General features: G+C 38.6%; 2 protein-coding genes and 1 long non-coding RNA gene across 6 annotated transcripts in view; 2 read left to right on the top strand and 1 right to left on the bottom strand.

Annotated features, from left to right (window-relative positions):
* The window catches only part of LOC110447414 (DNA polymerase kappa-like), a 13,724-nt gene extending 3,683 nt beyond the window's left edge, over positions 1-10,041 (top strand). For 2 of the 4 annotated variants that reach the window (XM_021493085.1, XM_021493084.1), the window contains 12 exons: positions 183-338; positions 806-991; positions 1,575-1,693; positions 2,006-2,158; positions 2,761-3,406; positions 3,768-3,892; positions 5,247-5,413; positions 5,873-5,905; positions 6,322-6,418; positions 6,828-6,999; positions 7,560-8,955; positions 9,784-10,041. In XM_021493085.1, the coding sequence (XP_021348760.1) occupies positions 209-338; positions 806-991; positions 1,575-1,693; positions 2,006-2,158; positions 2,761-3,406; positions 3,768-3,892; positions 5,247-5,413; positions 5,873-5,905; positions 6,322-6,418; positions 6,828-6,999; positions 7,560-8,955; positions 9,784-9,892 (3,333 nt within the window). In that variant the 5' untranslated portion in view covers positions 183-208 and the 3' untranslated portion in view covers positions 9,893-10,041. Of the gene's footprint in view, positions 1-143; positions 339-805; positions 992-1,574; positions 1,694-2,005; positions 2,159-2,760; positions 3,407-3,767; positions 3,893-5,246; positions 5,414-5,872; positions 5,906-6,321; positions 6,419-6,827; positions 7,000-7,559; positions 8,956-9,783 lie in introns of all 4 variants that reach the window. The other 2 variants (XM_021493086.1, XM_021493083.1) reach the window with 2 other exon arrangements.
* Positions 10,042-17,833: 7,792 nt separating this feature from the next.
* Positions 17,834-22,338, top strand: LOC110447415. The gene is made up of 3 exons (XR_002462587.1): positions 17,834-18,112; positions 20,330-21,995; positions 22,105-22,338. It is a non-coding gene; the product is annotated as an uncharacterized LOC110447415 (long non-coding RNA).
* Positions 22,339-24,432: 2,094 nt separating this feature from the next.
* LOC110447416 (A disintegrin and metalloproteinase with thrombospondin motifs 7-like) lies at positions 24,433-84,994 on the bottom strand. The gene is made up of 25 exons (XM_021493087.1): positions 84,294-84,994; positions 72,365-72,750; positions 58,793-58,979; positions 55,560-55,759; positions 51,026-51,109; positions 50,630-50,754; positions 48,807-48,956; positions 42,264-42,413; positions 41,693-41,846; positions 41,376-41,471; positions 38,428-38,573; positions 37,685-37,748; positions 37,198-37,309; positions 36,818-36,945; positions 36,391-36,511; positions 35,900-36,141; positions 35,430-35,565; positions 33,226-33,352; positions 31,679-31,898; positions 31,048-31,194; positions 29,278-30,459; positions 28,891-29,064; positions 28,168-28,314; positions 27,535-27,685; positions 24,433-27,083 (listed from the first exon to the last, which is right to left on the bottom strand). Exons 1-25 carry the CDS (start codon positions 84,403-84,405, stop codon positions 26,917-26,919), a joined length of 4,908 nt encoding a protein of 1,635 aa, XP_021348762.1. The 5' UTR covers positions 84,406-84,994; the 3' UTR covers positions 24,433-26,916.
* Between the last annotated feature and the right edge of the window lie 59,185 nt (positions 84,995-144,179).

The raw sequence follows: 144,179 nt of genomic DNA on the forward strand, positions 1-144,179 counted from the left end.
ACACATCATTATTTGGTTTGGCCTATTGTTGGAGTGTGAATGGCTAAATGTCTGAACATAAATTTAACAGTTTTCTAGCTCTTCCCAGTGTTCATAAATAGAATATTACAACTGATCGATATGTTCATTTTATTTTTTTCCAGACAACCCATACATTTTCTCTTCACATTTCATTATGAAAGTGATATAAAAGGTATCAACAGAGACAATGTTGGGAGGACCAGGCTATGATGATGACACAGAAGATGACGAGGAAGAGGAGAATTGGATGGACACATCATGGGGATGTACTGAAGATCCAAACTTGCCGGCCTCCAAGTCTCGGCCACATCCCAAGGGTAACAGGCTATTCTGTATATTTTATAAAGCATAGATCTTTCTTTGTACCGTACTAGTATTCATTTTAAACATTCAATAAGAATTACTTTAATACCTGCCACAGTTATGTGGTAGTCTTTTTCTTTTTATTACATAAATCATAAATTTTGATTAAATTGTTTGGTTTTTAGCCTCGTTTTTGTCACCTAATTGATTAAAAATAACATGAAGAGACAAAATCAATGGTTGAGAAAATTACTTTGTTTCTTGGAATGGTGAATAAAGCAGGATTACAGGGTACATTCAGCTTGTCAGTTATTAAGAAAAATTGATATAGACATTCGTTAATAAAGATAATACAGGGCTTAGGGAAACAAGTTAGGACCTAGGAATTCCTTTGAGCAAAAAGGGTAATTAAGATTTTTCTCAGTTCATAATAATGAAGTTTCATTGCTTTTGTTTATTCTTGTTTTACATATATAAACAGATGGATATGTCGCTCCTCCAAATCCTGGCGGTACTTTGAATGTAAAGTTACCTACGACAGTTACCACAAGTGCTGGGGTAGATGGTGGAGGCCTGATGAGTCGGATGCTCCTTAATGATAACAAAGCAGGCATGGAGGGTCTGGACAAGGACAGAATCAACCAGGTCATCCTGGAGGCCTCAAAAGGTGTAGTAAACGATGATAGAAACAAAGACCTGATACCCAGCGATATATAGGTACTCTCCTCCAGACACTGGAGAGTTCAGTCCTGCCTGATTATAAGGTCTAGGGGTTCCATATTAGATAACACTGAACCATTGTGTGGATATCAGCAGGCCGTACACTATTAATCTATATGAACCATTCTCTGAATATAGGTCCGAAGTTGGCATATATTGTTTTTCTAATTTCTCTGATTGAACGAGTCAATTGTGAAATTTAGTTGTGATTTTAGAACACTTTTGATGTCTTAGTTAAGAAAAGGTATCAAATTTGACGATTGTTAAAAAGTATTTTGACAGATAAGTGTTTTATCTGGACACATCAGATAAAGGTAGACCAGTGGGACTGTTGTAAAATATACCGACAAGTGCCAAACCTTGCAATAAAAATACTTCTTACTCTGAAGTTAATTTCGTAAGTGTCAAAAAAATGTTAGGGATACCTACGTGCGTGGTTATTATAAGGATTCTATCACTTCCTAATAATAATATACCTTCGTGATTTTTATGTATTTTCAAAACGAGAACTATACTTTCACTTCCAATAGGGTCCAAGTATTTTGAGAATGAAAAGAAGAAGGAAGAACAGGTAAACAAAAAAATTGAAGAACAGATGGCAAAACTTGGAAAGATTGGCGACATCCAAATCCGTCAGGGAGTGTTCGAGGTATGGTACACAAGGGGAATCAACCGTAACACTGTATGTACTACCGTGGCTAAAATACTTATTTCAGCCTTGAGTAGGTTTGTAAAGTGGATTGGCTACACCAATGTAAACATATTTTATATATTACGTGCTAGTGAAAAATGCAACTACAAATTTACAAGTTTGTTGAACGAAATCATTCCGGCCTCATTTCCATGTTGTTTGAAACTTTCAAACCATGATGAAGTTATCAATGATACACAGTAGAAATCAAGGTATAGGTTTCCCTGATCATAACTATCTGATGATTATTACAGGATTGTTTGTTTACAGGCTGACCGGCTATTAGAGGACCTGGAGGGTCAGCGAGATTTAAGTCGAGTCATCGTTCATGTAGACATGGACGCCTTCTACGCTGCTGTTGAGATGAGGGATGACCCCAGTCTGAAGGACAAACCTATGGCTGTGGGCGGCAACTCAATGCTGGTGTGTACAGTAATACAATAGTTTTATACACCATATTGATTAAAGGGTCTCATATATACATCAAATTTAGCTAATGTCAAAGTCATATGTTCCTGTTAGTCCCCTTCCAGACAAGTTTGAGACTTGCATGGGTGACAAGGATGTGTACTTGTAAAATTGGCAAGCCCATGATGAGTGTTACGCCACCCTCTTATGATATATGTTTTACAAATGAAAACCATTCCTGCAAAGCTACCAGGTATATGATATGCAACATGAATAATTTAAGCTTGATACCTCATGTACTATGTACAAGATCTAGTCCCCCTTAGCTTATCATAAATACAAAACTAGAAATATGTTTTTTTTTACCCTCACCTTGGGAAAGGGGTACAGATATTGATTTGTCATTGTGTCCTCTACTGTCTGTTGTCAAAAGGGTATGTACAAGATTGTATTTACACGATAATATGGGAATATATAGTTTTACACTTCATTTGATTTTGGTGGTCATCAGTCAGAGTTTAAGGGTCAACAGTCATACTTGTCAGCTTTGGAGGTTTGGGTGGGGGTATATCTATGTGAGCTAGCCCCACTCTTCATTTTGTTTTTTCATTTTTCAGTCTACCTCAAACTACCTGGCCCGTAAATTTGGTGTGAGGGCAGCTATGCCAGGTTTTATTGGCAAGAAGCTCTGTCCAGACTTGGTGATGGTCAAACCAAACTTTGAGAAGTACACAGCAGTCAGTAGAGAGATCCGGTCAGTCATGGCAGATTATGACCCTAATTACTGCCCCATGAGTTTAGACGAGGCTTACCTAGACATCACAGATCACCTGGACAAACGGATTCAATCTTCAGAGGCTGAGCGTACATTTCTCTGCTGTAGTTCCGACAACAAGGATGGCAGCTGTCAGTGTGATGTTAACACTGCAGCTCGAGATGCTGTTCTGACATCTAGAACGGGGGATCAGCAGCAGGAAAACACTAGATTGTTGTCCACAGGAGACAATAAAACATCTCAAGGAGAACACATAGATACACTCACAATTCCAACAGAACATCTTGTTACTGAGCCAGGAGAACAGTTGTCTTGTACCTCTGAAGTGACCTTGACCAGTAGAGGTCGTCACACTGAAGGACTTTGTCCAGTTTGTGGAAAGCCCTTTCCTCCATATGATGTTGTGACTTTTGGCCTTTCTGTTGAAGATTCTGTCCAGGAAATGAGGTCAAGGATTGAACAGAAAACCAAGCTTACAGCTAGTGCAGGTAAGACAGCACTTGATTGTCATGGTTACATAATAGGACCATATCACCTGACTAACAGTTATAGAGTAGGTTAGAATCATGGTTAGTAACTAGGCTAACAGCTAGCACAAGTATATTAGATGAATGAAACACAACACAAATTAAACTCAGCCAATGTATTGTCATGGTAACACATAAAACCAATCTAACAGCTAGTACAGGTTAAACAATGTCTCTTTGTCATGGTTATAAAACAGGAAATCTTAACACTGTTATGGTATACAACCCAATACGGAAACTGTTAATCCTAGATGATAAAAAAAAAATTAAGTGATTTATTTTCACAGAATATTTTGTTAATGAGAAGTATCAATTTTTCAAGGAATTGCACCCAATATGATGCTAGCAAAAGTGTGTTCGGACAAGAACAAACCTAACGGTCAGTACAGGATAACGCCCACTAGGGAGGCAGTGATGACCTTCATCAGGGATCTACCCACACGGAAGGTAAGATCACCTAGTGGACAATATGTCTCAGGACAGTGGCTCATCAGAGGGGTCTGTAGACAAAATGTTAGCTTTATTGGTGTGCTGTTTAGTGTAGAGTTGCCTCCCAGGGTTGGGAGCAGCTTGGATTAATGGACAACAGAAAAGTTTTTAACATACATTGTGTAAAGTTGAATGAAAGTCAACATAACATAATGAAACACAGCGCTTACATATAATTCCTAACATGTACATTCAGTGCATACATATTTGATACTACACACACAATAGATTATTCAAAAATAGGAATAATACTTTAACTTTACAATGACTGACTTACTCATAATCAATAGTTGAAATTACTTACACAAATTACTTATACATAATTATATTGAATACAATTATCCTTATCAATTAGCACTTGTTTACATTATCATATACAATATTAAAATACCTACCCCAACTATGGGTCGGGGACTTACACAGAATGAAGGTCTGTATCCGTTCTCAATCGAAAACTAAACTCTATAATCTCTGTAAAGGGACACGTAAATCACAGTTTACATCATGTTGATAAAAACATGTATACATTACTTCAAAAAAGAGCTATCTATGTATTGATTGAATACACATGTACGTGAGATCCAGATTCTGATAATTTTATAAAAAGTACAATTTCACTATATAATAAATGCTACTTTATCCAAAATCTCATTAATATAATAATTTAACATAAACCAATTACAGAATAAGACTGTCACATCTATATGTGTACATACCAGATCTGGAGAAAGACTTCAAAACTTCAAACTTCTGGATATAAATAACATCCACCCTTTAGCTCTGTCTATGAATGAATACTAAAAACCGCGCCAAAACATGTAACAAAGACACCTGGACTGATGACCAGTAACGAAAACGAGGTAACACCTATATTTAGAACAATTACCTTATATGGACGTAACAAGGCAAGACAAGTGACATGTGACAACCTACTCACGTGTACAAAAACAACACAGGTAGACGGCACAGTGATCGTACACAGCACATGTATACGCGAACAGCATGATATTCGCAGTGCAACAATTAATTTAATTTAAAAATATTTTATCACAGCCTTTAATAAAACATCAATATTTTCTCATTGTTACAATTGTAGTTGTACCCATGGTATATTATATATGTTTGTACAGACCACAGTGACAGAAATGCTTGCCTTTATCTCAAATTATGTAGAGCATGCAAAACTATAACCTTCTAGATGTTCACCCATCATCTTAAAAGTATTAAATTATCTTGACATACTTATTCGTAGCTGATGAGTTACTATTGACCAACATGATATTGTTTCGACTGTTACTGTGTCCCTATCCAGATCAGCGGGGTTGGCAAGGTGAGTGAGAGGATGCTAAATGCACTGAACGTCCATACCTGTTCCGACCTGTACCACCAGAGGGCACTGCTGTACCACCTATACTCTCCAATCTCCTTTAACTACTTTATGAGGATCTGTATGGGGATTGGCTCCATCAACGTGGAAAGGTAGAGGATTACAGGGTTGAAGTTCATCATCATTCATTTGACAATGGCTTCAGTAAAACAAACATTTGGTGATTGTAAAATTATATATGAGAAAATTGCTTGGTGGTATATTTTACATTGCCGAGCAGTCACCTGGCTTCCATTTTAGTTAAAGTTCTGACTCTCGTCTACAGCGGTCGGTAGCTAGACTATTTGTTGCTGGCCTTGTAATGGAGATGTTAAGCCGTAATCCTGTATACATTTATATTGATGTTAAGATGTTTATTAATATGTAACTTTACCAGTATAACTCCAGGTAGCTTGTTTGTAATGTTTGCAATGAATCAGTTTACAATTCTGAGAAATTACACTCGATCTACTTTTTACACTAAGAACTTTCATTCTTAAGAAGTGTATCTGCTTTAATGGAAAGGATTTTCCTTGACCCTGGTTGTCCTGACTGTTAACTTTATTTTGCAGAGATAGTGACAGAAAGAGTATGAGCACAGAGAGGTTGGTACTTTAGTTATCGCCTTATATATTGGCTTCTTCTTACTTCATCTGATTTAATATGCTTTGTGTTATTTTAACAAGCACTTGTCATTGGAGAAATACATTTGGGAAGTTTCCACTATTTTTGAAAGAAAAAAAAATGAAAAGATAACCTTTGGGTAAAGTCCATTGTAATACAAAAAAAATATTTGTTCATGCATTTGTATCCTTGCTATTAGAGATGTTAGTAAAAACCGTTGGCTCTTTGAACGGAACAACAGGAGTACTAGTGTAGGTGTTCTTTGTTTCTTTCTTTTTTTGTAGTGATTGTAATAAATATGAAATTTTGTAATGTGTCTTTCTTTAGTCATTACTGAATTTTTGAGTTGTAAGTTTTAAGATCAAACTCTTATATTTTGTAATATTTCCTGCTGTAGAACGTTTGGCGAAATCAGTAAACCTGAAGAGCTGGTAAAGAAATGTCAGGAGCTTTGTGTTTCCCTCTGTGAGGACCTCAGGGAGGAAAACCTCATGGTACGAATTATGTGATCTACCAGCAGTGATGGAAGTCGTAAGACCTTGATATGATATTGATATACATGGGTAGTCAATACGTCTCAGCTAAAATTTAGTTAGATAAACAGTCATAGGACCAGAAATGACAAGATCAATGGGACGTTTGAAACACTTCGTTGGTAATTTGTAAGATTGACTGTTATCTTCAATACCTACATTCATTTCATATCTGGTAATTTAGTCTCAAATTCAGTCCTGTATTCTTTAAGTGTATCGTTTACGAAAATTTGTGTGTCTTCGATATGATCATAAAAATGTCTGAATTGTTGTAGGGTAAGACAGTAGCCATTAAGTTGCCTGAATTGTTGTAGGGTAAGACAGTAGCCTGAATTGTTGTAGGGTAAGACAGTAGCCTGAATTGTTGTAGGGTAAGACAGTAGCCATAAAGTTGAAGACAGTTAAATATGAAGTGAAGACTCGAGCACACACACTTCCAGATTACACATCAGACCTCAGAGTGGTGTTCTCTGCAGCCCAGGAACTCTTACAGACTGAAATAAAGAGCGTGGCACCCGAACCAATCCGACTCAGGCTCATGGGTATGTTATACAGAGTGTGGTGCCCCACCCACTCCAACTCAGGGACATGGGTATGTTATACAGAGTGTGGCACCCCAACCCATCCAGCTTAGGCTCATGGGTATGTTATACAGAGTGTGGTGCCTGAATCCCTCCGACTCAGATGCAGGCTCATTAGTATATTGAGCATAGCTGGGCCCACCCCATTTATCTTATGCTAATTGTTTATGCTAAAATTAGAATATTGAGTCTTACTTCTGTATCATCCAATTAACTATTAAGTTGTCATTTCTGCATTTCTTGCAAGGTGTTTCTTTAAGAATTTGTATTGAAATAGAATCCTTGGGCAATTTTTGTCCATGTAAATTTTTGCTTTAAACAAAGTGAAAAAAATTGGGTTATATCACCCGCAAAACCGATTTCTGCTCATCTTGTCAAAAAAGTGCTCTGCTCAAACAAAACAAATAACGGAAACATACATTATGTTCATTATTATCTATTGTTTGACCTAATGCTGAGAGCCATTTTGTTTCATTGTAATATATTTTTAATAACTGCACAAGAAATGTTTTTATTTTCAGGTGTTCGGATGTCCTCCCTTCTTAATGAAGATCTGTGTCAAAAGAAACAGCAAAACACTCTGACACGATTTGTCAAACAGCTTGGGCGTGCTGGCTCCAAGGACGCCATTTCTACCAAAAGTTGTGGGTCAAGGACTCTGTTAAAATCAGAAAAGGAAATCACTCCTGATGAGATTTTACCTTGTTTGATGGCCGATACTGACATCTCCGACAACAAACAATGTCATGATACTCATGCTATTCCGAACAAAATCGTTGATCAAGATTGTCACAATTCGTCAGAACAAATAGCTCCAAGTGTCAGTTCCATGCAGTCTTCCCCTGTTTTAAAGCCTGCAAGTGGGCCTGAATTTCAGACAATAGAGGATTCAGGATATGAGAAAAATTCAAACGCAGCAGACCTAGAACCTGATGATGTCATCACATCAACTGTTTCTAAGAATTCCAAGAATTTGGTGAAATCTGAAAACTTGGATGATAAATCTTGTACGGAATCTTCAAATTTGACTAATGTAGCCGAAATTCCAAATGTCATTGAAAAGGTTGATGACAAGAAAACAAATGGAGATTTTAGAAAAGGTGCTAATGATGCTTTGTTGTGGGACCCAGCCAGTCACAACTGTGAAAGTGCAGATAAAGAGGAAAACCTACACGAATCTCTTATGGGAGACAACCCCATACAAAGGGCAGACAATCCCATACAAAGGGCAGACAATCCCATACAAAGGGCAGACAATCCCATACAAAGGGCAGACTATCTTATACAAAGGGCAGACAATCCCATACAAAGGGTAGACTATCTTATACAAAGGGCAGACAATCCCAAACCCTATGACTGCCCAGTGTGTCGAGAGGAGGTTGTGTGTGATGACTTATCAGAATTTAATAAACACATTGACATCTGTCTGAACAAGAAGGTAGTCATGGATTGCTCTAGGTATCGTCCTGAGGAAGACAAAAAAACAAAACTGTCAAAAACTCCAAATTCTTTGAAGAAAAGAACTACAGTCAGGAAATTGTCTGGTTCTCCATCCACACAGAAACCAAAACCAAAAATGTCACAACCAAGCAGTCCTAAAATAGGTGTTAGTTGTAAAAATGACAAATCTGCTGCAGGGAGTGAAGCCCAGGACATCAGTTCTTATAAAACATTGACTGGACTTGATGCAGTATCCATGGTAAAAGTGACCAGTGACCAGATACAAAGTTCAGGGACAAACATGGCCTCCATATCCCAGACAGAGGTATTGACAAACACTCAGAAAATGGTTTGTCCTGTTTGTTTTATGGAGCAGACCGGGACGAGTCTGGATGGGTTTAACACTCATGTAGATGTGTGTCTATCTAAGGGTACCATTACACAGATGTTACAGGAGCAGAGAGGCAACACTAAACGGTGAGGGTCAAACCATACATTCTATGTAATATAACTGTTTAAAGATGACGGCTGACCATACACTCTTCTATATAATATACCTGTTAAAAGTAATATTAGCCCAGTGATAATTTCGAACCTCCAATGTATTTACAATATATGGTATGTGTACTTATATTCATTATCATGATAAATTAGCCATTATTGCTGAAGGTGAAAAAATCGAAAATTTCCTGGTATACAGTATTTAACTGAAGGTCGAACCTTACATCTAACAATACTTTTACATGCCCAGGTAGGTATTTAATCAGAAGGAGGGGTGAGGCAAATACCTAAATAATATTGTTCTGGGGAGATCATACACTCTTACATTTGTATTGAGAGAACTTTTAAAAGAACTTTTCTAACAACGAAGAGTAATATTTATGACAAGTCTTGGTTTCACATTGTTAATGCTTGGTATTGATTCAAAGTTTGTTTGTTTGTGTTTGACGTCCTATTAACAACTATGATCATTTAAGGACGTGCCAGGTTTTGGTGGTGGAGGAAAGCCAGAGTACCATGTGAAATTCACCGACCTACGGCCAGTACCTGGTGACTGCCCCATGTAGGTCTCAAACCCGCGACCCAGTGGTGAAGTGCTAGTGGTAGCAGAATGTCAGATGCCTTAACCACTTGGCCACCGCGGCCAATTTCAAAGAATTCTGCCAATGTTACGATAAATACATAAAAATGTACATGCTTTAAATAACAGACGGCTGAAAGAAAGACTGAAGGAAAAAACATATTGATTTCATGTACGATGTGATGTATGATATGCATTAAAATTATGAATTGTTCATGTTTTAGACTGGCCAGTGGAACAGTGCCATCTCCACAAGCTGTGAAAAGGAAGAGAGTCAACAGTGGACCTTCTGTAGCCAAGACACAATGTATAGACTCGTTCTTCAAAAGGTAGAGTTAGCAAGGAAAGGAAATCCCACCCCGACTGTGTCAGTCCATTATGTAGTCATGTAAGAACATTTAACTGAACATTTTGGACTATAGCAGAAAAGTCTATGTGTCATTTCAATGTATAAAATACAACTTCAGTAATAAAATTATATTATAGACCTTTCTCTCTGTGTTAAGCATTAAGGCCATGTACCTACCGGGAGTGGCAAGGAAATCGCATTCATGTGATGATTTATTTTCATTCACATTTTACACTGAAATACTGATAGCTACATGTATATGTCGAGAGCAAACAGAAAACATCACTTACACATACAAACCTCAGATATATTTTGTAAACTACTCAAAAAACAGTTTCTCTGTGAATTATCTGTTATACCCAGGTACATGATATATTATTAAGTTATGTAATCATGTTGCAAAGATAATAAAATTTCAAGAGGCAATATTCAAAAATTGAAGTCTGGCCAGCATTGCACTGTTTTGCCCTTGGAATACAGCTTGCTTTGAAATAACTGGGATATGACGCTGTCCAGAGGTAACACGCAGTTATGAATTTAAAAGAAGTTTCTTTCGTGCTTCTACATAGTACATAATTATGATGAGAGTCGGTTTTCCTTCATCAAGACAAAATCCCCATTCAGTAGGTTCACACGGTCCACTACAATTACCTCCTAAGATGTGCCGACTTGGTTGATCAATTCCCAGCCGGGAACCGTCTACATTATAGGTGGTGTCTCCATGTACGGCTGATATCTTATTGACACTAGTTATTAACATACAGCATCTGGGTACACGCACTACAGTTTATGTGATTGCCACTGACCGCATCCTCCAAAGCAACTTTAACACTGCCTTTGTTTGCCTTCTCACTCCACAATTTAGCTGCTTCTTGTCCCTTCGAACGAGCGTGTGATTCTCATGGCTCCCCATAAGTACTACCCTGCAAACTTTGTATCCTGCTTTCACTGTTAAACAAACTTGTCATCCCTTCTGCTGACATTCGTCCAGCTATTCCTGGATTTTGCCTTCTCTCATTTGGTGTTATTCCATACTCTTTTCTCAGTGCATTGTCAGCTCCATCAAGATGACCTATTTGGTGTAGAGGGTATTACAAAACGTCATATCTGTTCGGTAAGTGCGATATCTTCTTGAAAACTCAGATACATGTAGTCCATGTAGATCCGCTTGTATACACTAGTCCCATTCTGTTGTCAGAATGCATGTCCCCTTCTCCGTTCTCGTTCTCCTCACCTGTTCTGCTCTGAAGATGTTGACGAACTATGTCTTTGTAGTCACCTTCCTTTGTCTGTTTTTTTTCTCTTCAATGTGTCTGCCAGCACAGACTAATAAAAATCTTTTACCTGTAACTGAGCGAGATAGGGTTATCTCAGTCGAGGGTTAAGATTCTGCAACAAAATCCCAACCGAGGCGTAAGCCGAGGTCGGGATGTTACAGAATCTTAACCAGAGACTGAGATAACCCGATCTCGCTCAGTTACAGGTAATTGGGTTTTTTTCTCGCACCTTTTAGTTCGAAAAGAACTATTGAATTTTGCTAAAACTACAAGTATCCCGCCTTGGGCCTCAAATTATAATGATCCCTTCACTACTAAAGCTACATTTGAATGCTTCCGCGTAAAAATGTAGTCCGTCCTTACATAGATTACAACGTATTTCACAGTGTAGATTATATTTGATCTAGAACATCAAATATCTAACAACATTAAAACTATACATATAACGACAAAACAGATCATTTATAATGCAATTTGTCAATTTCAAGCAGTTAACGCGCGGATGAGTACATCGCAGTGTAACAAATCCGCGAAATGTCACGTAAAGGTACAAGACAGATCGGACGAGATAGAAAAATCTAGCATGGGGTATGACGTTGGATATCTCTGTCTGAGGTGCGAGACAACATCTTGTCATAGCCAAATCTATCGTTCGATGCCACCAAACAGGAAGATAAATGTGTGTCAACTTCGCTGTTCTTGGTATAGCATACACCAAGCGGGGATCGAATGCGACGTTCTTCCGTGGTCCAAATGCCGCTCAAAGAAATTCCTTTAATCGAGGTCAGTTATCATTTCAGCCTGCTTCCTTGTTGATCCATTCCTACAGCGCTTACACTGTCCTTTTCTGCTGTGTTCCACTTCGGCTTTGTTGTCCTCCCGAACCTTTGCAAGTGTCTGATGCTACTATCACTATGATATCCCCATTGTTAAAACTTGAAGCAGAATATTGCCGCCTTGGATGGTATGTATTTCCTTTTGGTATTCACCTTAAGCCCTCCTTCCCCACTTTCCTCTTGCAGTTCTTGTCAATCTACTCATCATCCACTCTATCTCCAAACTGCTGTCATCGATGCAATAAACGGGCCGTAGTAGTGTTGCGGTATTCCGTGTTGGTAGATCTATACTTTAAAATGTCCCGGTAGCTCGCTCTTGTCCTTTCTTGTAATCTATTTCCTTGTTTACACGTTGCAACTACGCTTGTCACACTCGTCAATGAATCATTGTAGAATGTTCTTGAGCACTTCACTGGCTTCTCCGAGACTCTCGGAAGTGTGTTGTTCTACCTTGCTCGTTTTGTCTTTCACATTTTCATTCTTCAAAACACCGGGCCAAGATTCAGTCGGTTTGAACTTAATGAATGCACATGTTATGACTGTTTCTCTTTCTTTTGAGGTTGGTATTGCCTTCGTCCCGGTCTTTGTTGCTAGTCAAGTTGTCTATAATGCTTTCGTCGGTCACTGCCAGATGCCATGTAATGTCTTCGGCTTGTTTTTTCAACAAACTTTTCTACAAAGTTCTTTGCTGCTTTAAATAAGATTATCGAAATTTTGCAGCCGGTCACGATCCATTTCTCCATGCATTGCCATATTCTCGAACAGTGAAGCGCATTTTGAAAACTCGTATATCCCTGCAGCATCTTCCAGATTTCACATAATATTGCTCTATCTTCAGATACACCACCTTGTGCGTCAATGCCCCGTATGCGTTGGCCTATCCAGATGACTCCTTTGTCCTCCTTGGCTCTTCTGATTACCTCGACACCACCTGAGACTCATCTCTTCTGTACTGCAATATCCATATAGTCATCCTTTAGCATTTAATCTGTCATACGTCTTTTTAGATTGGCCAAGAAGGCTTTCCTTTCCAAATTGAACGATGGAATAGCCCGGAACAGCCCCAGTGTCTTTGATTCCCCTTGCGGGAATGTAGTACATCTGCATAATGCCATCAGTCGGCCAGTCTTCTTCATATTCTGAGCCTTGGTCAGGTCGTGTATGCCCAGTTTTGCCGCTAAGCGATGATGTTACTCTTGCCTCTCTGATAACCTCTATCGCTTTTTTGCTGTTAAAATCATTGTCAGCTTTGTTTGTTCGAGGTCAGCAGGCAATCGAGAGGCCTAAGATGTTGCGTGTGTCGCTTTGTGTTGCAGTCAGGTAGCCGATAACCATTCATCTTTTCTGCATCATGTCCTTCCTCTTTCCGCTTCTCTTGGTTGTCAATCACTCCAGTCTCTCTTGGTTGTTTTGTAACATATAAGCCATATTTCTCGGCTTTGTTTGCGGTCCTCAATTTCTGCGTTAGAGCTCGAATGAATTCCTTATAGAACAAACTCTCTTCTGCCGATTGTTCTTTTGCAAATCCACTCTTAGTTAGAGCTTTTCAACAGACTCCAAATGGAACCACGCCGATGCTTAACATACTAGTACTCGTTGTACTCCGCCAGCTACCGATCTACATTTGAACTAAGAATTAGAAAATAAACAAAGCACAAATGTCATGTTTCTGTTTGGTAATTGCTATCTCCTCCGAGATCAAAAGTCTTCTTGTAGATTCGCCCTTATAAACCAGTTACCTTCTATTGCCTGAATACCGGCTCTGTTATTTGCTTCACCTGTTCTACTCGGGCAAAGTTAACGAACGTGGGTCCTTTGGTCACCTTCCCTTGTGGTTTTGTGTTTTACTCCAAAAGTAAGCACATTGCCATGACGCCAGTATTATGATAGCATAGCACCCTCGGAAAATGCAATGGAAGGTAAATATTAAACAGGCTTGTTGCAGCCTCTGAATCTTACTGTTGAAATATGAGTATGGATGTGTGCATGATACAATCGGGAACCGTCGGCACTTTCCGTGTGCTCGTTTACGGAAAGTGCCGACGGTTCCCGATTCTGCATTATAGAGATTTGGTCCCCTACATGACTTGGCAAGTCGTATATGAATACTAATTTGCATTAATCAGAAGCATACAAGACGTTTCACAGGCTAGTATTGATTGTTTTCGTTCAGTAAAAAAAAAAAAAAAGAAGGAAAAGCTTTTCTTTTGAAAATTAGCGTCTCTAGAATATTGAATCATTTAGAAACAAAATAAACTCCAAAGTGTTTGATCACTTAGATGTCTGACTCTAGAAGTTCTAAACTAGGGGGAGATAAGCTAGAAGTAAAAACTGGTAGCCAGTCTAACGTTATACATATGAGATACGTTATGTATGCCGGATACAACATAACCATAAAGAGAACTCCGGGAGCTGATTCATTACTGACACGGCTGATTCATTACTGACACGGCTGATAGATTGTACACATGCGATCTGTACAATGTACGTGGTCACATCTGTTCCTTCTAACAGATTAGCCTTCACAAAACCAGGCCGTATTCTAACACAAACTCGTACTTTGGAAACATTCTTAACAATTTTCAATCATTATTACTGGAGAAAGTTGCATGCTCTTACATGAACTCGGATCTACATTATAGTCAAAAGTTTGTTAATGAAGAAGATGAAGATACTGAGTTAGATTGCGACAGTATAATCACGATATACCACCGCAAATCTCAAAATACAATAGGGTCATCCCCTGTATATAAATACACCAGGGTCTCCCCCTGTATAAAAATACAATAGGGTCATCCCCTGTATATAAATACACTAGGGTCATCCCCTGTTTATAAATACACCAGGGTCTCCCCCTGTATATAAATACAATAGGGTCATCCCCTGTATATAAATACACCATGGTCTCCCCCTGTATAAAAATACAATAGGGTCATCCCCTGTATATAAATACAATAGGGTCATCCCCTGTTTATAAATATACCAGGGTCTCCCCCTGTATATAAATACACTAGGGTCATCCCCTGTATATAAATACACTAGGGTCATCCCCTATATATAAATACACTAGGGTCATCCCCTATATATAAATACACTAGGGTCATCCCCTGTATATAAATACACTAGGGTCATCCCCTATATATAAATACACTAGGGTCATCCCCTGTATATAAATACACTAGGGTCATCCCCTATATATAAATACACTAGGGTCATCCCCTGTATATAAATACACTAGGGTCATCCCCTATATATAAATACACTAGGGTCATCCCCTGTATATAAATACACTAGGGTCATCCCCTATATATAAATACACTAGGGTCATCCCCTGTATATAAATACACTAGGGTCATCCCCTATATATAAATACACTAGGGTCATCCCCTGTATATAAATACACTAGGGTCATCCCCTATATATAAATACACTAGGGTCATCCCCTGTATATAAATACACTAGGGTCATCCCCTATATATAAATACACTAGGGTCATCCCCTGTATATAAATACACTAGGGTCATCCCCTATATATAAATACACTAGGGTCATCCCCTGTATATAAATACACTAGGGTCATCCCCTATATATAAATACACTAGGGTCATCCCCTGTATATAAATACACTAGGGTCATCCCCTATATATAAATACACTAGGGTCATCCCCTGTATATAAATACACTAGGGTCATCCCCTATATATAAATACACTAGGGTCATCCCCTGTATATAAATACACTAGGGTCATCCCCTATATATAAATACACTAGGGTCATCCCCTGTATATAAATACACTAGGGTCATCCCCTATATATAAATACACTAGGGTCATCCCCTGTATATAAATACACTAGGGTCATCCCCTATATATAAATACACTAGGGTCATCCCCTGTATATAAATACACTAGGGTCATCCCCTATATATAAATACACTAGGGTCATCCCCTGTATATAAATACACTAGGGTCATCCCCTATATATAAATACACTAGGGTCATCCCCTGTATATAAATACACTAGGGTCATCCCCTATATATAAATACACTAGGGTCATCCCCTGTATATAAATACACTAGGGTCATCCCCTATATATAAATACACTAGGGTCATCCCCTGTATATAAATACACTAGGGTCATCCCCTATATATAAATACACTAGGGTCATCCCCTGTATATAAATACACTAGGGTCATCCCCTATATATAAATACACTAGGGTCATCCCCTGTATATAAATACACTAGGGTCATCCCCTATATATAAATACACTAGGGTCATCCCCTGTATATAAATACACTAGGGTCATCCCCTATATATAAATACACTAGGGTCATCCCCTGTATATAAATACACTAGGGTCATCCCCTATATATAAATACACTAGGGTCATCCCCTGTATATAAATACACTAGGGTCATCCCCTATATATAAATACACTAGGGTCATCCCCTGTATATAAATACACTAGGGTCATCCCCTATATATAAATACACTAGGGTCATCCCCTGTATATAAATACACTAGGGTCATCCCCTATATATAAATACACTAGGGTCATCCCCTGTATATAAATACACTAGGGTCATCCCCTATATATAAATACACTAGGGTCATCCCCTGTATATAAATACACTAGGGTCATCCCCTATATATAAATACACTAGGGTCATCCCCTGTATATAAATACACTAGGGTCATCCCCTATATATAAATACACTAGGGTCATCCCCTGTATATAAATACACTAGGGTCATCCCCTATATATAAATACACTAGGGTCATCCCCTGTATATAAATACACTAGGGTCATCCCCTATATATAAATACACTAGGGTCATCCCCTGTATATAAATACACTAGGGTCATCCCCTGTATATAAATACACTAGGGTCATCCCCTATATGTATAAATACAATAGGAACTTTCCCTGTATATAAATACAATAGGGTCATCCCCTATATATAAATACACTAGGGTCATCCCCTGTATATAAATACACTAGGGTCATCCCCTGTATATAAATACACTAGGGTCATCCCCTATATATAAATACAATAGGGTCATCCCCTGTATATAAATACAATAGGGTCATCCCCTGTATATAAATACCATGCTGTCTATTAAACTGCTGTAAAAAAACAATGGCGGGCAGTCTGACGTTTGACTTTGGTGCTAAAAATACAGATTTCTATGTACGCAAACGATATTGTAACAGATTTTTACCATACAATTTAAAATTGTTTTACGATCTGGCGCATGTATAGCTGGACTGCAAATGATGTGCACGCAAAGTGGATCATCCAGCCCTCCTCACCTCTCTCCGGAAAAAAACTAAATTCTAGAAGCTTTGTGGTGTTAAACTGGTGGCTTTTGGGAGCAATATTTGAGAGTTTTGTTCATACGATATTTCTTCTTTTTTTTAAAGCAGAACTGCTGCTGTTGATATTATTAAAAAAGAATATTGCATAAAATTACCCAATGATAAAATCGCCACCCAGTTCTCCAGGGTTGTCTGTCGTAATTGAAATCTAAGGTTTATTCTAATGTACAAAGACTGTCGAAATTTAATATTTTTAACCATTCAAACTTTTAAATTAAATCACTATTTTGGACCATAAACAACAATCAGAAATTAAATCGTAAATCTGAGGATTTTTGATGTGCCTATAACTGCGTATTTGCTTACAAGTCAGCTATGTGTCTGAGGACACAACGCCTAATGTCTGATCCCATTGACAGTTCACAGATTATAAAATACTGGTGTTTTTACACTTAATATCCTGTTTGCTCCCATCCTGCGAATCCGTGACAAACAAAACAGTGTTTATAGGATTGTTTTTAGGGGGTTTTTCGTGGTTAAATTTATGTCTGCTATTAAAACGTCAAAGTCTGCCACGTTTGTAATATCAAATGTAGGAATGACTGAAACAGCTGATGGACCCAGAGGCGAGACTTAGACTGCCAGGGCTAGAGTATAATACGTGTACGGCCAGTTCTACTCCACTCTATAGTCCGGACCTTAGGTACGAGGAGCCGCACATCTCCAGACGACAGTAGACGGATTCAGTGGAAACAAATACATTGATAAGGTAACATTCAAAGTATACAGGTTGCTGGTCGCTTATGATTTCTTTTTTTATATAGAAATGTTTTTATAGAATGGTAGTTAGAAAAAAAACATTTACACGATGTTTGATAACTTCCCTGTGTACGCGGTTAGTTCCGGGACGTGTCTGGAAGCTGAATTATATAGCAAAGTACGTTGTATTATGGGTATCTGTAGCAATAATCATAGAGGATTTAAATGGAACATTTAAAATGTCCAACTACTCCAAAACGGGACTTCTCTTTTCACGATTCAATGTCAGTATTGTCTTTTTGTTTCAAAATTAAGTATGGACGTGCTCCGGTGAATATGTGGGACGGTTTGGTGTTAATCTGGGTAGCCTTTGTATATATGTAGAAATACTTTGGACAGCGTGTTTCAGTTTATTACCGTGCAAAATAAAACATACTGAAAAAAATAAAAGAACTATAAATAAGTCTGAAAGTCATTGTATACTTTACATTGAAAATCATCAGTAATCTATTTGCTTGCACCAAAGTGAAGAGCATACAGTTGTTTCCTCGCAGTATTGTGGGGCCATGCGATAGGGAAGACCTAGAAAACTGTTTCCAAAGCTCCGGGCCACTAGGCCCAGAGTTTAAGTTCTCCAGGGTCGTATTAATGAAACCGTTCTCATGCTCAAGCATGGATTCTGCATGTTCTCAAACCACCTTTCTTGTAGCACGCTTAGATCCGTACAGTTGGAGGCACGGTAGTCTAGTGGTAGGACGCCGGGCTCGTGACCGAAGGGTTGCGGGTTCGAGTCACGGCACGGCACTGTGTTGTATCTTTGAGCATGATACTTGACTCCTTTGTTCCAGTGTACTCAGCTGTAAATAAGCACGTGGTTGAGCAGTGCTAGAATTGTAGAATGCAAGCTGTGAGCACCGAAATGGCAGCACCGGCTGTGTGCTCCCCAATGGAGTTGAGAAAGATATTGGCTGGTTGCAAAGGCCCTATAACCACGAATAATGAATTGTGAACCGTTTTGAGACGACCCCACGCACTAGGTTGTGATAAAGCGGTATATAAAAACCTTGAATTATTATTATTATTATTATTATTATTATTATTATCATGTCAAACGATCAAAACGTCAAATATTAAAATTCTCAAAACAACAATGAAACAAACTGATGAGCAACACCTGAAAGTAGATAAACATGCAGTGACTGTCGATGTACATTTTTTACAGTATAAGTACCAATAACATTTCGTATTTAAATCCTCAAAAAGTGCAACAATTGTTCATGGAAATCCCTTTAACTAAGAGTACTGATTTCTGTTTCAAAACGGGCTTACCTTGCACCAACAGAAAAACCGGGAAATACAACGGACACATTTATTGCGCATATAACATTTTGAATGAAAACAGTTCACTGTTTCACCCCTGTGTAGAAAGAACGCGAAAAGTTGAAAATCCTTTATTATCATTTCAATAAAGCATCATGTAACATTTACGTAGTAATGTGTATAGTAATAATAGCATATCCCTATGTAATAGTAACAGTCGTGGACGGACCTCGATCTGATTTTTTTGACAGTTAGGGGACCTACTAGAACTGCGGCCTCTGGAGCTAGAGGGAAGGGTCACACTAGAGGAATATTGTGTGTAAAGCTGTATTACATAAATGTACATATCCCTATCATATAACTACTAACGCACGTAGTGTGCACGAAAATATGGAAACACCCATGCTAACAGATTTGGCCTTTGGATCCTGCCCCGCCCCACCAGACTTTGTCCCCGAGTGACAAAATTGAAACTGTTGAGAGCCCCACCCTATAAACATATATACAATTGTTTGGTTTGAAGAGACGAATACATTCATATTAAGATTGATACGGGGCTCCCGACCCTATGAACTGTTTCCTGGTTCATAAAAAAGAAACAGTTGGGATTCTCACCCAATTGCAAATTATACTCTTGCTAGAAATGAAGATTTGCTACGGATCCTGCAATTCTCTGGTAAACTATATTACTCCTTGAATCAAAAGACACTCACATAAGCTAATGCAATTTTCCCCTAATAGAACGTGTAAATATTTACTAATTGAAGTGGCTTGCATGTGTATATAGAGTATTATAGGCTATCATACTGATGAAATTAATTTGAGTTTTCTTTGGGTTTTCCGATGACAGTTATATTTCCGTTGCACTTTGCCGATGACAATTTTGTATGTGTAAGTTATATTACAGATGGCCCGCGCCCCGATGTTGTTGCTGCTGTTGGCCTGTGTCGTCTGTCTGACGTCCGCCCAGTACCTGGTGTTCACTGAAGTGTACAGCTGTATGATGGAGACTAACAGTCGCCTTCACAACTGCATTCATGCACCGGTATGTCTGTCGGACTCGTGCAAAATTGAGTGCTACAAAAGGAACTACATGCGCCTCCAATTCTGCATTACAGGTGAAAAATGAGCTACTTGTTTGTGGTGGCAGACTCAACAGGAATATTTCCAATACACCGATTTGTTTAGATATGTTTTGCTTTAAGAAGTCGCTGTGACAATTTACAAACTTTAAGATAATACAGCTTAATATTTTAGTGGGGAGCTTGTTTCAGTGGCTTTGGCCCAAGAACAAAACTGTTACTGTTTGTGATTACTGGTACAGTAGTAAGAAAAGGACCTGCCTCAATCAAATCTGGCCTTGCTGATGAAAGCTGGAGGTCAAACATTATTCTTCAAACGAGAACAGAACACTGGAAAATGCCGGTAGTACGAAGAATTGAGGCAGAGCAAATGGAGCAGGTTCTGTTACAAAATAATGTATAATCATACACATCAACAAATAAAACACAGTCTTGTACTTCTTTGAGCATGTTACAAAGTTTATTGACAAGGTATGGACTATGTGAAATCATTTCTGACATATCAACAAAGAAAAAACATTGCTTTAACATACAGCAACAAGCATGTAACGTTCATCCTCTACCACCAGTCACCAGGGCTTAACAAAACACTGACCAGGGGATGTAGTGGTCAACACTGACCAGGGGAAGTAGTGGTCAACACTGACCAGGGGATGTAGTAGTCAACACTGACCACCAGGCACTGGTCAACATTCAGTAAAACTTTCATTAAAAGCTGGTCATATATAAAATAATCCTGTTATAGTTAGCACTACATACATCAGCTGTAGACAACTTGACCAGGTCAGGAACAACTCCAGTGTTTAGGGACGATCCTTACCTTTACCATAAGGTTTCTATGTTGAAAGTAAAATTACCCACTTAATTTTTTATTTAAACAAAACACCTTTTATGACTTTTCTTAAAATAAAAAATTCCTTTTCAGATGTAGAAACGTATTGAAAAAGAAAACTGTTTCACCAAAATTTGTGTTCTTTTTATTATTGACAGTTAAAATTGAATAAAAAAAATTGTTCATCATTTCATCATCAAGTGGTTACTATTTTAGCATAGAAACTATGAAGAAATATCTGGAGCTGCTCTCAACCTGTTTGTACATAACACATATTGCTACAAATACAAGGCAGGTGTATATATGATATTTTCCACCAGTTATATAAAATGTACATAGAGGTAAAAGAGGACTGAGTATGAAGTAGGAGGACCAGGCAGGAAGACCAGTATCTCTATCATCAGGACAAACAAAACCAGGTGATCAGCTAGTTATACAATAAGCTGAGATACTTAACAGGTGGCACTATAGACAGGCAGCACATATTATACTGGTCCTCAATTACATAGACAAATGGTCCTTCTAGGCAGGAAGACTATTCAAACAAGTGGTCCTTCTAGACAGTTAAAACATACATATGAAAGGTTCTTCTGACAGGTATATTATAAATATATTTATACAAAAGGTCCTTCTAGCCTTGTAAACTATACAAACAAGAGGTCATTCTAGACAGTTAAAACATACATATGAAAGGTTCTACTGACAGGTATATTATAAATATATTTATACAAAAGGTCCTTCTAGCCTTGTAAACTATACAAACAAGAGGTCCTTCTAGACAGGTAAACATACATGTATAAGTCCTACTCGCAAGGTAAGTTATACAAACAAGAGGTCTTTCTATACAGGCAAACATACATGTACAATGTATGTCCTACTAGCAAGGTAAGTAATACAAACAAGAGGTCCTTCTATACAGGTAAGCATACATGTACAATGTATGTCCTACTAGCAAGGTAAACCATACAAACAAGAGGTCCTTCTATACGGGTAAACATACATGTACAAGTCCTACTCGCAAGGTAAGTTATACAAACAAGAGGTCTTTCTATACAGGCAAACATACATGTATAATGTATGTCCTACTTGCAAGGTAAACCATACGAACAAGAGGTCCTTCTATACAGGTAAGGAGGCATGTACAATGTATGTCCTACTTGCAAGGTACACTATACAAACAAGAGGTCCTTCTATACAGGTAAATTATTATATACAATGTATACATAGAAGTCCTATCTAGGCAGACACAATCTAGATAATCAAGCTACCAACCAAGCTTTACAAACATATATATAGGTGGTCTACTTGGGCAGATAAACAATACAAGCTAGGGGTTCTGTTAGACAGGTCAACCATACACATGACAATCTCAGTGATACTTCTAGATAGGTGAACCATAACTATAGTGTATCTCTTTCAAGGCAAATGAGTTATGCATACATGACCAGGATTTATAAGACAGAAAGCTACTTGTATGTGGATCATGTACAACATAAATATATTAACAGATGGTCTTTCTGGGCAGACAATTCATACAGTCAGCTGGTGTTTATAAACAGGTTAATTTATCATGAAAAATAATCTTTGAGCTGTTACCTGGAGATCTGGATGTTATCATGTACAATGTATATAATTGAGATGGTGTTAACTTTTCCATACAGTTGTCGGAGTTACCTCCCTTTACACATCAAATCTTGTTTATAGTAATCGCCAACTATATATATACCGTAAAACCCCATGTAATTTGCGCACTTTTTTTCAGAAATTTAATACCCAAAGTGGGGGGTGCGTAAAATACACAGGTATAGAAAATTTCAAGTTTTTTTCAGGAAAAGATAGACGATTCTGGGAGATCGCCATCTTGGATTATTTCCCTTGGTACACGGAACTCTAAGACAAATGACGGTCAACAAATTTATTTATGTCAAACATTAATAAAAGATACATAATGTGTTGGTATGTGAGTTATGTGAAAAGTATTATTAAATAGGTAACCGTTAACAAAAAATGTGTAGCCAAATTCCTATGCCAGAAAATCGCCGATCAACTTACGACATAACGTTTCGTCATCTCGGTGCGTTTCCCCATACTAATACGAAAATGTAGTTGTTCAATTTAAGCTCCGTTCCATGTAAGTTCTGTAAGGTTTTTTCAAATCGCCTATACGTAAACGTATAGCATGTTTTTTTCCCGGCTCACTTTCATGTTGATCTCGCGTCTAACATTACGTAAACACGTGATTGATAATAACCTCGTGAATTATTTCAATATTTATTAAATGAAGCATCGTAAAAATAGTCTGCGTTAACTATTTTTTTCCTTGGAGTAGATTTGAAGAGGATGTATTGATTGTCCACGCTTCTAGTATAAACATATTTTTTATAATCCCTTATCAGTCAAATCAGTCTGTTGTTATGACAATGCAGTAGGGCTTCGTAATTCACGCCACGTGTTGGTGAGTGAAAAAACAACAACACGGTCCGTCGATCGCGACTGCAAATCATTTCAATTAGTAGAGCTATTGTTAACGGGTAATCACAGAGATAGTGTTAGCTAATTACTGCATTGTAATTTGTAAAAAATATCGCCAAACCACGGACTTAGATAATCTAATTCCGTGGCCAAACTGAACTGTGACATGACCTGGTTTGAAGTGACGTAACCCAAGCCGCCATGATGAGCCCTTCTCACTGATCGTAATTATGATCAATAAAAGGTATCTAATTATGTCTTTCACCAGGAGATATGCACCAGCGGTTACTAAACATCGAATTACTTATTAATTGATATGTTTTTGTAAGCAAGTAAATGTTTTATGTAAAATATTGCTAAAATGAATTGATGTATGCCGATATGCGCACACGTGTGTGTCATGTGTGATCAGATAATTTAAAGAAAACAAGCAACAAATTACACATTTTACGAAGTTTCCTCTTGGTTTTAAATATCATTTTACATCAATGATAAAAAAAATCATAGAAATATATTTTTAAAAAAATATATTCAGAGATCAATTTTCGGAGCATGAACATCGTTTTTTTCGAGTTTTTTGGGTGCGCAAAATATTCGAGTAGAAGCTTTTTTCCCGATTTTCAGCCTCAAAAAGTACCTGCGCAAATTACACAGGTGCGCAAATTACACAGGTGCGCAAATTACATGGGTTTTTACGGTATTATTTTCTAGCTTTTAAACATACAGAGGAGGTCCACCACTTCTTACTGTACACTCTAGACCCTGAATACATACTTACTGTACACTCTAGACCCTGAATATATACTTACTGTACACAGAACCTGAATACATATTTCCTTGTTAAAATTATGATATTTCCACAGTATTCATACAAGTTATTAGGTTTGAATCCTTTTAGAGAGTTGGAATATTATGAAAGTATTAGTCCCAGTAATGTTGCAGAAAAGTATGAGCATATTATATATTATTAAGGGAAGCGCTGTGGAAGAGCTCCCTGCTTTACAATTGAAAGATCCGGCAATCAAATTGCTTTAGTGACAGTTTTTGTTTTGTGGAGAAGAAAATCGTCATAATAAATATAATTCTTTTGTATATTAAAACTTGTTGCTTTGGTAGATGGCCAAAGCAAGCAATGCCAGAAAAATATCAATATAATTGAAACTCATCAGTTTGGGAGATATTCTACACAGAGTGCTGGGACTGTCTATGTTAAGGTGTTTATGTATTAGAATAAATAACACAGTTCTTCAGAATAGATAAACAGAATACAGGTAATTTAACAAAGGACATAAGAAACAAAGGATTGCTGGACTTGTCTATAGTATTACAGTTATACAGTATAAATATATTAATGGGGAAATAATGAAGAAAATACTGACCAAGGACTCCCAAAACAAACTTACAGCAATGAGTACACAACAAATTTTACATCATTATATCTTTCTCTCCCTTCATTAAAAGATTCATTATTTTACACATATTAAAAGAAATCATAAAAACAAGTTTCTTCGAGTGAAGAGAAGATTTTCTCAATATTCATTAACAACCAAACTTCACAGATTGTCACATAAGAACGATAAATAAATATGTTAATTTGACCAAGTGCATCTGACAAATCAACATGGTTACATATATATTTTACATATATTATTCAATAATAAAAGCTATCCTTCTTTGATAATAATGTACCAAGTTAAGATGCTATACATGTGTATAAAATCTAGACATACAATAACATCAGACAATCTAGTATGTACAGAGATCCCTATGCAGCTCAAGTAACAAATTATTAAATCTGTTATATATATATATAGTGGGAAAACCTCAACAAGTGACACAGCAGGTGTAACACCCTGACCTGGGGTACACATACATAACGTAATAGGTCATTGATCAGTGGGTATCTAATATATCGTTCTACACCTAACAGACTATAGTACATCTTTATCACATTCCAGTCCAACACAGCACCTTGTATATGACTTAATGTGTACAGCAACAGGTTGTCACCATTGCAGTACTAAGCAAGTCTCCATCAAGTACATGTCAATACATCTACAGCCATCAATGTTTATTACTATAAAATCACACACGTAATTCGGCCAATATGTTATAGTCATCACACCAGTTGGTAGTTACATGAAAACAGTAGACAGTTTTACACGTCTGATAGGAACTGCTGGACCGAGATCTCAGTAAGTACGTGTAGAATCAGTCTTATAGGAACTGCTGGACCGAGATCTCAGTAAGTACGTGTATAATCAGTCTTATAGGAACTGCTGGACCGAGATCTCAGTAAGTACGTGTAGAATCAGTCTTATAGAACTGCTGGACCGAGATCTCAGTTAGTACGTGGAGAATCCGTCTGATAGGTCCTGCTGGACCAAGATCTGAAAAGGTCAATATATACCAGACACAAGTGGCTTAAGGTTTATGTAGCAGCTAGGTTCTTATAAGATCACAGACAAATCCACATTGGACTCTCACTTGTGCGACTCTGGACAGGGTAGGACAGCGCAAGTCGGTGTTGTTGGGACAGCGTCAGAGACAATGAGTTAGGAATAAGTCCTGAACACATCTGTTATCCTAATACATCTCACCAGACTTTCAAACATACAGCTGCATGCAGCTAGAGGCACAGTTCAATCTTCTTCATATTTTGCCACATGTAACACCTGTCGGACCTTCTCTGATCACATGACATACCATCTCTAGTCACATGATACAATATCTCTGATCACATGACATATCATATCTGGTCACATGACACAATATCTCTAATCACATGACACACACATCTATTATTTTTAACACCAGTTGTCTCCCCTGCATCACCATGGAGTTCACTTTGTGTAAAGATCAGTGCATGTTTGAATATTGCCTTTCATTCTTTGTCTCCACACAGACACTTAAGTGTCTTTGATTTATTGACTGCATTGTCTGTCGGGAGAAATTCAGCATATCATCTTGAAATTTAGCACAAATCACAATTCCTTGAAGTTACATCATGTTCAGGAAAATTTCTCCCTCGCCTTTCTCATTCCAAATGGAATTTTTCCAAGGTCAACATGTAGAAACAGCCCCAATAAGGAGCGTGTTGCTATGGTTTTACCTAGCAGTGCGCCGCTGGTTGTGACGTTGTCTCCACTGCCGTACATTACAGGTTAGACAACACTTGACACGGACATACAGTTTGGAGCACTGGTTCATTCTCCGCAGAGCGCGACAAATCTGGTTGCTCATCTTGTCTCTGGTACAACGATGTCTGTTCAAAGCTGCAATCAGACAGTAAACAGTTCACTGGTAGTTATCTACTTTTCAATAATCCGCATTTCATTTTAACAAAATATATGGTAGGAAACGGAACACCAGTAAATCACCAATGTTTAAACTATTTGTTTGGAGATAAAGAGAAGTTTCGCTGATAATGGTGTTTATTTAATATACTAAGATCATCATCATTCCTTGGTTATGAAATGAAGATAAATGTAGTTGGATTATCATCCTGAGGTTAAAAGACAGAGTGTTTTTTTTATAAGCCCTACGTTATGAGATAGTAAAAAGTATTTTTGTATTATCAGCCCTACATTATGAGATAGTAAAAAGTATTTTTGGATTATCAGCCCTGCGTTATGAGACAAGTTTCTCTGACACTGGTGTTTATTACTTTTTGGACACTAACACTTTATCACCAGGTACAGATTCCATGCAGTAATATATACTAACCATGGTTATTCTCTGGACAGGGATCTATATTGCACTGCTGCCTCTCCTCAGGTTTGGTGTGGGTGGGACAGCCGACACCCCTCTGCTGTGAGGTGATGTTGACGCACTGGACGAGTCGCACCTGTTCTCCACCGGCACACGTCTTGGAACACTGCATCACAACAGAGAGATGAAAGTTTATAGCTTATAAACATTGTGTTTGTACATAAACACACGCTGAGATGATCGGATTATTTCTGAAGGAGTACTGTACTGGCACCCTGTCATAGAGTCGGGAACATGAAGGCCCTACAAGCTTGAGATACATGTATCTATCAAAAAAAACTCTGTTAAGTTCCAAGTTTCATGTCAATTTGTTGGACGGTTTTGTTTCAAAAGTGACTCAAATGGAAGCAAAACTGACCAACATACAATACCCGGTATGTATGCAGATAAATAACAACAGGGCTTTTTTTTCACCTTTCGCAAACGATGAAACCTACTATTAATTTTTATGAATTGTTCTGAACACAGAGAAATAATACTAACTAGGGACTAAGGAATATAATGAAACCAATTTCAGGTGGGTGGATGTTCTACTCTAGCCCTCTCGTGTATTCCTGAAAAGGAAGTGTAACTTGTATCAAAACTTACCCTACTCCACTGGCCATGAACCCAAGCCAGACATGCAGGAAGGTCGCACGACATAGTTTCCGCAGGTTTTTGGTCAGGGTCACACACCTGGCCCCTCGGACATGTCACCAGCCTCATCTTTGTTGACAGACCACATGTAGCGGAACACTATAAAATCAAAGCTTAATTTTAGAATTGTTATTTATAACTTATTTCAATCTAAAGACAAATTTGGTAAAATTTATCGAAAGCACTTTCTACTTTCAACAAAATCAATTTTAGAACTATAAGTTGGACCATTGTTGAATTGTGTTAGATAAAATGTATCTTTCATTTTCCTTGGTCAGTCGGTCATATTCTTTAAGGCAGGCTAACACATTCATTACATAAACCATTTTCTTTGGTCAGTCGGTCATATTCTTTAAGGCAGGCTAACATATTCATTACATAAACCATTTACATATAGAAATTATTTATTTATTCACCAACAAAAATATGAATAAAATTTTATAGACATATATAAATTGCCATGAATGGCACATCTCTGGGGTCTTAGTGTGGAAGGACACCAGGGTAACCACAATAAGCCCATATAACAATGACCCCAAACCTTTTTTCCAAGTTTATCAGGGAATAACCCCCACCCCTGTCTTGGTGGGATTCTGTTATCCACTAGTCCTTGTAACTACCCATAATTATAATGATTTATATTTGACCTCTTCAGATATGATTTGTACTACTCACTGAGCTCCAATCACCACTACTCTCCCACTCGGAGCAGGCGTGGACATTGCAGCGGTCAATGGCGTTCGGTTTGTGTCGGATCTCACATCGACTGTTGGCTACAGTCTCTCCACTGGCCTTGTCGACACAGAAGATGGTTCTGGTCTGTATTCCCGCTCCACACATTCGTGAACACTGACAAAGTACAAAGTTATAAGACTCAAAACAATGACAAAGTATGTGTAAGAACAGGGGCATTAGAACAATGGCTCAACACATGTACAAGATCATGGAGTTACAACCATATAATATAATATATGTATTTTTAAAACCAATGTTAAAAGCAAAACAATGGGACCAAGAAAACTATCCTGAGGTAAAAAAAACTGTTGGTAATAACTGGCTCACCTCTGTCCAGTTAGCTGATTTCCACTCGTAACCTGCACTATGGACCTTGGGCATGTGTCCTGGCTTTATCATAGGTCTGTCGGGCAGAGGGCGGACGGCCATCTTTTCCCCCACACCCCTCCCTGTTCCCCTTGTTGGTAGTCGAGGCATCATTCTCTTCTCCCCAGAGCTCGACCTTGGTCTATGCCCCCGTGACGGTGATTTTGGAGCACTTTCTGGTACATCTGAATCCAGTAAATTTTCTACAACTTTGTCAGGAGTTTCTACAGTTCTAGGGAATGTTTTTCTGCCTTGTAGTGGTGGTGGTGGACGACGTTCCTGTGTAGGTGTACTTTCTTTTGGCTGTGGTATTTCATGTCTGTCGGTTCCAGAGTCACCATCATTTTCAGGATTTGACCTATCATCTGTTACAGGATTGTTGATTGGTTTATTTTCACTAGATGGGGTTTTTGTTTCAGACTCTTTCATTGGCTGATCTTCTAATGACTCTGGTTGAGTTTTATAACCCTCATCATCATCACTGATATCATTGTCCTCCTCATCTTCCTCTATCCCTCCCTCCATCACACGGTTCCCCTCTTTTTTCTTTACATTGACATCTTCACCATTATCTCCGTCTCGATGTGAGGATCTGGATATGTGTATATTGACATCAACTCCTGTGTTGACGGCTTCATTCTGGAAGGGAGAGGGACTGTCTCCTGCCTGGAGGGGAGGTTCCACAGACTTCTCCCCTTCCTGTCTATTGGAGTCAGATGGTAAAACACTAAGGGTCCCTTCATCCTCCACTTGGAGAGGCAGATCTCTGGCTATACTGGGAGTTGATGTTGGCACCCTAGCTCTACTAGTGGCGGGGACGGGGGTTTCTGGAGCAGCCGTCGGGAGGCTTGTGGTGGCTGCAGTGGTTGGTGTAGTAGTTGGAGCAGGGGTGGTTGTCATGGTAGTGGTAGTCGGGGCAGACGTCATTGTTGTGGAAGTGGTAGTCGGGACACGCATTGTTGTAGTGGTAGTGGTAGTCGGGGCAGGCGTGGTGGTTGTTGTTGTTGTAACAGTCGTTGTGATTGGACAATCTATGTTGTTACAAAGCATGTTTATGGATGGTTCCTCGTCTACATTACACATAGATCCCCCGATACAATGGACCTGTCTAGACTTCATTCCTCCTCCACATGTCCGTGTACACTGTAATACAAGGAACAAGTCTTTACAATGATGTAGAGTGTAGGTAGCGGCTACAAATATACATAACCAATATTCAACTTTTATACCTCAATGACTATAACTTTAGAAGAAATCTTCATTGTTATAAATGCATTTAACATAGTGATGCTACAGAAACCTTAAAAAGACAAACTTGGTATGATCCAGAAATATTTATATACCAAGGCCTTCTTGTATTGCACATTTCAAGCTACAAGTTTGTCTCAACTGTGAAATGTTCCCTTGATTCAACATTGCTTGATGTTTCCTTAAATTTTGAGAGGTTTCATGTATAACTTCAACGAAGTTCCCCTATAAATATTTATATGATATATTAAAGTATATCAAATATCAATTGTGTAACCAAAACCTTAACAAAAATGTTAAGGACCAGATGTATTTGACCTTTTATTGTTACTAGAATTGATATATGAAAACGACTTTGGACAATTAGCTCTCTTGATCATATTTGAGTTTATTCGAGTCAATAGCAACAAGAAAGTAAATGTTTATGACCTTGAACCTGTGACCTTGACTCTATGACCTTGACACTGTGACCTTGACACTTACCTCAGACCAGGGTTCTGTTCTCCAGACTCCACATGTTATGTTTGTACAGGATTGTTCCAGACTGGGTTTGATGGAGTCATCACAGCCAATCTCCGGATCTTCACACAACACAGACCGATGTTGCTTCTCACAAGGGTTACCATGACACTGTGGGAACAAGTAGGCAATAATATAAACATCAAACAGGGTCTACACAAACATATCTACACCTGCAAATTACAAAAACTCAAGTGTCGACTTCAAAAGTTTGGCACCATTTCAAGAAAGTTATATGTGAGGAAGAAAAATAAGCTGAAAGAAAAACAGGATCGCCATAATAGTTTAACTCAATACATATTCACTGCTGTTCCTTCACTTTCATATGTTATTAATACAGTGTCAAAATGAAAGATGAATACATTTCCAAAAAGTCCTATTGTTGCTCTTCCCTATACGCTGAAATGAAACTTGTGCAGTGATATATTTTACCATATGTTTTGTTCTGACAGCAAGGGAAACAATCCAGGAACAACGGTTTACCTGAACTCACAATATTGTCTAAATTAACGTCTTCTATCAGTTTTTTTCCCTTCGACAATAACTAAAGTTTCCCTGCTAACCCGTTAACACTGCCCCTAGGTGAAGACTGTACCTGTGACCATTCGCCGATGATCCAGTTGGAGGTACCAGGACACGGGTCCTTGTGGTGACATGGTTCTATCTCCGTCGGCTTCTCCTGATCCATACAGTTTTTGTCCTCCAGGGCGATCTGTTCATCCAGTCCTAAGTTCCGTACACAGATCACAGTCCGGCGGTGTACTCCATTCTTACCACAAGAGAGGGAGCAATGCTGCCATGCACCAGCCCACCATCTAAAACGGTAAAACATTGGTTAAGATTTCAACAACCAACACATCATGTATTCATAGGTACTTTCTTTCAACATTTTATGTTTTTGATTAAAACAATTTTAGACTGTTGGTATGTTTGAACTGGTAACAATATAAAACATTCATAGATTTTTTGTACATATATTCAAAATAGCCACAAAAAAATGAAATACACAGTGTGTTTTGTAGAATCAAATTTAAACTGTAGAGTAGAATGATTTTTGTCTTTTCAATAATGTGGGAAAAAACTCTATCTTGTCTTTCTTCTATTTTAACCTACATTTTGTTCCTAGCTTTCTTATGTGAATATCTTTAATATAATGTCACAGTGGAAGAGCCCATGAGGCCTTATGATCTCATCTCATTGATGTGGTTTTTCTTTTCAAACTTTGAAGCCATGCCATGCTTTCATGCATAGAAGCTACTGGCCAAAAATAAGTATAACTCCTTCTAAGAATTCAAATTTGGTTGACCATTGCTTCAGCCAATCAAAGAAGTTTCTTTGAGATTCTCACTGCTTTTCCTACCCATTGTAGTAGAATATGTTACCCTGGTACAAAATACTAGCTGCTTCCTACCAACTTGGCTAGGGCGAATTTCACTTCAGTAGAGCAAAATACTAGTAAACCAGATGTCCAAGGTTCGATTCTTGAAAATCTAATGGCCTCTGTTACATATACAAGAGGAAGTAAACTTTGACTTACTAAGCCGGACACAGGTGTGACTTACTAAGCTGGACACAGGTGTAAGTGACTTACTTAGCTGGACACATGTGTAAGTGACTTACTTAGCGGGACACAGGTGTAAGTGATATACTCAGCTGGACACAGGTGTAAGTGACTTACTTAGCTGGACACATGTGTAAGTGACTTACTTAGCGGGACACAGGTGTAGGTGACTTACTTGGCTGGACGCAGGTGTAAGTGACTTACTTAGCGGGACACAGGTGTAGGTGACTTACTTGGCTGGACGCAGGTGTAAGTGACTTACTTAGCGGGACACAGGTGTAGCTGACTTACTTAGCTGGACACAGGTGTAAGTGACTTACTTAGCGGGTCACAGGTGTAAGTGACTTACTTAGCGGGACACAGGTTTAGGTGACTTACTTAGCTGGACACAGGTGTAAGTGACTTACTTAGCGGGACACAGGTGTAAGTGACTTACTTACCGGTTCACATGTGTAAGTGACTTACTTAGCGGGACACAGGTGTAAGTGACTTACTTAGCGGGACACAGGTTTAGGTGACTTACTTAGCTGGACACAGGTGTAGGTGACTTACTTAGCTGGACACAGGTGTAAGTGACTTACTTAGCAGGACACAGGTGTAGGTTACAGGCTCGTTGTTTATCATCAGGTTTGCTGGAACTGTTACAGTAGTGGTCCTCCACAAGTCCTGCCTCCAGCTCCTCACACACGACCTGTGACCTCTGGCTTCCTGTAACAACAATAAATCTTAAGTTACACCAACTTGAAGAACGAAAGTAGTCCTCATACATGACCACATGGTAGTCTTAACAGTCAAAAAACAAAATATGGTCAACAAGGGTGACAGTGTACAAATAGGTTAATTGAAGGCATGTCAAAATAATCAAAAGTAACTTATGGTAGGAAACACAGATTATGTAGGGGCCCAATAAAAGTTACCTCTTATGATGATGTAGCGGGATACAGCAGGTCACGTCTCTACTTACCATCCCCACAGGATGATGTACAATGTGTCTCTACTTACCACCCCCACAGGATGATGTACAATGTGTCTCTACTTACCATCCCCACAGGATGATGTACAATGTGTCTCTACTTACCACCCCCACAGGATGATGTACAATGTGTCTCTACTTACCATCCCCACAGGATGATGTACAATGTGTCTCTACTTACCACCCCCACAGGATGATGTACAATGTGTCTCTACTTACCACCCCCACAGGATGATGTACAATGTGTCTCTACTTACCACCCCCACAGGATGATGTACAATGTGTCTCTACTTACCACCCCCACAGGATGATGTACAATGTGTCTCTACTTACCACCCCCACAGGATGATGTACAATGTGTCTCTACTTACCACCCCCACAGGATGATGTACAATGTGTCTCTACTTACCACCCCCACAGGATGATGTACAATGTGTCTCTACTTACCACCCCCACAGGATGATGTACAATGTGTCTCTACTTACCACCCCCACAGGATGATGTACAATGTGTCTCTACTTACCACCCCCACAGGATGATGTACAATGTGTCTCTACTTACCACCCCCACAGGATGATGTACAATGTGTCTCTACTTACCACCCCCACAGGATGATGTACAATGTGTCTCTACTTACCACCCCCACAGGATGATGTACAATGTGTCTCTACTTACCACCCCCACAGGATGATGTACAATGTGTCTCTACTTACCACCCCCACAGGATGATGTACAATGTGTCTCTACTTACCACCCCTACAGGATGATGTACAATGTGTGTCTACTTACCACTCCCACAGGATGATGTACAATGTGTCTCTACTAACCATCCCCACAGGATGATGTACAATGTGTCTCTACTTACCACCCCTACAGGATGATGTACAATGTGTGTCTCCTTACCACTCCCACAGGATGATGTACAATGTGTCTCTACTTACCACCCCCATAGAATGATGTACAATGTGTGTCTACTTACCACCCCCACAGGGTGATGTACAATGTGTCTCTACTTACCACCCCCACGGGATGATGTACAATGTGTCTCTACTTACCACCCCCACAGGATGATATACAATGTGTCTCTACTTACCACCCCCACAGGATGATATACAATGTGTCTCTACTTACCACCCCCACAGGATGATATACAATGTGTCTCTACTTACCACCCCCACAGGATGATATACAATGTGTCTCTACTTACCACCCCCACAGGATGATATACAATGTGTCTCTACTTACCACCCCCACAGGATGATATACAATGTGTCTCTACTTACCACCCCCACAGGATGATGTTCAATGTGTGTCTACTTACCACCCCACAGGATGATGTACAATGTGTCTCTACTTACCCCCCCCACAGGATGATATACAATGTGTCTCTACTTACCACCCCCACAGGATGCTGTACAATGTGTCTCTACTTACCATCCCCACAGGATGATGTACAATGTGTTTCTACTTACCATCCCCACAGGATGATGTACAATGTGTCTCTACTCACCACCCCTACAGGATGATGTACAATGTGTCTCGACTTACCACCCCCACAGGATGATGTACAATGTGTGTCTTCATACCACCCCCACAGGATGATGTACAATGTGTCTGTACTTTCCACCCCCCCAGGATGATGTACAATGTGTCTCTACTTACCACCCCTACAGGATGATGTAAAATGTGTCTGTACTTACCACCCCCACAGGATGATGTACAATGTGTGTCTTCTTACCACCCCCACAGGATGATGTACAATGTGTGTCTTCTTACCACCCCCACAGGATGATGTACAATGTGTCTACTTACCACCCCCACAGGATGATGTACAATGTGTCCAGTCCATATACTTCCATCTGAACTCGGACTCCCTCGTCTCCGTGATGTTCTCCCGAGGAACCGTGTACTCAAATATCACACCGGGGTTACGTGACTGGAGAAGGAGCTGTGGAAACAGAGATGGTCGGATCACGGAATGGTAAAAGCACAAAATAAATTTACACAACAGTTCCAGAATGGCAGACACAAACACATTGTTTATAGAATGGCAGCCAAGGGCTGGATAAGTTAAGCTTCAGATTCTCAGTAATATTAAGACTGTACTATGACTGTACAATGTAAAACCAAACACTTGTTTATATAATTCTAATCAGAACGCTAAAAGAAAAAGATATTTAATACCTCAAACATTTGATATATACATCTGTTCTCCCTGCTTTAGACACTACGCCATGTGTCACATATACAAACATGCATCACCTTCAACAGTTCAACCTTACCATGACATGTATGGGTTCTTTGAGCGGTCCAACGGCCTCCACCTTCTCCTTGTTGCCTTCCCGTTCGTAGTGGACAATGGTACCAGCCATCTCGTAGTCCCCACTCCACTGTATGAACCAGTGCCCGTTGAGCAGGTACTTGCCCTTGTTGTCCCGCATGGCGAGGTAGTTATTGGCCCCCGCCACCTCCTCTATCCGGATGTTCCTCGCCTCCCGTGGTATCACAGTTGCTTCTACATAGCCTGCAAACGAACCAGAGCTACTGTATATTTCAAAATAAACTACATACTAACAGTTTTGAATTCTTTTGATCATTAAGTCCTCCTTTTTTTAAGTCATTAATCTAATTTCTTCATTCTTATTCATAAGTTTTCGATAAAACACCTCGAATATCCACAAAAAAATAATCAAAATTTTACTAAATTATGGAATCTTGTATATTTCAAATCTAGGGAGTTTTAATGAAAACCTTATCGGAGGGATGTACTCACCTAATCCCTGAGTTTCGTTATATTGGTCCTTTACAGTTTCGCAGGTTGAGCCGTCCCCGTGACAAACCCCACATCGGTCCTCCCTCGCAGCGGAGTCTATCTGCCAGTCACAGCTCACATGCTGAAGACAAATGATAGCCATTAACATCATAACAAAGTTTTAAAAAATCGTCCTTTTCTAGTGTTACTAAACATTAGAAGTTCCAGTCTAAACTGAACCCTATATAACTTAAAACCTGTAGAGAATAGACTTTCAACAAGGTCCCTTGTATAAATTTCTACGGATATTTAATCTGTGCAACAAGGACACTTGTCTTTTTGGAATGGAAATGTGATGATCAATAAGACTGGTAATTACTTCTAGAATACAGTTGATTATGTAACACACCATTCAACTTAATATTGTCCGCTAAACTGGTATACCTACCCGACATCGGCCACTGATACACATGTTGCGTTTGCCTGGTGAGCAGGGTGTCCCATCAGCCACCATGTCAGACAGCAGTACGGAGAAGAAGCGGTTCTTGGGCTTACAGTGTAGCTGGCACGGAGCATCTGTTATTGTAACAGATACGTTATGTCTATTGTAACAACTGTCCTCATTCCAGTAGTGTTAATCTTTCAAATTATGCTCATATATAAAACAACAAATTAACCTTTTAACTTCCATTATTATTTTTTATTATATTTTAAGTAAGTACTATATATGAACCAAAGTTTAAAAAGGATGACATCAAGCCAAACTGTTGTGTATCATAGATTTTATGTAAAATATTTCCACATGTACTATTTCTCCTTTTTCCATACCATTTGCATCCATTTCCACTGGCTCCCATTGGTAAAGCTTGTTTCGGTACGGAATGTAGTTGAACTCTTGGCACTGCACTGTTATAAAGTTAGGGGTATTTTCTGGACATGGCTGAAAGCAATATCAAAATAATACAATCAGGACCAATGACCTATAGTTACAGCATGTCAGTATAGTTTCTTGTTTTTTTTATAATAACTTTATTCAGTTTAAAACAATTATGAAAAAACTTTTATATTTTATTATTATATTATATTAATCACTCTTGTTTGTCAAGAGGTTAGCATGCATGGGGTCTTAATGTTAGAGGAAACTGGAGTAGCCAATAAAAACCAAAGTTTTGCTTTGCCTTTATTTTAATTTTATTTTTTATTTATTTTTAATATAAGTGCATAAAGTCTATCTTTACTTTTTATATGATTCCAGAAAGTGTGTCACAACAAAATCTACATGAGCATTAATTTAACATCAGTGTTATATACTTACATCAGTGTTACAGATCCTGTACCGCTTTCTCTCCCCTATACAGTATTTTCCACCATTGGATGGTCTGTAATATAAAGGTTTAGGAGTTATAAAACAAAACAAAAACATAAACTTAGTAACTGTCATTGATTAACAAACTTCTATGAATATTAACAGCGACCTTGGACTTGACCTTGGAAATCTATTCTCATATTTGCTCATCAGATTAATTTAGTTTGATCACAATTCCTTAAGAAATCATTTTGGTAGAGAGATGTCACTGAATTGGTTGACAAATTCCTATAAATAATGACCTTTGAACCCTGAGATATGGTCTCATTAAGGTATTCCCATTCTTGACCTTTGTATAGAGTTTATCAAAATCCATTAAGAAAGGAAGTTGCCAGAGTGATGACACTAAATTGGGACAGGACAAGATAGGACAAAACAGATATCGGTTACACTACATCCATCACCCATCCACCCACAAAACCCTAATAATAGAAGGGATAACATTTGCTCAGTGCACAACAAAATAAAGAAATAATTATCGGAAAATAGGTAAACTTATATTATACAGATTGACCTGATGTACATACTGTACCCAGTCTTTTAGGTTTCACAGGGTTGTCTCCCTTGTAATATTGATAGATTCAAGTAAATGACACTATTGCAATGAGATAACCCTAGGAACCATGGCACTATGATTGCCCTAGAAACCACAGTGTTACGACTTTCCTACAGACAATATGATGTAGACTTACGGAGGGTTTTCACAGTGTCTCTCCACTGTAGAGACCCCGGCCCCACATGAACGACTGCATTCCGCCCAGCTACTCCACTCTCCCCAGTTACCGTTAATGGCCAGGGGGCGCTCACCGATCTCCACACAGTCACCATTGAAACACCACTGTAATCAAAGGTCAGTATATATAAATATACTTCAGTATAGGTTACTACAAGGATAACTCATCTTCAAAATATAACTTAGAACATAGGACTGGCAAAGAAATGTACTTACTGAATACACGTTAGACCAACATCATATAGCAGTAACAAGGCTATATCTATAGAATACAGCGTGTAACTTGATTTCCCATACTGTAATTTACTTTTTGGTTGATAAAGTTTGTAGTTAGAAATATTCATTCTCCTGTTTAATCTGTGGACCCACTTTCATATTCCTATTTCAAACTGAACTTCCTTACAAAATACGAAATAACTCTTTTAGTGCTGAAGAACAAAATCCGGATAAATTGCTTGCCAAAGAGTTTGGAGTGGTCTTATACCTACGATACCATCAAATTATCTAATGAAGCATAAACATTTATACAAATTCAGCACAAAAGTTTACCCAGTATTGCGACTTAATTGTGAGAAAAACTACAAAATAATCAAAGGAAAAAGTAAGATTCTCCATTTTTGGTTTTAAGAATAGCCTTTGGACACAAAAAACATTATATGTGTATTAAATAAGACTGTTTATCTGTCCGCATTATAACTAACACCCATCTGGCTGATAGTCTTACCACCTATATCAGCCAATCAGCCAGATACCAATCGACCAGACTAATCTGCCTGGCAGTATTGTAATACATAGTCCAGAATCCACAGAGATAAGATACGGTACAGAATCACATTTCCAATAACTCCGACAACATTTACGATATGGCTATGATGATAGGTGATTACAGAAATACATTCTACAGAACCATGTCTGTTTCTGAAAAGAATTTTGAAAAGAAATTTTTTTTGACAGGAATCAAATTCCCAACATCTAAAGCTGCAAAAAGACCAAATCTACGTTGTAAAAAAGTGAATGGAGTGGAGAGCTGGAATAGCGAGTGTGTAACCCAATAGTGTTTAGTGTCTGGGACGAGGGGAGGCACACCCTCCAACACTTGTAATGACAGCAGGCTAGCTACTCCAACGATACTTATCTCTACCTAACTTATGTGCAGACTATCCTTTTGATGTTTTTTCCAAAACCAATAAATGTGCAAAACTAAAACGTTTCTGTATTACGAAAAACTTTCTTTCAAGTCTTCAGGACTGTTTGAATTTATAAAAATGTATAAAATTTAATATCTTTTTTAAATGCTTGTTAGAGCATTTATTAAAGCTGTTTAGAAACATATTAAATCAAATCTACAATCTTTATACAAAGTCAGGTTTAGTTGAGTCTATGATATAAAACTAAATTATTACTCAACTTTGATGCTCATATTTGTAAAGTTCAAAGTTACAATGCATTAAGTGTATTTGGCTACTCCTTAATTGAAAAGAACTTGTGTTTGTGCTTTTAACCAAAATTGTAATCCACAAAATTTCTCAACTTAATGATGTCTTTGTACTTTTCGGCAAAGTTTCTCAACTTTTAATGAAATACCTTTTATTTACTTTCAAAAGAGTGAATAGTGAAGTTTAAATCTTAATCCATCTCATCAAATCGCAGCCATTTCTCACTTATCAACAGTCGAAACACTCAGATCTGCCAGACCAGTCTGTAGTACCAATTAGCACATCACATTACACCCTCAATTGAGGTACATTTCATATGTCGCACTTCTATAAGCATATCAAGGAGTGTGTGACATTGTGAATGAACATCTACTTAGTTGGTTTCATGCCTTTCAGCAAAACAAAACTGGATAGATTTCTACAGCAGGGGCGGAATCAGTTTCATACATTTTGCTGATCAATGAAAAATATCTACAAAACTAATCAATGCTTCTCGTAAAACCGATTATATACATTATGAGAAGTTCTTTTTATTATATACATGTTTTTAATCAATTTGTTAAGAATTAGAAACGGAGAACTACGTCTTTATTTTAAGCCACTGGCTAATTCAATGTGCGATTAAATGTCAGAAAAGGTTTTGTATTTTTAAGTTCTGCACTCATAACAGTCACATGAATATTAACGTTTAAGTTCAACAGATATTATAAAAAAGAGTTGGGTTATAATGAACGAACAGTTATATTTTCCAGTAAATATCAAACCTTACCCATGCATCCGACACAAGATAAAATTTCTGCATTGAAAAGCAGAAGTGCTAGGAAAAATGTCTGGTATTTACGGTACACCATTTATACAGATGTTTCTACTTAAAATCCACCACATTGAATTATATTTATTTTCTGTACTGCTTTCTGAAAATTTCGACAATTTAAATAAACAAGCTGACTTAAATGATGGAAGGTGACAACATGAGGTCAACACAGGAACACTGACATTTTACATTTGTAGAAAGTCACAGCCCAAAGTGGCATACCAAGAATTCTGCTACGTTCTGTATTTTATCAGATCAAAGCATTTCCCAATAAAACATATTTCTGACAGAAAATGTGGGAGAACCCACCAAGACCACATAAATATATCACCATTGCTTTAATTACCAGCAATATAAAATATTATTATATAAGTATCAAAGTTTTACTTTACACACAAACAATATATGTATTAAATGTGTCACAATGTTTCAGGACCGGCTGGTCCCATTGTCAAGCTATGACAAAGTGAGCGATTTGTACTGTTTACCTGTACAATGATGTGATGAAATTGTAAATTTCATATGTCACTCGACACGGGATGTTTCGCCTATCAGTAGAGATTGTATACACACTGTCTCAAATAGGTTACTGTTACCTAGGAAATATTGTTTCTTTTCTAAGTTTGACCTTGATACCTTTACTTGACCTTGACTTACCTTGTTCTGCCCACATACGGTTCCCTCTGCTGCAGCCTCTAGTTTGGTGGTACACTTATTCTTGTAACGACACCACAACGTACTACACATCTCCTCCTGAAACAAAGGTTAGCAAAAACTGCATCATCTAGAAAACTCATCAGGAATATGTTGCTTAAGGTCTCGACCATAAGATATTTTATAGTTAGGAGAGTATTAAATACAGTTGTTACAATACATTTTACTTATGTAAAGATTCCAGTAGTAGATGCGGTAAAAGACCTTTGCTATGGTGTGTAATATCTGCTCAAGACTGACGGTCCTTTACACATACTGACCTGCACACCCTCACAGAGAATGGCGTCAGGTCCGTAAACAAGACGACACTGGTGGTCCGCATCGTACATGGTACCAGGGGGGATAATCGGGTACTGGAATTCCTTATGGTGAAATTCGGCAGGCTCATCATCCAAACAGTACGCCCAGCCACGACTAGGAAAGGAAACAAATACATATTTATGTACAGGATATATTTTCAAGTTCTTAAGTGAAACATTTCTTTGGTTAACATGTATAACCCAATACAAAATATTATGATGTTTAGTTAATTGCATAAAAATACATCAATATGATATTTATTTTAAAACCAATAAAATAAGACAGATACTTATGGATTACAAAATGGCTTTCAGCTTTACTTAGTTTATTTTCACAACTAAATTCTTCCTGGTTCCAAACTTTCTAACATGTTGTTAAATTGGATTTTCAAACAGTATTTTTTTCCGAAAAAAAGTAAAACTAATTTCCAAGTGTTTCCACACAGGTATCTGATTAGGTTAACTACTAATCCAGAAATGTCTTTATAAGCATAACACTTTCACACAATAATATTACATGAAGATCTCTTACTCAATAAACTTGGTGATGGCTGTCCTGCTACAACTTGACCACTTCATAGGAACATTGACGGCCAACAGTTGGGCAGCCATCACGTAAAAGAACTCCTCTCCGTCCTTCATCTCACAGCCATTCCGAACACTGTCATGGGTCATCCCAAAGCTACAACAAACCCCAACATTATAGCTTATGTGGTGATATCTAAATGACAAGGAACTTAGGCAAAGTTGTTAGATGTTATCTTGGATTAGCATGAGGAATTACAAGTAGGCAACGTTAAAAAAGATTGTAACAAAAACAAGGAAAAGGTCATTAGGAAAGATAACAAAGAAATATGATCAGGAATTATCACAAATAATTTGACAAACAAAACTGATGAGAAAGTGACATGGATTTAAGATTTTTGGTTTTGTTTTGAATGGTTTAGTGTCCATTTAACAGCTAAGGTCATTTATGGATGTGCCTCAATGCGGGCAATGTATGTGTGTATGTGTGCTGGATGTAGAGTATGTTTGTGTAACGGTATAAGCCTCATTGCAATAGCACAGATCTGATGGCTACTCTAAGAGTGCTACCTCACTGAAATACAATAATGAAGGCACCCAACAGAGTATTCTTCCTGGTCACATTAGCTCGACAACATGTTAACTATATGCTGCAATTATCCTAAATGCTGAATGTTAAGCCGAGAATTTTAAGACTTTGGGATGTCCGGGCCCAGGGACATAACCCATTGCCTACCCCTCTTTGGCGAATGTTCAATGCTAAGATTAAAAGTGAGATATTGCCATGTGACAAAGAAAGGAGGAATTTTAATACAGAATCGTGACAAAGAATTGGTTTATTCTTTAAAAGCATTTTGACAGCCAAACTTAAGAAATGGCATACCTTGGTAATATAGCGAATGCTTATTAAAACACCTCACTTTGTATATGCTACAAACCTCATGCATTACAGACAGACATATATTCCTAAAGTTAATGGCTGTAAGAGATTTACTTTCCTGAGCCATCTTAATTATATTCCGCAGTTAAGGAATTCAGCAATTTATTGTGAGTACCTGAGCTAAAACGTTTGACCTCCTATGACTGAATCATTACAAATTCTCAGACAGCCTTGAGTTTCGATATCTGGATTAGGACTGCGACTGAGTTGCATCCAAGCCTATATAATCCATGGAATGAGTAATGTGTGAAGCATGGCCGTAACTGTTAGTTTGATGGCATCAACTGTCAACTTAGGGTGGCTATGGCGATAGCACAATGTAAGATGGCTGTGGTTTATGTTGATAAATATTTTGAACTATGATCTAACCTTCTGAGCTTAGGTTACAATAAATTTGACTACGTTTTGCTTTCTCTGCCAAATCCAGCTAAACCCAACAAGCCATAACTTCTCCTAGATTACAGTGCAGACCAGAATGGTCCTACAAATTCTCGTCAGATTTGTCTATCACACGTGTGATATAGCTTAGTGCTCTCCACAACTCAAAACCTGATTGCTTTTTATCTTCCAGATTTTCATATCTTACCACTGCATAGCACCATAAATCCATATGTCGGAAGAAAATCTTCAACAGTTTTTAAATTCATTTCCAGCCTACATGTAATTCTGTGTTTTATTAGGGTGGTTTAGATTTCTTACCGACATGACTTCAGGTACAATGTATGAATCATAAATCATCTGCACTTTCAAGTACCGCTTAAGAAAAAGTCATTTGCTTATTCAGCAGTGTGTGTGGATATAAAAATAGCTTGTCTTGTTGCCAAAATATTTGTAAGGTGTTTCACCATTATGACAGTTAAACTCAGAGAAACATCCTGTCACTCAATATTTTTATCCTCATTCTGTTATTTTCGTTGTCAACCTGCAGTTAAGACCTATGAATTGTGTTAATGGGTAAAATGTTCCCGACTGACAAGACTGATTACGAGTTGACTGACAATGCTGCCACCTGGAGTATATAGACATATCCCACCGTTGTACAACCTCCCTCAATGGACCATAATGAAGCTGGGGAATAACATCCTAGTGGAATTTGTTTCCACATCATATGTCGCTGTGAAACATTGACAAGATATTTGGGCTGTAAACCGGACATTTTTGTCATAGTCCCTGTGCCTCTCATTCCTATGCTAACCTGTACACCTTGTGACTATAGCTGTCTCTGAGCCGTTGCATCATTCCTATCATTACAAGTGCTTTATGATCCCTTTGAACCATTCTTCACCATCATCACACAATACTATACTGATATTTCAGTGTTCTCTCACATTACACAACACTGTACAGATATTTCAGTGTCCAACATACTGTAAGCGTACAAATTTTAGGTATTCTAATTTTAGCGCTTTTGCTAATTTATGATTGCGTCAATTGAAGTTTTTCCATATAATTTTCTATTGCATACATGATAAGTGGGCCAATTCAACAATGCTCTAATCTGTCAAAAATTTCAATAAAATACTAAAATTTGTGTTCTTAGTAATAATCTTACAGTACACAAGAGTACAAATGTACAGACATCAGTGTTCCAATCTACATTGTAGCCCTGTGCTAATTCACAAATATGACTTAATGACTTGTATGCTGCAGGAATATCTTAATCAAAATAAGCACCATTCGATAAACCCTGAAAACAAAGGCGATGTTTGTTTTATATACAAGTATGGGAACATGGCTGGTAATATATGACAGTAGAAGGTATACATTATTAGACACACGGTACTTATGTAATGTATATCTCATTTGTTTTGTGTAAACTTGATTTGCTAACTTATTATTATGATAGAAGGTTTTAGTTGCCAGTATTTGAATCTGCTAGGATCATTATCCCAATGGATAACATATAAACGAATCTCTCCACAAATCAATACCAAAATGTATCTAACAACAGTGGAGTGATTTACAGACAGTAAACAAGATCCAGTCCTAAATCACAGCCTCCCACAGCCTACCCCAAGTCTATCCTATTAATACGGATTTAATATCCAGTGAAACCTAGTGCATGTTCTTCAAATATCTAAATATGTCCACATCCTTACTGGATTCACCTTCAGACACCTGGCCGACCCATATAACTTTGACAAGAGTGGCTGATGATCATGGTGATCTAGTAAGGTCTTAGTTGCTGACCAGTGATATAACCTTGAGATGTTTGGCTATCTAATTTACTCCAAATTGTCCTAATGGCCAATATGACCTTAAAAGGTCTTACCTACAGGCTACAGTGACCTTAAGAAGTCTTATCCATTCACTGACCAAGGTGACATTGATACATCTGGTTGACCTGTGTGGGTTACCTAACCTTCAATAAGACATCAGGGTGACAAAAGACCAAAGTAACCTTGAAAAGTCTGGCTAAACTCAGTGACCTTGAGAAGTTTGCATTGGCTGACCAAGGCCAAGTTTCTTTAAGAGATCTCGCTAAACCAGGTGACATTGAGAGGTCTTCCTCAGACCCAGATGACTTTGAGAGGTCTTGCTGATCTAATGACCTTCAATTAGGTCATGCTGACCCACAACTGGTCATATGGCATTGAGGAGGATGACCCTGTGACCTTGAAAGGAATCACCTTGAGAAATATTGGCGATCTGAGTTGCAAACAGCTCACGACTTTACATATGGTTACTGTGACTCAAGTGACCTTGAAATGTCTAACTCATATATAGATGACCTCAAGTAGTCGGGTTGACCCTTGACCTGATTTACATGTTACAAGGTTGTTCTCTCCAGTTTCTATTTGATAATACATATAGTCATTCATGTGACATAAAATTACTTTTATATCGGTCAAAAAACCACACCCATAAGTCAAAAGCCATCTAAAATATCACAGTATACAGATCTACACACTCCTAAGTTTGTTTACAAGTACTTAAGTTGTAATTAAGTGGATAATTAACTCGCTAGGTAAGACCTACATTTCTGGGTGTGTTCCATGTCATCCTATTAAATAAACAAGCTCTCATGCTGACAGTGCTGAGCTGACTCGACCTACAAGTTAAAGCTAACTTATCTCTATAGCTGATTGACTATCTCTACATTTCATTTTTTTTCTTCCCTGTCTAATTCCTCTTGCGGTTTCTACCAATCACAGACAAATGAGTAAGATTAACCAACATTTCAAATCATCTCATCCAAAGTTAACACAAATCATCTCATTCAAAGTTAACACAAATCATCTCATTCAAAGTTAACACAAATCATCTCATTCAAAGTTAACACAAAACTGATTACAATATGATTTGATCATCTCTAATGATCCACAAAAATCAGAAGTTTATTACATTTCCCAAATTATAGTTTCAATTTCCTAATTATATTTATTCCCACATATCCATATACAGTTTTAAATGATTAAGGGAAGTCTACTTTCACTAACTTTAGATTCCTATAGGATATACCAATTTTGTTGGGTAAGTAACATGATTTGTAAGTGGATTGTCAATTCTTTGCCAGGATTTGATCTTTCAGTTAAAAGTGTTAGTCTTGTAATAATCAAAATATACAAGTTCACTGGGAGCAAATAACATATTCTATCATAAAATTAATATGGAAAAGATTTTGAGCTTATCTCCCATGATACGATGCTAAATGTAGGGATTTATCAAACCTATAATGACATCTTAATAGCACGTTTTATCACTGGTGAGAAATAGTCCATACCAGATCCTCCATCATTCCGTGTGATAAAAGCTCACACAAAAACGTATTGTAAACCTACACAGATTCACACTTTTACAGAGATCATTTCAATATGAAACCCAAAGTCTGTATGAATCTGTAAGATATTCCTGCTAAATAGCATTTGAAATGAAAGCTTTTACAGCGGGGAAATACACTTTCACTGATAATGAAGATAAAATGACTCCATTATCTTATAATGCACCAAAATGCACTTGAGGTAGAATCAGCTGACCTTGACATTCTATCCTCTAGATACTATAACTACATCTCAGAATACTGGTGAATGTTTGTAGGATTTGGAAATCATCACAAAATCTTACCTTTACTTTATAAAAAGAAAAAGAAAATTCTATGCACATGATGATTTTGGCCTTTGACAAAATGCCATTGCAAAAAATATTGTTATAACTGATTCTTTCCAGCAGTTGATTAACTGTTATTACATACATTCACATTTACTAGAAATATTATATACATGATCATATCCTTTTCAAATTTTCAAGTCTAAAATAATTTGTGATAAACAATATTTCTATGTATATAATGACCTTGACCTTTGACCTATGCTATCGCATAAAATATCCTTACAATCAATTCTTTTCAACTGTTGATAAGCTGTTATTACATACATTCACTAGAAATATTATATGCATGATCATAACCTTTTAAAAATTCTAATAATGAAATTTTTTATCATTTTCAAATTACCTCACACAACATTTCTGCATGAAATGTTGAGTAAGTTTTTTCCTTTTTTCACATGAAACCTGAACAATGTTACATAACGTGTAGGGATTTAATTATATATATTACCAGACTTATGGTAGGATTTCCTGTCTGAGTATAAGGTACAAGTTCCTGCAGCGTACCTGTATACATCTAGTTTATATTACACATTATAATTAAATGTGGCATGATACAAGAAAATTAAAAAACCTCATACAGAGTAATCTTGAAAGGTGGTAAGGATATTATCAAGGAAATGAAATATCTCCACTTTTTAGTGAGAGATGCTCAACATTATGTAGGTTTCTAATATTTGTAACATGTGTCTGCTATAGTATATCAATGCTATCACCGTAGGTGGCCCCAGATTGGAATTGTCCCCGTTGTTTTTTCCACACATAAATGTGCCAAGATGCATATTTCTGTCGCGGCTGACAAGGCCCTTTAACATCAACGAGCTGATTTCTGTTCTAATTGTACCAGACCAATGAGGGGCCTGGCATCCTAAACTGGGTCATGCCCTATATTTGATCTGCTATTGGAGGAGGGGGTAGTACACATGTATAACATATATGAACCTGCTTTATGGACTGAACCATGTTAATACCTGCCACTTGCAATGACACAATAACTCGCTTGTGTTCTGTTTTGAACAGAGAGACATTTTCAATGTAAATTGAACCTATGTTATCTGCAAACCTGTCCAATCTGAACAGAAATATTGGTACAGGGTGTGTGTGTGTATTGGTGGTGGGGGGTGGGGGTGGGTNAGCTCGTGAGCTACAGTATAGGCCAGGGGGAGTCCTGTGTCCTAGCATGTGTGTCACAGTGTATGATTGGGTGGGGGGGGCTTACTTGTGTCCTAGCTCGTGAGCTACAGTATAGGCCAGGGGGAGTCCTGTGTCCTGGCTTGTGTGTCACAGTGTATGATTGGGTGGGGGGGGCATACTTGTGTCCTATCTCGTTAGCTACAGTATAGGCCAGGGGGAGCCCTGTGTCCTAGCATGTGTGTCACAGCGTATGATTGGGTGGGGGGGGGGTCTTCCTTGTGTCCTAGCTCGGGAGCTACAGTATAGGCCATGGGGAGTCCTGTGTCCTAGCTTGTGTGACACAGTGTTTGCTTGGGTGGGGGGTCTTACTGGTGCCCTAGCTCGTGAGCTACAGTATAGGCCAGGGGGAGTCCTGTGTCCTCATTGATGTTACAGGACTTGTGTGGGAGACAGATCCCTGGAACCTGTGCCAGCCCCAGTGTACTGCATGGCTCATTCATACGGGAACAGATGTTGATTCTGTGGGAATAAAGAAACAATTCTTACGTAAGATACTTCAATATCTGGGTTAGCAGGCAAGTGAATGTAGAATCTGTCAAATTCCAGACAGGTTGCTACATCAACACAACTCCAGTTTCTGGGTCAAGGGTCTGCATACCCTTGAAAACAGTTGCTTAAAGAATAGTGCATTAAGACCATTTATCAATATTTTTGCAAATACATTGCACCAGACCTACATATAAATGTATATCTACCGAAATACAACTACAGATTATTTGTGTTTTTTACACTAGAAACTTCCATGAATCAATCTTTCTGTTTTTTCTAGGATTTGTATCTATTTCAATCAATCAAAATTGATTCATCCAAAAATTCTTCAATAAAAAAAAAGGATAAAAATATCTAAATACCAAACTGAAATATATGGAAAAAAAAGGAAACACCACATAAAGCTATTGAACGATTTCTCAAAATAAGTACAAATGACAAGGTAATGGATGCCTGCAGAGGTAACGGCCAATAATCACACAAATAGATGTAATTTTGCCAAATTCGCTGCTCTACAGATTGCACTAGGGATGTCTGTGGGGCAGGTATGTGCCATCCACTTGTAGCAAACATCTGTTCTTAAGATACCACTCCTGAAACTACAAAACCTGGACAACCTTGTACTTATACTGGATTTGGTAACATATCACTCCTGAAATTACAAAACCTGGAGACCTTGACCGACAACCTTGTACTTATACTGGATTTGGTAACATATCACTCCTGAAATTACAAAACCTGGAGACCTTGACCGACAACCTTGTACTTATACTGGATTTGGTAACATATCACTCCTGAAATTACAAAACCTGGAGACCTTGACCGACAACCTTGTACTTATACTAGATTTGGTAACATATATCACTCCTGAAACTACAAAACCTGGAAACCTTGACCGACAACCTTGTACTTATACTGGACTTGGTAACATACCACTCCTGAAACTACAAAACCTGGAAACCTTGACCGACAACCTTGTACTTATACTGGGTAACATATTTCTACATCATGTGGTCAGTCTAATGTCATATCAATACAACATAGGTGATACAGATAAATGATCATAGCATTAAATATAATAAAAAGTCCTTTTTCTTCCCCTTTTAATAAAATGGCTTCAAAAAGTACTGTAAATTATGTGCAGAAATATGTAGAGAGTATAAACTCCAAGCACTGCCAACACTGTAGAACACATTAATGATATGATTACAGTGATTTTTTGAGGTACGCGTAATTATAAAACATACATCCATATAAATATATTCATACTTCTGAAGGGCTTAATTCTTAGAATGTTAATCCTTTCACCCCTATGTAACTTTAGTAAACTCTACCATGTAATTGTATGGATATGGATGAGTCCATTATGGTCTACAGTGGTGAAAAGGTTAAAAACAAAAGCCATGATGTTTTCATCTCATTACTTTTATTCAGCAGCAGAATATATTGCTAGAAAAATTTCATAACTACTTTCATTTTATTTTAAATTAATTTATATCTATATTTTTTTGTAATTAATTTGTTTATATAAGATGTTTATACTTTTCTACCGGTAAAGTTCTTTAGATGTAAATGAATTAAGAGAAAAAAAGTATCATCAAGCAGTGCATTCGAGAGTTCCTAACCACATACAACTGATTTACCTTGTCAGAAGTATGGCTACATCGTGATGGTTGGGATGGTCGTCGTCTTTAAAGTTGATATTTTTCTGCCACTTACAAAAACTCCTCAATGATTTATCAGCATGGTGGGTAAGCCTCAGTTCTTCCTGTAGTGTGGTAAACAATAGAAAGATTTCATTTCTTTTATCTTCCTTCTTTTATGATTTCATTCACATAAACCACGGTTTCGTTGTTGAATTGTCAAAAAGATACTAAATACAGATAATTTTTGTATATAATGTCAATATTTTCAGACCATTATAAGATTAACACATAAATATTTATTAATTAACACGTCTTTTTTCAGATCAATTTCTCATAAATATGAACCAATGAACGACTAATTGGTCCCAGTAAAGTTGATGACTTGTTGTGTACCTGTGGGTCCTCGAGCAGCACCAGTCGGACAACAACAAGGTTGAGGGCGTTCCCTATAGAAGCTTCGTGGAAGAGAGTGGCCACCTAAAAACACAAGTATAGTAATTAGTCATTCTAATCGGCTACTTTTGATGAGAAAGCATGTACCTAAATAACTTTCTCTCCCTTTTTATCTGTACTTCTTTTTTTAAAGAATTAGGGATTTTCTCATGTCTTTCTTGATCGATAAAGAAAATAGGTTATGAAATTGTGTTCTGCTAGAAACAAGATCTGTAATTCTTTTTCCTTTTTATATGATCTGATGTAGGTATTTTTCTGTATCTGTATCACAGAGAATCGTTCGCTTTCCACCAAGATGGCCAAGGAAGGATTCCTGATCAGACATGAAACATGAAAAGTGTCGGATCAATTGTCCGACCTCACAGGTTTCCTGAGGGTTCTCTGGTCTCGTCCTACATTAAGGTCCGCTACACGCTCCCTTTGGGATAATTATGATGAATAAAAGTCAAAAAAATATGCTACATGTACATAATGGTTGTAAAATAAGTGTTTTTTTTAGAGGAAAACTCCTGTAAATTATATAAAGACTACATGCTATTCCATGTTTGCTCTTCTTTTATCTCCTTTTTCTCATTGAATCTTGATTATCGCACAACAACTGCGTTATAAAAATAATATCAACGAAATGTTTCATGATTCTTAAATAGAAACTATTTTAACAATATTTTGATTTCAAATTTGAACCTATTCCGTTTTGTGCAGTGTTGCACCTAAGACCATCTATTTATATTATATCTTAATACTGGTATTAAGTTTATAAACCTGTTTGAAAAAACAAAAATTGTTCATAAAGAACTATAGATTATAAAGGTCATAAATTGTATTCCCTTGGTCAATCATGATTAAGTGGGCTTAGTAATCATCCTTCCTGGTTGTAAAAGTTCATTGTTGGGCTCTGTAGGTAATTTACGTAAGATAGATGTGTGTTATACTCAAGCAGATTTCCAATGGGTTATGAAGTATCTAATTAGCATCTGGCATATAAATTGAAAGGGGCACCTGCTGTTATACTCATTTATACATGTTTAACCATTACTTCAACATAAATAATCTAATATCTCAATGTCAAACACTGGCCTCATCTGCCTAAAGCTTCACAAGCTTTAATTATCCTGGCCCAGACGCTTCTCTAGTAAAGGTATGATCCCAATATCAGTTTTTTATCCGGTCCAGAATTTGCAATTAGTATACAATATTTACAGGTGTATGGGTTTAACACCTGGATTCCATTGTACATATCAGACGAGTAGAAAACACACCTGGCCATCAAAAATCATAAAGCAGAGAAAAGTGTACAATTAAGAAATCATGCTAGACAACTACCAGTACTAATTGTAGCCGACTTGTGTTAAAGGTCTGCTGCAGTTATGCCTCAGCGAGCATTTCAATGCAACCTTCTTCAAATTTATTGTCACAAAGTCCAAATGGACAACAATAACAATTTCTTATACAAAAAAATCTCTTTGACAGTTTTCTCTAAAGCTTGACGTCAAAGTCTACTTTGCACCGCAGCTACATCTTCAAAAGAAGGTTGGTTAAATCTAAATATATAAAAAATCGTTTTGCTTATTTTTGTCCAATTTTTTTTACAAAGTCTTTGAATCATGTACATGTAAGTAGGTCTATATCTGGCTTCATTTTAATATCAGCTCAGATCATAACTCGATATGTTGACATGAAGCTGACAATGCTTTTAACGTTGAGACTGTAAGTAAAACACTACGAGTATGACTCATCAGCAGGTATCAGGTACAAGCTTTCATTGTTATACACTGAAATTAGGAAATCACAATTTAAGTCTACCAACAGAAATAAAACATGAGATCTGGTTTTACAAATGCCCACACTAAAGCTATTAAAAGCACAAAAGAACACTTAGAAAAATCTTCAAATAGAATAATAGGTATATAAACCGTCCCTGATTTCATTGTGCAACAAAAATGTATAAAAAAGTGATTTACTGCCAAATAAATGCAGACCTGTTTACAATGTCACGCGATTTCTGCTGAATGATACATTTCATTTTCCTGTGATGGGATAATTTGACAGGATGCACCAAGACGCACTACTGAACTAAATCCAATTTGACATCATGAATAGGGCACACACACTCTACCTTAAAGTCTTTATATTATGTGTTTTTTTAGGTCAAGTTACGGTAAAATTCCAAACAACTTTCTTATTAAAAAAATCAAAAGAATATAAATATTGAACAAAATAAAATTACACTAACCCTGCACAAAGGCACTGTTATAACTTTTGTCCTATGTGGATAAAATGGAGCAATAACGAGGCCAATACACTAGCAGGTACCTGTATACACACATTTATAATAGCTGAATAGGCATAGGTTTATGTAGTGATTGGGATAGCAGTGTTTAAAACACAGTGAAATTTATATGCTGCATAATATGCAGATGTCATGTCACTTACAAATGCCTCAAAAATCACACAACAAACTTTTCAATTACTCTAATTTGGGCCGGCTTACATAAATTAATTAACATAATTTTCTGTATCATTAGACCTTATACTGATTTTAAAATGTCATATATTATTGTCTCCTTTTAAATTATCATCATGAATTTCACTTCACTTGATTATATCCATTACAAGGTGATAGTTGTGGTTTAAATTGAAGTGACACATGTCTAATGGTAATTGGTAATTACGCAGAAACATACCTGCTCTCAGCTGATAGCATCATTGTTTTTAAAGTTTTAAATTACAGGTATGAAACAGGTAAGCTGTAAATTGCCTACCTATTATGATTACAGGTAAAGTGATCCTATCAGACCAACACTTGATACACATGGCCAATTAAATTCCTTAACGAGAAAAACTTGTAATGTTGTGCATGTGTTCAAACTGTCAGGTTGATTTAACTCGACAGGTTTTAAAGATCTCAAAACACAAGGAAAGTTGCTTCAGTCTACAAAGGGTTTTCAATGTGATAGGAATGCAACAAGACAACCCTATCAATATAGGAACGGCATCTTTACAATCTCTTGGCATTCTGCTGTCTGCTTGCATTTTCAATCGAAACAAATTCTTGTAGTTACCAAAAATACAGGGTTGTTCATTTGTAGCTAGCTGATAAGAATTTATCTTGCACAACATTCATTTTTTTGGGGGGTTCTTTTCTGTATAGAAGTCTAAATCTTTCATCCACGACTGCAGACAGTTATGGTTCAATCTTTGCTGCTGAACGAATAATTAAAACAAAGAAAGTTAATAGACAGCGATCTGCTTCTCCTTACTTTACAGACTTTGACAGCTTTGAATTTGAAAGAACAGCTGGAATTTTCGTTGCATCTGTGAAATGAATTTTTAGATCCACTGGGAAGTAAATTGGTGCATAATTCTTTCCTGTTTTTATCATCCATATTCACAATCTTAAAATCAACAAGCACATCTTTGAGAAAAAAGTATGCATGGCAACCATCTTAACCTTTATAATCCGAACGCGTCTCTGATTAAAGAGATAAAACCAAACACAACATCACATACCATTGTTAGACATCACATACACACTACAACGTCATTTTTGTTTTACATCATCTTTTTTTTCATTTCAGTTCGGCAGAGGTATATGGTTTCCTTTTCATAAATGAAATATCAAAGCTATAGTGGTGCCGGTAACAGAGTTTCCACTGCATAGTTTGGGCAGTGGCAAGGGGATCCTAAATATATCTTGTTTATTTTATAAGATAGCTCTTGTGTTGCAAGATATTTTGTTTTGCTTTTAAATGTCAACATGGCTCGCAATATTTAAGTATTTATATAAAACCAACATTAGAGAATTGTCGCTTTATATATCAACCCTTTCTACGCAGTACCTGTGTTACACTTGGAAATGGTAGGTTTTGTAAAGGAAACCACATCTACATAATTTCTTTGCAGTAAAAACTGTTGTAACAGAAGATACACACTTCCTTAATGTAGATTTTCACACACAATTAATGTCATCTTACAGTTTCTGTCTCATTTAATGTTTTATACAAAATAACATCTTCCAGATTTCTCAAAAGAAAGGTTTCTTGCAAAAACTGTGGCCAAATTCATGATTTTACCCAAAACATGTGACATTTTGATGGAAATCCCTACATGTGTATCTACAGAAAACCCCATAACTTATCAGCACTTTCTTACCAGTGCAGCTGTACAAGTTTGTTAAATTAATTAAATAAAAAGTATGCTAACAGCAACAGTGGTTATATCAGCCATATAAATGCCACTTATATAACCATCAGGTATCCTTTTACATGTACAGGTAATTTGAAGGCAGTTTTCTATCACAGATCAGTTTTATAAGCCCACCCAATTTTTGTTCTCCTTATTTGGAGGCAAAAATAACTTATTCATTGTCATTAACTGCTACATATTCTGTAGTATTTCTGGGCATGGAAACACCTGAGATACAAGTTATAATCCGTATGTTTAATAGACAATAAAATACATGCAATATATTTACCATGTTCATGATGGTGAGGACATAGGTTTTCACGTCCTCATTCTTGTAGTAGTCCACCATGGCGGGGTCCACCACCACCATGGCCTCGATGTGCCGTTCGATAGAGATGGAGCGCTTCCTGCGACTGTGGGTGTGGCGGCGGCGATTCTCTGCGGCTCGGTCATAGCTTTCTTTGTCTTCTTCTGATGGTCCATTATGGCCTGAAGGAGAAATTTTGATAATACAATTTATATTCTTGTTCTCTTAGACAAATATCTCCTTTTCTAAATTAAAAAATATCTTAGCCTTTATCCTTTAGCCCTTATCAAAACAAAGGAATGAACATTCAATTTTGAATTCTTCAAACAGCATTTAAATTGATTGATAATGAAAGCACTTTTTCCTTTTTTCTCTCAAGTCTACTGTACAAAATATACTTCAGAGAGAGAAGAAAATGTTGTTTCAATTTCAAAGATCTAAGATTTGTCTTTGGAAGAAACACAAGGTTTATTTGGATTGAGAAAAACTACTCAACAAATTACATTAATACCGGTTTAATATTCTATAGCTTAAGGAGGGGTTGGTAAATGTAAATGTAAATGATATGGAATCCTGATATTTGTTCTGGAACCTGGTATGTACGCCACAAATTATTGGGCATTTTCAACTACATTGTACTGGTACAAAGTATATTTTATTTTTGAGACTTTCTAGATCTGTTTAAAAAACTTACCTATAAAGCCTTAAGAAATTCTTGCTGACAAAGATTAAAATATAATATGCCAAGTTTTATAATATTTACAGAATACTTAACTTTTGAAACAGGAGTCTTGTCACCAATATATTTTACAATAAATCAAGGAAGTAACTAGCACTACTCAGGACTTCTCTCGATTTATAAGAGGGTCTAAATAATGCTCCTTAGGAATGTCAGAAGTCCTTAGTGCTTCTCACCTTCCACTCAATGAAATGAAGAGCTCCACTTGCTCCCAGAGAGAGGCTACGGAGGTGTATATGGGTCAAAGGTGCCCAATAAATCTTACCTGCTCTAATTACATGATAGTGACATAGGTACCAGGTCAGAATAACCTTCTGGTCTTTCAAATCATGATTATTTTACATCTTCAGTACTATTTTATTGTTTATACTGTACTAAGAAAGTTTTAAAAATGAAAAATCATATCAGCAACATTTAATGATCATAGGTGTTTGGAAGTAGTGTCATTTGAATATGCAGTACATCTAGCTAAAAATATAAATCATCTTAGAATTCAAATAGAAAACTTTTTTATTAATGCAATATTTTATCATATGATTTTAAGTATTTCATAACAGTTCTTAAGAGAACCTTAGATATCATGAAGTTAACTTATAGCTTTAGACTTGTCACTGTAATGCCTAACCATCATCAGTCACATAACAAGGCACTCCCTCATCTGACAGGTTAGCTTTGATTGAGCAGTCTAAACATAAGCCACAATAGAAATATTGGATCATGTCAGCATCAATGTCATGACTTTTGATTTTATCTGGTGACTCCAATCATCTGGAGGTATCTCATTAACCTATGAATATATACGCACATGTTGATAGTCTCACAATCCCTTATGTTGATTTGTTTAATGTCCTATCAACAGCTATGGTCATTTAAGGAGGGATCTGTTGTGTTGAACCTAAAAGATACGTGTCAGTACATGTCAGTACACATTGTACCTCTGATTTATGTTGGTTTAATCTTCCTTAAGGACATATGTTACCTTTATTATTATTACTCCTGTAGGTGTTACCTCCCTTCAATTAGTTTTTTATCCATTTGTGATTTTCAAAAACAAAAAACACCATAGGTTTATCAATACATACCTTTTTTAAGTACCTTTTTAAATTGTCCTCAATCAATTAATCAGTAAGTCATTAAAAATAACGTTATCTATATATTATGGGTCTATTAAAATTGAACTCTTTTTAAAAGGAGATTATATCACAGTTTGGTAGTTTATATATACCCTTTAAAGAAATAATCTGGGTATTTCCAAATTCTTTGATATCATAAAACATAGTCAGTTCTCTTTTAATCAAAATCTTTTATCCTAGATAATTAAAACATTACATGAAAACCTTAAGCAAAACCTTTTTTTATGTCAATAAAAAATCTAGTCTCCCAATGGCAGGTGATCACTAGGTATGGTGTATACAGGTATCTGGTTAACAAAGGTTTCCGGTTTATACAGGGTTGAACCTTAATAGATTACACAGTATGTGTATATCTCTTCTTAAACAACTACAAATTGCTGGGAAATTAAAGTAAACACTTTTTTAAAAAGGCCAGCTGGCCAAAGTAATTACTTGTATATATGTGCACCTGTGCAAGAACACCTTTTCTCTTAAGTTAAAAAAGTGTTTTTTTTAAAGTTCTTGGAGCTGTTCTAATGAGAAGTATAATCAGCGTTGTACTTATACATGACAACATCATCACAAAGTAAACAAGCCAATAAACAGCGTCAGTATACAATGTGTTGGGTGTCCCCGTGACCCCACTCTCAGTTTCCGACATTGTCGACCCCCAGTTACTGTCAGGTCATCACTGGAGAACACAATCTACTAGGGACACTCAATAACACTGTCGACATTCAACCAAAACAGGCATCATAACCTCTAATCGAAAAGAAGGCGAATTAAGTTTCAGTTAATTAGGTAACGTCTGGCAATAAATTCACTTTTATCATATTCCCGTTGATGATCCTGTATACAAGTTGCATCATTTACTGTAAACTAGTACTGTGTTGTCAGGGTCCCATTACACCTACATGATCTACTGCACACACAGGAATGCACATTTATACTGTTATTTAAACGTGTGCACAAATCTCATCTTCAAATTAGCTCAGCAATTCAACAATCAATAAAATAGATATAATGTCGGTCATAGTATAACTGTATAATATATAAGAACAGGTCTTGTCCAGAGTGAAACTGATAAATTTCGGGCCCGCCCCTGTGGCTTAATTAGTCTAAATAATTCGTTAATTTTTAATGTGTTAAACCACGGACTTAGATAGTCTAATCTAATTCCGTGGTTAAACACACAAAATTTTCAAAGGATCGTTTAAAAGTTTAAAATTATTGAGAAAAATAGGTCAGTAAGTTTATCTAACTACATGTACGTATACTGCTATTGGCCATAGTATATACAAATCACAGTAATCAAAAGGATAATAGGTCACTGTCACAACATCAAACTGTAAATACGTTATTACCAATGTCCTCACCTTCAACATTACACGCAGAGTTTTGGTCGGGTGAGTTGTGTAGGTTATGAAGGCCGATGTTAGACGGTAGGGATGAGTGTTGATACACAATATGGGGATGGCCGCTGTCCAGTTCAGGATGTCCTTTCACTGGTTCTATAAAGTAGGTCCCAGTACTGGTCCGCAGTAACCCTGTCTGGAAATAGAAATGTGTCAGATATGTTTCCATTAACAAATTCTGTGGTATTACAGTGATACACTTGCTCTAGTCCCCAGGCACCTGGGTTATGGCACACCTCTACAATGCAGAACAAATAGGAGTCTCAGATACATGCATGCTATAACCACGGAATTAGATTAGATCGAAGTCTGTGCTATAACTTGGCTTGAAACTAGCAATTAATGATAATAATCACTTCCATGCATGTACAGTATGTAAATCTAATACCATCAGTCAAGGCTACATTTTAATAATTTTTATTTTTGGTCAAAAATGACAAGAGCTTTGACACTTGGATCTAATTCTGTGATACAGTTTTGTGAATTATGCTGATATTTGATTTTGTTTTCTTTCATGAGTAGCTACTGTAATTTCAGAAAAAGTGATAGCGTCTTTCATTTGTCTGTGTATATAAATGCATCAAACCAGAGATTGATCGATACCCAAATATATGAATGACAAATAAAACATGTTTAAATTAAATCAATATGTCGCTGTTCCTGCAAAATATTGGTTTCCAGGTAGTCCGAATTATTCTGACGTTTTATCGACTTTTTTTTATATCGGTCTGTTGTCGATTAATCGACGACAGACCGACGTTAAAAAAAAGTCGATAAAACGTCAGAATAATTCGGACTAGTTTCCAGGATGCAGTACTACACTATAATAACACTTTTTCCACCAAATCCCTTTTTAGAACGCTAAAATGATATATGTTACTTTTATAAAGCATATCAAAATTATGTTAAGTTCAGTATTAGCGAATAAATGTACAAAATATACACTTGAGGTGGCTTCGATCAACACCGTTACGTTGTAACTTTTTGGTTTGACCCAGATGGTTCAGACTAAAGCCAATCGTGATCATAAATACTTTGTGCTGATATATCATTACAATTTGAGGCCACAGATTATTAATATGTTGGAGTCTATATATATACACGGAATCTAAGTCCGTGGTGATTCAGCAGCTGAGTAGTTTCCCGCCAAATACTACAGGAAGTTGGTGACTATTTTTCAAAACGGAACCGGTCTGCCGTTCCTGATTCTTCTTCTGATGTATTGTCGCAGATGAATAATACTTTCTGATTTATGACCCTGTCTGTTAACAGTTAGCAGTAGCTTTACTATTATTTCTGTCCGTTTGAAAGCTTTAAGTACGTAACAATATACCAAAAATTATACGTCAGAAGTAAATACTTAGAAAGGTGGGTTGTCAAACTTACTAAACACTTATCACAAACTATGCGATAATTTAGCCGTGATGTTTATCAAATACCAAAGGTTAAACTTTCCTGACCTCTATTTTGTGACTAAAACATTTAAGTCAAACTTAACAGTAACTGTGAAGGAATACTGACATCGCTGACATAAGTAACATTGGCCATTAGCACGGAATGAGAATCATCTGTTTCGGCCCTAACAAAGGCTCAGTGTATCTATGTGTATATTGTCCTCACAATACCAAACCGCTCTGATACCCGACCTAGCTGCGTTATAATTAGGATATCTTTGTGTTTTATTTATGTCCCCCAATTTTCTATATGAGTCAGACACGAAATATGTTTTAACAATACCACAGTAGATAATACATTTTTCATAAGGATATTGGTAAGATATTATTTGTGGTCATTTGGTGAAAATAAAGGGTTACGATAGTACGGCTCAGGAAACACGACGTCCCGTCGTCCAATTTGTCTGGGTAATAAAAAACATCGGCGGTATATATCACCGTGTTAACCTGAATATACTTATCGCACCTGTGAAGAAATTAAAATATGACCGCCTGACCTCCCCTAGCCATTAAAATACCTCCTGACAATGTCTACATTATCCCCACATTATACGGCGATTTGTGTTAACAGAACCATTAGTATGGTTGAGGGACGCGATTTTGATGTCTGTGTTATAATACTGTAGCTTTACCCTTGATGTCTCGATCCCATACAAACCCACAGCTATCAAATGTATGTACCTCCTCTCTTGGTTTTCGATGCTGCCATGTTTTTATTCCGCCGGCCTGTCGACCTTAGTCCGAAATAACTGATTCTCTCCTTTAAAAAACTTGATCTCTGCCCCACCAAATTTTAAAAAAAGGAGTTGGTCATTTATAACAAACGGAAAGTAATCCATAACTAGAATGTAATTACAGTATACGTAATGATATACACTTTAAATCTATACAATAATTATATCTCTACGTCATCTATTGACTATCGTTCTCTTGACGTCGCTACCCCTACAAGATTTCAAATGCGCCCTGCTCCACAACTATTTATATAATTGCAAATGCGCCTTCCTTTAATTTGGTGTCTATAGCAAACACTTCCGCAACTATCACAAGTGTTTATTTACACGTGCGCCTTCTCTTGACTGTTTTATATCTTCCGTTCGTCTCAACTTAAATGATTGTACAAATCTACATTATGCACTAATTTATTTCCTTGAGTACACCATAAATAGCAGACAAAATAGCAAGTTTGATTTTTTTTTATATATTTAGAATGAAAACTGAAAAACTGTTAAACGATTTATAAAATATCCTAGTTTTAATCACAAAGTATCGCCAGATATGTTTACATGAGCGGACACGTCATGACGTTTCGACAAAGCTGCAGAGATATGCAATATTCCATAGCCACATATAACGTATAGGCTTGCTGAGTTCATAATTCCAATGTAATTTTTGAAAAGAAACTCTCCACCGGTAAAATAGCAACAGCAATGAGCTGTTTTATAGCATATCACATTGGCCAGCCATTTGGATACGACTAGAACGTTGATAAACACATGTTCGGCGGGTTATGGACGCTAAACGAACAGACAAATTGGTGTGTGAGGCAAATTTGATACTGGCTACGTACCAACAATTTTATAATACAACCGCAAAGGGAAAACCATGAAAAAGTACCACAACTTCCCGTCAGTAACGACTCCACAACACTCACAATTACCGACGTGTAGTGATACACACCACCAGAGGAAATGTCATTACCGCTTTATTTTAAGATGAAGTTTTAGGGTTCGATGATAGTAGCAATGACCTTTTCACGACATTGTACATGTAACGTGCGAAGCATGATACCTAACGAAAGAAAAAGTGTCTCGATATCACAGCTAGCACGACAAAAAATGCTGATTTCGCAGACTATATAATATATCTTGCGACCTCACAGCTAGCACGACTGATTTCGAAGACTGTTTACCATATCTAGTGACGTCACAGCTAGCACGACAAAAAAGGCTGATTTTGCCGACTCAACATCATATCTCGTTATGTCACAGCTAGCACGACTTGAAAAATGAGGCTGATTTTGCAGACCCTACATTATCTCATGCGACGTCACAGCTAGCACGACAAATTGAAAGACTGATTTCGAAAAATGTATACTATGTTTCCGAGACACTTGACGTCACAGCTAGCACGACACATTTAAAAGGCTGATTTAGCTGACTTGCACTATATCGCGTGACGTCACAGCTAACACGACACGTATTTAAAAAGCTGTTCTGACTTAATCTCAAGGACGATGATTTATCAATTGACAGATAAAAATTATAAAAGTGGGGCAAGGTCTGTACTTGAACCGTTTTCATACATATGGGTCGATTGGAGATTGTAACATGCACACTGTGTCTCATGGGTTATATACGTGTACTGGGACACTTTTGAAGGGGAGTAATTATAATAATATACACCCTACAAAAGGACGTAAAAAAGGATGAAACAATTCTGTGTCAGGAGTAGTGAAGACACCTCAACAGACACACTGACCAAGACAACTCAAATTAGTCATCCCAACCCAGACAGTATATATACCTTCGACAACTCAGCTCCTTGAAACTCACATGGACAGAAAAATAAAACGTCATATACAGGGGATACAAGATGCCAGACAGAAGATATAAGATGATATACAGGAAATATAATATCATAGACAGAAGATATAAAATCATAGACAGGAGAAGAACATGGGCAGGGGATATTATTAGTTATCTCTAGGTTAGGAGGGGTCTACGGGCTCATAGACCCCGTCTGGTCTTTATAGACCCCGAGACGAAGGTGATATAACATGATAGACACCAGACAAAAGATCACAGACAGTTGATACAGGATCACAGACAGTTGATACAAGACCATAAACAGGGGATACAAGAACATGGACAGGGAATATAAGACTGATCATTGCTATTTTATACAAGGATATGAAGATACTTTTACTTATAATAAGAAAGTTAACTATCAGATGCAAATCGTCAGACCCCGGAGTCACGAACCCGCCATTACGATGATTTGTGACGCCAAAGTCAGGAGCGTTGCCCGTAATACCTAATAGTACATTCGAGGTACTGACACTAACACGTGATGGAATTACCAGTTAAATTTTACATTTATGATATCAAACAAGCTTGCGTGTAACTATATACAATAACGGAACAGCTTTGATCCGCGTCATGTCTGACACCACGCTTACTGAAACCAGAAGTCGGGAAGGCGTACCCTGACGTCACTGGGAATCCCGACCACCGGGGTTCGTTATAGTCTAGAAATAAACTTGTCAAAATTATAACTATCAACATTTGTATCAGATTTACTTAGAACCCGTTTGATATTTATACTTTTATATGATATATCGAGCATAAACTACATATCAATATATAGACTTGACTAATTTGGCATTGTTACAAACAGGACATATGATGTTTCCTTATCTAAAGAATAATTGTAATAACATAGTGCATTATTATATGCCAAAATCTTCATATGTAGTAAATTCAATACCACAGTGGAAATTCTGCCCCTTTGAAATTTTATACAATCTTTCAACAATGATGTAAGTTAAACTGCCTTAATTTCGGAAGCATTTGTGCCAATGCACGCAGGAAAATGCAATCAAAGTGTCAATTAAATTGTTCAGCTAAGCTATAAAATACAATTTTTTTTTTTTCAGTTATTTTCATTTTTGAAATACATTTTTCGTTAAAATGATGTTAAACCCCCGAACAAACACGTTATATCCCAATAAAAGAAACAATTTTAGAAAATCGCCTGTGACTTAATAATCGAACTATTACAAACTTTAAAGAAATATTGAGACACTTAGCATCTTCATTCGGTACAGATTCCAGGACCATACAACTAATAACCGATTTTCTGCCAAGAATTTAAAAAATGTGTGAATGGTTTATCATGACCTGTTAAAGAAAAGTCGAGGAGAAAATATTAGTTGGGTAGAGAGTTGAGAGTCGATCATGGCGAGGAAATGTAAGACAAGATAGTATCGAGATATGTTGTGCACTTATCTGCATCTGTAATTTATGTATCGTCTGTGTAACGGTAGGAGATACTTCCTACAGAAGTCGGCCAGTTCGGCGGCCCAACACGAGAATTCCTATAGAAGTCGGCCAGTTCGGCGGCCCAACACGAGAGTTCCTACAGAAGTCGGCCAGTTCGGCGGCCCAACACGAGCATTCCTATAGAAGTCGGCCAGTTCGGCGGCCTAACACGAGAATTCCTATAGAAGTCGGCCAGTTCGACGGCCCAACACGAGAATTCCTATAGAAGTCGGCCGGTTCGGCGGCCCAACACGATAATTCCTATAGAAGTCGGCCGGTTCGGCGGCCCAACAAGAGAATTCCTATAGAAGTCGGCCAGTTCGGCGGCCCAACACGAGCATTCCTATAGAAGTCGGCCAGTTCGGCGGCCCAACGCGAGAATTCCTATAGAAGTCGGCCAGTTCGGCGGCCCAACACGAACATAACCACGGACAGCAACTCTCCTATACTACCACTAGTCCGAAAAGTCCAAATTCCGGAAAAATAAAGAAAATGTACACAGTCTGCAAACAGATTCCGAACCGTAAAGGCGACACGAAAAGCAACAGTAACTCGACATAGTTCGTCACCGTCAACAATCTACATTCTCACAATCGATCCGATTTTTGTTTATTCATGTTTAATAAATAAACATTCAAATTAATTTTTAAAACATATGTGTCACTGAACTGCAGAGAAAATTGCTGACTTTCTCGCTCACTACTGAATCACCAGACTTTTTTTCTGGACGTGCGTTATGTCGAACAATGTTTGGTTTATGTACTGCTCTGAAAAGAAATATCCTTATATTACATGTATAAATCCACGTTTACTTAAGGTTACGTACATTTGACACAAATGGTCATTGGCAGAGTTTTAATTTACCTAAACGTGTTAGTTTCAAAGGTCTTTGGGGGAGATTCGGTCGAAGGGGGCCACTGTTTCCAACACGACACCTATCGTCACCCTGTATCCATCACTCAACAATCAACGAGTCGTGACAGGATTAACCGGTAATTTTAATCAGAGGTTTCCGTATATCACGATATCAATTCCTGTTACATTACCTCGGGGAAATCGGGGGGGGGGGGGGGGGGGGGGATATATAATTACAGATACGGAATTCCACTTACCTTAATAAACCGGATATTAGATTGATATAATTAGTACTTAGATAAAGCTATAATTGACCGTCGCCATCATTGCGGGTTGTATGACGATACATGTGTTGGGAAATGTGACAAAACACAATCCTTATACGAATTCTTAGACGATTATACGAAAACAGATGACACCCTATCTAATTACTGGCACCGGGCGTTAAAAAGATTTGTAATAATTACAAAGAGCACGCGCTTCTTCACCATGCACTTTTAATACGAGATACGGGGTAAAAAAAAAAATATTTCCTTACCATTCGATAAACACCATTCACCTGTACCTCCAATCTTCATAGAATATCAGTGCTTTGAGCGCTAAACCAGACGAAGATTAAGTAAAATCCCATTTAAGTGTTTAACATATAAATATAATGCACTTTAACGCCAGATTTCTTTGAGATTAAGTTAATTAGTATTCTATATATCAACTTAATTAGTAGTTTTTTTATTACACCATAGTAAAAACAATGGTTCATCTGTCTCGAAAAAGTACAATCATAATTGTAAATCAAGGTGTTGTATTCTATCTTGACAAACCCATCCCCGTAATCTTTGTTTTATCATTGACAAGTGTCAATCAAGATGGGAGATAACCGTTGGCTAAAGTGTCTCCATGTAGAGTTATATGTTCTTTGTGTTCGGAATAAAGGACGGCTCTCAAAATTTAACGATATGTACTAGTTACTTTTAACTGCAACAAAACCGAAAAAATATCTAGTTGGCCATGTGTTGGTTCGACAACAATCATCAATCTGTGCGTTTCTAATATTAATGTTACGTATCTGAAAAACTTGGATAAACTAAAACGTATTTAGATAAAACAACGAAATAATATATACATCATCGTCCAAACCACACGTCTATAACACATCCTTGTCTCGTTGTTGAACCTTCGATACAAAGTTTCCATTTTACTACAAACACACATGTTGGATTCAATTACAGCACCAATAATCTTAGTTGTACTAATAGCCGCGGACAGACAGCGATAGGCGAGGGAGGACTTTGTCAGTGTGGGACTTGGGTGAATAGCGATAGCTGATACCGGAATGGAACGGAATGAGTTATCTCTCTCCCTATCAGTCAGAGAACCTGGTGGTCCATTCATCACTGGCATCAGTGGTGAAAGCCACGATTCAAAAGACCAGGTTTCAGATGTTCAAACTATAGATCCTGCAAGCGAGTCATGACGTCTTCTGGCGTTTTATTAATTCTCGAAATCTTATCTTGATATATCGTTATCTAAATGTCCCCAATATCGCCCTATCCGTCAAAATAGCTCACCACAGCCACATAGCCTCGATCATTTCACTACATATCATCAATTTGTCAAATAGCTTGGACCAAGATTATCACGGTATTAGGTTGAACCCCAGCATCAACGTCACAGCAGCTCCGGGATTCTCCATGGCAATCTGGCACGGCCGTTACTTTGAATGACCGCGATAGAGGTGCTCGCAAGGGTCAATGTCCAGATTACATTACTATTCAACTAAGAGCAACGCCAAATGATTTCAACTGTTCGATGTCCGCTGTGATCCCTTGGTCTTAGATACCGTTATCACCTCGTGTCGGTATAATAGAGTGTCTACGACGTGACGCTTTGTGAGTCCCAGGGAGACGACGGGGACCTTAAAGGCCATGCCTTCCTCCCAACACCATGTCTAGGTAACCAGTTACAGGCCTGGGATGGTTTGTTGATACATCCATGTTCTGGTGACGTTATCCTGCTGTTACTCTGCATGTCCAGGAAAGTTCAAGTCCAATACCCGCTTTGATCTGTTAGGGTCAAAGAAATGACGGTATTGTTTGATTTTGACCGTTACCTTGTCAATGTCTCCGCCTGTCATACCACGCCAACGAAGGGCTGGTATACTGTCATTATGGAGACAACAACGTTTCTACGGTGATAATATCCATTTTCAACCATTTTTGGGACTGGGTTTAGTTAGCTGGGAGAACTTGTGCCCAATTTCTCTGACTGCTATTCCTCAGTAAAATATTTTTTGAATCCATTTTCACTAATGCAACTGGTAAATAATAACTTAATTTCAATATTTATTTTAGTATTATTTTGTATTGCTTGCTTGACAATATCCCGGGGAATCCAATGAAATTCAGTGAAGTCCCATCGACATTTGAAACCACATACATATACGTACTTGTACACGCCTCGGTTCACCCAGTAATCTAATTAAAGCGTAAACAAATCCCAGACAGTTCACCAAGGGCACCTGTACTCCACAATGTCAGTGAAATAAGGCTCAACATTTCCCTCAGATTTATTTTTCAATGGTGTAATAATAGTAATACGATCTATCGTAGGCCGAACACTTGAATGGAACTTCAGCATTAAGTCATTTGTGTATAGTAATCATCTGTATTATCAGCCGATTGGATAATCAGCGACAATTTGGAGGTTAAGGAAAGGTTATTCAAGGTCAGTCGTAGTAATTTTTCTTAACAGGGACTGATATCGTCAGAAAAATATATCACCGAGATCTTGTCCGTATTGTCACTTACATAATCCACCAAAGACCGAGTGTACTTCTACCTGTCTTTGATGATGATTGAAGAGTGAATAAACTTGGTTCAATAAATCATCGCCATTATACGATCGGGTCATACGTACATTGTTAGTGTAAGATGGCCACTGATTAGCCGTAAGAACCGCTGATGTTATCGTCAATATCCCTTCATATATCGACCGTGGACTTATATTGATTACCCGCATATAATAAAGCAACATAAACACATACATACAGCCTTTGAAATAAATACGTTTTAAGTAACGGTTTCCGGGTCAAAGGCCGTCTGTACTATAGCATCACCACATACGAAACCGCAGGTGTGCCATTGCCAGGTAAGCTACAGGCACTTTGTGCCCTTTGCCTAGCCCAGGGGTATAAGCCACCTCAGTCAACTGTGTATTCCGGATTTCCTGCGACTCGAGTGTCCCAATTAATGTATCATAGTTGGTGACATTAGTTAATGACGGATGCCCTTTGTTTCAGCATTTGATGTGGTAATATTATTTATAACGAATCGTTTAAGTGGTATTTTTAAACTGCACTCAATGTGACTTTGTTGGTGAAAAAACAAGTTTGAACAACCCAAACTTCTTATGCTGTTTATGATATAGCAACATCTTTAGAAATGAACGTTTGAATGAACATCCGTAGCTTTTATGGTGGTCTGAGATCGTCTGTTTATAAGAAAACGTTAATACGATGTTTTTACATAATGAGACAGGGAAACTCGGTAGCTACTCCGAGATCGTATCTGTAGATTTAACATCCGGGGCGTTTTTGTACTGCATGTTCTAATTTAGATTGCACTGTCACAAGAGTTTTAGACTCTATTTGACCTCTCTGATACTGATTATCGCCGGATATTGCGGACTGTGTTATCCCCAGTACACTAGCCCTGTATACAGAGTGGTACCGCCATTCAGTAGGTATCGGCATTCCAATCAACCAGAGTACAGCATTGTCACAGAAACCACTTCATCATTGTACATATCTTCATCATGTTTTACACGTGTAGAAACCCAATTAACAGACGTAGTCGTCATACTAACGTGTCTCGTCAACAGCCTCGAGCAGGAACCAGCCGTAAAGAGCCGATTTAACACGGAACAATGCATTCCGTCAGCGACTTTTATTTTAGAACAAATGGTAAATCTACTTTTGGTTCAGAGCAGGGCGCCACCAGCGTTCCGCGCTCGGAGCTCGCGGAGACGACGTGGGTAAAGAAAGAGTATTAGAAATGGATCAGAAGGCAAATAAAAACTAACTGATCGTCCAATAATAACATCTCCACATGTCCGCGGCAATAAAGATATTCTGTAACCGCCATGTCATGAAAACTTCGTTACGTACCCATGTGTTAGGCCACAGGTGGTTATTACGACACGTCAGCAGTGTTTCTATTTTTGTTCCTAACCCCGTGGTAAAGCATTGACAAGTTTGTTACTTCCTCAGACTTTGGTACCACTTCTGTATACAATCCAACACGTTTTACTTCCTGTACTTTTCGCCTGGGAATTTGTTAATGTTGCAAGACCCAACTGTTTATTGGAAAGTGCCAACATTCTAATTACATTTCAAAGACTTGTCATAATATACCGCTGTTGATCATATACCGATAATAACTTTAAAAACAGTAATTTTCAGGTAAAATCATCATGTACATTATAACTTATCGTACTGCCCTGGGCGAGTTGTTTGTACACTAGGTTTGGGTATAAGATGGTTATATTTTGTTAATTCACAAATTACGTACAAGAAAATGTTCACTGAACTAACAATATCGCAAATACGTTCAAAGTCTAGGCTATATGTGTTGGATCTTGAGCTAACTCAATAACGCGTTATACTTTTCTATAGGAGCGTATTGTACACTATTCTATACAAAAGGATATTTGGTATACTTTCATGTTGAGGCGCAAAGAATAGAGCCAACAACAGTCGCTATGATGAAATCAAGTTTTCCACCGATTGTAATATAACGATAAATGTTCCACAGCGGGATGGTTTCTGTTAATGACCAGACGAGAGACTTTTTTAATTTGCTGGACATATCGTTTAGGATCAGACCTAAACGAGATAGGAGGCACGGTAGTCCAGTGGTAGGACGCCGGTCTTGTGACCGAAAGGTTGCGGGTTCGCGCCACGGCACGGTAATGTGTTGTATCTTTGAGCAAGATACTTTACTCCGCTGTAAATGAGCACGTGGTTGGGCTTGTTGAATGCTAGCTGTTAGCGCCGAAATGGCAGCTCTGGCTGTATGCTCCCCAGGGAGTTGAGAAATGTATTTGCTAGTTGCAAAGGCCCTACAACCACGGATAATAATTTGTGAACCGCTTTGAGGCGACCTACGAACTAGGTTGTGATAAAGCGGTATATAAGAACCTCCAATTATTATTATAATTATCATTATGTAGAGCAATTCCATGTGAAAGTGCTTACTACCAAGATGTTTGGTAAATAGGATTCCATTTCACGTTCCTAACCTCGTAATGACCATTTGTCTAGACATATTAGACTGAAATACTAATTGTTACAGCGACTGTTACCTACAGCACATTTAGATATATCGAGAAACAAGTTCACATACTCGTATGGCCGTTACGACTTACGTTAGCCCGTGTAGGTGGCAGGACTTTTTTTGTATGAGGCACTACCGAGAAGGCGGGGGTGTCCCTCCCGTAATGGGGATACGCTGTGTAAGTTGTTTGGTACACATTTATACCCGTCTTGTTAAAGGTGATTTACTCCAGAGTCGGGGTCAAGTGGCACAAACAGATGGGTTACGTCGACCCGTCCGACTCGCTACGGGCGTAATTACACGTGCATTGCACGACAAATGGGTTGTACGTCACAGCTCCCCTTGTGGTAGTGTAATACCAGATACCATGGGTGGCGGGGGGAGCAGAGATCAACATCATTTGTCAATGGCATCTCTTTGAATCTGGTTCCGAAACCATAGGTTATATTTGTTTTGTTTTAACTTAACTACTAATGTTGTTATTATACTATTTCATAACTTCTCGTGTTTAAAGACCCATTATATCGGTGTTTCCATCATGATTCTGCAGTGGCTCCACATGTACCCGCCTTATCTGGCTGTTCTACTCTTTCTGCCAGTCGATCTAATGCAGCCAACGCCTGTTTTCCAATTTTGAAATGACACGATATCACAGCGGGACACCGAAGCATGTTAAGGTGCCACTCCAGATCTCATTCCTTTCTTGTTTTTGTTACGTCAACTTAGAGCTGATCTTATTATGATAGTGCTTATGTCCCGGCTTTTTGTTTTAGAGTTGACAATATGCGTCCGTTTTCCACGATAAAGTCATTCTATAACAGCTAACTAAGATAGCATCACCGTGTTTCATAGTTTCCTTTAATATATTTTGCGGCTTTAAATTCAACTTTACGAAAAGTGCTGATCAAGTAAGTTTTGTATCGCGTTGGTCAATAACAAAAACTGTAGCCTTTGAGTGTTTGAAGCGAACTCTTCAGCGTTTCTCAGATTTATGTCCGGCCTCTCCCCCTCTTAGCACTTGTCAAGATACGAATTCCGACACAGTTTGCAGCCCTTGAAACTTAAGCTACAAAGTAACGAGTCTGAGGACATGATTGTTTTCTAGATGGGTTCCATAGAGACGAAAGTGTTACCACCTGGGGTACTCCCGGCGTCCCCATCATTTATTGGTCGGGGCAGAACGAGGTTCTCCCGGCGTCCCCATCATTTCTTGGTCGGGGCAGAACGAGGTTCTCCCGGCGTCCCCATCATTTCTTGGTCGGGGCAGAACGAGGTACTCCCAGCGTCCCCATCATTTATTGGTAGGGGCAGAGCGAGGTTCTCCCGGCGTCCCCCTCATTTATTGGTCGGGGCAGAGCGAGGTTTTCCCAGTGTCCCCATCATTTATTGGTCGGGGCAGACCGAGGTTCTCCCGGCATTCCTACCGATTGGCAGTGATATTCCCTACACTCCATACCTCACGCGTGAAAAGAATTGTATCTGTTCACAGTACCTCTTTGCTCAAAACAGCAATAAGAAACTCTTGAATTCTGAGTAAAGACTTCGTGTAAAGATACAATATGCTATTACCTAAATCACTGAAAACATTCTAGGATATATGGATTCCTTCCATCACTAGAGTGAAAGCTTTAATGAAATAGTAAAGTCACAAAATGTTAGAATTTACCGGAGATTTGACATATTACAGTAGTCTCCTTGTATCTTTGTGACGTTTAAATGTCGTCAATATTCAGGAATCAAACACTAACATAGTAATACTCGCCTGTTACGTGCATGAAGCAGGGTGTTTTTCAGCGTTTTAAGAATGTCAAACTGAAGTATTAATGTGATACTCACCAGCCCATTACAAACTTCCAGCGCTACCGTGGATGACGTTTCGCCAAGAATCTCTCCAATGAAATGACAATGTTTCTCATCAGGAGCGACACCGGTAAACACAGAATCCGTCACATTCCCAAACGCACTTTTTCGTCTTTCAACAACTAGGGACGGAAGATATAATTTAAAATTAGGTTTTACTTTTAAATAAATAGGTTTATTTTCTACATTCACTTTATAATGCACCGTGTGGCCAGGTGTCTCCTCTTGAGAAAACTCCTGTTCTGTACTCCTCTTCCTCCGCCGTATATTTGGGTGTAAGGAATGAGTTATGTGGGTGCCCTCGGGCGTCACCCTGGATGGAATTGCGAAGTCATACTTTTCTAATCCTTGAACGAATTCCGCTGAAACCAAGCAAGAAGAAAATATATTAATATCGATAATATTTATCGGCATTGAATGCTTTTTATTTCAACTTTCTGTACTAAAGTAATGTAAAACTTGTTTCTGAATTTCTGTCGTATTAAGCTAAGAAACTTTACAAACGAAATCTAAAACCTTGAACAAGAACAAATAGTTTTTCAATCTACTGAATGGAAGCTACTGTGACGATTGGCTAAGATGACGTTGAGCTATGTGTCACGTCACCAAACCCATACGTCATTGTATATCATTATTTAGTTAGTCTGCAAAATTGGTAAGTGTTCTATCAAAAATATTGCATGCAACTCATAATACATGAACTAATACAAAAATCCAAATATCAAAAACGCATAAAATGAGCTTTATCTTTTTCTTTTTTTTTAAAGTACGGGATTTATAATCAGATGCAGAAATCATAAAACACATCATCATTATGGCTGCACGCCAGGTTGGTTCACAGAATATATGTTTATAAGCTGCATTCATATCTGTCTACATTAGTATTTCAAAGCTCGGCAGGTGTCAGTATTAAAATATGTACAGTTTATATGCATGTACAACTGTATGTGTCTGTTCTATCACAGGTCAGGAGGTCACGTAGAGACGGTGTCCTAGTTCACGTGTCCAACACAAGGTCTGTAACTATAACAACAGATGGACAACACTGGGTGTGTCCCGTAATTAAACCTTTAATGACGTTACGTCAAACATAATCACCCGAAGTGATAGACCTACAGACAAATACGAGCGGTGATCCAATAGTATATCGCCATGCCGTTAGCTAGATAAACCCGGGGCTAGCGATCTGATGGCAGCCATTACGTTTAACCCTTACCCACAAACGTACATCAACGTATTCCGTTTCCATTCATTTAAAACCATAAAACACAGGCTTGTGTTTGTTTCATGGTAAAATGTCATCAGAACACGTAGATACACTTGTTTCCGAACCGTTTAGTTACTACCCGGGACAGAGTAATGGCCCCGAATGGTTTATTGTTCAGGTGATCGTATCGCCGTCAGAAGTTGGTCTCGGGGTGTTTTTGAGGTCTCGGTGACAAAGACACGTTACAAAACCTAGCCACCTCATGTTAAATAAACGGTACTACTCGCTGCTATCTCGATTCCGGCCCTTTTAATTTATCTGGCGTTGATAATGATACACCTGAATAATGATACACCTGTATATTCCCTAAGTGATCGTACCGAGTGTGTCTAACGAGCCGTGTCCACCTAACCGTGAACCAATCTGGGCCGACATTTCAACAAACCGCAAAACATCTATATCACACATTGCCTCATTATTTCAATAAAATTTCAAATTCTTTTTATATTTTTGGAGTATTTTGTGGTTTCTTGATAAAAAAAAAACGTTGTCAATTATTTCAACTTGTTTCCGGATCCCATTCCTCTGTACTTTGTATGTTATGTGATGTAATGCAACCTAATTTGGAATGAAATAAAGTTTATATTAATGATACGGACGAATGTTCGAAGATTGCAAAGGGTGTTGTGGTGACCACTGTTTGTATTACACACGACTTGTGTCCAATTTTGAACAAAATACAATAGCCAAAATGAAGACAGTTATTCCTGAGCTTGCAAAAGTCTGATACAATTTTTGCCTGATAAAAACGAGACTTTGGTGAATGACAGAATAGCAGGGCTGCAGATCCTATTGAAAACACTTCTTTGCGTGAGGTTTTGGCGGCTTGTATAATCACATGGTTTTTATGTTGTGTTCAGGAAGAGTATCGGAACACTCATTAGTTCTGTGTGGGGTATTATCGTACACCCACTTTTTTTTAGAATCCATGTCTATCACTACGCAACACCGGGCCGGACATGGCTCATTCGCTAGAGGATATGAAGCGTGCGCAATGGCCAAACCGTCTGCCAGCTTGCAGCCCTCGTATAACTAAGTTAGTTATGACGCGAGTCAGTAGACAACGGTTCAGAACACATCACTGTGTCTCTTTGGGTGAATATCGTAACAGCTACTAGTGAGAAAAGCATTTCTCTAAATAAAATGTTCTCCGGTTTACAAATATAACATTGTTTTGTTTTTGGTTTGTCCTCGCAATAGCTAAGATAGCATGGAAACCGTATCCTCAAATGGAAATGACACTAATTGGTCACTCTCAAGTGCTATCTCTCTGTAATGGCACAGCCCCGGTACGACACACCATTTGTCTCACCAGGGATTACTACCGAGACCATCTCGTCAAAGAGAGTAGACCGAATGGTAAACCTAGAAATCCCGATTACGTCATTTTGATTCCCATTTTGCAACGATTTCAAACTTTCGTCATTATTATCATTACATTTTGCATTGCTAACGAATCAGATTTAACCATTCATAGTTCCCCAATTGCAGAGAACTCGGTATATAGTCGCATCATAAGTCAAGCTATCATAAGTTTCAAAGCGAGTTGCCCATGCCTACTTTGTACGCATGTCGGGTTTTCAAGTCTCATTGATTACTGACATTCCGAATACAGATTATTGGTAGAGTGATGTAAATGTAGTCGAAGCTGTTCGGCTACATTGTGGTAAATGTGGACGGGATACGTCTAGCAACTAGACACTAGATCCACGGTGCGTCACATAATAGCAATGTCTTTGATGATAATATTTGTCATTAAAACCTCATACGCGTAATTGGCAATCTACAGTTTGGTAAGACAAGCACTTTCCGCACAGTGCTGTTTCTAGAAATATTGTTAAGTGGACGATTCGACGATAATTCACTGGCATTTTTATAGCAAGAAGATGTTCATCAGACACTGCAATAGTGACATCGCTACTAGTGCTAGTGTACCCTACAAATTGGATGGGATATTAGGATGGTTGAAAGTAAGAAATGCTTCATTTTGCATCTTTTTACATGTTTCAAATTCCGAAATGTGTATCACGGTTTTTTTCGGTTATGCCTCAAAACACCTGTATTTATATAATTAGCGTCCTTTATTTCTACCTTTGATAAAGGATACGGTATGAATCAGAGCTGCACAACGCCTATAACATCGTCAAGGCGTCTGAGAAAGTGAACCTTTGGCTGTCTCACCTAGAGACAGTCAAGACTGTAACTCGAATCAAAGTATTGCTCAGCTTTTCCGGAATTCCGGTCCAGAACAATAGACCATTTTAGTTATCACATAGACGGACTCCAATTTAGTTGTAAAAAAGCATAACGTGGCAGTCGATGAAACAGTTTTGTAGTAGAGGGATTGCACCTGATATAGGATGAGAGGGCCTCAGGTGAAAAAAACTTACCTGGACAGACGCCCGTAGTGCGACACAACACACGTCCCGTTACAACAAAACACACGATCTTTAACCCGAAATCGAGGTGGTCCTTTTTTCCAGTTAATATAATTTCATATATTTACTCTCCCTGAAAGACACATCAGGAGAGCGGAAGGTTATCAGGTTTTTCGTTACCGTGTATAGTCGGGGCAATTTTATGGGTTAAGAAATTATATTTGAAGTGTCTCTGATCTAATAAGCCCCGGGTAGAAATAGAGCAACTGGGCTGTCTCCTAAGGGCCACATTCTTAGCTGATTATATTAAAGGTCCTCCAGCATTACAATTTTATCTTTTATCTCTTCAGCTTGTTTTTCACATATTAATAAAACTGTCTTTGTCCTTATTTTCCACCAGCAGCGTTTGAAACGAGAGAAGGTGATTTGTAGATACATATGAATGGTCCTCATAGTCTCACTCTCAACTAGATTGCGGTAGGTACATTATTGAAAAAGGTCATCATGGCCGTCCTGTAGAACGTTAAATGTGTAATTACCTTAGATCAAAGACGTGTGTGACAGCAATGTCAAACGTTTAAGGTCGACATTTTCATTATTAAGAGATTCCAATCATATTAGACATATATAATTAAGAAATTCATTAAAGCCTAGCGGGTCATTTACGAGTCCATTGTCACCGCCGACAGAGGGCAAAACTGGCGTGCGTGACAAGGACATAGACGATGTCAATGAAGAGGAAATTGTAGACGAGAAACAACCATTATTCATTTAAAGAATTATTGACGGTAGATTGTCCATGAAAGTATAACGTGACTTACGATATGATACTTTAGGACCGGGACCTGTTATATTTACAAATGGAGGTAGAGCTGTCTCATGGGGAGCTTGGTAAAACATGAAGTATTAAGATTCAGTCTGAAAAACTGCAAAGGAAGATAACCCAACCAGGAACCCAAAGCAAGTCAATGAACCGTAACGTTTGCTATACACGGGCCTCTCCCGAATAAAGCCTTTTGAACAGAGGGAGGCAGACTTACAAGGTGCTTGATACGTGTTCAATACCATATATGCATATCTGTAAACCCGTTTGTTTGTATTGTATTGATATACAGTTCGATCTATGTAATATTATTTGGATGTGATCTGCAGTAAAGTTGAATCGCAAGGTAATGTTACTTTGATGAACGACTTAGTATTATTATTCCCTACTCCTTGACAAAAGCAATATCAACGTCATGTACCTCTTTCTGCTTTTATCAATGAACGCACGACTCATTAAAAAACCAACAAAACCGCAGACGTGTTCAAAAACTAAATTTATCAATGAAACTTTAAACCATTGAGTGAAAAGCGAGTAACATTTGTGAGCAATCGTGCGAGACCACGGCCATCTTAAATACAATCTGTTAATTTTTTCTTCGATGAAAAACACATATGGTGACATTCATGTACTGTAAGAAATTTTGCCCATATAGATGTAATCAATCCATTAACGGCCGGAAGCAGACGATATTTCGCCACGACAGACAAGGTTAGGATCGTTCGCCACACATCAGTATGCATAATGTGTATTTGATCTCACGCTTGTATACCGTATATGGATAAATTGTACCGGAATACGAAGACACTGTCAAACGTTCAGTCACACTCAAGTGTGTTGTTGCACCGTCGATAGCGAGGACGCGTCAAACATGTCACACTAACGAGTGTTAGCAACGTCGGTAGCGTCAAAACTTCAAAAAATCGGGGAACGACTTCCCAAGGCTGTACATATCGAACCGTCGACAGGGAGTAGGCATCAAACAAGCTTCGAGTGACCCTCCCCCTCCCCAAGTGAAGTTTACATGTGGATTCGTCGAAAGAGAGGATGCGCCCAAGTTTGCGTGTCGAATCGTCGATAGGGAGAAGGCGTCAATCAATCGCAAAGCAATACCCAGGGCATTGTTACAATGCCGTTGACAAGGAGGCGTCAATCTTATGTAAAATATCACCCGTCATTAAATGTAATACGACATTTCAATTGATTTCGATTTTGAACCCACAATCAAAATTTAAAAGTATGTCAATGACCACGATTTATCATTAGGACTGTATACATAATATGTGATTTGTTTGCACGTTTTTGAGGAAAGCACCTATACGACTGTTTACATAGATCATAAGGGCAAAGCGATGAAACGCCAGGTAAATATGAATGAATGACGGCAGAACTTGAATGGCGCCGAACTTTAAAGGGAACTCCCCATAGCATGGAGAAGAATGCTCTCCGTACAATAACGCACGTCTCCAGCTCACGAAGGGTCCTCGGGGTAAGCGTTTAATGACATCTACCCGGGCCCCGGGGATAGGTGATATACTCTCCCACTACAACAGGATAAGGACTCTGATGACGTCATAAGATCGATCGAACTACTGCAAATGTTGTGTATGACGCTCTTGCCGGTTGACGAGTGTTGAGGAATTCTGTAGCTTGCCAAATTGAAGACAGTTAACGTGAGGTACGTGTGAAATGTCATTTCCGGTTATCGCTAGATTAATGTTAAACTTGCCCCGTAACGTCTTCGATGGTCGTAATACCGAATAGAGTAAAACCAGCAGTGCTGTGCTCTGGAACTAATCGTTTCAAATATTCTTACATTGTAATAACCATTTAATACTATTTTGGATTGTAAAAGTACATACAAAAAGACATATTTGCTTAGAGCTAGAAATGAAATAGTGAACAATGTTTGTTTTAGCTGTTTATGGAGCGATTGTGATCGTAAGCAGGTGAAACACTAAAACCTAATACACACCCAATAAAAACTGATATCAAGGTAATTACTCAAAAATTAAAAATTGCACTCGAAAGTGATCGTCTGAAGTGCCATTAGATCCAGCGGTATGTCGTCAAGAGATGTGCCTAGAAATATCTCTAAAACTCAATCATCAATTCTCGGTGACAGACAGCTACGAGAATAGACACTTACGTGTGTGTATATGAAGTGCACTAATCAATCTATCTTATATATACACCTCTATCCACTGACGGGCTCGTCAAACTCTATATCTTTAGGTGAACTATTTTGAATTAATGTCAAGTGTTATGTTTAAAACGAAACCACAAAATGCATCATAAACGAATAAAGACTAAACATTCGACAATCACATTAACACATTAGGACATTTTTTTGTAACATTAGCTAAATATGTTTCGATTGTTCTTGAAAACTTAACGATTTTAATACAGCAGTGCCAAGTGTCATTTACAAATAAGTCATGGAAGCCACACTTACACTGCTTTACTTCTATTAGTGCATTTATGAGGCAATCAATCGTAAACAGGTATTCCTTAAGGAATTCGATTTTAATATTTGATTTCTTTTGTGAAAGGAGACTCACGATTTTTAGCGCTCACATTTAACTTTTGAATTTAGCAGAGATCCTTGTAGCGTTTGCTAAAGTTTAATTAATCGGTCGCATTAAACTACGACACGTGCTTCAATATGTTGTCAAGTATGGTCCATTGCAAGTATGTTTTTACTTTTAGATTTGCACACACGATATCTTCTTCAAAGTACACTGCAAAGGGTAGCCAAGCATGTGCATCGTTAGGCAAGCATCGTGTGTGTATTTGCAAATAAAGACGAAGTTTACGATGCCCCGGGTCATGTAGCTCCTCCCAGTACTACGAGACCAGTACTAGTTGTTACAACTACGAAATAAACTTGACTATAAATAAAATTTGCGTGTTAGCTACCATTGCGTGGCAACCTTAGACAAATAACTGCTCTCGGCAACATTCTATGACCACGTGTCTTTGACCACGTGTAATTGTAGACGGCAACGATCTTAGACCTAACCGCATTCGGCAACGTTCTAAAACCTCAAGCATCCATAGTCAACAACGTGTAACCGCATTCGGCAACGTTCTAAGATCACATGCATCCGCAGTCAGCAAGTTTGTACGACAACAAACGACCACATTCGGCAACGGTCTATGACCGCATTTGACCGCATTCGGCAACGTTCTAAGATCACATGCATCCGCAGTCAGCAAGTTTGTACGACAACAAACGACCACATTCGGCAACGATCTATGACCGCATTTGACCGCATTCGGCAACGTTCTAAGACAACATGCATCCGCAGTCAGCAAGGTTGTACGACAACGTGCGACCGCATTCGGCAATGTTCTGAAACCATACGTAACCGGAGTCAGCACGGTTGTAAGACGAAGTGTAATGGCAGGAGGCTTAAATTGCATGGCAAGGTTGCATTAGCTAGACCCAGGTTTTGTTATGACAAGTTATACGGGGATCAGAGTGACACACATGAGTCATGCCTACAGTACTGTACCAGGGCCAGGCTCGTGTTAGGTCTCCCATACAATTGTTGGGTAACCTTACACACGTACTGCCTTTCCGTTGGTAAAGTAGCAAGGGGGTTCATTATACCGTCAAATTAGCTTGATTTCACATGTAAATTAAATTGTGCAATGCATTAAGCTGTTGAATTTGTTTTCTTTGTGTAAATGTTACTCGTATGTTCCTACACAAAGTGTTGATATTGTTTTCTCGACATTAAGCACTGGACAACACGAAATGCACGTGTTTTGATGACGTAAATAGTTGCCCAACACAAGCATCTCATTAGATAAAGCACTTTACATCACGAGAGTGTTTATAGAGGTATATATAGGTTTATAATCTAAAGTGTTAGTAATCACTTAACCTAGGTTTGGCGACCTTCACTTTATAGAAAGCAAACGGAATAGGCTTTCGCTCATGTTGGTAGTTATACCCATCTACTTTAAAATTGAATTATTATTTAAACGGTTGTTTAGATATTATAAAAAAAAATATCAAAGGATGTCTGTCAGTCTTGACACATTTTTTCTATATGTTTCCGTGGTACACTCAGTAATAATCACTTTGGTGCAAGCTCCTTAAAATTCATGTATATTTGGTTACAGCTCTACATCTGGCCGTCCATGACAGCTCTGGGACATCGTCCGTATTGTCCCCATGTGTTGTAATGTTCATCAAACTGTCCCGACTGTAACAGATTCTTGACCTCTCGATGACACCAGTTGACCTAGTGACTTTTGTTACCAGGGTGACAGGGGTATCTGTTACCCGTCCCTCCCCTGGACAATATACACGGGGTAATCAGCCGTCCAAACACGTTTATTTACACACCGTCAGTCTTGCACCTGACGGGAACAATGCTTCTTGTCACATTTGCATATATGTAAACTTTCGCTTCTTGTAACAGTATGTATAGTTTTACAATGTATGTTACACACACATTTTGACGTACACCTGACCGAAATCTCGATTTTACCGTATTGCGTGACATACTTGAACAGGCATTACTGATGCACAATTTCATTAAAAACACATCATGTATATACGACGCTAGGTCGAATATTTAGGATGGCGGAATTAGGTCGATCAGCAATGAATCTACGAGAACAAAACAGACATGGAAAGATGCACTAACGAAAATAGCAGGAATATGAGCATGAAGCATACGACAGCTGAGCCATGCGATCCTTGTCTATCATAGTTTAAGCTCTATATTTTAAATAAAGAACATTAGTTTTTGTCATGATTGTTTGTTGTTGATGTACCCTTATCATCTCTAATCAATAACCACGTCAATTACCATAGACACGCGCACGATTACGTCTACAGCCACTGCAGCCCTAAGGCTCTCGCCTGTGTGGCTTCTGTTACACGGTAACATGCCTCGGCTCTCACGGACAACCACTACATTATATAATATAGAGCTAATAATTGCATCGAGAAATTGTTTATTGACTTTAACAAAACATAATCACGGCTTCCCAGTCACTCACGGCTGCTGCTCTCGTTAGATTGGGTCGTCTAATGTTCGGGAAAATAGACTAAATTTACCATTTAGGCGAGATTGTCTATTACAAAAGGTCAAGATGTATTAAAAGAAACTGTCAAAATCCTGTTCATGGATAAATGGAGAAGACTAAACTACGGAAATGAACCGATTCTCCAATTCTGATCCGAGACTAAACAAGAAAACACACAGGGGCTATGTACGACAGGAAGGTGTACAATATCAATTAAAAACGAACACCTGGTCCTAATTTTGTGAAAATTTAGTACAAAAGAAATTTTAGAAGTCTAAACTAAAAACCACTTTTCAACGGAAGCGGGAGTAAACTACTACCAGCCGTTCCTAAACGGGAAGTCGGTGGTAATACTGTTAGACGAATGAGTTACTAAAGACGTCAGCAGTAGTCGGGATGTCGGTGTTAATACTGTTAGACGATATCGTGACTAAAGACGTCAGCAGGTAATACTGTTAGAGGAAGCGTAACTAAAGGCGGCAGCAGTAGTGGGGATGTCGGTGGTAAGACTGTTAGACGAAATCGTAACGAAAGACGTCAGCAGTAGCGTCAGCAGTAGTGGGGGTTAGACGATATCGTTACTAAAGACGTCAGCGGTAGTGGGGAAGTCGGTTGTAATAATGTTAGACGAAGCCGTAAGTGAAGACGTCAGGTCGGTGGGAATACTGTTAGACGAAATCGTAACTAAAGCCGTTAGCAGTAGTGGGGGAGGCGGTGGTAATACTGTTAGACGAAATCGTAACGAAAGACGTCAGCAGTAGTGGGGAAGTCGGTGGTACACTGTAATACTGCTGTGTTAGAGTGCAACATCATGAGGTTTACAAACTCACAATGAACGAAAACATGTTAAGTATGTTTACGTGAGAAGCTCTTGACAATAGCTTTAACACATGTTTTACATTTAACACAGAATCCAATGTATCTTACAGACACGTGTTTCAAGGCCATACAGGGAAAGTTAAAGTATAAGACGGTGGGATTGCGCCTGAGGCTACGCATGTATAACATAAGTAAATGTCTATTACACTCATCTCATACATCAAGCACGTTAAATAATGTTATAAAACTGATTTTTTTTGTCATTGACACAGTATCATAGGTACAGCTTTAAAAGGTCGATCTGACTCCCGCTATATAATGGCTGGGTAACGCCATCTACTCGTTAGGGTAAGCAAACAAGCATATCGCGAGTTATCGGAGCTTCCTTCTCGCCAGTAATGATCGGCGATGTGTTGGCTGAGCGTCGGAGTGACAACATGGCCTTTAGCCCGCCTGACAGGGCAACAGCATACACCTTGACCCGAATTAACACTACTCGACGGGATATTGTGTAATTATTGACACAGAGCATGCTAGTGGGCTAGGTCTGTAGTATATTTACTGTATTTATAGATTACAACGTAGAGTGCGCGTGTAGTTTATAAGGTAAGATGTCCATTAGTGTCACTAAGATCAACATAAATAATCATATTTGTAGATTTTGTAAGAAAAGTTTCCCCTACCTTTTTCAATATATACATCATTATCTCCACATGAGATCTTGGGCTAATGTTTAAATTAAGATTTGACAGGGAAATTGACAGTTAGATCAATGGATTTGTAATGTAAGATCTGTAATATATACGTCTCTGTCCTTGGTTTGGTGTCCTGACGGGTGCTATTGTAGTTTACACGGTAACAGTGATGGCTATAGGAGTCCAGACGGACCATCCAAGCATGGTTAAGAAATGCACGGTATTGACGCCTGCGTTATGTGACTTTTATGTGATAATGTACTTCCCGTCTTAAGTTATTAGCTGTATACTGTCGATGTAACCCAGATACGTACACAGTCCCTCTCCCCTCCTCCCCCCTTTTGGTAGAGCCTCCTGTTGGAGTGTCACAGAGCTAGAAAACAGTCTACTCAGTGTCACACAGATATGGTACACTGCACCCTCTCAGCCCATTCCATCCCAACCAAACCCATAACCCCCACCCATGCAGTGTCGCCGAGCTAGACAATAGCCTCCCTACGACGTCTCCAAGATACGGCACCCCCATCCACCCCCTAAAGTGTGCCCGAGATAAGATGCGAAGGCTCCGCGGTAACATCGCCCTCAGTTACGTTTAAAGTGTGGTGACATCCTCAATTATAACAATATGTTTAACACCTTGAGAGTTTTTATCGATATCATAAACTTAATTTAATTCACGGGAACAAAACAGGTAACTAAACAGGTAAGGTAAAGGTATAGAATGTCCTGTTTTAATATGAGAATAAATCTAAAACCCTTATTAATCATGATCAAATATTTGATTAATGTCACTCTGTATAACAAGTCAACACAAAGCGAGGGAGTACATTAAATCGTTACCATGGTAGCGGATTGTTATCATTGATGCACCTACCTTGTTTGGTGTCCCGGAATGTATAGGGCTGTCTAGTCCAAGTTACACTTGCTAGACATAGTAACGATAGCACCAACAATTCAAACGAGCGCTGGGATGAGGGAGACAACATTCTCAGCCTCCGTATCTGTCACAAATCTAAACAAATCACGACACTTAGCACTCACGCGCACAAACACACACGTGCCCCTCTACCGGTAATATATTTCCAATGTAAGACAGTATATACACATCCTGACCGGTAATTTTAGGTTGTAAGACTTTCATTGATGGATCCTGTAGGTATAAGCACATTGTGTGCACCACTCCGACAATCCGGTAGAACTTAAAGCTAACTGTTGCTGTAGATATACACCCATGCTCTCTGTATATATTGTGATCACAGCGCCCGACGATACCATTGGAGGACGGTATAGTAGGTGTGTATTCGTACCGGTGCTGTATACCGTAGTATTACATAGGGGGAGTTCAGGGTCATTAATACCACAACACACCAAACAGCACCTGCCACCCCTACGGTAAACATAAACCCAACCGTATAAATATGAAACAATTTTATAGTAAGTTCATTGTCTCCACGCCAAACCTGGTATATTCATTCACGAGAGCTTCAGTCAGTCGGTGTGACCTGCAATCGATATCGCGGATCAACGCGAGAACATATTTATCAATGAGATCACCTGGATTCACACCTGAAAATTGACATATATTTATGTCAGTGATTTCATCGCTGCACCATTTAAAGCGCCAGACTAGAAATCACAGGTACACATTTTTTTCACGTCTGCCGAGCTTTTAACGTTGACTTTCACTCGTTACAGGTGTTAAAAGCCTGACCGTATTGTGTATGTCTGTCGCGAAAGCCGGTGTTATTGGCACCTCAACAATACTTAATGCCACGAGTCATTTTAACCCACCAATTTAACGAACAATTTTGAAACTCTATATAAACACTCGCTCCAAATCTACTGAGTTGTGAAAATTATGTCCGGAATACAGCTAGTAGATGTATGTAGTCACCGCACGCTTTCTGCTTCATAGATACATAATTCAAGTAAACAACCGGGGAAACAAGTTTGCATAAGGTAGCTCAAGATTTATCATAATAATACAGTTACAGTGGACCTTAATATGGAATTAGATATCAATCCAAAACCGACACCAAAGGCTAACCCAACACATAATAAACGAAACAAAAGGCTAACCCAAAACATAATAAACGAAACAAAAGGCTAACCCAAAACATAATAAACGAAACAAAAGCCTGTCTGAAATTCTTCATAAACCTTCTTACAAGTTCATAAAAGTTTAAATTTGTTAAATCGTATTAATAAAGAAATTATTTCATTTTAAGGATTCATTCCATACTTTTTTAACATTAAAAGAATTTATGAATTGGCAAAACATTTGTTCTTGTACGTTTCTAGAAAATGCGGTTTTTACTCGCTCCTGCCTCAGTATGATCACGATATACTGCCGCAAGTTAAAAAACACACACTCACACACATTACGGTTGTGTTTTGATAATAGCCACAAATACCATAATACAGCAAATACTGTGACACCTAGACATCTACTATAAAAAATCGTTACCCTTTACCATAACCCAAAGAGCCAGTACGTGCACATCAGTGTCTCCAACGATAACTTTCTTAAACATCTTAAGACAATCACTTGAACTGAGGAGTGTGGGCCTGGCTTTTGTGTATACGTTTCTTTATATACTTGGTATTTTGTTATTTGCCTTCAAGTTACTATGTAACTATAAATGAGCAATACAATTATTGAATTGATTTGAATTGTAAAAATCCTCACGAATTAAAAGATACGCTTTTACAAGAGTATTGCCATAGATTCTACAGAATTTGATTCAGTAGATATCCCGAATTCACAACAATTTGATAATGGTTTCGGGCAGGTTCCGTCTCGCCAGTTTGGTTAATCGCTGTAATGCTGAGTGGCCCAGTTACATGTACTACAAATAGTCCGTGGGTTTCGGGAGGGTCCACGTTTACTATAAATGCACAAAGTCTGCATCATGAGTCATTCCGTTACACACACGTGCACCAAAATTTAAAAAAGAGGTGACACTGAACGCTGGAGTCTGCAGCTGTATATTTTCTTACATTTTTTGTCAAATATTCGTCACGCTGGTTTCAGCGCATGCCCAATTGAGTCACGATCGTAACGTAATCGATGAAAGGTTGTTTGTCTAATCTCAACATGCAACCTGTAACATAAGGGTTGATGTATGGCCCATCGGTGACGTCACGACACTGTGTTACCAGTAGGTCTTTCCGGCAGTTGGCATGAGAACATAGACTCGATCCGCCCTGTCCTGCTGGAGGCTGGAAGTTTGGAACCGTTTTTGTCAAAGTGTTTGCGCCGTCAGAAACTGGTGCTAACAAACGGTTCAGGAGCGTACGAGGTATGTCTAACATTTGCACGTGCGCGTTAAACCGTTTTAAACGCCAGTACAAAGCCTAGCGACTCTGTTGTATTGCACTTACGGTGACAAATAGACGCCATCATCTCGCAGCTACCTCACATCCGTTTTTGTAAAAGTATCGTGCTTGCAGTACTTCAAGAGTAAGATGAACTTTACGAACAGAACCCAAGGGTGTTATGTAATACAGTGTTAGTCTTGGTTAACGTCAATAAACGATAGGTGTAGACGGGCGAGCATAGAACTCCACATAGATCGCCACACACTTTGGTATTAGCTATTCGTGTATGTACTGGACTTATGCCATGTTCCAGATTTTCTGAGAAATTGAGTATTCAATACTTAAAATCATAAATAGAGATCGAGTTTTCGTATTGTTTCAATTTCCGGTTCTATAACCCTAAACTCAGAAATATCGATTAGTGTTCTCTCATTACTATCTTCATTAGACGGGGTTTATGTGGTTTTAAGATTAATGAATATGTTCCCCAATTCTTATTGTTAAAACAATATGTTACACTATATAATTTTGTCCATAATCGCGTGTCACACATTTATGCCCGTGTCACTACTTGTAAAGGCTGACCCATGACCCGTGTAGTGGTCAACGCACGGTTATCGCCCCTTTCTATCACTCCGGCAGATATTTCGTATAACGGACAATGTCCCGAATAAAATTGTTCAATGGTCAATGACCTAAGACAATATTAACTATTGGGATTCTATTTCAGCCGTCCGAGATGAAAGCGGAGTCACCGCCCGTAGGGGACCACTGTACCACATTGTACATGTACGTATATACATACACGTGTATCGACCCCTTGACGAAATTGCAGAGTCACGTTTAATTGGCTATACATTGTAAGTAAACGGTAATGAGCTGGTATGAGGTTGCTGTCAATTTATACCTACTTATACATGATAAACGACGTATTAATCGTGTATAAAACACCCGGGGGTCAACACAATACACCTAACTAAGGAACACTGGGTTCGATTTTCGTTTAATTTTATTAAATTGCAAATTACACCACTTTTAAAATCTTCTCATTTGTACCTAATCACATCACCTGGCCCAAACCACAGGGGGTGGATAATCAAATATCAGAAAATAATGGTATTGTTCGTGGACTAGCAAGCTTCAGTGTACTTCTATCGGGGTGTAATGTTTGACATTGATGTTTTCACTTTGACAGATAGATGGCAAATAAAAACACGTTGATAATTGAAAAATAAAACACCCGACACCTTTATGAGTTCAATGAAAACATTATCAACGCTATATCACATTGGCAATTAGGTTGAATAACAGGGGTAATATAACGGAAAGCTACGTAAAACGTTGTTAGAAAAACAAACTATATGAAATGTTGTTAGAAAAACGAACTATAAAGCGGAGCTCTCTTGGAAAGCTCCGAGATAGCTTTTAAGAATCTTTCATCATATTCAATTATCATGACAGATACACGATTTGCGAAAGGAAATGATTTTCCCGGAAGCTTAATTAGGCATTTCCAGTGTATTAAACAACTCAAATGATCCGATGTCCTGTCAGAAGTTACAGCATATTCCCCGTCGATATACGCACTACAAACTTTCAAATATCGTCACAGAAATTACGGAGTACTTCCGGTAGACTCACACATCTATCCCATAAGCTACTAATGACTCTGCGACACAAGCACTGATTACACATCAAAAGTTTCTCCAGCCCCTACAGCAGGTTCAGTTACTGATTGTACACGACTTGACCACTTGATACCCATTGTATGATCGTATGAGGCGACTAATGTGATGGGTTCCACATTAATCTCCTCATACTGATGATCATTGATTCTTGCATCTCATCTCATAGGTAAGACATCAATGAAAGGCTTTTGGTGATATTATTTATCAGCGTGTTTAATTCTGCGTGACACATAAGTAACTAAAACTGTTTTGTTGTCCCCATTACAGCACGTGTAACCTTTCTCTTTTCATTTCTCTCAATCACGGTGTCTTCGGCGGAGTATCTATGTACACTGTTAACTACATCATGTTGTATATGTATGACAGTGAAACAGGGATGGGGTTTGGGCAGAGGCGTTACAACACACACGTTCTTGGTTTCCATTCGTTTAATTTTCCCAGATTTTACACCTCTATCAATGTGACAAGGGTTCCATTAAAATCCTGATAATCCAGTATATAACTGCAGGCGAATCTTTTCTATATGGTCAACCCCTCCAACATGTCTGCCAGAACTGATTTTTCACTCAGGTGAATTGCATGGGCAGGTAAGAAAGGTCACATGACCAACAGGTAAGTATGGGGTTACAGGTCACAAACAGGTCACAGGTCCCAGAACAAAACATAAACAAAAGCACATGACACTGAACAACTGACACATGGAAAATGACACTGAACAAGACTAGATACTGCAAACAATACATGTACACCTGAACAAACAAGACATAATTACACATTAAACTCCACTCATATTACTTCATTCATCCACCTTTCGTAAAACATTATAATTTAATTACTAACACTATCCCTGATACTTGGACAGGCTATCCCTGCCACAACAGTATTGTCGTTAGGTGTCAAGCTACCATGTACACGTTACAGCATTTCAGCGAGATAACCTTCAAAGAGGCCGTTGATCAGCGACCCCATCATATTTAGAGACCGTCTTCATTAATGTGTGTAGGATCTGTTCCTAGGACCCACCGTCCTTAAATGACCATAGCTGTTGATAGGACGTTAAACAATACTAAACCACTAAACCAAACCTAGGACCCAAAACCATATAAATAAAAAGGAAACTAGCTACATGTCCGGTACACATGCACTGGCACAACTGAAATGTCGTCATAGAAACTATGTCGTCATTTGCTCTAGTAAAGGTCAATGGTTTACCCAAAAGCTGCTGGAAAACCATGATAACTGGTCAGATTCAATTTGAAAGCAAATGGACCGACTTTCCAGTCACATGGTGATTGTGAACCTGACTAGAACTACGTCAAAGCCATGGTCTGGAGAGCTGTGTGACGTCATGGAGTGTGTTAATACAAGTCTACACAAATCTTTGATAAACCGAACCAAGGTGAAGGTCAAATGTGATGGTATGTTTTGGGAAGCCAAAACCAGTCGAGAATAGCTAACATCTGAGTTTATAAAAAGCGAGCCAGGAACTGACGCTTGTTGATAAACCATAAGCTATCGAAACGTGAATGGAACAGTGTGTACATAACACATCGCAGTCATTACTGGGGATACTTAGTTTCCAGTCCGGGAATAAAATGTCAGTTATGCAAGTTAAAACACACGCCGATCATCCCTATAGGCATCTGGTCGGGTTATCAAGTTCATCACCTCATCACGGGCTCACACCAAAGTTCATCAATGTCTCTACTCGCCTGCAGCCCACAACTTTCTTTTTATGTGATATTATGTATTGTATAGACATGATGTGAGAGAAGAATCTACATTCCTACAAAATAATTTATGTTAAATTAATCTTGATAAATATGCTAATATCAACTGCCAGCTTCTCTTTTTTTCAGCGAGAATTCGTTTCATCCGCATAAAGTCTCAAGGCATGGGTTGTATCTATTATACAGCTTATCATTAATCACATATAAGTCAAGATTTCGCTGTTAATTCAATGATAAATATCGCCTGAATCAGCAGACTTAATACCTCAATCGCCTTCACTAGCCTTTACTTATGCGTGTACATTATTTCAAGGCGCTTTGTAGGGGTCACACACCAATTGAAAACATCAATCTCAAAAGCGTTCACTGTCGTTTTCATGAATAGATTTATCATACTAACCTATTTAAGATATTTTTATGGAAATACAATCAAATAAAATATAACTTTCTTTGACACTAACTGATATACAAATATTACGTATTGGTTGTAATGTACATTACAGGGGGCGTAACTAGTGAATCAAAACCCCGTATCTATTTCGCCATTCTGTGAGGCGAGTTTAAAACACCATTACCTCGATGTATCAATGGGAGTTTCATGAATATTTGTGATCAAATGAGGTTTCATTCACGTTTCTCAAAAGTTCCATGTAGCAGAAAATTCTTACAATAAAAGGTATCCTGTTTTTTGCTATTTTGGCTGTGAAAATTATTTTTTAATCGTATTGTGGGTTAGAGGTCATGTGGAAACACGTTAGTAAATCTGTAGTTCGCGGGAACGATCACATCTACACCATTGATAGCCATCCTTCACAAGTTACCATTGCGTGTCGCAGGAGCAACTCAATAGCATTACATTAAAGATTTTTTTAATCCTTCCATCTTTTTATTCAAATCGCTTACCTGCCTTTCTTCCTCGTGACTAAATTTCGGGAGTCGGTTTCTCTCTGTATAGTTGATGTTTTTCAAATAGGATTGAAAAAAGCAATATTGTATAAATCGGTCATGGATTTGTTTTTACGTTGTGGAGCGGGTATACTATGGGTCGAGTGTAGCTACCTGCTGCCTTGCAAGCAATGCAAGCTCGTGTCTACACGTGTAAAACGCGTATCTGTAGCAGCAGCTATGTCGGGATGGGAAACACACCGCCTGTGACGTAATAGAACACACCATTTGAAATGTGTTTATTATATGTCTATAGGGTTCGTGTAGTTTACATTTCCGTGTCTGTTTAGTAGTGTTCTAGTCTGTGAGCGTGAACTTTCGAGTACTCGATGTCCGTATATATCGAGGACATTATACCTCAGCTCACTGTAAGCACATATCTACCAATGATGCTATTTCTGTGTCTATATATAAAACAAATATAACTAAAGTATCCGAGTATGTGATATCAAATGTAACATATACACAGAAACCTATAGGGATCATAAACTTTCGTCATATGGCTAATGTACGCTGTATTGAATACAACTGCACACAACACTTCGCTAGGTCAAATACATTCCTTTTCCCTAATAAACTTTTGAGAAGAAATCTCCCCACTTTCCTGCTACTGGACAGAACATTTCATCTTGCCCATCGCTTTATCAACTCCCCAGTGTCAAACCCTTTTTGTACTGAACCGGTATCGTTCTGGATAGGTATTCCTCTCTCGTTGTAAATAGTTGACTCTGACATTTCTGACCATACCTAGAATTTTGTTGAATCTTTTTCGAGTCAGATGGCCGATGGCCGAGAGTTACTGTGACAAATGACCGGCCGCTATCGGCCATCGTACATTTGACAACCAAGATTAGCCGGAAGCGGTGCCTTCTGCCGATGAACAGAACGAAGCCCTTCCTTGCATTTAATTAGAGGAATATTAATCAATTAATGGTTAACTTGTGATATATTTTCTTTTCTGGGATCTAGGGACAACGAAAATTACAAAGATAGATTAACTTGTCGTTAACTATAACAAGTATTGTCTCCTGTACTTGCCCGGTATCTCAGAACTAGTGACAGTAATAGTATACATGGGTGAAGGGTACAACCTGGAGTCCCCGTATGTAATGATGCTTAACACACGAGCCAGCGGATGAGGGATAGGTTTATACGTATTTATAATTACATATTAATAGGGCTTTGTTGGTCAAATTAGGGCATAACTGTGACGTGACTTTCTGGTATTCTAATTTTACTGTCACTCGTCAGACAGCCAACGTAGGATGATGGATCATGTATGGGTAAGAGTAAACATCAAAACACCCCAGCCCGGGAGTGTCGGGACAGACGGACATTGTCCACGTGTACGCGGATACACGTACCAGCCCGTGTACCTAAATACGGAACACTCGGTACATTTAACAAAGTACAACTTCCTTTACGCACCATGATGTAAAGGATTTGTATGGTATCAAATAACATTATTTCGTCGTCGTCGCCGTCGTTGCTGCCTTCGTCGCCGTCGTACTCTGATTTCTCTTCTACCACACCGTTACTTCCTTCTATACCGGATGTGTTAAGCTGTAACGAGTCAGTAACGATAGGTAACAGACAGAGGTTAAAATGATTCGTGTTTATTGGTCAACAAACGTCAACAGATGAGTGTAAGGCCTACCGACAACCCCGAAGGACAAAAGAAATAATCGCTACATTAAAGAACTTTCGCAATAAGAACCCTTGCTTTCTCCAAACACAGATAACAATTTATAAATAAACTCATTACAAAAGGACATGAAGAAAGAGACAAATTATATCAGGTGTTTTTTTAGATAAGGATTGCATGTATATAATCCTGGTGATGGTACTCGTGCGCGAGTTCAGACATATTGTAATTATATCAAATACACACCCAATAAACGAACCATAAACACTCAGATAGGTGTACATTTAACACCACATACTGACGTTACCGCCTTCCTGAATATTTAACAAATCATATTCTGAATGGTTATAAAATAGCACGGTTTGTAAGCAAATTATACAAGTTAATGACATTAATGGGTTTATTGTACAAACATGCTTTTCAATATTATATTTCTTCCCATGTTTCCAATTTATGTTTTTTTATTTTATAAATATAAACTCAGCATTATCGTCCATTTTTTAGGCGTCTGCTTTTCCAGCTGTTTGAGCCCTTTATCAAGGACCGGTTGAGCAAGCTACTTTAACGCTAACGGATATTACACCACTGCTTACAAACACATTACTCAGGTAATTATGCTTCCATCAGCATGTCTATTACCCAGAATACATGTCTGTTACCCAGAATTCCTTCAACTTCCGCAAAGGGCTTGCGCTGTCACGATGATGATGCCTGGACTCACCTGCATGCTAAATAGTTTTTAAAAGGGCGCTACTAACTTAATCACTTATAATTATCATTTAAGCTACTATTTTTTAATATTTGGATTTTAACACTAATGATAATTATCATGATTCACGTTACCGTGTAAACGTTACAAAATGCCTTCTAAGGCAGGTTCAATGACATGCAAGAGTGTCATGGTTTTTAGATACCAACAACCGGAAGTTTACAAGCAAAATCGGTGACCAGGTCAGACACATACCCTAATTATTTACCCCTGTGATTGGGCTTCTCCACAGTTTAGATACAGAATATCTGTTGATTTCATTTAAAAATCTATCAATGCCGTCATGTGGCTGTTGTGTGGTACCATCCTCGGAGGAACAGTCGTCATTGTGACCTCAGCTTTGGAGAAATCGAATCAGGTCATCGTGCTAAAATACTAGCTGCTTCTTCCCGATCTGGCTAGGGAGAACTTCCCTTTAGCTCATTCGGTAGAACGTGAGACTAGTAAACCAGAGATCCCGGGTTCGACTCCTACATTGGAGACATCTGTTACATCAGTATCTATAAAAGGACACCGATGTCACGTGATATCAGCTAATGAGTAGGCTTGTATCAGTGAGTATCGACGTTATAAGGATCTTAGCTGTGGGGAAGCCCAATCGTCACTGGACACTGTTGACATATTACCTTAGCTCTGGGGGAGCCCAATCGTCACTGGACACTGTTGTCATATGACCTTAGCTGTAGGGGAGCCCAATAATTACTGGACACTGTTGTCATATTACCTTAGCTGTGGGGAAGCCCAATCATTTCTAGACACTGTTGTCATATGACCTTAGCTGTAAGGGAGCCCAATAATTACTGGACACTGTTGTTATATGATCTTAGCTGTTGATAGACCCCGCTTTCATTACTGGACACTGTTGTCATATAACCCTAGCTGTGGGGACGCCCAATCATTACTGGACACTGTTGTCATATGACCTTAGCTGTTGATAGGCCCCGCTTTCATTACTGGACATTGTTGTCATATAACCTTAGCTGTTGATAGGCCCCGCTTCCATTACTGGACACTGTTGTCATATAACCTTAGCTGTTGATACGCCCCGCTTTCATTACTGGACACTGTTGTCATATAACCTTAGCTGTTGATAGGCCCCGCTTTCATTACTGGACATTGTTGTCATATAACCTTAGCTGTTGAAAGGCACCGCTTTCATTGCTGGACACTGTTGTCATATAACCTTAACTGTTGATAGGCCCCGCTTTCATTACTGGACACTGTTGTCATATAACCTTAGCTGTTGATAGGCACCGCTTTCATCATTTGACTCTATTGTCATATATCCTTACTTAAGCTGTTGATAGGCACCGGTTTCATCCCTGGACACTGTTGTCATATGACCTTAGCTTTTGATAGGCACCGCTTTCATCATTTGACACTATTGTCATATATCCTTACTTAAGCTGTTGATAGGCACCGGTTTTCATCCCTAGACACTGTTGTCATATAACCTTAGCTGTTGATTGGCCCCGTTTTCATCCCTGGACACTGTTGTCATATGACCTTAGCTGTTGATTGGCCCCGTTTTCATCCCTGGACACTGTTGTCATATGACCTTAGCTGTTGATAGGCCCTGTTTTCATCCCTGGACACTGTTGTCATATGATCTTAGCTGTTGATTGGCCCCGTTTTCATCACCAGACGCTGTCGTCGTATGACATTTGTTGCTAAGTGACCCAACAATATATGGTCACGTCTTCCTATGATCACATTGCTGCTGTAAAAACAAACAAAAAACAAAAAAGGAATAACAAGGAAATAAAACTTTGAAAACAGCACCTCAACCTTGCTCAGTAATCTTAGCGTTTTATTGTACTGTAATACAAAACGTGTATTTTGTTCGGTACAGGTGCTGTATTACACAAACAACGCCAAAAATACTGAGTAAAGTGCCCGTACCTGCCCCGGTACCTTAGGAGTCGGTATGTACTGTTGATCATCTGCACGCTAGCGTTCTTATGCACCACCTAAATACACTTGTGCTAATAGACACGGTATGTTATAACAACGCTAGCGATAATAGGTCTATAATGGAGTCGTAGAGGTTATTAATTTCCTGTGACCACCTCAATATACCGGATAACGAAACAATAAACCAGCACTTGAAGACAATCACATTATGTTGCCGCCCAGATTCAGCTGCAGCCACAGGACCAGTGAGAGATGGATGGGGCTATATACAATGGCAGTGCCTCGTTTGTCACTCTGTTTTGGAACCACTTTAAAAGCAAGGGCTAGCAATAAACGGAGACTTGTGATAACCAGGATTAAGAGCTTTTTGAAGGGTATATCTTCCAGACTTGGTGAACAAAGAATACGAACAGAGATAGGGGTACTATCAGCAGACCATGTGGTGCCCATTGTGTTTGGCGGCGACTGATTCTGGGCGGACTCGGCTGGTCAACACCCGGTGATAATTGCACCTGTAGAACCCTAATCACAGATATTGGGCGTGCGTTGCTCGTATGTCAATGTTCACGACTGGTGCCAATAACAACCTCGGTAATAGACAACCACAAACAGATCGGCCATGTATATTCCATACATTCAATAACGCAGTAACAACATCTTCTAACATTCTCACATTCAGTGAGCGCGTCGCTATGTAAAATGATGGGGAATGATGAACACATCGTTCGGTAGGCTATCAACAATGTGTGAATTGTAATCAAAAACAGCTATGGTCTTTTGGTTGTATTCCAAAGCCGCAAAATAACGACCGATGTCGTGACCATCTGGGTCATGGCGGGGTCACCGCATGGCGAACCTGAAATGAAAATACACATCCCATTGTATGATAGGGAGTATTACTGGGATTCGGCATCAGCTCGAGACAGCCACTGATAAATTAAACATTTAAACACTTAAACGTCCGTGAAGCATTCAAAGTACAAAACATCCCACTAAGTTGATTTAATCAAACAAAAACTCAACATCACTGTCGACCCTATTGTTTGAAATTTGTGTTTTTATATTTAGAAATTATCAGATAAGTATAAGTTGTTCGCTAGAAATCATGTTTACATTCCTTTCGAAGAATACGCTAAATGTTTATTAGGAAAGAAAGTTGTGACCTTTGACACTGTTGAGTTATGAGTATTATTTATTTTTATTTTCACAATCGGACATTGTGTGTCACATTTTGTTTTGTCACAACGCGGTAAGACGAGCGCACTCTGTCGGTGGTTGTATTAACATCGGTCCTACATTTGTCATACGACCTTTACCGCCTTAACCGTCATTTGGACAGTGTTGTTATACTAATCACCGAACAGTCCTCGCGGTACGACAGGGACAGGCCAACTTACTTCGTCGTAACAGGCCACAGTCATCGTGGTACGAGAGTGCAGGGCCAACTTACTCAAGCATTACTTTCGAGAACACAGCGTCATTTTCTTCAAGTAACCACTGCGAAGGTCCTTATAAAAATATGTCACTATTATGTAAGTTCTAATATCTGCTATATAGCCTTGTGGCTTTACAAACATTGCTCGGATACATGTGCAACACGTGCATATTCTAATGTTAAGAATGCAATAACGACCTAATGCGATGAGTTTCGCGATGATTTTCATTGTTCTTCGGTTAGAATAACCGCGGAAATACTCCAATTTTTTGTTTAAAAATAACACACACAAACAAAAAATGGCCGCTCATTACTTTCAAAGGATTAAAACGTGTATATGACTTGTCGTGACATGGCTGTGGCTGTGTTGTAAATGACCAACCCCTGCATCCCTCCCATACTGAATGGTTGTCAATGTGTAAAACCGTATAGCTTGAGGGATGTTGACCGATTTTCTCCTCAGAATAGTCAGCATTCTCAACACTTGCATTGCTGGCTATGCGTGTGAATCTTGAAATTCCCAATAAAACAGAATTCTGGCTGGCGTATGGTAGGTGCCAACTCTGCAGTGCGTGTCATTGTCAAGGACTGACCTGACACTTCACAATTGTTTATTGGAACACTCAACATTTATCGTAAAACACGACCCTTTCGACACAGACAACACCACCCCAACACTGCATCAATGGCGTCAGCACAAACCACATTTTGGAGGCCAATTTGAGAGGATGTTTCGCTGTTGACGCGTCATATTACGGCTAGAGGTTTAATAGGCTGCACAAAATGGCTACCCTCAGTTTACACAAAGTGTCCCCGTCAAAACAACGCTGAACGCTTGTTTAAATAATCTCAAGCATTTAACCATGTAAGAAAATGGTGTGGATTTCAATCGTCTTGGCATTTATGGGAATTTCATACCCGAAGAAGTTGCGGATGGTTCGGGACCTAGCGGAGATAGGAGCTGGAATGTCTGGTGCTACAAACATTCCGATTCCTTGTGATGATGACCGAGTCAACACTGCACATAGAGCAGGTCTTTGTTCACGGGTCGTAGTTATAACACGTTATATACACTTCAATGTGCATGTTCAGAAGTATCATGTCGCGCTACAGGACGAGGGTTAATGTGAGCGAGCGATAACACACTGTAAAAATGTATAGTTATCACCAAATCTATTATAAAACAAATGATAGGGAACTCAAAATTAAGTGTCCCAGAACCCGCCGTTAGATGGTGTACCACGGGTCTGCATTATGTGCAACGGTAGAAGTAGTTTGTGTGGATGAAGGCAACCGTTTACTTGTCATGGCATACATGTATATCTTTGTTTCAGTTTTACCACATGTCGCCGATTCCAATTTTACCTTCGTGCTATTTAGATTAGTGAAACGCGTAAAACTCTGTGCCAATTCCAGTAGTAATAATGATTAGAACGCGTGTTTGATTGTATACGTATATTTTCAAAAGGGTATCTCCACTATGACTATGTGTACATGTAATCCGAAACCACGACATTGACCACATGTTAAACCACGCCATATGGCACAGACTCTTTTGCAAAATAAGCATACGACACGTAAATATGAAGTGTCTGCTAAATCCTCCCTTTGGGTGATACAACTATAATTTAGAAAAATGAACATATGAAATTGCTTTTATTCCCTCTATAAACTGTGAAATTATAAAATATGTGAATTCGTAGTTCCAATACATCATTGCACAATGAAGTGAGCACTTGACTTCAGGATACGTCGCATTGGGCCAGCTCTAAATCGAGATGAGGGGGCTCAAAGACTCTCGCACATCCATGACCAAGTATTAAGCGTAGCCGAATCGAGTCATTTCGGTACATATATAACAACTAGTGTACATACGCTTACAGCGTAACCGAATCGACTCGATTTTGTGGACAACTCGTACACATTTTACACCTTTGTGTACATACGCTTCACTAGTCATTTATCTGATGAAGGTGACAGTGTACATATCGTACTAGTCATCGAAACGTCACATATAAAATCCTATTGGTTGTGTAAAAAGAACTTCTCATAATCCATACTTACCAACCTGAAGAAAATGTTTAGAAATGTCTGTACTTGTTGCTACAGATGAAATGGGGATCATGTACATCAATATATTACGCATACTGCAATTCTTGTTTGTTTTAGTCAGTCCCATACTAGTACACGCATTTCACGTGCTACCTTGCTGCCGTCATTACGACCGTATCCTATACAGCGTGACTTATTCTAATTGGCCCCACTTTGGTCGGTGATAGGACCAGCTTTGTTGTTGGTAGGGTGATAGCACTGGACCAGGGACTGTTGTCTCTCAACGGATATACACAGCGCTAATTACTCTCTTCTATGTAGTAATGATGTAATTTGAGTGCAAATTTAGTGGGGTTTTTTTATTGTCGACACATTTCGCTATATTCGCATTAACAAAGGTGTGCGTCAAAGAAACAGCCTTGACTGCGATTAAAGACGGGGAGGGAATGGACTATTTTAAACATTTACATTTGTTCGGTATCCTCCCATGGTGACCATCATTGCAGGTCTGATTGCGACAACACTGACTTCCCATGATGATACAGTGTAACATGGTTGTCAAGCGTGCTGACAGCGGTAAGGATCCATGTGATCCATTTAGGGAGGTTCTTTTTGAACACTCGACTGCTGGGACTCAAAGTAATACGTTGTTTGAAAATACTGATAAAGAATTATTGACAGAAGTGAGAGTAGGGGTGGAGGTACGGGGTGGGGGTCGGATCTGTGATCAAACTTCCGTTATGTACGCTCACAACTATTGAAACTTATGCAAACAAATGACAGCATTCAAAGATAATATTTTTTGGACATTATCAGTCTTACTTTCTCTGTTTCTAAGGTATAACATACAATTCTAATTTTGGCCGAGAAAAGAAGGTAAGCAAAGCTCTGAGTGTCTGATACAAGGTCTGTAATGAGATTGGCCACGCCTTTTTAACTTTGTTTTCAACCCGATATCTAATTAGCATATGTCTGTGCTTACTGGATACATTACTGCCTCAGTGTCAACATCACTTTACACAACAAACAAACCAATCATTAAATTGAGAGTATAGCATGACTGTTTTGAGATATAGGCCAAGCGATTCCTTTATAGTTTTTGGACTTTCAAGACTTCGGCCTGGCTGACCTGCGGAATATTGAATGTCATGGAAGTCAGAACACGCTGTATTCCACATACATATAACGATAATTTTTCCTCCATCATAGTTTAGCTTAATCTGGCTCCAAATTGTATTTTCGATTGAATAAACATGTTCTTACTTAGGTAATGCATATCACCTTGGCTGTTGCAAGGCCGTTATTGTTTTTTAAACCTCATACAAAAAAACTTAGTTAGTGCACAGTAAGATATTTAGCATAATATCCAATAGGTAAATAAAACTTTTCTGACTACAATATTTTCTTTACATAACCGAGAGGAAAGAAGAAAACTCACACCGATTAAAAAAATATTGCCAACAATATTAGGAAATATTGGCACCACTAACTATTGTTTAAACAAAATCTGACTCAAGCCTTTTTCGACAAAATAATGTGTTTTGGGGTAAGCATACTGGGAATCGACGAAACTTCTTTCAAGAAACTGTCACCATACGAAATATTAACACTCACGGCTGCTAAGTAATGAGATTTTATCCTCTGACAGGAACATCGATGCCTGCCGCAGGAGGGCGCCACCCAGTTTTACTGTTTCCTGTTCCGATAAAACACTAGTTTATGGTTGTCTATGGTATACATACTCTAAAACCATCAATCTCTGTATACAAACGATGTTCCTTTCATACCTAAAGTAACGCCGTCCTATGACTAACGTACACAAAAAAACCACTATACTTTCTACATGGAGGCTATGTTTACAGTGCATGATTATTGCGAAAACGAAAACTGCCAAAAAACTAAAACATGACAGCCATTATCTCAGTTTAAGTAGCTGCAGTCGGTGTACCGGTACCTACAAACACTATAGCTACATGTACAAATTCATGTATCAAGAGAGCAATTCTGTATTGATTACACCTTGGTACCCGGCATTATCATTATTTACTCAGAATATGAGTGTTTTTGCATATTTGATAACTTCTGACCACTCCTGATACCACTTCCGGTCACCCGTGTGATAAGTTTCTCGTAATGCACCCCCCATGCGATAACAATTCTCGTAATGCATCCCCTGTTCGGAACACCTCTACTTCTGCATTGATATTGGAAGCGCCCGAAGCGTTCCGAGTAAAATCCGGATTTGGTATTTTGCTTAGACAGTGTGTTGAGCAGACGTCAACAAAAAAAATGTCAACAAACCAGGGAGAGAAAATACTTAATTCTCTAGCGTCTAGAATACTTGAACACTTCGACTAATAGTTACTGACAGCAGCGATTTGAAACGATATTTATTCAGAATTGACTGAATATCATCAAGTCCTGTTGACTTGATTTTTTGTTACTTGAACATATGATAAAAAGTTTATAATATGACCATTTTGATATCATATCCCTTATCAGCCCTTGGTCCCGATATCGGGACTCTCGGGCTGATAAGGGATATGATATCAAAATGGTCATATAATACAGTTGTGGGATCGCACAACGTTACACGATGTGCGTTGTACGCACGATGTGTGCACGGTGTGTGAACGATGTGTGCACGATGGGCGAACGATAAAAAGATGGACGATCATTGCTTGTGCACATCTGTGTGCACGATGGACGGACGTTGTGCAATAACAGTCGTGGTTGGTGTCAATTGAGGAATGCCTTGACAATTTATACGGTTTCGTGTTTAAACACATAAACTTGATGTTTACGTATGTTTCTATATTCTAGCAACATCTATAAACTTATCTTTCTTATATTTAGAAATTGTGTTTTCTGTGTTTTTAAACAAACTTAATCGACACATGTAAAATTACAACACAATCCCGTATACAAGTAAACATAACCACCTCGACCGTAGTTTTCTCCCCGCCTGGGGCACTTAATTACGTAACTCGTCGGGTAAGGCCGGGGGTGTGAAAATCCAGGTGAAGGGGAGCTATAGGCAAACGAATGCAAATAACAAATACTATTCATTACGGTCAAACGGTATCGCATATCTGCTCTGTGTGTCAGGCACTGGTCAGGTAAAACTCCGGACACTCATAAAATTGTTATTTACCTGTTCTGTTACCTTGGAGCCAAACCCATTCTTGACAGCCTAACGGTCGCTGTAATACTGTGTAACACGCATTGTGAAATTATATAATCTTGATTATTGTGATGAGAAATTACAGATATATACACAGTGTACATTATCGCATACAAGCCTTCCGTATTTTTGTCATTCCGTAATTTTGATCTACAAATGATACCAAATCGCACAGTTGTGCGGAGAGAAGCGCACAACGGGGCGAACGCTTGCTAAATCGCACAGTTGTGCGCATTATGTGTGGACGATGTGCGGACGGTGTGTGAACGATGTATGCACGGTGTGCGCACGCTATTTTTGGTGCGTTGTGCGGTCCCACAACTGTAACCTCTAATTATTGACCTTGGTACCGTTACAGTGATATACCGGGTGTTATTGACCTTGGTACCGTTACAGTGATATACCGGGTGTTATTAACCTTGGTACCGTTACAGTGATATACCGGGTGTTAATGACTTTGGTACCGTTACAGTGATATACCGGGCGTTATTGACCTTGGTACCGTTACAGTGATATACCGGGTGTCATTGACTTTGGTACCGTTACAGTGATATACCGGGCGTTATTGACCTTGGTACCGTTACAGTGATATACCGGGCGTTATTGACCTTGGTACCGTTACAGTGATATACCGGGCGTTATTGACCTTGGTACCGTTACAGTGATATACCGGGCGTTATTGACCTTGGTACCGTTACAGTGATATACCGGGCGTTATTGACCTTGGTACCGTTACAGTGATATACCGGGCGTTATTGACCTTGGTACCGTTACAGTGATATACCGGGCGTTATTGACCTTGGTACCGTTACAGTGATATACCGGGCGTTATTGACCTTGGTACCGTTACAGTGATATACCGGGCGTTATTGACCTTGGTACCGTTACAGTGATATACCGGGCGTTATTGACCTTGGTACCGTTACAGTGATATACCGGGCGTTATTGACCTTGGTACCGTTACAGTGATATACCGGGCGTTATTGACCTTGGTACCGTTACAGTGATATACCGGGCGTTATTGACCTTGGTACCGTTACAGTGATATACCGGGCGTTATTGACCTTGGTACCGTTACAGTGATATACCGGGCGTTATTGACCTTGGTACCGTTACAGTGATATACCGGGCGTTATTGACCTTGGTACCGTTACAGTGATATACCGGGCGTTATTGACCTTGGTACCGTTACAGTGATATACCGGGCGTTATTGACCTTGGTACCGTTACAGTGATATACCGGGCGTTATTGACCTTGGTACCGTTACAGTGATATACCGGGCGTTATTGACCTTGGTACCGTTACAGTGATATACCGGGCGTTATTGTGCCTCCCTTAAGGAGTTCAGTATAGTTTATTTCAACTTTGGTAAAGTGACATTATTTGGAGAATTAACAAAATTAAAAGATGAGATAAGTTTGCAAAGAGTGTAAGCTGTTCAAGATTGAAAGTTTTTCAATGAGCAAGTTTGTTAAGGTACCAATTGTTCCACGGCCCGTGCCCCAGTGTTTCCGTGACCAACTTGCATACAGATTGACGTATCTCTGATGTATACTAGACGTTCTGACATGATGGTATATCACTCCCACAAGACAAGATTCTTATCATCTCGGTGATCCTGCTCCACCTCCCGGTAGAGATGTAGACCCATTTTACTTGTTATCAACGACAGCCAATCAGAACTGGCGTAATATGACGTGTTATCAGTGAGCCAATCAGATCCATGTAGGTGTTTAGCGGGTTTTTATGATGATGCAGGAGTAAAATACTTACTGCATCATGACACCTAGTTTTGTTGTATAAAGCATAATCACACAATGACCTTACCGTCGTGGGAAGGAAGGGGAACTATCTACCAGATCTAGACATGAAGCATTATCTGTAAGGGTCGATAACCATCATAACTATGACGTCTTGTAGTAAAACAGGCAGCCATGTCCAAACTTTTTCTTTCGCTTATTACAGCATGTGTAAAGGTGAGACAAACTTTTTTGATAAACTTTAACTCGTTGTGCTTTTTTCCTGACACACCGTTAATCTGCTAGTAGGACAGACTAGTCGCAAGGGTGTCGAGTTGTTCAGTGTTGTGGCCTCCTCTTTTTGCGGGCGGAAATGAGACACATTGAAGTTTCTAAATGAAGATACTAATTGGTCACAAATAACCGCCTATGTCAAAGTCGTAATCTATTGGTTTATAATATTTTACTAGATTACCCGATTATTTGACCTTGTTAGAACGAACTCGGCCGACTCGTTTGACCTCGTCTGGCGTACACTTAAATGTATATATAGTACTTAAATAAGGTGTTCTGTATTCTCTTGGTCATTCGATATGGTATTCGTATCCGAGATGTATTCCTTTCAAAATATGATAATTTTATGGTAACTCCAGGGGTATGTCAGTGTGACCTTGTCTTTAATGAAAGAGAAAAGGAGGGGGAAACAAAGACGACATAAAAGCCCGTAAGATTTCCCCTTCAACAACGTCCTATGGGATTTTAACGCCACAACTTTCGGAGAACACCGCAGAGGCTGCTCATCAAGGGGGTTATCCAAGCATTATGTCATTGGGGTTGACCTTGGTCACTGAAAGTATTGTCAGTCCCTTGCCCCGATAGAAAACGTCATTCTCTTGAAATTTCGTATACCATGCCATTAGGTATTGTGGAGTGATATAACTGTAAATCTCCAATAAACCAGCTTCACTTTTATTGAACAAAAGTTCCAAAATGAAGGAAGGTCATTTGGTAAAAAATCAAGCCCAAGGGCGAATAGCTACGCTTGCTGTATATCTCCCTGTAGGTCGTTTGCCTTTCTTTGCAATTATTCTTCATTTGTTAATTCGAGTTTTATCCTATATAGAGTTATAATTTTATACTAGAATGATATAACTATGACACTGCACACTGTACATCTATACTATCACCTTACCGGGACGGCCGCTACTGTCTGCACCTACCCGCCTGACATTTATCTCCGATACATCTTCTGCCTAATGTGGCGTTGATATTCTGTACATAGGAGTTAGTCGGGGTCACAACCCGGGGGACCCGTTACACAGCCCGGGGGATGCCCGTAACACATCACACCCATCTACCAACAAGCGGAAAATCGGTCTGACAGCTTTAATTGATATCTCAGATCTACTGCGAGTCTTGGCTTTGGTGATTCTTTGAAATCTATCAAGACCTATTCTTTCTGCATTTAAAGAGTGAAAAAAACTCCTTGTGATCGTTGATCCTTTACGGGAAAGTCACACTCATTAGGGAGCGAATTAGCCCCTGAACATCCCACCCCGAAGATTAATATTGCTTAATTGAGTGCTCATTGAGATAGCAAAGGACGAAAGGCAACGGAGGAGCACACGCAATACTCGACCATACTAGCCTACTATCTCGGGAAGATTAACGATCTGATAGAGCAGCCGACCACACTTACGAACAATTCTACAAACCTTTCCGCTAGCTAGAAGAGGCGAATACAAATGAAAGCCGCCGAGTGTCGACATTTTAGTTGACAATCCATAAAATTAGTATTCGTGATAGCAAAACTACATTGGACAATAACACACTACCTTTACCCATGCTGGCAACATCCACACATATACAACAGACTTTGGACAGAAACACGTTACCATTTACCCTGCTACCAGCATACATACTTTCACAAGTGTTACCCAATCATTATCTGAGCTTTTTGAATTCTTAATTATGTTATATGACAAAAGATGACAGAGTGGTAATTGTTTCTCCTATACAATTAAAACCACCTTTTAAATCAATATAATTAAATTTCATTTATTATGGTTCGTCGTCAATTTGAGGTAAGTATGAATAAATAAATCAAGTATGCGCTGGAATGTGTTAACCGTGAGAGTACGGCTTTTATTTACCATTCTAATGGAAGCTGTCGCCTTCATGACAGTTTGAAGCTGACATATATTAAAGACATATATGTCTCCATTACCAGCTGAAATAGAACAGTAAAATGTAGGTTAGTACGACCTTATTATGTTTTATAAGGCCATATATTACGATATACGTGTTAACTTATCGGAGTCCCTTGGCCTTTATCACCCCGACCAATAGGTCGACCAGACATAACGTTTTACATTGGCCCGTATATCATATATTAGCGGCCCTGCTAGGAGCTAGATAACGTTTCCCGTCCAACGGACCGAATCTTTTGATCACACCAGGGTATTAAACTTTTACTCCCGATACTACCGATACCATTGTACAAAAAACTCTATAGGGTTATAAAAAAAAACACAAAATGTTTTCAGACAAATTAATTATGATAAATTCTCCCAACACTTTTTCTGATAATGTTAAGCAATACAACAAAAGCGACTTCAATATGTTTAAAATATAATTAAATAAGTTAAAAAGATTGCATAGTTACTTGGGAAATATCGAATCTATACCCTACATATGACGCACCTTCCTACGAGAGGTTTGGCTATGGGTGACCTGGATCTCCCTTTACCTGGCCGAGTTTCGTACAATGTGAGCTATATTTTGACAGAGTGCACACTCGACACAAAACCGGAAGTGTAAATAGCGCCCTGTTGCCGATAATATTTACAAAAAATGCCATAATAATCAGATTCACTCTAACGCTTGATGTTGTAATCAATGTAGATCGAGAGAAGGCGTCGCGGTTGGAATATGTCGGCCTATTTCGGGAGTAGAGATCTGGGCAATACATTGTTACTATATGCAGGGTTATCCGATTATGAACAGGTCACGCTATAACTTTCAAACATCATCAACATACCTTCATTACAAGCTATATATAGGATGACACTTTACATAAATAGATCAGTGTTTCAGGCAATCTGCTGACCCTAATGATGGGCGTTATTGGCGTTTTGATTTAAGTTGTTGCGGAAACGGCGGTCTATTTCATTGTTCTCGCTGCAAAAATATTTTGTGAATTCGAATTAAGAATATTCATAAACAAAATGCCGTAGTATTCAATAGTGCTCTAATGTTGTAGCTGAAATCTGTGTAAGTTGAGAATTTGGTGTCGCACGGATCAAAACCTAAGTAGGGTTGTTATTCTGAGTTAATGTAGCGGAGTAAAACTTGTGTAGAACATTTAGACGTATAAACATGTCCCGTTTGTCGAACCCAGGGGTAATGTGCAGTCACTGCCACGTTCCGTGTCGTAATCGGCGACAGACTAAGTGGTAAATGTGCCGTTTCACACCATTTCTATAGCGAACATGACTTAACATTACAATATACATACTGTATATTCAAATAAATGTCGAATGCCAAATGCACAGGCATAATCCGGCGAATAAGTCCCCTTAACAGCAGACATCAAACGGCCGTACAGGGCGCTCTGACGCCTACGGACCACGCTAATTTGCATATTGGCATAGTCCATCGGGTCGATAGACAGGGTGGAGGTCGATCCAGAATTCGGCACGCTTAGTAGCCCGTATTTCAAATAAGTATTACTTAAAAGACCGTAAGGTTTCATGTCGACGAAATTCTGTTTAGTAAAACCGGAAGTAGCCATTCTTCAGCAAGTAGGAATATACAATGTTGATATTAATTGGCGTCTTCTGTCCTGCTGTATTTAATGTCAACAGAGAAAATACGTCATATTAGACAAAATTCAAAGCAACTTGTTTAAGCATGAGTAAGGTGTTACCGATGTATTGATACCCGAAACAAACAACAGACATATTTTGAACTTTCTGGATTGTTTTGGATTGTTTTGGATTTGGATTGTTTTGGATTGCCTTTTGATTAGATCATGTTAGTCTGTGTTAGTGCAATCATATCGGGATTGACGTTGTAACATTACATCCCTTGTATTCACTCCGTAAGGCAAAATAGAGCTTAATATCTCAATCCATGTCACATGACAAGGAAATCAATTGCATGCAATATACGCCTTCCGGTGTGTCATGTGACAAACTGACCGAATACTGACATTGTATACTTCACTAGACATTTCTATGTCCACCAATGGTATCACCCAAATTATATGATGGTGTGGTATCCGAGATGCTTCCCATATAACTTCGTGTAGCCCCGAATAGAAAAGTATTTTTTCGTTTGGTCTGGCCGTATCTACTTTTTCAAATGGTATAGGGGAGAGGGGAGGGGGAGGAATGCTTGTTGTATAATTCAAGAGAGTGGTAAAATAATACCAACTGAAAAGTTTGTTCCTACGGGTTGTACCGACTCGTATACCCTCGCTGCTGTGTGAAGTATATATATATATACATGTTAAAATTAAATTCTGGTCATACAATACATGACATGCGCTTGACCTTCATCTGATGTAATGTATTCTATGTCGTCTGGCAGAGAAATAGAAATAATTTATTACAGATATGAAAATAAATAGCTTCATTATCTGTATCCGATTTTAAATACTTACCCGTCAGCAGTTTCTGGAGCTTGCTGTTAGTGTGAATGGTTAGGTTTTAAATGACATGTACACATAGCATCATTTAGGGTTAACTGTGTCGCTCGTATAGCGATCATGCGGTGGGTACATCACCATACTTAATTGTCAGTTCTTACAGCGAGTACATTGACGTAACTCACATAAACGTCTCGCGCGGCGGACACAACCCCAACGGACCGACTAGACAGAGAACACCATTGGGTAACATTGTGTACACCCGGCGATAAAATCGTGACAGATTTTAGAATGTATGAAATACAACTCAAAGTGACAAAAGTTACTCACTGTTTTATTTTACATGATGTATTTATTATTCTCTGTAAAATTTCTTCATAAATTGTCTGATATTTGAAGAGACATGCCATGCTGATAAGATCATGATATGAATTGCTTTCTGACTAATGACAGAACAACATCCTTTTGTATGTTGAAACCAGTGTATTTAAGACATTTACTAGTCATTCATGTATGTCTTGATGACAAAGTCGGTATGGCGTTATTATAAAAGGGACCGTATTCCTCTTAAATCCTAATTGGCTGAATCGTAATCGCATGGAGGTTGGCGAAATGCGATATTAACTCGATGTTACTATTTTTAGAAAACTGCAAGTTAATATTTTCTTTATATTCACTTCAATAACATTTCATAATTATTAAATGCATTAATAGGACGTGCTGTAATGCTGTGTTCATAAATGAAATATATTCGCCTGTGTACTTTAAGCGTTGTTAATTAATGTAAAAATCTAAAGTACATAACAATAATAGTAAACAAACATTTAATTGAGGAGCATTATCTTCACATTGTCTTTGAAGTGATTTAGAATCGACTAAGTTTAGAAACGTAACGAGTGAATGGCCGGACCACGGTCCGCCTGTACTGTGACTATCATCCACACAGAATGGCCATCAGTGTTCTTATAACAAAACATACAAGATACGTTACACCTTTGAAGAAGGGGCGAATGCTTCCAGACCTAGTACTGACTAAGTGGGACATAGTATATTATAATGACAACATTAAAAATTCAATCAGTGTACAATGCGTCTGATTAGCTGGCTAATATCTGTAGGTGTCTACAGATAGCTGTATCTACAGGTAGGCCAATAAGATCATTAGCCCCTTTCTGTTCGAGGGCTAGATAGGACGTGTGACGATTGATTCCATCAACACGCGTTAATCAGATCACTGGTCATTCTAAGGCATGTGATGACCCCACTAATAAACACTGTCAACGAGCCAGGCCTCGGACCACGTCCTAAATACGACGGTGGGTCAGTGTACCGCGCACATATCTCCACTGGGTCACTGGACCGTGGGTACTTAGCTATTTACGGTACCGCTTGTACATTTTACCGAGTTAAAGTACACACTAAACTGATATTGGATATAAGAACAGAGAACATACACTAGAATGTTACCGTGTACTTTAAGCTACGTGATAGAGGTTCAACCTACAAACAGGTCAGAATCACAGAAATGACACGGAACTTTGATTAGTAGGAAATATTAAAAGTACTGAACTTCCTCGTAGAATTTTCAATGTTTAACTTCAGTTGGACAAAAACATTAGTCTTATGTTACAAAAAATTTCCCTCAGAGAATGTAAGTTCCCTTATATATTTGAACAAGCAAGAGAAAAGTGACGCGTCAACAAAATAATAATTCGAACTAAAAAGTGATAAAACTAAGTCAAAATATGAATAAAGAAAGTACTAACATGAAGAGCTTTGAACAAGTATAAGTGAATCAAGGTCAATTCCAAGTATCAGAGTATAAAACTGGTATATTTCCCAATAAGATCATGATGGCGACCATATTCTTCATCAACCTGTATCTCTTGAAACCCTGTGTTGTAAGTCTGTCCATCAGCCGTGGACATCTATCACGGAAACCCTGTGTTGTAAGTCTGTCTATCAGCCGTGGACATCTATCACGGAAACCCTGTGTTGTAAGTTTGTCCATCAGCCGTGGACATCTATCACGGAAACCCTGTGTTGTAAGTTTGTCCATCAGCCGTGGACATCTATCACGGAAACCCTTTGTTGTAAGTCTGTCCGTCAGCAGTCGACATCTATCACGGAAACCCTGTGTTGTAAGTCTGTCCGTCAGCAGTCGACATCTATCACGGAAACCCTGTGTTGTAAGTCTGTCCGTCAGCAGTCGACATCTATCACGGAAACCCTGTGTTGTAAGTTTGTCCATTAGCCGTGGACATCTACCATGGAAATCATAATTTTCGGAACAAGTTCTTGAGTACCGCATCAACTGCGACATGCAAACACCGTTACTTGTTACTATCAAGAAAGGGAAAGTTCACCAACGGAAAATCAAAATCGACACACTTATCTTTAAGATAATTAATAAGCTGCTGACTCTGTTGTTCTAAAGATGGACGAAAAGGGCTTAATGTAGATTAACCTGTTGTGTCATAAATTTCAAGTTAAAGAGAGTATATAGGATCGGCGTGGTCTACAGACTCTTTTGTAAGACAGAAAATCGAAGAAAGAATAGATCTTGCACTTGCATATGCACATGCGATTGGTTTGTAGACTGCATATTTAAATTACTAGGAAAGGATCATTTGTTATCAAATGTCCACAATAATAAATTGATGTGCAATTATAATATTTCTATTTTTGTCGTTTTTAGACTTCAAGTGTTCTCTTTCAGAACGAGAAAACGTATTCAAGCTGTATGTGGTTGGTTTGTAAGATTTAACTCCATAGGTCGCTTGCAAAAAAAAAAAATCAAAAAAAATCCCCTATGTCGTTAGACTCACATGTTCTTGAACCCGTTGGACCTTCTCCCAAACAAAATCATGTTCGGATTTGAGCGAGGCTACCAATATAAATGTGTTGCTCGTTAATAAGGAACATTGACAACAGTTGGAATCGTACCTGACGTGTTTATGAGTGTGTAATCTGTTTTCTTCGGGACTCATTACGTCAAATAAGTTCAGTTCTTTGGGTTGAAAGACTGCCCTTGTAGTTTTAGAATTCGTGAACTCCAAACCAAATCGGAAACCTTTGGTAAACACGATGGCTGTTTACTTAGCTGTTGTCTCACACACATTTCCGCAAAAATAACCCACGTAACTATTTGGTTGCCAAAATTATATATTTATGCTAACCTGATGAAATCAAACATGCTTCTTATTCAATGTAAGATTGTTGAAGATATATTCGCAATTCTAGTTATATACATGATTTATGAGCTAATGGTACCTGTATACGATATTCTAATCGGGACACTTGCGCTACCTCATTTTTTGTGTGACATAGAAGTTATTGAACACCAAATTTTAATTGAAATGATTTAATAAAGATTGAATTTATACATGTCAGTGAGTTTTCATGGAGGTCTTTACCTGAGATAACCTAATACATTACTTCCAGTGTGATATTCAACCCGCACGTTCACTAATATTGGATTAGAAATGAGTAATCCTTTTGAATTCGAACAAATAAATATAGGAAATAAGATCAAACCACCCGTTAGACTTCAGATGGATTTCAACTTCACAGGGGGCTGTGTATATCAGGAAGATAAGGTGTTTCGTTTTACACCGCACGTATAAAGCTAACCCGAACAATGATGTTTTGTCCGGAACGCTGCTCACTCAGCTTGAACATTGCTATATAAGCTAAAATTCTGCATTTATTAACGATCACACATCCCAGCAAAGTTTAGCGTGCAACTTAACTCATAAATCGCCCGACGGAGATCGCAATCTCTCTCCGACAAATGATACGTAATACTGAATTATTTGAAATTCAATTCCCGGTTCGTATTTCAGGTACCATTGTGTTTGGGATATGTGGGGCGATCTAGACTTCAGACGGAGTGTTTTACGATTAAACACCGTTTGACTGAGGTAATGGCAGTGGTTGTCATCGTAACATTATAGGGTAGGCCTCAACCACATTAAATTTCTCTTTAATTAGTGTTATTTAAATGCGAGGCGGTCGTACAGAGGGGCGCTATTGCGATTTAATGAAATATTTAAAACATAATCTGCAACTTAATCTCAAAATAAGACCATTTTGGCCGATCACAGCATTGGTCTAAAGATGTCGTTGACCTTCGAAATTGGTCGTTTGATGATTTTGACATGTGTCCGCTGTACGGGAAATCGAACACCCGGATATTACCGGTGTACATGGGAAAACAATCCTCTTGTTATCATCGATAGGGTGATAAATAGGGTCATCACCGTTAATGTCTAGTGATCACAGGCCAGTAGATTTAAGATCTCGCCGCCACCTATATAAAATGCCGAACGTGATCGCGCTGAATTACTAATAATCGGCATTCTTCGGTTATAAATGTGATGATGTGGAAAACATGAGACTATCATTTTCATGACACACAAACATTTAAATGAGTAGAACGTTAAGAAATTCTGCAGAGTCATCAGTCACGCTATAAAACAAAGGAGCAAACTGAAACACAATTTTTAAATTATAATATTCAGATTAACGCGTTAGTTAAAAAGAGAAATTCTCCTGGCCGTGTCAGTCGACAAAGGTAGCCTAACAGGTGTCTCTAATTATGTAACAATATGCACGGTCTATTATATCGTTTTCCCTAAAGTTATAAGGATGAAGTGATATGATTTTGATGGTATTCTTTGTGAATGAAATAAAATACAGATAATAAAAACGTCGTTTATTGTTGCTCTTTTACTGCTGTAAGTTATGGTCTGTTCGTTTTTCACTTTTGCGTGTACAATTTCTACATCGGTCATAAAAATACAATAATTTCACATTTTTGCTACGTTTTCGTTAAATATTGCGGTAATTTAATCACCGAAAAGATTTTTTTTTAATTCGCAATCCTCCGCCTAATCTTCTTCTGATAGCTGACCTCTAGTTACGTTTATTATAGGTAGGCGACATCAATGAATCCATAACTTCATTACAACATGCTTAGATGTGTCAGATATAGACGTTTGTCTTCAGACATCACGATGTAGGGACGTTCATGAATCGGTCTACACATTGATGTAGGGACGTTCATTATTCGGTATACACGATGTAGGGACGTTCATGATCCGGCATATACAATGTAGAGACGTCAATGATCTGTAATATACAATGTAGGGACGTTCATAAATCGGTTTACACAATGATGTAGGGACGTTCCTGATTCGGTATACACAATGATGTAGGGACGTTCATGAATCGGTATACACAATGATGTAGGGACGTTCATGATTCGGTATACACGATGTAGGGACGCTCATGATTCGGTCTAAACAATGATGTAGGCACGCTCATGATCCGGTATATATACAATGTAGGGACGTTCATAAATCGGTTTACACAATGATGTAGGGACGTTCATAAATCGATATATACAATGATGTAGGGACGTTCATGATTCGGTCTTCATAATGATGTAGGGACGTTCATGATTCGGTATATACGACGTAGGGACGTTTATGATTCGGTATACACGATGTAGGGACGTTCATGATTCGGTATATACAATGTAGAGACGTTCAGATTCACATTATTTATTAGCCGAGAGCCATACGACTCTAATCCGGTCTATACATTAGATGAATGTTCGTGATCCAGTCTACTCAATTTAAGGACGTTCATGATTCGGTCATAGGAGGTCAAAGGTCTCGAATTAATGTCGTTTACATATTCAGACAGGACACATGGAAGGACAATGTAATAAGCATAGGAAATAACGGTATATACTCGATGTGGGTTTTTTTGTTCTGACCTTGTTGTTTTCAATTTTACGCTGTGGTGTATTTTGTCGTTGACGCTGTGATCTATTCTGCCCTTTTGTGTTAAATAATGTCCTCGTGTTGACGCTGTGGTAAATTTTGACCTATTATGCTGACACTTTGGTATATTTTGACCTATTATGCTGACACTGTGGTATATTTTGACCTATTGTGCTATTGTGGTATATTTTGACCTATTATGCTGACGCTGTTGTATATTTTGACCTATTATGCTGACGTTGTGGTATAATTTGACCTATTATGCTGATGCTGTGGTATATTTTGACCTATAATGCTGACGCTGTGGTATATTTTGACCTATTATGCTGACGCTGTGATATATTTTGACCTATTATGCTGATGCTGTGTTATATTTTGACCTATAATGCTGAGGCTGTGGTATATTTTGACCTATTGTATTTTGTCGTTGACGCTGTGATCTATTCTGCCCTTTTGTGTTAAATAATGTCCTCGTGGTGACGCTGTGGTAAATTTTGACCTATTATGCTGACACTATGGTATATTTTGACCTATTATGCTGACACTGTGGTATATTTTGCCCTGATGCGTTGACGCTGTGGTATATTTTGGAATTGAGTGCTGTCACTGTGGTTAATTCTGTCTTTGTGTGTTGTCACTGTGGTAAAGTCTGTCCTTGTGTGTTGACGCTGTGGTATATTTTGACATTGTGTGTTGACGGTGGTATATAATGTCCATGTGTGTTGACGCTGTGGTATATTATGTCCCTGTGTCGACGCTGTGGTATAACATGTCTTTGTGTCGACGCTGTGGTATAACATGTCTTTGTGTTGACGCTGTGGTATGGTATGTCCGTGTGTTGACGTTGTGGTATATTGTGTTCCTTGTGTTGACGCTGTGGAATAATATGTCCATGTGTTGACGCTGTGGTATAATATGTCCTTGTGTTGGCGCTGTGGTATGATATGTCCTTGTGTGTTGACGGTGGTATATAATGTCCATGTGTTGACGCTGTGGTATATAATGTCCATGTGTGTTGACGCTGTGGTATATAATGTCAATGTGTTGACGTTGTGGTATAATATGTCCTTGTGTTGACGTTGTGGTATATAATGTCCTTGTTTGTTGACGGTGGTATATAATGTCCATGTGTTGACGCTGTGGTATATAATGTCCATGTGTGTTGACGCTGTGGTATAATATGTCCTTGTGTTGACGTTGTGGTATATAATGTCCATGTGTTGACGCTGTGGTATCATATGTCCTTGTGTTGACGCTGTGGTATATAATGTCCATGTGTTGACGTTGTGGTATAATATGTCCATGTGTTGACGCTGTGGTATATAATGTCCTTGTGTTGACGTTGTGGTATATAATGTCCTTGTGTTGACGCTGGGGTATATAATGTCATTGTGTTGACGTTGTGGTATATAATGTCCATGTGTTGACGCTGTGGTATGATATGTTCATGTGTTGACGCTGTGGTATAATATGTCCATGTGTTGACGCTGTGGTATATAATGTCCTTGTGTTGACGTTGTGTTATATAATGTCCATGTGTTGACGTTGTGGTATATTTTGACCTATTATGCTGACACTGTGGTATATTTTGACCTATTGTGCTATTGTGGTATATTTTGACCTATTATGCTGACGCTGTGGTATATTTTGACCTTTAATGCTGACGCTGTGGTATATTTTGTCCTATTATGCTGACACTGTGATATATTTTGACCTAATATGCTGACGCTGTGGTGCATTTTGACCTATTATGCTGACACTATGGTATATTTTGACCTATTATGCTGACGCTGTGGTATATTTTGACTTATAGTGCTGACGCTGTGGTATATTTTGACCTTTAATGCTGACGCTGTGGTATATTTTGACCTATTATGCTGACACTGTGGTATATTTTGACCTATTGTGCTATTGTGGTATATTTTGACCTATTATGCTGACACTGTGATATATTTTGACCTATTATGCTGTCGCTGTGGTATATTTTGACTTATAGTGCTGACGCTGTGGTATATTTTGACCTATAATGCTGACGCTGTGGGATATTTTGACCTATTATGCTGTCGCTGTGGTGCATTTTGACCTATTATGCTGACGCTATGGTATATTTTGACCTATTATGCTGACGCTGTGGTATATTTTGCCCTGATGTGTTGACGCTGTGGTATATTTTGAAATTGTGTGCTGTCACTGTGGTTTATTCTGTCCTTGTGTGTTGTCACTGTGGTAAAGTCTGTCCTTGTGTGTTGACGCTGTGGTATATTTTGACATTGTGTGCTGACGGTGGTATATAATGTCTATGTGTGTTGACGCTGTGGTATATTATGTCCTTGTGTCGACGCTGTGGTATAACATGTCTTTGTGTTGACGCTGTGGTATGATATGTCCGTGTGTTGACGTTGTGGTATAATATGTCCTTGTGTTGACGTTGTGGTATATAATGTCCATGTGTTGACGCTGTGGTATGATATGTCCGTGTGCCATGTGTGTTGACGCTGTGGTATATTATGTCCTTGTGTTGACGTTGTTGTATATAATGTCCATGTGTTGACGCTGTGGTATATAATGTCCTTGTGTTAACATTGTGGTATATAATGTCCTTGTGTTGACGCTGGGGTATATAATGTCATTGTGTTGAGGTTGTGGTATATAATGTCCATGTGTTGACACTGTGGTATGATATGTCCATGTGTTGACGCTGTGGTATGATATGTCCATGTGTTGACGCTGTGGTGTATAATGTCCTTGTGTTGACGTTGTGGTATATAATGTCCATATGATGACGCTGTGGTATAATATGTCCTTGTGTTAACGCTGTGGTATATAATGTCCTTGTGTTGACGTTGTGGTATATAATGTCCATGTGTTGACACTGTGGTATGATATGTCCATGTGTTGACGCTGTTTGTATGATATGTCCTTGTGTTGACGCTGTGGAATGATATGTCCATGTGTTGACGCTGTGGTTTGATATGTCCATGTGTTGACGCTGTTTGTGTGAGATGTCCTTGTGTTGACGCTGTGGTATGATATTTCCATGTGTTGACGCTGTGGTATGATATGTCCATGTGTTGACGCTGTTTGTATGATATGTCCTTGTGTTGACGCTGTGGTATGATATGTCCATGTGTTGACGCGGTGGTATGATATGTCCTTATGTTGACGCTGTGGTATGATATGTCCTTTTGTTGACGCTGTGGTATGATATGTCCTTTTGTTGACGCTGTGGTATGATATGTCCTTTTGTTGACGCTGTGGTATGATATGTCCTTTTGTTGACGCTGTGGTATGATATGTCCTTTTGTTGACGCTGTGGTATGATATGTCCTTATGTTGACGCTGTTGTATGATGTGGTATATAATGTCCATGTGTTGACGTTGTGTAATGTCCATGTGTTGACGCTGTGGTATATAATGTCCATGTGTTGACGCCGTGGTATAATATGTCCTTGTGTTGACGCCGTGGTAAAATATGTCCATGTGTTGACGCTGTGGTATGATATGTCCTTGTGTTGACGCTGTGGTATGATATGTCCTTATGTTGACGCTGTTGTATGATATGTCCTTGTGTTGACGCTGTGGTATGATATGTCCGTGTGTTGACGCTGTGGTATAATATGTACTTGTGTTGACGCTGTGGTATGATATGTCCTTGTGTGTTGACACTTTGGCATATAATGATCATGCGTTGACGCTGTCAGATATTTTGTCATGTGTTGACGCTGTGGAATATTCTGTTCTTTTGTGCTGGTACAAAATTCAGTCACAGCAAAAGGCACTTACTTGGGGCTGTTTCTACAGTCGATTGTATATATTCTTTATGCCTTTATTATATTTCTTCAAGACAGAAAAGCGGGAAATGAAATATATAGGTAATAAAGTGTTTTCAGATGTTGTTCATTGGAAATATGAATACCCATTACATAACAGGAAAATTAAACATTTAAAACTTCATTTTCCTGCAATGCTATGCATGGTACATGTAACTGTGTCCTTGGCTCGGTAATAATCAAAAACAAGTACTTAAAGTCCCACCAATCAATTAATAAATCATGTAATTCAGTTGGCATTCATATTGCATATGAACCGCATCTGAAAGCACAATACAGTTTATGTGCATGGCTCCCTAGGGATCAACCCTAGATGCCAATTGTAGAATTATATTTACAGATTGTATCTCTTTCACGGACTACAGATATCTGATTTCGAACGTAGTAAGTTGACCTCGCTTTTTATGTCAAGTTTTACTACCATGACGTCATGCTATTGTTTTCACAGTGTGTATCGTTGGTCGTTAGTATATCTCTGCTAGGTTCAGAAGAAGAATGAACCCTGATAAGGACAGTTCGTACCTGTGACCATATCACTGGTACGTTTGTTATGAGGACAAACACTGACTTCTACATCTTCAGCGTGACGTATAGCCCGGTAAACATATACAGATATATATATAAGTACCAAACGCCACATAATTTATTACAACGAGGAAAACATACATCACGTGTAATTCCTTTAATCTGTAGTTTGGTGGACGGTAACGAACCTGCACGCGTAAAACCCTGTCACCAATGGACACCGCGTCTGGTTGATGTGGTGTTCGTTTCGGTGATATGGCCGTAATTCTGTATATCATTACCAAGGATTGTCTTCATTTCCATCATCGCATTACAAATTAATTAATATGACAAATGTTTGTGTACGTAACCTCGGGTCAGAGGTTACCATACAATGACAACCGAGGTTCAAAGGTTAATGTTGGCCTATAGTCCACCAATGACAAAGCGTGTTCTAATGACGCGACCCGGTCCTCCAATGACAGCGGGTGTACTGTGTTTGTGTGACCAGCCGTCATCCATCATAACATCTGAGACAAATGTTTTATCTGTACCCGACTAATGATGATGTATATTTGTCACGCCGCATCAACATTTTTCTTCATTCATGACTAACTTTTACGCAAAATTAGGTTTCGAATAATTAATTGAGATCATAATGTAAAAAACGTGTTAAATGGGTTGTAAAGCAAGCTATCGCATTGTGCCATCGTCTAATTAAATATGTCAGACCCGCTCCGCTGCATTAAATATCGATCAAGGCCCAAACACTAATCCCGAGTAATAAAAGATTTATCATAGAAATACATAACGGCAAAAAATGACGGATTAGCTGTTTTCATGTTGTCTTAATATTGTATATTAAAGATTTACGTTGATATCACAGAACGATACAGAATATTCATGACACGTAGTGTCCTGGTGTACACAAGTTCTCATTAATCACTGGGGTCGCCACTAGACCTCACGCGTACAAGTTACAATGTTTTTGATTTAAACATATTTTATTGTAATGTATATACAATGGGAGTTGGGCACAATTTTTACAACTTATATTAAGTCCTTTCCGTACAATATATTACTACAAATTATCAAGATGGCATATAACATATATATTCACATTGACTTAAATTACAATGTATCATCTCAATCCGAACCTTCCTTCATTAAATGGTATATTCAAAGACCGCTGAATTAATTTGTGAATATATTATTCCTTTAACAAAAATTGTAAAACAAATCATTACTTCATGGGGTTTTTCCTGAACGTTATCCCCCTCGTCCCTTCCGCCTACACTCATATTAACCCTTACTGGTAAACCGTGAAACTTAATTGACCAAGTTGAGACCAAAGCAAGAAGAAAGATAGACTAAAAAGATGCGTTCTTAAAAACAATGAATGCGCCGGTGGTCTGATTCTCCTTGTTCTTTTTTCTTTTTTATTTCAGAAAAACATTTTTTTAACTGAAAAATAAGAATGTGCATTTCATGTGCGGAAACAATAAAATCTTTGCCACTCCGTCTGACAAAAGAATCAAGTTTTCTATCCAAATAAGACTATCTCCATTACTGTTCTTGTGTTATTACGTAGGTATAGTATTCTGTTCCATTAATGGGAACCTTATTCTTACCTGAGCGTTTATCATAGGTACACATCGACAGAATACACACTTGTACCCGGGTCAACGAGAATACACTCGTTTGACGACATCTGTGAATGAGGTAACCCTATCATAGATAATATCCCTTACATTGAGACGTGTAACCCGAACCCAGATAAATATACGGGGCCATTACCTAGATCTGCTGATCCAGCAGCACCCCGGGTACCTTGACCGTGTTACTGTACAGACAAAACATTCACCAGACCTGCTATCTACACGTCATCTCAGACAATCAGTAACTTTATGGGTTCCCATTCATAATTCTGGAATACAAGTGTAAATGTAGGACCATCTGATATAGGTTTGATCATATCCGTGACTCATCGTCTTAATTACAACCTTTAGTACTTTAAACAGGAGAGCGTACCAAACGGCAACTACCGCCGTTAAATTGATATGTGGATTTTACATGAATTACACCAGGGATTAGAAAAGAATATGTCTTATTAACACTCGCTATCAACTACTATAGTAGATACCCGAGTATTAGCGCGATACTCGCTACGAAACCTACAACCATCTTGTCCCGTGATCCTTTGCGACCAAGCAATCGGTAATGTCGTCGCGAGAGCGTTGTTGTGAGCGGATCCAGCAGTTCCTCGTGGTAATTGCCCGTGCAGCTGCACGCTTACATCACACGGACAATTCACAGATAATCGACTGACATGAGCTGCTATTTATATTACTGGTTATTTGGCAGTTACGTCATAATGAAGACAAGATCACGGATATTACAAGGCATCTTACACAAGAATGTTGGGTATGTCAGCAGTTACCTACGGAATGATGCCCTGATTATTGCTGCAAATTACTTACCATTTATTTGTATAAAGAGAATTAAAAGTTGATAAAAATGTCCACACCGAAAAAAAAATCATGCAAAGGAAACCCCGACCCATCCGCTTCCGTTGCAAGTACCCATACATAGGGCTAAGAACGCGATGGAATCTTTGTCATTTTGAAGCTTCTCCTCCCGTCTGGAATAAAATGAGACTATCGTAGGAAGCAATCAATTAGGTAACGTAAGGTTGTTTAAGCAAAGCGTTTACACAGTTTTGATACCTCAAATACTATGGATTTATTAAACTGAAGCCAGTTATACCTGTTATAATGTATATAAAATAATGTCTTGTAATAAACATCCACGTCAGTTTAAACGCGAATCGGTTATATTGATATTTATCACGAAGCCCGAGCGCTCTTCTTGTAATACTGGCATGTAGAGGAAAAAAACCATATACCACATCCAATACGCGATCATCAATCTTGGCCATTCATAAATCACAGTCGCTTTTTTGTAATAACATGGTCCATTTGTTTTGTTTGATGATTAACAAAAGTTCAAATCAAAGTCCGTGCTTCACCATCATAATATTCATCAGAGGTAGACTGGTGTGAGGTATCGGCTCATGCTTACAGTGTCCTTGACCTAGCTTTGACATGAGTATAAAACCAGTTCAGAAACTGAATGGAGTGGCACACAATGTCACCAAAACTTTAATGTAACATGCAGTTCACGAGGGAAGGTCAATGATGCACAGGTCAGATACACGCCACTCCTTATGTCAAGAAACTTTTCAAAAAAAAAAATTGTCACAGGAACATGTCTCCTCCATTGCAAAGCATCATTTAATTTTGATGGAATGCGTGGTACATTTTTGTGCATTCATTATCGGTGTAATGATCAAAGTATAATTGTTTACTGTGCGTTATAAAAAAGAAATAACCATGAAATCTTAATTTCCAAAACAAAGTGTAAAAGGTACTTTGGGTTGCAAATAGAAACAAAGCATCAAGAGTGCCGAGCGTTAAAAATAGAAACAACTCTTCAAATGCATTTGTTCCTCTCACTTTAATTTTATATTTCGCACTCCCTTCGAATTTCACTTGTAGGTCGATATTGATGAATTTACGAGTCATTTCAATGTTGCGTGTCGTCAGATATTGTCCGTTATTTGCTATGTCATGGCCGAATCGTGGTCCGAGTGCTTAGTGAAATATAGAGTATACAACAGTTTTTTTTATCATTTTGGCGTCGATTCATGTATTTTAAACGTACATGCAGAGTTCTTTCGATCATCTTCTCTATATACGGTAGTAGGTACGTACTAGAAAAACCTAGTCTATAACGATATCAATAGTCTCAACACATATTCCTGATAAATCTGACCTTTTTTCGATGTTGTGGTTTATGACCTGAGCTTGTATATCAGTACAGGCTATGTTACACACATATATATGGATATGTACTGAAGTAATGCTTTGATATTTCTTTCCGCTACGTTGGAGCGTCATTGTTTTAGAGAAGGTCGTGGCCTTTGGGTGTCCGGTGATTAGTACCAGTCGCCCTGTAGGAGTCAGTGGGATAGTTCCGTCTTTATAACTCGCCCCCAGGTGTGTCCCTCCCAGGTGTAAAACGTCAGGTGGAGGTAAACACCAGGCAATGTGTTAATTGAGCATTGAGAATGACACAGAGGGACAGCGAGAGCAAGGGTCGTCTCGCGTCACAAGTTGCTGTGCAGGATCTGACCAATCAAAGACATGAACACAAAAGGCATAGTCTTCCCGCGCACTTTACGTGTAAAATCCGACAAAGAGTGTATCTAGTAGCTAATAACGTATAGAGTGTAACTTACAAACCCAAATAAAGAGAAGATAACATTAGAAATAAACTTAAAAGAATTAACGATCGACAAAGTTTAATTTCTTTGAACAAATACCCCTAGCGTTGATTTCGTGCGATGTGTGTATTAAATTAAGCATTTTCGTCAGATTACAATCAATTGTTAAATTTTGTATGGTATTATGTAATTGGATACGGCATTAGGACGAGAGAACACAGAGGGATATGGCTCGTATTTTACCACCGACACCCTATATATGGCACTACAAACGATGTACAGTGCTCCACGTGGGTCAACTGGCGTCTATCCTGGACCCACAGCTCATGTCAACTTCGCAGCACCATTCTTACTGTCCGTGACGTCATGGTTAACTTCTCCGTGTTGGTATCGCTTGGCTATCAATGAATTTTCACGATTTTCTCCTTTTTATACTGGTGTGTGTAATATCATAACGAATCTGCGTTGTTTATTTAAGGCAGTGTGGTTATATAATCGAATATCCAAGAGGATCGGCAGCTCGTGGAAAGTGTTGTATTAAATGAAGTAAAACAGCATAATGACGTCAGAAAGAGATCCAGAATAATTCACGCCTCTCGTTCGTTTTGTTTTTAACTCGTGGTAAATTGGCCACTTGGTAGCTATCAACACTTTCTGCTTTTGCCAATAATTTGTATTAAGAATCCATGCAGTTGAAAGGTTGTGTATGCGAGGTGTTCCACTGATGAAGCGATGTCCACGAAATACATTTCGCATCTTCTCCATCGCACATTGTCATCATCCAATCATCGCACTGGCATTGCTATTCCATTGCTCTATCGGACATATATATATAGGAGCAGGACAAACTCTTCCCGGCAAACTAGCATGAATCGCGTTAACGTTGTACACATTGGATTTACTTGAGTTTAGCAGCTTTATAAGTATATTGCCGAGATTTATGTCAAAAATACGTTGTATCTTGACCTATAACTTTTACATAGGTCTGCATGTAGGCATATGTGGGCAGTATCTGTACATGTCGACAATATATATTTCCTATCATTTCTATCCCCTCTTTCTTTCCTAGTTCCTTCTTACTCTATCCGGCGGTGTCTCCCTAGGCAACCGTCTGTATATGTGACCCCGGCTGTTGCCAGAACGTCCAGCCCCGATAAAATAAGATTTAGACATTTAGCAGCATTGTGTAAGTATATGTCAACACTTTTTGTAAATAAATATGCCTAAAACATTGGTATGCTATGTCTACGGTGGTACAGTGTGACTGATGTCTACACATCATTGGTATGCTATGTCTACGGTGCTACAGTGTGACTGATGTCAACACAGCATTTGTATGATATGGCTACGGTGCTACAGTGTGACTGATGTCAACACAGCATTGGTATGCTATGTCTACGGTGCTACAGTGTGACTGATGTCCACACAGGATTGGTATGCTATGTCTACGGTGCTACCGTGTGACTGATGTCTACACAGCATTGGTATACTATGTCTACGGTGCTATAGTGTGACTGATGTCTACACAGCATTTGTATGTTATGGCTACGGCGCTACAGTGTGACTGATGTCTACACAGCCTTGGTATGATATGTCTACGGTGCTACAGTGGGACTGATGTCTATACAGCATTGGTATGATATGTCTACGGTGCTACAGTGTAACTGATGTCTACATCATTGGTATGCTATGTCTATGGTGCTACAGTGTGACTGATGTCTACACATCATTGGTATGCTATGTCTCCGGTGCTACAGTGTGACTGATGTCTACACATCATTGCTATGATATGTCTACGGTGGTACAGTGTGACTGATGTCAACACATCATTGGAATGCTATGTCTACGGTGGTACAGTGTGACTAATGTCAACACATCATTGGTATGATATGTCTACGGTGCTACAGGGTGACTGATGTCTACACAGCATTGGTATACTATGTCTACGGTGCTATAGTGTGACTGATGTCTACACAGCATTTGTATGTTATGTCTTCGGTGCTACAGTGTGACTGCTGTCTACACATCATTGCTATGATATGTCTACGGTGGTCCAGTGTGACTGATGTCTACACAGCATTTGTATGTTATGTCTTCGGTGCTACAGTGTGACTGATGTCTACATCATTGGTATGCTATGTCTATGGTGCTACAGTGTGACTGATGTCTACACAGCATTTGTATGTTATGTCTTCGGTGCTACAGTGTGACCGATGTCTATACAGCATTGGTATGCTATGTCTACGGGGCTACAGTGTGACTGATGTCTACACAGCCTTGGTATGATATGTCTACGGTGCTACAGTGGGACTGATGTCTATACAGCATTGGTATGTTATGTCTACGGTGCTACAGGGTGACTGATGTCTACACAGCATTGGTATGATATGCCTACGGTGCTACAGTGTGACTGATGTCCACACAGGATTGGTATGCTATGTCTACGGTGCTACAGTGAGACTGATGTCTACACAGCATTGGTATGATATGCCTACGGTGCTACAGTGTGACTGATGTCTGCACAGTATTGGTATGTTATGTCTACGGTGCTACATTGTGACTAATGTCTATACAGCATTGGTATGCTATGTGTACGGTGCTACAGTGTGACTGATGTCTATACTGCATTGGTATGTTATGTCTACGGTGCTACAGGGTGACTGATGTCAACACATCATTTGTATGCTATGTCTACGGTGGGACAGTGTGACTAATGTCAACACATCATTGGTATGATATGTCTACGGGGCTACAGTGTGACTGATGTCTACACAGCATTTGTATGTTATGTCTTCGGTGCTACAGTGTGACTGATGTCTACACATCATTGGTATGCTATGTCTCCGGTGCTACAGTGTGACTGATGTCAACACCGCATTGGTATGCTATGTCTACGGTGCTACAGTGTGAATGATGTCTACACAGCATTTGTATGATATGTCTACGGTGCTACAGTGGGACTGATGTCTATACAGCATTGGTATGATATGTCTACGGTGCTACAGTGTGACTGCTGTCGACACAGGATTGGTATGCCATGTCTACGGTGCTACAGTGTGACTGATGACAACACATAATTGGTATGCTATGTCTACGGTGGTACAGTGTGACTGATGTCTACACAGCATTTGTATGTTATGTCTACGGTGCTACAGTGTGACTGATGTCCACACAGCATTGGTATGCTATGTCTACGGTGGTACAGTGTGACTAATGTCAACACATCATTGGTATGATATGTCTACGGTGCTACAGTGTGACTGATGTCTTACAGCATTGGTATTCTACGATTACGTATGACCGCGGAACCCTGACAGAATATGATGAATGTGTTTAGGTTCGGGATGGATCCACCTATCCTTACTCTCGTCACCCCCGGCTATGCACATTAAACCCGATAATTATCTAACTAACGTGATGTGTCAAATATATTTGTAAGATCGTCCGAAACCAATCACGTCTAAGCCATAGCCTCGCTGTCAACCGATCTCTCAACAATCAAGCAAACAAAATAGCCAATCATAAATGGTATAACAAAAGCTGAAGAAGATAGGATTTATATCTGTCCGAGACTTCGGTACCGGTATCATCGTAAACAAGATACCCTGAAGGGCAGTGTCTACAACCAGAGACGTATAATGTATTTATACGTCTCTGCTACAACACACTAATTGAACAGAATATTTACCATGAAACAACGTGATAGTTTATCTAACTGACAAATAAATGACGATAACTGTATAATTGGGTTCGTATTTTTTCTTCTGACCATTATATTTCTGTGAAAGCCACACACAAAGGGTACAGTCAACGATAAGTGACGAAACGGTAAAAGTAACGAGAGTGGGGGACATGTCCCTGGTAACAGGTGGGTATAATGGCGGAGGTTACAGGTGTCGATGTGTGTATTACCAAGCTACCTCCCGGACAATGGTCGACTTGTCCTTACCATAACGTGTCCCATTCATACTGAACAGATCCTTAATACACCTTTTAAATACAGCGATAATGAACAGCTCGGTAAAATATATTATCTACCACTCATCAAAAGGAGAAAATGGGCCAGTAACAGTCGTTACGACTGGGGACGAGTTGTACTGGTGTCGGATAAAGGAATTTAGGCTAACCATAGGCCTGTCAGTTCTGTGTGTTATACTGACGGCCATTAGTGAGATACGCTGGTAGTATCAGCATAATTACTGTCAACAAATTACACAGATGTGGTGGCCACGTGTTTAAATATAGATGTTAGTTTTAATGTCTCGTTAAAACATCTTGGTTATTAGTAAATTCGTCTTGAAGTGTCTGGTCCGAGATAGCTGTAAAATCGGCACAGACTAATCTTACATAATTAGCTATATTAACTATAATAAGAAGAAATGTTGGTTGTATGTTTCGTACGGATCGAATAAACCAGGGATGTGTAGTGGAGGGATACGCAGCTTCCTCTTTGCCTTCGTAAATATGTTCCGAGTGAGGTTGGCTTATCTCCCTTGATCGGTGTTCTATGATACGAGCGCCCCCTAGCGGACAAGTTATGGCTTCATCAGAGCGTGGTTGAAGCGTGAAATTGGTGTGTAAACAAACCAATAATAATGAGTATAACTACATTTTTTTGTTTATCTTGTTGTCGTAGGTTGTTTATATATTACATCTGGTGGAAGTAATAGATGGTGTCACAGGACCCGATGTATTGATTTATTGCCATATGTTTTCATTTTCTGTGACAGTGTTCAACGTCAACCGGATGTTGTTTTTTGAGATTCGAGATTTTGTTTTGCTAACCCAACAAAGTTGTGTTTCTAATTCCTCCTCAACGGAATGGTTTACATTAGAATGAAGTATATCTATAGAAAGCTTAATTAATTTGATTTTGTATGGGAGTAATCTTATGGCGATGAGTTATTATTAATTTGTGTTATTTTTGTTTCAAAAAGAGCTAATGTTTGTCTCATTTTGCGTCGGAAAAGGCGTCATTTTCAGTGAAACCATGTTGTCATCTCGCTGTTTAGATCAAATTTTCTTCCAATAGATTCGACCATTTTTTAAACAACGGATTTCAATAAAAAGATCAGTAATTTTTGTATTGTGTAGACCCGAGTTTATTTGTCCTCCGTCAGTATTTTTGTTTTTATTGGTCAGGAACTGCCCGCTATGTTACGAACTTTTTTGTAAACATTTGAAAATTTTGGGTGGAAAAAATCTCATTACCACCCATTTTGTGTTTCAAATTTCTTCCGAAGTATTTAATCAAGCTTTTCAAAATTAACGGCAATGTAAAGCTTAATAAATTTTATTTTGTAAGGGAGTAGTCTTATGGCGTTGAGTTATTATTAATTTGTGTTATTTTTGTTTCGAAAAGAGCTACTGAAATATGTTTGTATCACTTTGCATGTCATTTTCAGTAAGATAAAATTTTCTTACAATAGGCCTATATTCCACCATTTTTCAAACGTGGGATATCAATAAATTAAAAAGGTGAGTTTTTTTTGCAGGTGTTATTTGTGGTATGTCAGTGTTTTTGTTTTTATTGGTCTGGAAACTGACCACTACAGTACTACAGTACTGTGGCGGTACCCAATCCGGGACACTTGTGGGAAAGGGTCTAATGAAAATGGCACGTAATACAAACAAGCAATTTTATTTTTGTATTTTTTATTTAATGATACTCTGAACTGTATGCCGACTTATTTGACTGCCGAATCTGCGCGATAACAGGGGTGTACAATTTAATATATTGAGTACTAGACAATACACATCCCTGTCAAAATCGTCGTCTGAAACTCTCCAAGCAAGTGTTCTAAATCTATGTCATCATCCCAAGACAAAAAAACAGACGTTGACATGATGTGTGATTCATGATGAGACAATTTTAAAAGCGCTGAAGTATCCGATCGTTAAATGCTATGAACCGACTCCCTCAGAGTCCAAACCAAATATAGCGCAAACGCAAGATACAGACGATAATATCTCCCGACACAACCTGTCAAAATCGTCGTCTGAAGGCATGATGTGTATTTCTCCTGTAATAAAATGAAGACCTACTAATACACAGCCCAGCAAACTTGGATAACCGCAATGAAAACACTTCGATCAGCGATGTGTTGACATGACCCCGGAAGCAAGTGCGAGTATACCCTGACACTAGCGCGCAAGCGCAGACCGGCCAGAGTAGGCCCTCGATGTCTTCACGGTCCAGTGAACAAACACAAAAGCGACGATAAGTGTTCGCGACTGGACTCGGAGTTGCAAAAACTAAGCGATGCAGTGACTTTTACCTTTCATCTCTTGGATCCGGACTTCCGGTTTGAAATGGATCTACATGTATGATGTATCCATCCATTATTATGTATGTTTGTATTTATCAATGACAGATCTCATTAGACTGTAATACAGCTTTATCTTTACAAACTATCGCTATATAAATGTATTACACTATCAACAGTGTGCAATATCGTACCGATTCCGGAACCATGTTTATCCCGCATTCGTCTTGAAATGTAAAGTCAACCTTAATACTGAATAATATAAGTAAATGAAAAACAAAGGTAAAAGTCTCTAACAATCGTAAAGGGTGAATGACATATCGCATAAATCTTGACAGCTGCTTTGTAAAATACCATGGCACGATTGAATAGGCTGTGTAACAGAGGATATATATGGAACAAGGAATTTGACAGTATCTTTGATACAAACAAGATAATCAGAGATGAAAGCTAAGCTAATTAACTGCCTGAGCTGATTTGTACAGCTACACATGTCCTTATCACGTTCGACAATAATCTACCAGACAAGACCACGACCACTCTGTCATACAATATTGTAAGTGACTTATCCAGTAACGTGTTTAAGGTAAGAATGTAAAGGTTTAACTCCACTCTGATTCATTTTACTTAAAGACACGTGGACGGCAAATCGACGTAGAAACTCAATTAGCAAATCAACAAAAACAGTTAATGTTAATATCAATCAACAAAAACATTACATGTTAATATCAAACATGATCATTGACGGAACCTGAGTAGGAAGATATAAAGCCATCACCGGACCAGCAAGGATATGAACAAGAAACCACATAAGACTAACGGAACAAAACTAATCCAAATCAAACCCAAAAATTAGGATAGTATTAAATGATCAAACCAAACAACACCGATGAGATCAGATCAAAGGGTAACAGTAGACTGATGACGAAATCTGGTGGAGAAAATTTCAGGTCATTACGGGGGACAAAAATGAGAAATCACACAATACCAAAGGCACAAGATGAAGATATCGAATCATACTATTAGCGTCTGATTAAACCATATCAACCTGGTCCAAGAGAGTAACCTAGCTCAGGCAAGTTATATTGGAATTGGGTAAACTTCGGTATTCATGAAACAATCATCGTCCTCTTGCATGGATTCCCAAACCTACTTTGTTGTAACTGGCTTAGATTCAAGTCACACAAAGTAAAGATTAATGATCGTAAACGGTTTACGACTCTAAGACTCTCCAAAATTCTTCCAGATCATTGACAATTATGTGATTTTTTATTAATATATTACCGAGCTAAGAAGTTGGGCTTGAGCACAAAATCTAAGTTTGAGCGTGAGAACGGTTTCATGAATACGGCCCCAGACAAACCCAGACCAGACCCAGACCAGACCAGACCAGACCAAGACCAGACCAGATCAGACCAGACCACCAGACCAGACCAGACCCAGACCAGACCAGACTGATGAGAACAGATGGAAGGGACCAGATCAATGGTTCCAATGGAGATACAAATACCAGAACTGGCCAACAGAACGCAACCAGGTCAGCTAATCGTCTTTACATACTCTATATACGTGCAATGAACTGTGGGTGATATCAACAGTTCATATCAAAAAGTATATTTCCAATAAGAGGAAATATCGGTTATTTATATTCAAAAAGCTTGCGATGAAATAAATATCCTACGATGCCAAAACATGCAGTTGCACGGAAATCGGGAATACTTTCGAGTGTAATTTAAGATTCGGAAAAGAAAAAGACTTGCTGCCATGTAATCTGCGATGTATGATATTCACGGGTGTTCTGTAGGAGAATAGTCCTACGTGCTGGTCATTCGTCATCATATGTTTTCATTTTCCAGTATTTGCATATCAATTCTAACTTTATGAGATGTACACCATTAAAAAGACATTTTTCTTGGTTGACTGATGTTTTATATTGAATTCGAATGTTGCAATATGATAAGAAAATTTAGGCAAGTGACAAAAAAAATATTCAAAAGCCTTGAAAACAGGGTGTTCCCATGGCCAATAGATATCGGCCTCTCACTAATCGCGTTGTGGGGCCAAATCTGTGTAATGATAACAGATGGGAGAATTATAAGGTAATTTGTAACTCGACTCGACCAATTACAAAAACGAAATCGTCGGGACCCATCGTCCGTCAGCTAGATATTTTTGTGGATGGTAAATAAAATGAGTCATGTTGTGACATTGAAAAGGGGAGACAATGCCATTATTTACACGAACATTTATCAGAATTATAGAAAGTGCGTTTCCGTGCACCAGGTGCCCGCGGCGGTGTCACGTGTCATACAGGATGTGTGGTCTCGTGCAAGGAGGTGCAGGCTAGGAGGCGGTACAGTCACTCCACTAGAGGGCGCTCGATGCAAAGGTTAATAACGTTAATACAAATGTCAACTTTTAAAAAGTCAGAGCAAATGCAATGGATAAACATATAGTAAGGTCAGTCAATATGGTCTAACAATGCTAGCGAGGCAATGATGTTGATCCCAAGGTACCGTACCGGCGACAAATATTTAATTACTTAAATATCTCTAGTTCTCATACACAATGCTAATTGAATATTCTTGAAGAGTACATTGTATCGTTAGATATAACAACATATGAGCGTCGGTATCATTGTTTGTATAGACGATATCAAACGATAGATGATTAAATACAGACGATATCCAATGACAGATAATTGATTACAGTGTATAGAGAAGATATCCGACGATAGACGACAGACTATAAATGTATATAAGCATTCAAGTGTCACTTCTCAAGTGTGTTCAACAAACAAGCTATATATCACTTGATCTTTACAAGCTGATATTCTGTTTCTCTCTGACATAAGTTCTAAATAAAGACGGCGTGACGTCATTCAGCGGGTTCTCTCATAAACCAGGGGCTGAGAGTAATGAAGCCGTCCGAGGGTGTGTGTGACCAGCTACGATCACTGGCCCTCCACCACTTGGTCGCGGGTTCGATGCCTACATGGGGCAGTCGCCAGGTACCCACCGCAGGTCAATCGTTTGTTCCGGGTACTCGTCAAAACCTGTCATGTCCTTAAATGACCATAGCTGTTAATACGAAGTAAAACACAAACCAAACCAACAAATGAAACCGGAATCTGAGTAAAGAAAGAACTTTTTGTTATAATTGACATGTAAAATAAGGCTTCCCTGTATTAATTGGTACCCCACAACTGTCAATATCATGAGAACAGTGTTTGCATAATAAAAATAGTTCTGTATTTCAATGCTTATCATTATTCTGTTTTTCGTGTTTCCTCTAAGATCAATTCGATGATTTCTCGAAGAAAGTTTTGATTTTTCTTGTCAATGCCTAGGTCAGTCATCATCCTGATTTGATGATGTTGCTTCCCATTCAGTAGCTTTGCTACAGTCTGTGATGTAAGTCACATGGTGATAAATGACAGCTAGAGACAGCAATACAGTCGACTTTCAGTGGTTTAATGTTGATTTAAGAATCAATTTCATTTCTAAACCAGACAAAATGCTGATATTTCAATATTTATCTCGGTCAGTGGAGCAGCGGAAACTTCAATGTAGGGTGAACACAAGGTTCGAATGCGATAGAAATCGCTCTCCCAGACAAATAGCTCAACAATATTCCTTATGACCCCTGTTATGGTAATCAGACGTAGATTTAGATAAGAATTTTATTTAAATTTCTGGTTTACACGAAGACGTGATTTATCGAGATCTCAGCGGAGTTCCGTGAACTTTTAACATTTAATCACTTGCGCAATTTGCGATAAGGCTCTAACCTTATTACATCTAGAAACACGATATCCTTGAGCAGGAAAAATAGTGCACGCGTCGTTAGCTAATTCCTGTAAAATGCACATATCACAGTTTATATCATGTGGATACCCGAGCAGTTGAATGGACAGGTAGCATGTTACAATCTCTGTATGTATGTTACACGTAGATCTGTGACGATGGGTTGAACCCTGGTTAAAATAATCCGACTTGAAATGAACGAAAAAAATGGAATATCATAGAGATAGATTTGACGAATGCATGTAAGCTGTATAGTGTCTGTATCTTATCAATGAATCGTAGACGATTTAATATTGTTCCTTTGAAACTTTATCACTGTGTAATGTGTGACAGATGGAAACGTCGCTGTAGAGGAGATGGACAGATAAAGCGACACAAATCGAAGTAATTCAGAAACGGGAAATCAGTATATCACAGAGCGATACCACACACTAACATCGATCAAAGTCATGCATGTCCATTTCGCTAATTAAAATATCATTGTTAGTCTTTACATAGAATGAGCACAACCCATTACAGAACATGTTTTGTTACATGGAGGTTGACTTCCCATAAATCTCGCCACTATTCCGTATTTTTTTTTGTCGTACCGGTTCTTTTATAGCAGTTCCATTATCCAGTACGTTTTTTTCTGTCACAATATCTTTTGTGGCAGGTTTCACAAATGTCGCCATTATTTCGTACTTTTTGTTGCAGGTTCTTAAGTTTTGATGCAGTTTCCAACATAACTCTTACGTATTTTTTTTTTCATTCTTTGCGTATTCTGGAGAGTTAATCGCAGAATGCAATATGTTTCGGTTCTTTTTCACAAAACACATGTCGCGATTTTTCACCATCCTGCTTATATTCTGAATAACAAATAAACACCGTCAAACCATCGATTTATTTTTTAAAGCAAAGTTTTGCGAATGGACTGTTGGAAGTCTATTTTAACAGCTCTCATGTTTGAACTACTAAGCAAGGTCGAGCGGGACAAAAGGTCAAGATCGCAAGGTACATGTGGTTAGGAAAAACCAAGAGAATACCGAAGTGCCAACCAAACGGTAATTCGAATTGCAAATCGATAAGGGGCAAAATATGAGCAAAGGAATCGTTACATACAAGCCATTGAAAAGTTACTACATTGAGAATAAGATCAGGTGTTCCAGAAATGTTAGTGCCGTCTGCTTCTACATCAAATCAAAGTAATGTCACATCATTAAAGCGAGAACCGATGTAGTTACAACGAAGCAATAAGGTACACTAACGGGGATCACCAAAAGCAATCAACTGCAATATATAAACACCGTAGGTCGAGGCGCAGGGATGTTGATATCAAGAATAGGGAACGGTTCATGATTGAAAAGTGGAGACCGTCCCGCTTATCGTACCTTATTAGTAAATCGTCCCTGTTGTTGGTCATGTTATCAGTAAAGATTGTGGTAAGTGGCTAATGAAGAACCAGAATAATCTGTGTTGTTCTTGATATCAAGAGGGTATAATATGATCGACGCGATCGCAAGATTTTACTATTATTCAAAGACAACATATCGTTGGTATACCTGAATGTAAAAATGAAGGACATGGCAAGTTTTTTGGCTACCAGTCTGGATATGGTCTTTAATCAGCTTCAAATGAAAACAAGCTGTTCAGAAAAGGGGCACAGTTTATCCAAACATGAATGCCTACAGTCAGCTGGAAAATCTGAATCACCGAATTCAATAAAGATAGTGTTAACCTGGAACTCCAGCAGTCTCCTGGCTTGGTGGAGCAGCTAGCAACGTGTTTAAAGGGATTCTTGTGCAGTTTCCGAATCTTAATCAAACATATCCTTATCATTGACCGGCATTCTGACAGACTGTAATACAGAAGCGTGATGAGTTAGTATTCTGTCTTTCGAAGCATTGATAAATGTACAGACACCGTTCTTTATGCTGGCAAAGATGTAATAGTTTTAAAAGCTTCAAATTGCGGATAATATTTAGATGGTCAGTAACCACATGTCCAGCTGGAACATACTTGCGTGGACATGCAGAACAAGTAATTCTGAGGTCATCTATGCTCAGCTGTTGAAATATCTGCTTTTAGTTGAAAAGCTTGGATGCAATAAAGAATATGAGTTGTCATGAATGGAATAAGGAACTTGATCGCTCTGACCTCGCTAAAGTGTCATCAATGTATGTAGCGCTGATAATAACGCCCTAAACGTACTACATCATTTAGAGGCTTTTGAAAATCAAATACATGGCTTAATAAAGGGTGTGTTTTATATAGGCAATTTAGGATGACGAGGGATGGGTCATTACATATTGGTTACATAGCTGAGGTAGTCCTCTCCGTTACTAAGGCAGCAAACATTTGGGTCAAGACGACTTCTTTTCTATTCACTTGTTTTTTTTCGGAATAACACTACAAAATGAAAAGACTAATCAAATATTCTTCCACATGATTTGGCGTAGCTAGGTGTAAACTGTTAGAACTATGCCGGGACCTCTATTCTGATAAACTGACAGAGTGAAGAGCGTTATGGCCATTTGACCGTTTGTATGTTTCTGTATTGATGACGAAGTGTTTTGTACCGGGACACACTAAAAGTGAGAATCATTATAGTGTAACAGTATATAGACTAAATCGCGGGTTTATGTATTAGTGCGTGTAACGGCTCTGTCCCGGAGTGAGGCTCTGCGTGTCACCAGTCGTTAGCCGCTCCTATACCTGTATAGTTACGTTACATGTTACGTAACAGTTATACAGTAGTAATACACACGCAGGTCCTTATTGTTAGCGCCAATTGTGAAGTAACGGTGCAGGGACGTCAGGGTCCCTGGGAATGGTTTCTTTTTCAGGTCGGATTAGGTCTAAACACATTTGTCGAACTCAATCAACTCCTATGAATGAATCATCGACCTTTTTACGTGTCCCTCGCGTATATACACGTACCAATGCACGTGATTCCCCCGACTTCTCACCTGTTTTGTGTCCCCACCTGTCTGAAACAGGAAGATTTCACCCTCCCATCAGTTCCTGTACATACCATAGTGCCATTACACTTACATTAGGTATCACACAATGTATCAAACCAAATATCTGTAAAAACGGACCACATCAGAGTCGGCACTGACGGCGTGTTACGTTTCACAGCTGAGATATTTTTATGATGAGCAACTTAGTAGATATGTTTTATTATGTACGAGATGAATCACCCCCATTCTATTTGGTGCAGTATACAGTAATATATGGCGATACCGAGCTATTAAAGTAAACAATGAATTCGTGTTACACTCCGGGACCCCTACTGACGACCTAGTTATACATGATTGACACGCAGATAGACCATATCACCACAGTCGCTTTATCAAATATCTATATCCAAGTCCTTTTTGTAGACTTATCAGATGTCGTTTGAACGTCTTGTCGACGGGTAAATATCAGAAACAATATCTAGGAGTTGTGTCCCTTTTACTCAAGTCTACCCAGTTTGATTGTCGTGGACAAACGAAATTTCATTTATTTGAATGGCACCGCGAGCTGAATCATCAGCAGTCATTAACTTAGTTGGTTTGATGTATAGTAGTATTAAATTTTGTTCTATGGTAGTCAAATATTTACCTACTTGACCGGATGTACTTCCGGTTTCATCATTATGGAATACCGTGTATGACGTCACGGTAGTGGTCAACCTTGTCAATATGGTATAATGTGTTATAATAAACGTCAGCCTGTGGTTACAGGACGAGACACGGTGACTACAGTTGCCGGGTACCAAAGCTCGGCATGTCAGATAGTTTATCGTCGAGCAGACTTACTCATCTCCTGGAAGTCCTTCAGTGTGGAGGATAAACAATAAAAGGCCACAACGCATGATAACAAGTACCCTACTATCTCTTTATGAGCTGATAACGAGGCGCGATATATGTGTTCAAAAGACCACTGTCTCCATATAGCATCTACAACAAAGTTAACAAACAGCTTACTAAGCGTTTGTCATCTCGACCAGTGTTGGCCTGTGTTAAATAAAGCGTACAAAAACATTTAATTTTGTAATTCCATCGTCACCAAGTGTCTCAATGGGCATGACATATTTTCGTTATCTATTCGACTAGAATTTGCTGTGTTGCATCTCCATGTGCCTTCCAGTCGAAGGATTTTCTCATTTTCTTCATCATTCTACGACATTTCTGCCACCTTTACTCTCTTGTTCCCTTGAAGTGTCCTTGTCGGCCACCAATCCGACAATGAATCCCATGGTTCCACTCCGAAGACATAACCAATCCACTGCCACGTGCGGCTCTTTGAATTATCTTAAATTGGGAAGCTGCACATGGTACATGTTTAAAGCAAACTTAAGCAATGAGCACCTTTTTGATAATCAACCTCGGTTTGTCATGCAATGTTATATGGTTTAAATAGGAAACTTTAATGAGAACATCGTCTTAAACCAACGCATGAAAATATATAGAAAAGACTTTCCCTTTTTATATCAGATTTTTGACGGGAAATAAATCGTGTTGCATGTTTAACATAGACCAATATATAGGACCAAACCAATGTTTCTGAGCCAGTCAAATATCTATTCTTCGACGTTAGCATTTTGAAGTTGATGACGTCATAGCAATTGTCCCGATTTAATGTAACGCATGACGACGTAAAATCATTCAATATTTTTATTTCAAGAATTCTTCAATATGTGATAATATCATTAACAACAACTGACACGGGTTTTGCAAATGCCAATTTCTGATTGGACGCAACATTTTCCGCGCGACAATAATGGGATTTGAGTAGATAAACTGTCACAGAAAAACGGTGGCCACACATTCACTGCATAAGCGGGAAATTTGACATAAATAACCCGGAAATTAGGTAATTATGCATTTAAGTCGACCTGGATTACAATTAGGACATAATTATAATTGCTTTGCCACCACAGGATGAAATGACGCGAGGGACCGAGTGTTTGGGATATTGCCTTCTGATTGAATGCGGTGGAACCCACTTAACCTGGCTGATAATGGCGGTAGTTTTAGGCAGTTTAATGATGACGTTGTTTGACGGCGCCCGTTCTGTGACGTGTGACAGCCCCAGAGTCGCCGTCACCACAGGCGGTCATATTAACACCAGTGGTATCGTCACTTATCGTATTGTCATCTCAGTAAAGTGGAAACCTCATTTCAGTGTTTGTTACACCAACATTTAATCATTGTAGATTGTCGCCGTTCCTTTGTAATCTAATCTCGTACAGACAATGGGTCTGGAACATCGTCAATAAATACATAGTATTACATACATATCAAATCTGTGTCGGCGGAGTGTCGACGCTTCACACTTATCTCCCACGCCACATGTCTGATGTGAAGTTCTAGTTTTATAATAAACAGCTGTCCTCATGATGAAGTGATGACAATTTCTATTTCATTGTTTTTCATACAATCATAATAGTTCTCCAAATTAAAGAACCTAAACAATTTCGTTCTTTTAATGTTTAAAGCTGGCACAGGTTGTTCCAATTTTTAAAAAGAAGGATCCACTTGACAAACAGAATTACAGACCTGTCAGTATTTTACCATCTACTTCAAAGATTTTCGAGAGAATCTTACATGATCAATTAACCAACTTTTTCAATAATATATTTAATCCTTTTCTGGCTTCTTTCAGAAAGGGATATGGATGCCAGTCTACCCTGCTGATGATAACACACTGTCGCATATTGACTCTGACCCTGTTCAATTAAAGAATACACTCGAAGGGGAGAGTAATATTTTAATCAAATGGTTCGAGGATAATGGTATGAAGGCCAATCCTGACAAATGTCAGGCTATATCCATTGGGAAGAAAATTCACAATATTATATCTTCCTATACTGTTAAAGACCATGTTATAAAATGTGAAGATGTTGTTAAACTTTTGAGTGTAGACATTGATTTTAACTTAAAGTTTGACTTTCATGTGTCAAACATTTGCAAGAAAGCATCCAAACAGTTATGTGTTTTAAAATGGATTGGCTGCAATCTAAGCAAGAGGGGGAAATTTTTGATTTTTAAATCTTTTATTCTTTCAAATTTTAATTAATGTCCCCTGGCATGGCATTTCTGCAGTTTAAATTCCACAAGAAAGATGGAGAAGATACAAGAAAGGGCCATTCGTTTTATTGAGGATGACTACACAACGCCAGTTTTAGAACTCTTCATTTAAACAGAATGAAAACCATGGCTTGTGAAGTTTTTAAAATTATTACCAATTTAGCTCTGGATTATTTATGTAATCTTTTAACCATGAACTCGTCTTTTTATAACCTCAGGAATGAAAAGCAGCTTAGAACAAGAGTAAGAACAACCGGGTATGGACTGAAGTCTTTTCACTACGAGGCCGCTCGGGTGTTGAACAGTCTGCCAAACCATTTGAGGAAGGTGGATAGTTATCCAGAGTTTGCCAGACTGCTGCACTCCTGGGATGGCCCCGTTTACTCATGTTGTATCTGTACCTGTGTCTAGAGTTTTAATGTTTTTTCAGTGCTTTAGTCTTTATTACTAGTTACCTGCTTTATTTATCTATTAGTTATTTACTTACCTATTTAGCTTAACTTTTGCTTTGCATGGCGCTTTTACATACCAATAACTGGCAGCATAGTTTCTAGCCCTCTCTTCTAATCATCATTATAGCTCAATATCTTTTACTTACAAGACCTTGTCGTCCTATTTTAATTTACACTATATTAGTGTATATTATGTCAATTTTTACTCTTTTGCTATATTAGCATGTATGTACATTACACTTGAAGTGTTTTAACCCTCCTATCATATAGCAACACCTGTGTGATATGCAGGTGTTTCACTATTACCACTTTACATCATTTTTAGTATAGTACTTTAAATTTAGTGCCTGTGATATCTATTTATATGCTGCTATGTCATTGTATGTTTTACTCGCTGATTATGTGCTAGCTTTCTGTGATAGTGTATAGCTTGATTTGTTGTTTTCAGTTTACTTTTTATCATGTTTGTCGCAAAAATAGCGCTACGGCGCTAATGTTTCTATGTTTGATATATTGCGACGTTAATTAAAAATTCTTGTATCTTGTATCTTGTATCTTCTTGTATCTTGTATCTTGTATCTTCTTGTATCTTGTTGTATCTTGTATCTTCTTGTATCTTGTTGTATCTTGTATCTTGTTGTATCTTGTTGTATCTTGTATCTTGTTGTATCTTGTTGTATCTTGTATCTTGTTGTATCTTGTATCTTGTTGTATCTTGTTGTATCTTGTATCTTGTTGTATCTTGTTGTATCTTGTAGTATCTTGTTGTATCTTGTTTTATCTTGTATCTTGTTGTATCTTGTTGTATCTTGTTGTATCTTGTATCTTGTTGTATATAATGTCAGTGAAGATGGACTATTCAAACCCCCGCACGAATCAAAGTTTCTTCATAAGTATGTTTTAGTCGGCCAGCCATTTTGTGGGAGAGTGCACGTGGTTGGGGGCTGGGTAAAGGGTATCACCGTGACAATTTCAGCCTCAGTTGCACGTTGTACGTGATTCTTCAATAATTAGGTCAAACTGATCAACTCACTGAAGACCGAAGGAAAAAACTGGGAAAAGTCCTAAGGATGGTGGCTTATACCGCTTTGTCGCGTCATACATCGGTAATGATCACGTAAATGTTGTTCGTACCTACTCCGAAGGTACAGGTAGAATAACCAGATAGTTATCTTATCCCGTCTGTCTCAGACGTTTCCTGGCGCGTCATTACACCTTCAGTGCACGTGAATTTCGTGATACATGTTACTCAAATGTATTTATTGAAACAAGCTATGAAACTAAAAAAATGAAAAAGTTTGCGTTTTCAGATTATATATATTTATTTATATCTTGAAAGTAATCTAATACAGTATGGGTTTAGACGTTAATGTTTTCTGCATCAGAAACTTCCGTACACTGCAAGATTAAAGAAAATATGACGGGTAAAAATTGAAATTTAATGTTGCTTATCATATATGTAATCTACACCTTGCGTGCTATCTGGACCGCCAGTCTCTCCTGAACTTGACCCAAGTAGGACAACGTCATAGTCTGAGAAGATGACGCGGGGTGCGAGAGCTCCCGTAACTGCAAACACTTATTACACGTGCAGTCTACCTACAAATAGACTGCAAATGGCTTTAGAGCAGTTTAAGATTTATTAGTTGTATTCGTTATAACGGAAGCTCGTGGTCGATCAAGTCACTTCGCCCTTTACGTTGCCTAAGGTAGAACAGTGGGACAAACACGTGCACGGTTTATCTTTGACTCTTGATATTTGAAATGACCATGCCTATGTACAAGATATTAATGATATCAGCGGTAGTATCTTGAAATCTGACAGGAAACACGTAACAGGCACGTCCGACAGTGAAACAGGTGTGAAGGTAGCTCCACCTGGTGGTTGCCTGAGACACGGAGTGCCCTAGTTTTCTACCCCTTATCGTGGTCACTACCTTCTTTAGCAGATAATGCGCCCTCTGGCGTGAGGAAAGTTCACATCAGGGCACGTGTTTATCCCTCGGAGGGATGTTCAGCAGACAATATGCCATAAAACAACAGATCACGTGACCCCAGGAGAGAGCCAATTCTCCAGTGAGCTGTGCATTATTTAAACGATGACATATTGGCTGACCAGATAAAACATATATGTGACGTCATCCTGACGTTTACCAGTTTGACCACATGACAGTGATTTATGATTACAGTACCCGGATGGTGCGTGTAATGATAATCGTCTATCGTGTTTGGGTTTGACCAACTAGAAGGTCATTACCTTAATTAACCACATACAATCTCAAAACCGAAGTAAGCCTTTGGGGCGGTTCGATTTCAGGAGAGGGATTACAAGCCAAGGTCGTGTTATGTTCGTCTTGTTTGATAAAGAAAATAAGAACGACCAACAAACATAATATCAGAACAACGTCAGTCGTTTTCGTTTGAGATTTTCATGACATAATCATTATATTGAATAAACATGACAACTGTTTAAGACAACGACGTTTAATACTACAGATCTAGAGCAGCCTCGATATATTGCTACTACATTCATTTATCACCTCGCTTACCGTATATGACAGATCCTTTATACTTCTTTCTTACCAATTCCTTTGTACGTCCAGTTCTACATTTCAACGAACCCCATTATAAAGATGTGTACAGTCGAGTCGCTATCATATGTTGTTGACGGAAACTAATGCCGTTTTTATAAACGAAAGTCTTTGACATCGTGTGATTAATGAGTAATATCCAGGTAACATAACAGCCGACACTAATCATTTGTTGTCCCCTGCACATTGAAGAAACAACAATTAATCTGCTGCACCTATTGCATCATTTGGGATCTTTACATTTCTCTCTACTTCCTGAAAACCTTCTTGTTTCCTAGTGCCTTAGTGCTTGGCAATACCTAACTTGAGCGTTCGCGCAAGTGGGAAAGGAAATTGGTTCTGTCCCCAGGCCGGGACATACCAAAGTCCTTAAAATGGTAGTTGTTGTTCCCTGCTAAACGTTCAACATTTAGAGTTATATGCAACGGTTGGTTTACCCGTTGTGACTGGATGGAATACTGTTCTGTGTGCCTTCAGCATGGTATTTCAGTGAGGTAGCACTCTAAAGTCAGCATCAGACCCGCAATATTACAAGGAGACAAAAACGTCAACTTACCCTGCTTCCAGCACACTCACACAGATTTTCACATTCATTACACTCATGGAAGCACGTCTTTAAATTACATCAGCTGTTAAAAGGGTCTTAAATAAAATAAAACATAGCAAACTGTACATTTGACCATAGTTCTTACAGAGAGAAACAGTCAATATACCTCATTCGGTGTAATGTATTTACAGCCTTCGTACTGGTTGAAGGAACGTTTTGTGGTTTAACACATGTTTTTTTCCAGTAATTTCAATATGATCCCGGTATGGAGTAATCTGATTTGGAATCAAAATGGGTGACGTTGCTTCGTAATAGATAGAAAAACGGTGAGTTCGGTACAGAAATACGATACGACCTAAGCAGAAAGGAACCGCGTACATAAACTCGAGTTAACCTGTTGAAGTGCTACATTGTCCTTGGCAGATCCCAACAGAAAATACTAAAAATCAACAGGTTTCTACGTTACACAACTACAGATGTTGTAGAGCGCTCCCAGAACACTCTTAGTAAACATGTTTTGTCCTCGAGTCAGTTGACCTAATCTAGAAGTGACATAAAATGTGGTCAAGTACAGATTTGGTGGACACCCTCCTGTGACGTACAATCGGGTTAGTTTTAAATCGAACAAGAGTGGATAAGGTAAATGTTCGTGGCTAGAGGTCATCGGAAGGTCATTGACTAATCTGTCATAATATTTCCCAAAACTTGCAAGTATCCAATCACACAGCTCAATAGACATCAATGGCAATTATTCAATTTTCAAAAATCGGTTGAACAACATCCCTGTTGACATACACCGGTATATTAAATACGTTTAACGAAGGTTCTTATGTCAATACGTTTGTCAACACCTCCTCCACACAACTGACCGACTTCCGCAGGTTGTGTTGTTTTTGACCACGAATGGCTCGATAATTGGACATCGTGATAAAGACTCCGTGGTGGAACAAGACCTAACACTGTTGTTGACGAGCACCATACTTTTGTTAAACATATAATAATAATCCTTTCTGACATTTCTTAACTCTCGATCTTGGCAGAATTCAACGATTATATAACTATCCGAATCCTACAGCCTAAGGTACGCTTCCCAGAAAGGTGCGCTACATATTGGAGTTTGTCAACAACATCAAAATCTCGTTACAGTTTTAGTGAAGAAAAGGGGAAATCTATCCGAGTGACTCACCGCCATACGGTGTTATTACCACGGTTTAATATAGTTATAGCAGTATGTCAATTACCACAGTGTATCGTTGTAATATATAGAGGATATTTAATGGTTTCCCTTTGAATATTATATCTATTTCATGAGTATGACAGAATACCGACATTTTTGACGAGTGCGAAAATATCGGTAGAATTGTCGCTGTTTCTGACATCTTTTACAGACAGATATCAGACAGTAACATTCTGTAAACCTCTGTGGTCCGTACATCAGCTCACCTGATAGTACATTTTGACTTTGTAAGTCGGAGGACCTTTGCTTATAAAACAGTTGAAACTCAGCTCGGAATGGTACATGTGTATAACATACAACTCTGTGTAAAGAATAAG

This window comes from Mizuhopecten yessoensis, unplaced genomic scaffold (assembly GCF_002113885.1).
Source record: "Mizuhopecten yessoensis strain PY_sf001 unplaced genomic scaffold, ASM211388v2 scaffold3349, whole genome shotgun sequence".
NCBI classification, from domain to species: Eukaryota; Metazoa; Mollusca; class Bivalvia; order Pectinida; family Pectinidae; genus Mizuhopecten; species Mizuhopecten yessoensis.

What these genes read in the sequence shown, in the direction of transcription:
- LOC110447416 (XM_021493087.1), bottom strand. Translation starts at nt 84,405, where the DNA reads ATGTTGTCTCCCTCATCCCAGCGCTCGTTTGAATTGTTGGTGCTATCG. An exon ending in ACAGGATCTGTAACACTGAT is followed by an intron (nt 37,310 to 37,684) that starts GTAAGTATATAA and finishes TATTGCTTTCAG; the next exon opens with CCATGTCCAGAAAATACCCC. An exon ending in TTCATGGCCAGTGGAGTAGG is followed by an intron (nt 27,686 to 28,167) that starts GTAAGTTTTGAT and finishes GTTGTGATGCAG; the next exon opens with TGTTCCAAGACGTGTGCCGG.